Consider the following 117,889-nt stretch of genomic DNA (forward strand, 5'->3'; position numbering starts at 1 on the left):
CCTGGTAATGTCAGTAACGACGTAACATATTAAGAGTTTGTAGCGAGCAGTGACGGGAGTCGGAGGCGGAGTGTTGAAGGGCGGAGCCTAAGGCTGGCGTTTTATTGACATCAGCTTCTGAGGCCTTCACAGCAACTCCCCACTCAGCTAGAAGCTAACAGGCTAACTCCCCTTTTTCCACATAACAAAACCTTCCCACCCGGAACTCTCCCTTCATCCCAACGTTCCGTGGGTGAATTATGTTCCCATCACTACAAGTTATTCATATAACTCTGGCATAAAGAACATGCTAACAAGTTTACCAAACTATCAATTTCACTCCAAATCACTAAATCCAATGAAATCTTCATCCTCGGTGTCACTTTTAAACAACTCCCCCAACTCGGGAGGTAATGTAATTACTTGTACATACACTTGTACACAGGCCTAGAGCGCCCTCTTGCGGTTTAGTGTGAAAATAACATGTAAAATGATGTAATCATGTGTTAATAATTTCACACAGAAGTCGCACCCCCAGCCAAACTATGAAAAAAACTGCGACTTATAATCCGAAAAATATGGTATTTATCTACTTTCTGTGTGGGGCTCTTGGCAAATATCCCATGCTTGTTCTTGTTCTCAATTGATCCACCGCTCCCTTGATGGCTAAACCCAAGATGGATTGGGTGCAAAGGATGTGTACTCACGTCTGGTGTACAATCATGCATGTAAGGCAAATGGCACTGGCATTGCGTTGGACAGTGTCAAATATTGCCAAGAGGAGGTCAAATATTGTCTTTGACTTCTCACAGGAAGCATGATGTTGTTGTATGTCATCATCCACGTCTTGCGAGTTTGGCCTCGCCCATTACTCGCCGCTGGATTCTACATCCAAACCTTTCTAACTGCCTGAGACCTCTGAGACATTGCCCTGCAATTGTTTTCATTAAAGTGCCATTGTGGCAGCCCAGGGTCTGACCTTTGAGAAGGAGTGATCTGTTTTTGTTTTTTTCCCCCTACTGTCATCAAAAATCGTTTGGAGTGCACGGAAGGTCAGCCGGGCTCGTATCTTGCGTTTAATAGCTCCTTAAAGCTAAGCCCCCGGGATGAGTAGACACACTCCCGGACACGCACAGAATGCAAGGGTGTCCTTAACTTATCCACGACTTTGCTCTCGTCTCTTCTAATGCGTACATTTTGTTTCCCCGTTTTCCTTTTTTTTTCTCCTGGAAAACACCAACACAATTTCATGCATTACAAAGTATAACTACTCCAGCACGACCCTTGAGCCTCTTTTACGCAGATAGAGTCCATGCTTGCTTTTTACAAGGACCCCGAAGGCGGCCAATTATCACAGCCGTGGGTGAGCTGGGTCCAACACCCTGGACGGGTTGCCAGCCAATCACAGGGCACAGACAAACATCCCTTCACACTCACAAGGTGACAAGTCCGAATGTTCCTATCAAACCTTATTACTAAATTCCAAGCTTTTGTGTAAACTATAGGCATCCGGTAGGTACAAGTGTTTTGGTTACATGTTAACCATTGACGTCCACTTCCTGTGAGAGTTACACACTAACCATGTTGGAACGCCAGCGAGCGCAGCTAGAAAGAGAAAATGTGGAAAAAAAGTGGTCTTTTCAAATTAAGATTTTAAGCCTAATTGCTTCTTCATTCCTCATCGCCAGACGGACGAATGAGTACCGATTCTCATAATAACATTTGTCTCTTTGTCCGGGGTGTTTTACGGCTAGCTGGATTTGTACACAGACTCACTCGCACACGCATTCCTCTGCTGCCTTGCACGCTCCTATCCATCCCAGCTGACGGTTTGTTAATTGCAAAGGGGTTAACTGGAAGTGGTGGTGTAATTGCATCAGAGTTTTCATTCATCCTGTCCTCTTATTTATTGACCCAGCAGTTGATTGTAAATCGGCCTTAATTGTTTGCCCGCGTAGGATAAAGTGAGGAACAGGTCTGACATATGTTCTACCTGGCTCCAGCGGGCCCGAGACAACATGTTAGTCAAACAGTTTGTTACAAGACGACATAACCTAAAAAAAATTAAATTGGCTAAAATGTGCTGCCCATGATTGAGAATGCAGAAAAGAAAAACTTGTCTGGTCTTCACTGATCCAGTGGTTCAAAATCTGTGTCTCGCAATAAGACTCAATAGTGGACTTTGATTGTTTGACTTCATCATGTTTTCACGAAACAAAAAAAACAAAAAAAAGTGGGGGGAAAAAAAACAACAACAAATGGGCCATGTGTTTTGTTACGACATGACATTTGATATATGCAATGCTCAGCACTTGGTCAAAAACCATAAAGTGTGCATTGAGCACTTGCTTTCTCCCACTCTAAATAAATCCACATTTTATATAGCTGCAATAATGGGTTTTTACATTGGCCAGAGACCCACAGTCGGCAGTCCGCACCTGCTTGGCTCGTCCCATCCTGGGCTTGGACAAAGCAGCCAGCATGAGCAGTGAGCTATCAACAGATTCTTTATGTCAAAACAATTACTGTCAGTCTTAATCAAGCCAAAACAGAAGCACTGGATTTTCATGACCGTCAGTCTACATCTCAACAAAATTCACTCTTTTTTTGCTTCCTTCTGCCCACCCCTCATCCCTTGTTCAATCACAAGTCAGACCTCGCTACCTTCATGACCATGCAGATGATAGGAAATTACAGAACTCGTGAACAATCCCAACACAACAGCAGGCCACCACAGAGAGCACTGCGTCACACACTTTAACAATGACATTTTAAACAAAACAACAAAAAAAAAAAGATCTTTGACGTCTATAGTCGTCATTGGCGGCGAATGAGTTATTTATTGGACATTGCATTGGATATGAATCATTCTGTACCTATAGGTAAAAAGCGAAGAATGGAGAGTCTCTGTTGTTGACAGGCAGTCGATGAATACTACAGAATGAGGCCAAAAATATCCACGCTCTCCTTTAACTCATGCACTGCCAATCCAGTAAAAAAAAAAAAAAAGGATCTTTGACGTCTATAGTCGTCAATGGCAGCGAATGATTTAATTAACTGATTCTAGTTTTTTCGCTCAGATAAAAAGCAACCACATCAGTTAACCTTGAACCCAACTTGGTTTGTTTATCTTATTTTGTCGAGATATTTAATTCAATGTATACATCAGCGCAACTTGGGTGTGGAATGCTGGGAACTGGTATACATTCTCCAAAGTAATCCAAATGTTCAGCTTGACGCTGCTATTATCGGACCACTCTTTGCTGACGCACCCATACCCTTTCACACAAACACTCACTCATCCACTTCATCCATTCATCAATCATCTTGACGCGATGGTTCCTCTTTGTTACTTTGTTCTTATCCATCAGTTATGAGTAAAATGGCAATTACAGACAGGTGTCGATGCAGCCAGCAGACAGAATTGTGGCTTGGTGCATTACTGCAAATTGCTATTAAAGTTTTTCCTTTTCCTCTAGAGCACAGGGCGAGTAATGGATACTTATAATATGGTGCATCATTAGAATGGCTGGCATCATCTCATTGTTTTTAATACCAACCAGGATATTTTTAATGCATGCCAAAGTATCCCGAGCTATTTATGTTTTTATTGTGCACTCTAAACCTGAAGTTTGTCTGCAGTGACGCTGCTGTTCTTGTATTGAATAACTTCCTACTTTTTTCAGTACGTCTTGCACTCCCTCTATTCATGATGCACTTCCTAACCACATGAGAAAAATGCCATTTTAAATATGGCAAAAAAAAACATGTATAAAAGATAAGTATAACATTAGTCATTATTTATTTACACAGCAATCTATATCATAGCTCTGTATCCTTAAATACACAGTATGATGGATTTTGTTCAGTCTGTGGACCTGTCATTCAAAACAAAGTAAATCTTAATATTGACATGCAATGCTTATAGGTGAACAATGTAAATTTGCAAGGGATTGAACTGGATGTTATTATTTTACACATACCATAAAGTCACAATTTGTTTAAAAAGATTTTTTTTAACTATGTTAAAAATAAAAACAACAACATCCATAGTTTAAAAAACGTGTTTATTATGCTAGTGGTAGCACCAACAAACATGACGAGGATTAACATCATTGCGGCTTGCAGTGCATTCTGGGAACTGTTTGGCATATGCACATATGCACCCCATGGGGCTTGCAGGCGTATCGTGATTCTCGATGCATTCTCGTTGTTTTTCGTTTAGTCAAGTTATGTGAATAAATAGTTAAACCTTATTTTTTTTCTGCGCTTTGAAATCCAAACCTCTCAGCACAAAACATTTACTTTGTATTACCCTAACACAGTGCTGTCTAATATCACCCTTCAGCACCTGACAGAACATTTCCTTGTTAACAAACGCAACATTCCCTGAACTCATTTGCTCCCAATAACGTGTAAATATGTTTTTTTTAATGTTTTAAGTGTCCCAAAGACGTATTTATACGTTTTTGTGTGTGTGTGTGTTTTTTTTATGCTAAAGCATACGCAAGGCTTTGATACAGCCTCTGAACTGCAAGGAACGGTTGCAGAAATTGTAGTTATTACACAAACGGCCAGCAGGTGGCAGCAGAGCAAAGGAGATCATCCAGGGCCATCTAGAAAAAAAGCTAAATTACTTACAATTTTAAATAGATTTTTGAGAACTGATGAAACTTAGCTCTCTTCTAATGCTAATTGCTGCAAAACGGAAACAGATCGAAACATACTTTTCCTGATGAAAGAGGAGATTTTAATCTTTCTTTTGATCGGGTCCATGCTTTTATAGCAATTGAACACAATATTCTGTGGGCCTTACAAAATCAGCCAAAATTGAGTAAAACAGCCGGGAGCGTACGGGATTGCTTCTGTGAAAATGGCGGCGAGTGAATGAGTTAATATTATCAAGTAGATTTGTGACATTTCACACGTGATAACTAACACCAGTAAATACCAGTTAAATCCAATACCACTCCGCTTTGTGCGAGTGCATGTATAGCTGCTGAAGGGTTATTTTCAGGCCTGGAAAAACAGTGAATTGTGCTGACAGAGAGGATTTCTCTTTTCGTGTTGGACTAGAACAAAGTTTTTTGCGTGAGACTCGTGAACTGCTGAGCAGAGAAGACACAGAGGAAGGCTCGCTGCGCAGCCTGAAGCGCGCATTAGCCGGCATCCTACCTAGTTCCAATCCAAAGCAACACATTTGGAGTGGCGGGGATGAAACAGGGGGTAATCTAGTCTACTCTAATCCAGCCTTGTCTTGCATCGCAGGATGAGGATCCACACAGCACACACATTGGTAAATTAAATGTGCCAGGCATCTCCAAAACACTTCTCCTCCAGTGGAAATGACCTTTGATCCTTGGGAGTTCATAACTTACAAACCAAGAAGACACCAAGTTTAAGAAATCAATTCATTTTCTACAATTGAAAACAGAAGTAAGCATTACAGTATATAACTGTACAGTTAGAATTATTTTATATAATCTACACAAACTCTTGAAAATGGTAGTGCATATGTTGAAATATCTATCCTCAGTTGTGACATAACTCATCAAATCTGTATATGCATGTATCAATAGGAAAATCTAAAATTTCCACCTCCTCCTTTTGGCTTCTCCCAATAGGGTAGGGCAGTGGTGCCCAAACTCGGTCTCGAAGGCCGGAATCCTGCAGGATTTTGGATGTTTCTCTTCTCCAACACACCCGAAGCTCATCAGCAAGCTCTGTAGAAGCCTGATAATGATCCTGTTCATTCAAACAGGTGCGTTGGAGCAGGAAACATCCCAAACCTGCAGGACTCTGGCCCTCGAGGACCGAGTTTGGACACCATCGGGGTAGGGTGACCAGATGTCCTGTTTTAATTGGAAGAGTCCCGTTTTTTTTTTTTTTTTTTTTGGGGGGGGGGGGGGGGGGGGTTGTTTGTTTTTTTAGCTTTGCCTCCCAAAACAACCGATGGATTCATGTCCTTTAAAATCTGCACCAACCATATCATCTTCACTGTGATGTCTGAATTACTTTGTGTAGCTACTTCTAGAATATCTCCCTCTTGTGGTTCATCCTACCTGTGGGGCAACACCACCAAATACATTAAACATAACACTTTGGATTTCACATTTCAGCCTCATCACTGAAACCTCTAGGACATTAACTAACACTTTAAGGTTAACCCAAATTAGTTTCATTTTCCATCCACAAAAAGGTACAGTAGTGTACATGCGTGTGTAATGAACTGCTGTTTAGTTATGTTAAAAAAAAAAAAAAAAAAAGCCAAATTTAGACATGAAAATCTCAATTGATGCATGTATGAAGTTGACGTAAAAGTGATCCTTAAAGCATTAAGCTACCACTGATGTAGTCAAATAAGGAGACCAACAAAACAAAGTGTGGGGCCAAACCTGAACTCAGAGATGGAAATCTTGAGTATCCATTCCAGGGCAGCTGACAGGAATCAGTTCTGAGTATGTTCCCATTAAATTAAGCATCCGCATGACCATAGCAACAACAAAAAAAGATGTCGTTACTTCTCCCCCTTTGAATTCGAGGTGTTAATGTGGGTGGAGAGAGACGACTATAAACATAAAGTCCATTTAAAAATATATATATGCTGTTGCAGCCGTTAAAAAAATAAAACAAAAAAAGTGTGGGAGCAAATTGCTGCACAAGTTTGAATGCGGTGTGTTTTCATTGAGTGACTTAACATTTAACCACACTTTTAAATCATAGAATAAAGGTGAAAAGGCGTCTATTGAATAGCATCTGATTTTAATTTAAGTGGAATCTGAACATCCTTTCAAGCAAGTTAAAAAGGAAATACAAAAACATCATTCAAACAGATAAGGCATGTTTTGCTTGGGCATGATTGGATCGGATTTATTATCCGAACTGCATATCCTCACTCGAGTTGACTTTCATTTTATCCATATTAATTGATAAAGTAAACATTCATTAAATATCCAACACATTTCACACAATTTTATTTACATGTTTGTAGCATTGATTTGTAGACTGAAATGTGACTGTTATTGTGAAATTAATACGAAAAAGCATTTGAGTGCAATTCAGCAACCAAAGAAGGGAGTGGCATCCATCGTCTGAAACACTTATCCTCACGAGGGTATTATGAAATTAATTCAAAATAATTTTTTTAATCAATGAATCATTTAGATACTACTCGTACATTAACATCATATTGTCCAATTCCTCCATATTTCGGACTTTCAGCGGCAAATATTGTTACTGTGTAGAGTTGTCTGTTTAATTTTGCATTTTTGTTACTTTATTACAACATTAATCCGAAATCAGAATGAGGTGTTCGTGTTTTATTTTGAAATTGAAATTTATATTATGGAGTGACTGCTCGCCTTTTGCCATAAGTAAACAAAAAGCCTTTGTTTAAAATGATCTGTCATTGGTTTAATGAAAATTTGCAGAAGTACTAGTGGTATCATGAGTACCGTATTTTCCGCACTATAAGGCGCACCACATTATAAGGTGCACTTTCAATGAATGACATATTTTAAAAAAAATTCCATATATAAGGCGCTACAGTAGAGGCTGGGGTTACATTATGCATCCATTAGATGGTGCTGCGCTAAAGGGAATGTCAACAAAACAGTCAGATAGGTCAGTCAAACTTTATTAATAGATTACAAACCAGCTTTCTGACAACTCCATTCACTCCCAAAATGAATAAACAGCTGTTTTATTATTTTCTCTGAGGTAAAGTATTAGTATTAGCGATCCAAGATGGCGGGATCTTCTGCGCATGCGCGTCACCGATCGTGCAGGGTCACCGATAGCGTCTTGACAGCGAGACCTGTTGCGGCTCGATATTGATCCATATATAAAGTGCGCCGGATTATAAGGCGCATGGTCAGCTTTTGAAAAAATTGAAGGCTTTTAGGTGCGCCTTATAGTCGTGAAAAGTCTTGATCACACATACTGGTATTGGTCTGAATTCTGAAAAGTGTTTTCAAACATTCCTAATGGTCACAATGCTTTGTGTTCCAACATTCATGACTACGATAGCCTAACACAAAATACTAATATCTGAGAATTTAAATGATGACAATTGTAAATTTTGGCATACAAGGGACTTGAAGAAAAATGGATTTTGGGGGCATACAGTACGCAGCAGTGGTAGAATTGGACCAAGTAACTGGTTTAAACAAAGGTGCTTAGTTCTCATGTATGTCTCATGCCAGATGCAAGGGCATAGTTTTAGCCACACCCAAAAATAAAAAAATTTAAAAAAATTCATTATTACAGTACTGCACAGGTTTTTACCAATTATATTCGCATCTCCATCCAGGTCAATCCATTTTACAGGGTCTTTAAGACCTGCATTTATAGCTGTATAGGTGTGAAGAGTTATTGAAAACACACATCACACAAATTAAAGGCCTTGCTTTGAATATTTTATTATTCATTGACAAGCTTGTAATCTGCTGCTTTTCTGCCATCTCCACTGACTACTCTGCAGAGATGATTGAACTGTGCTGTAAAAATCACAATAGTGCCATCAAATAACTTTGGACCTTGAAACGCTTCAAGTGTCTCCATTGACACTCGACTTGGGTTTGAGTTTAGTCGGAATTGTGATCACTCGGAAAAGAGAGGGGCAATAAGCCACTGGTACATGACTAGAATTTTCTGTCCTTCTTTACAGATCATTTGTAATGGAACGAGTTGCTTTCCTATTTTGCAACTGTTTTTTATTTTATTTTTTTCCCCCTTGTTCATGTTTTTTTTTTTAAATATATTTTTTTTCACCATGCTTTTTTTTAAACTAAACTGTATATTCCACAGCTAATGAATGTTATGTAGCTATATTGTGAGTTTGGTTTTGAAAAAGTGAAAGAGTCAAAGAGGAATTAAGTGGGAGTTGTTGTTTTTTCTGTCTACGGGGAATATAAGAAATTAATATGCAAAATAGAAGGTGAGGCCTTTACATAGCGCCGTTCTGAAAATCCTCCAAAGTGTTACCACTCACTAAACTCTGCTGTCTACAGAGACATAATACAAGCATATACAGCGTGTCCTTGTGTGTATTTTGCATTTGCGGAGCGAGCTTATTGATTTCCTCTATTATTCTGGAGTGTTACTTTTTAAAGCAAAAATGGAGCCAGCCTCTCAAGGGGATCTCAAAAGTTCGCCAAAAGACCCCGAAATAAAGCAGTTCAAGACTAAGTGCAAACAAGATAACAGCGGTACCACGGGTGCAAGTAAACAAAATCCAATACTTTAATAGCAGTGCTGTCACAGCTCAATTAGAGGATATTAGTGCTGTGTAGAGACATTTACTGCTCCCAGAGGTCATTTAGTGACTATTGTACAGTTTTGTTTTTTTTAAATCAATATACCAACAATCACAATACATATTTTACAGCTCCACAGCATGTGCCATTTATAGAAAATCACAATGACCGTTCTGTCCAGAAGTTGTGAAACTGACCAGAACCACCAATTTCTGGTGACCCGAGGTAAATGTCACCGGGGAGATGGACTTCCTTCAGCAGCAACGAAATCCATATTTAAGTCAAATGTCAGCTGCGGTACAACCGTGCACTTGTGAGACTGTGAGAGTGTGTGTGTTTGTGTCAGATCGTGACCTCCTGCAACTCTCAGATAAAAGTGGAGAAGCCGAGTCGGCAGGACACGCATGGTGGCCGACATGGGCGACACTTTGTTGTGTTTTACCCGTTCCGGCATCAGTTCAAGTGATAAAAGCGCCTTATCTAATTCAAAGGCGTACGTGCATGTAAATATAGCCATGAGGATGAAAATTGGGTGTCTGCAGAATTTCAACAGCTCCCGAAAGAATAAATGTCCTCCCTTGAAAAAAAAAAAAGAAAGTACCACTACTTCAATAAGTCAGGGTGGCTATGCAAAATGCATGCAAATGGGCAAAGTTTTAGTAGGCTCTTAAAAAACAAAGTGTTAATTGAGTATTAACACCGGACAACTGTTGTTGACTCATCATTTTAACAACTAATTACGGCCAAATCTAATGGCATCTTTTGGAATTACTGCACAGTCATCGCATATGTATTGCAACAATTATGGCTGAACATAACGTGCCATTAAAAATCAACCCAATAGCTCAAAGTAACTCACAACAACAACAAAAAATCCTGGTCTACATTCCTTAACTCATTTGCTCCCAATAACGTGTAAATACGTTTTTTTTTGTTTTTTGTTTTTTTCGTTTTTTTTTTTATGTTCTAAGTGGCCCAAATATGTATTTATACGTTTTCTTTGTTTTGTTTTGTTTTTTTTATGCTAGAGCATACAGAAGGCTTTGATGCAGCCTCTCAACTGCAAAGAACGGTTGCAGAAATGGTAGTTATTACACAAATGACCAGCAGGTGGCAGCAGAGCAAAGGAGATCAACCAGGGCCATCTAGAAAAAAAGCTAAATTACTTAGAATTTTAAATAGATTTGTGAAAACTGATGAAACTTAGCCTTCTTCTCATGCTAATTGCTGCAAAACGGAAAACAGATCAAAACATACTTTTTTTTGCAAAATCAGTCAAAATTCAGTAAAACAGCCGGGAGAAAACGGGATTGTTTCTGTGAAAATGGCTGAGAGTGAATGAGTTAAAGCGGCAGTGTGTAGAATGTAATGCCACCTTGTGGTGAGAACTAAAGCCACTTTTCCATTAGTCCGGTTGCACAACAAAACTGCATTTTTTTATTTTTTAGTCCTGGATGTTCAACTTTCAATATGATTTTTTTTTCAAGGCCGAGCTGTTACAATGGAATGACTTTTTAGAAGCATCTAATCTACGATCATATTTTTAAAAATATGTACGTTAATTTAGCATACAATTGAAATTAATAGTATTTTTTTTGTATATGAATGAATTATTATTTCACAACTATATGGACCAAATTACTACGCACTGCCCCTTTAAATTGGTTGCTTCTTCCAGCATGTGACTCATGCAAACGTATAATCGAAAATCACGCAACCAATCAGCTAGTAAAGTCTCTCTCCCACAGGTGATCTATAAAGTTGTTGTTGTGTTTTATACTTGGAGGTAACCTTCCATCAAGAGATTAAAAGCCCTGCTGGGATTCACAAGAGCAAACAAGGTCAGTGGTGGAGTCAACCAAAGCAGGATGAATGAACTTGGGGCGAATACACGAATACACTTAACGAGCTCACACTGACTGATTTAATATGGGCTCGACCTACAGTACACGTTTATACGTTTGACGATTATAGATCATATCGGTAATTAGCCATTATCGCTTCAGAATACTTGATTATCTGAAGTAATAGTACATCTCTACCTTCCCAGTCGTATTATAACAGAACCTGCTGTACAACAGATGGAAGCCGACCTATAAATCATTGTGACAAGTGCTTGTAATTTGAACAGCTTTTCTGGTCATCCATCCGTCAATTTTTTTATTGTACTTGCCCTGCCACTAGGCTGGAGCCGAGCACGGCTGAGAGACAATTGCAGGGCACGTACATAAATTTATACACACGGAAAATAAACATGAAATGACAAAGAGAACTACTTAGTCGACAGTGTACCAACTAAGCCATCGAAAAGTAGTTTAAAGTTGTGTGCGGAAGGTGTCAAAAGTTGCTATAGTCGCGTTTTAAGGGTCAGAAGAATTGCTAAATCTAGCATCAAAGTTAAAACTAAACAGGCAACACTGATCAAAGTAAATGGAGGAGGTTTAATTTGAAGTATATATTTAACCATTCACTCGCCGCCATTTTCACATTTTGCAATCCTGTTCGCTCCCTGCTGTTTTACTGGATTTTGACTGATTTTGCAAGGCCCACAGAATATTATGTTCTATTGCTATAAAAGCATGGAACCTACCAAAAGAAAGATTAAAGTCTCTTCTTTCATCAGGAAAAAAAAAGTATGTTTCTATCTGTTTCCATTTTGCAGCAATTAGCATTAGAAGAGAGCTAAGTTTCATCAGTTTTCACAAATCTATTCAAAATTGTAAGTAATTGAGCTTTTTTTCTACATGGCCCTGGTTGATCTCCTTTGCTCTGCTGCCACCTGCTGGCCGTTTGTGTAATAACTACCATTTCTGCAACCGTTCTTTGCAGTTGAGAGGCTGCATCAAAGCCTTCTGTATGCTCTAGCATAAGAAAAATAATTTAAAAAAAACGTATAAATACGTCTTTGGGACACTTAGAACATTAAAAAAAACAACGTATTTATACGTTATTGGGAGTAAATGAGTTAAGGGCAATTGCAACTAATGAAGTGTTATAGACATGGCATTGCAAAATGTTCTTTCATTGGTAAATGATACTTCATTTATATTGCGCTTTTCTACCTTACAAGGTAATCATTTTGAACACAATTAGAATGCATGTACAAGTTTGCATCATCATCATGTAGAAATTGCCCAGAATTGAACCTATTAAACTTTTCACCTGTAAACCAAATCAAACCCACTGAATGTGTGTATAGTGACTAAAATGGGGAGGGAAATTATTGAGTTTAAAAATGAGCACCTACCATACTGTTTGTTGTGAACACACGACATAATTGGCTTTACTTGAATTAATTCAGCACCAGCTCTCACTTTTTATTGTAGATGAAGCAATTAAATGTGACATTCGCCTCTGCTTCTGACTTTGATTAAAAGTTGAACAATGATGGAGTTGAAAAGGGCAAGGAAGCTCTTATAGAGACTGACATATTAACATTTTAAAATATACAGACTAAAATGGCATATTACAAATAAGTAAGCTCATCCACTTTAGAACATGAAATTCATATTTATCAATTTGAGCCTAGCTGTGGCATTCAAAGTGGATTTTTTTTTCTGTAAGTTAATGTGTAAAATTGTATCCCTAGATTGATTGACTAGTTGTTGTGTTTTAAAATGGAAGCGGCAACCATACATGAAATACAGCTTGATTTTTATTTTATTTTTTATTTTTTTGCTGTGTGGAAAGTATAAGACGCAAATAAGGTTTTAACTCTCTATTTACAAAAGTTGACTAAACAAAGAACAACAAGAATGCATCGAGAATCACGAGACGCCAAGCCCCCTTGGGCTGTGGAGCTGCACGGAGGAACAGTGGTAACAGAAGCAATAATCCGACAAAAATACAAACTTCTCAGTTTGGCTTAAACAGTGAATCGATGTCATTGGTTGTGGCTAGACATGTGGGTAACAGTACTGACGTGGAAACATCTGGTTGGCTGTTGACCCAGTAAAGAGATTAAAGATTCTTGACATCACATAGCTCCCGACATCACATAGCATCACATAGCCTAAAACCAGTTGAAACTAGATGCAGGTTACATCAGTTCAAAACAGACACTTGAACTCAAAGTCAAGACCCAAACATTACCCCTGCATGACTCTAGATGACCCTTAATTAGGAAAAGTCTAATAACGGTGTGAATTTCAATTTTAATTTCTGAAACAAAAATGGAATATAGCACAAGACACAAATGGAAAAAATGGGACGTGACAACATTTCTGGTATTGACCAGTAGATTCTACGCTATGATTTTTATCCACATGTGGATGAAACTTGATTCCAATCTGAGGATATTGGATTTCACTTTACTATGCCACATTTCCAAATTGTACCACTTGACATAAATTCTGAATTGTGTGAAGAACCCTGCAATGGCTGCATTATTAGTTTTCATAACCAGTTTGTCATTGTGACTTTTCATCTTGACCGTCGGTAACGAAGTTTGTCATCAAACTTCAATTAAAAACAAAAAGTCCTTGTTTCACTTTGAGAAAACTGCCATTAAAACATTCAATTATCAAGACATTAACGTTTAATGTATCCCCTTATTCTGATCTGAGGAGAGCCACCACACCTCATAAATTGATATAAGCTTGGGCAGGAGGAATCCATCTCCTGCAGAATATGGCCTCGTATTATTTCATTTATCTGTCACACTAATTGTCTAGCAAGACAGCCCAGACAGATCATAATGCATCGCCAATGTTGTGCTGTGCCTCACATGTCACGTTGTCGAGTTCAACAGCTACTTTTAGATTACTCGCCTTAAAGCCCCAGTGTGCAATAAGTGACCACTAGATGTCGCCATAGCATAGAATACAACCAAACCAAAGACACCATACTCCACAAGCCTTGTTTTGAGTCAGCAAACCAGCCTCTCGGCGAGCGACGTCAACTTGGCAGCCGGTGAGCGACGCCCAAAGACAAAGCAAACCACATTTAGCCGGAGCAGCTAACAAGCGGGAGTCACTCTGAGCCATAGGCTGGAGTGGCTAATGAGAGCTAGCGTGAGAAGCTAGTAAAACAAACAAACAAACACGTAAAAGCACATCAGAAGGTGACAAGGTGAGACTACAGCCATGTAATAGTGATTACTAGACCTACGATTATATGTTAAATAATGTACCGTATTTTCACGACTATAAAGCCCACCTAAAAGCCTTCAATTTTTTCAAAAGCTGACCATGCGCCTTATACTCCAGTGCGCCTTATATATGGATCAATATTGAGCCGCAACAGGTCTCGCTGTCAAGACGCTATCAGTGACCCTGCACGATCGCAGAAGATCCCGCCATCTTGGATCGCTAGCTAATACTTTACCTCAGAGACAATAATAAAACAGCTGTTTATTCATTTTGGGAGTGAATGGAGTTGTCAGAAAGCTGGTTTGTAATCTATTAGTAAAGTTCGACTGACCTATCGGACTGTTTTGTTGACATTCCCTTTAGCGCAGCACCATCTAATGGATGCATAACGTAACCCCAGCCTCTACTGTAGCGCCTTATATATGTAAAAAGTTTTAAAATATGTCATTCATTGAAGGTGCGCCTTATAATGAGGTGCGCCTTACAGTGCGGAAAATACGGTAAATTGATATGACGGAACTTTTTCTTTTTTTTTTTTTGCATATTATTGAAATCAACAGTCGATTTTTAAATTGAATAAGTTATTAGTTCACCACTAAATGATGCTAATAAATAAACACACTGGGGCTTTAAGATTCCCACATATTAGGGATTGTGTTTTACCAGCAGGATGTGAAAATAAAGAACTTTTAAAATCAAGTCAGATGTAATATAGTCAGTGAAAAAACAAAAACAAAAAACATAAGACTAAACTTAGCTGAAACTGCTTTTATTTTGACGGCAGTTGCAACAATTATCGCAAAAAATGTCTGAATCAAATGTTTTGTGTCTCTAGGTTGATGACGAAACCACCCTCCCTGCATGGAATACAACGTTGGCATCTCCATTGTCCAAACACACATGCAGCGAAAACACTCAAACATACAAATTGCACCCTGAAAATGACATCACTTCCCTATCGTTCTGTGAAAATTACATCTGCCCCCAACCATTCCACCAATCACTCCAAAGGCCCCCCCCCCCCCCCCCTTTTTTTTTTTTCTTTGCCTCGTGTCGCAATTTCAGGCTTTTCCTTCTACTTTAATTCGACCCTAAATTGCCAGACCTGAATTGCCCACAAACAGTGTGGGGCCGGACAGGCCGGCAGGAGGTGTATGTGAATGTGTGAGTCTCCATGTTATCACCATCGCTTTTCATTTTCCTCTCCAAGTGGTGCTGTCAGAAGCCAAACAAGATATCACTCTCTGGCCGCTCCCAACAGGGTGTCAAAAAAAAAAAAAAAAAAAGAACATAAAGAAAATGGAAAGAAAGAGGAAAGACAAAGGAAAAACAAAATGGTTGCCTTCAAGTCGCCGGCCCATTTACCTTACAAGACTAATCCTATGATTTACTTTGGTTCTTAATCCCAGTTTGCCACTGAGACCCAGCGTGTCTCTGTGGGTACAGCAAATGGCACCTTGGTGTGTGCCTTGATGATGTGGAGGTTATTCAAAACAAGTCGTGCCCTGTTGGGTGTGATGTACATACACTAATGAAAAACTAGCCTATGATCCAGGATACTGGTGTGGGTTTCATAGATCTTCCTCATTTTCCCACATGTTCCAAAGCTGCTGCTACCTGTAGGGTAATAAAATAAAACAAACCATTTTGAAACTGTGTGTTGGTGTATTGTTCTTCTTCAATGGCAATAAACCTTATACTTTTGGAAAGCCAGTTTTTAAAGGACATGTATATGTGGGATGAGCAACATAAATCTGCTCCAATAATCAACGTGAAATGTATTTAATAAGGTGTATGTGATAGGGTAATTTCAAGCTAGTGCTCCACAAAACAATGCTGCTTTGTGGAAAAACATTTATGTTCATGTTTGTATTTTATTTTATTTTTTTTATTTATTTATTTTTTTTTTTTTTACATTTGTATGTTTTGGGGATGAAACTGAATGCAGATGTGAACACGTCTATTTTTTCTTTTTATTTTTTATTTTATTATATATTGTTTTGTTTTATTTTTCTGTTGTTGTTTTTTTCATTTTTATGTTTTTGGGATGAAACTGAATGCAGATGTGAAAACGTCCATTTTTTTCTTTTTAGTTTTTATTTTATTATATATTGTTTTGTTTTATTTTTCTGTTGTTGTTTTTTTTTTCATTTTTATGTTTTTGGGATGAAACTGAATGCAGATGTGAAAACGTCCATTTTTTTCTTTTTAGTTTTTATTTTATTATATATTGTTTTGTTTTGTTTTGTTTTGTTTTTCATTTTTATGTTTTTGGGATGAAACTGAATGCAGACATCCAAAAAATGTAAAAATAAGTAAATAAATACATAAATAAAGACAAAAAAATTGACATACGTGTTTTTCACATAGCAGCGATGAAAAGCAAATTTTGGCATTATTTGAATTTATGAGAACGTTGTACCATTTCCAAACTGAAGGCCAAATTCCACGAAAAGACAAACCATGAAGTGAGCATCCTCATGACAGGTTTCTCACCCTTTCAGTTACAGGGGTAGTTTTTTTTTTTGTTATTGATTTGCAGTCAAGGTTTCCTGGATGATGCGGCACATGTCCAAAGCAGACTACCAACAACCAATCTTCAAGCGCGCAGGGCTACCCTAATATAACCGACTTTCACTGCCATTCATGGGGATCACAACAGAATCTTTATGTATGTGGCGGCCATGTCGAGACTATTTGTGAACTGAAAACCGAACTGAAGACCCAAGTTAGTTTTAATTTTAAAATTATCGTGCATGAACCAAATTATTTGCCAATCATGTAGTTTGTAAACACTATAAAACTTAGTTTGGATGAATGGTGGATTTTTGCAGCAGCCTCCGAGTCCAGTGCAGTGACGCTTTGCTTTATCTTAAGTCCGTCAAGCAGATGTAACAGCCACCTCACGTGACGGGCAGGCCAGTGACTTTTGTTTTAATAACTCCATCAACTGTAAATCTGGAGCCAGCCACCGGACAACATGCTGCACGATGGCGCTGTTCCTCTCAGGCTTATAAAAAATGTCCTTTTATTCAGTCTCATGCCTGGATGTGGTGCCAGGTCATAAAAGAGTCTGATTTAAACAAGCGTGCCAAGGTTGTGAAAAAGGTGGGTTGTAACTGTTTTACATTGAGAAGCACGAGGGAAACAAAGGAGTGGCACGCAATCATAAACAAGATGGTTCCGAAAGTGAATCTGGTGGAAATTTACACTAATAACATTAACATCACAACTTTGGATGCATCATTGTTTTCCGCTAATATCAATTATGAGCTGATGAAATGGCAACGTGAGTTCAGAATGAGTCTTTATTGCTTGTTTTCTGCACACCTGAGGGGAAGGTGTGGGAAGAGATTTAGGAATTATTCATTTAATCCATTTTCTCATGCATACTTAACTCTTAATGCTAATGCAAATTAAATGCTGAGACAAGGTTTGTCAACTCGCTATTGAAGACAATACTTCGTGTATTTTTAATTAGTGTAAGGATTTTAAGACGCTACTGTGAAGTCAGTAGCGTAACTACAGTCAAAGGTTGCAGGTTACATTGCTGGCTCAGTCCTTCCTGAATTTTCCACTTGCTTGCAGGTTTTTACCAGGTATTCGGATTTCCTCCTAAAGGATTATACTACATGTAGTAGCTTTAGAGTAGTAGCAATATTATAGTATTTGACATAGTATATAGTCACATAGTAGCATATAGTCCCAAAAATGGTAATTGGAAAATCGAAATTGCCCCCATAAGTATTTTATTGTATTGTCTATACTTATTGATTTGCAATTGGCTTTTGACCAAGGTTATTTTAGTTAACGAAAACTAACAAAAAAAACTATATTAAAAAAAAAAAAATCATTTACAAAATGAATTAAGAGCAAAAACGTTTTTTAAAAAACAAAAACTAACTGAAACTACATTTAATGTTTACAAAATGAAATAAAACTATAATTATAGTGAAAATGTCCTTTGTTTTAGTCTTTGGTAATTAATTTCAGACATGAGCCATTGGCCATGACATTAAATGTGATTTGAAGTGTATTTATTTCGATATTAACCAGAATAAAGGCGTTTGAAAGTGTCACACAGAAGTGATGTCATCTAGCAGCAGCCAATGGAAAAGCACCTTCAGATGACGTTGCTCCTTCGGTGACAAATTTACCTACTTGACTTTTGGCTCCAATGGCTTCGGTTTGTATGCTTTTTCATTTAACTCAGCCGGAATGCAATGCTAGGTAAGAAATGGGTTATTATTATTATTATTATTATTATTATTATTATTGTTATTATTATTATTATTATTATTATTATTATTATTACTATTATTATTATTATTATTTTACCATGGTCTTTACATTGTGCACAAGTAATTACGTAAAAAAAAGAAAAGTAATACTGAAGCTAGCTAAAACTAAACTAAAATTTAGCATTTAAAAACCCCCTGAAATTATTCAAAACTAACAGAACCGCCCTGAAAACTTATTAAAAGCTAACTAAATTTAAAAACAAAACTCAAAACGAAATAAAAACTAACTAAAATGAAAATTTCAAAACGACCAGTCCAGGGTTGACGTTACCTCTCGCCAAAAGCCAATTGAGTGAGGCTGAACAATACAAATGAATGGATTTAGAAATTCAAATTGCAATAAATGCAACATAGACATGACATCCATAGGCTCCAGCACCCCCCGCGACCCTTGTTGAGGAATTAGCGGTCAAGAAAATGGATGGATGGATGGATGGATGGAAGGATGGATGGATGGATGGATGGATTGGATGGATGGATGGATGGATGGATGGATGGATGGATGGATGGATGGATGGATGGATGGATGGATGGATGGATGGAAGGATGGATGGATGGATGGATGGATGGATTGGATGGATGGATGGAAGGATGGATGGATGGATGGATGGATGGATGGATGGATGGATGGATGGATGGATGGATGGATTGGATGGATGGATGGATGGATGGATGGATGGATGGATGGATGGATGGATGGATGGATGGATGGATGGATGGATGGATGGACATAACATCCAATGATGCAATTCAAATGTTGCTGGAGGCGGGACTAGAAACAAACCATTGGTGCATTCAATGACATAGCATTCTGTAAAATATTCGGCTGCTTGGTTTCATCAACTTCTAAAAGCCATTGCATGTAAAGCACGATTGTTTTGGTTCAAATACTGCAGTGTTGGAATGTGTATTTTTCTGGAATGCTGTTTTTAGGAGGACCTCTAAGTGCTACTAAGATGGTAACAAAATCAGAAGCTTTCTAGTTTGGCAAACAGCTTGAGTGGTGTAATTTCCTGTTCTGTGTAAATAAAACATGCCTGACATGGACAACCTTAGCCGCTAATGTTTCTGACTCTGCACCTCGGTTGCCATTTGTAGATGAGCAAACAGTCTCCACACAACACCGCCAGAATAGTAAACACAATTCAATGAGCGTTTCCTCTCTAGCATGCTGCGTTCTAAAGTATACATTTTTAGTCTGGTGCACATCAAGAAGTGGTCATTATTCCAAGTGTTGTTAGCCAACACGTGCCGACATTTGTTTGGTAGCGGAATATATTATGACATTTAGTTAACTTATGCCAAGGTGCATTACATACTCTAATACAGGGGTGTCAAACTCATGTTAGCTCAGTGGCCGCGTGGAGGAAAATATTATTACCAAGTGGGCCGCATCGGTAAAATAACGGTATATAACTTAAAAACGATTGCCGTCAATTATACGCAGATTTTCGCTATTTGTGTGCCAGCCCTAAATTACGGAGCTCAGCTGTAATCATATTGTTCCAAAAAATAAAAACAAAAATGCAAAGGGCAACACTGAGTTCTGGATGTGTTAAATTGGCCTGTTTTTGATATATATTGTTCCCAGAATGCATTGCGTGGCGCAGTTAATGACATTATAAGGACGGTAATCCTTGTCATATCTATTTGTGTTACCAGTAATTTGAATTTGTGTCACATTTAACACATTGGTTGGTCTATGATTAAAAAAAATAATAAATACAGAAAATAAAATAATAATAATAATAATAATAATAATAATAATAATAATAATAATAATAATAATAATAATAATAATAATAATTAAACAAACCGTAATTTTAAATTGTGTGTAAAATAATGACATCAAGGACGATTCCCCCTTACAAGTAGCATTGCTCATCTGAGGATTGCTTGTGAAATTGGAAATTTCATATATTTTGATTGTGGCTGGCTGATTAATTAGTCCGACATTACAATTTTTTTTTTTTTTAAGACTTTACAAAATCATCTTGCGGGCCGGATTAAACCCCTTTGCGGGCCGGATTAAACCCCTTTGCGGGCCTGATCCGGCCCGCGGGCCTTATGTTTGACACCCTTGCTCTAATCACTAAAAAAAAGTATTGTATGTGAAAGAATCTTTCTCAGCCCATTTACATTATTTTGCAAGCTGCCGTTTGAACCAAATTGCGTGTCTGTCTCTGGCTATTTCCCACCGCCCACCATCTCCTCGCAGCAGACAATGTGCGCACGTGTGCATGCGCAGACTATTTCATCTTTTGTTGCGAAGCATTGGCTCAGGACTGCAGAGGATATCCTTCATTGGACTGATTAGAGAGAAGGTAGCGAGGTAGTGGATGGCGAGAGGAAGAAAAGGAGGGTAGTAGTAGTGGGCCTTCACAGGTAAACACACCCCAGGCACTATTCGATCCAAACATTTAAAGAAACGCACCCTCAAAGCCACAAACCAATTATTCAGCACAAACTGCTGCTTTAAACAAGACCGAACCTCATTTAGAAGGTCTGCTCAAGCAAAGGATTTTTTATTTTTTTTCTGAAATAAACAGTGTTGATCAAAACCTTGTTTACATGGGGCGTTGGATGTTACAACATAAAAGTTCATTTTTCCTATAACAAGCTTGAAGTAAATGAGGAGAGTGTTGCAAAAACACAAAATAAACCAAAAGATGTGCAGTTTGGACTTGTAATGTGATTATGTGGAAGTAGGTGAAAACCTTGTTTCGTACATATGGATATCGAAGTATTTTAGCATGATATTCCAGGCAGAACCTCTTGCTCCTTAAAACTCATTTGCTCCCAATAACGTTAAATACGTGTTTTTTTTAATGTTTTAAGTGTCCCAAAGACATATTTATACGTTTTTTGTTTTTTTGTTTTTTTGTTTTTTTAATGCTAGAGCAACTGCAAAGAACGGTTGTAGAAATGGTAGTTATTACACAAACGGCCAGCAGGTGGCAGCAGAGCAAAGGAGATCAACCAGGGCCATCTAGAAAAAAAAAAGCTAAATTACTTACATTTTTAAATAGATTTGTGAAAACTGATGAAACTTAGCTGTCTTCTAATGCTAATTGCTGCAAAACGGAAGCAGATAGAAACATACTTTTTTTTCCTGATGAAAGAAGAGACTTTAATCTTTCTTTTGATAGGTTCCATGTTTTTATAGCAATTAAACACAATATTCTGTGGGCCTTGCAAAATCAATCAAAATTCAGTAAAACAGCCGGGAGCGAACGGGATTGCTTCTGTGAAAATGGCGGCGAGTGAATGAGTTAAAAAGGGGAGCACAGCATGAACCTGGCATGATATTGTTCTATCGTGCCATTACTGGCTAGCATCTCTCTTGTAAACCATGACTTTATGCATGCAGAGGCCAAAGGTCAGTCAAAAATCTTGTCGTTACGTGATGAGGATCAGTGATAACTCGAGAGCTTCCTTGTTGAGGTGTTTGAGGTCAAAAAGTCGGCCCGCGTCAAAGATGAAGTGGAAACCGTAGCACTCTAGCTGCAGGATATTGATGGCTTTGAAATATGTAGATTGTGATTTGAATCTGTGAATCCTCATTATATTCTGAGCCCGTCTGAAGACGGCATTATTAACATAGAGAGACGCCCGCATGCCCACATGAATACTTAAGTCCTGTTTGCCTTCAGTGGAGGATTTGCACCCAAATCGATTAGGAAAATATGTACTCTGCATCAGTATGAGTTGGAGAACTTTAGCATTATTGAAGTCAAGTACGTCTTTTTCGCCTACTCGGCACATCGGGGGGAAATGTTCAACTCAAGGTTAACATATTCATATAGCTCATCCTTTTTGTTAGTCAATCATTTATAATCAGATATTTTTTTGTCAGTCTGTCTTCATCTGGGGGTTGTGCAAAGATCGTGATATTTTACACCAAATGATGATCTAAGACTTTGACTTGCACATTTAGGTCAGCACCGTTTCCCTCATGCTTGACTAATTGACAGTTATGCCACTATGTATGCATAGACTGAAACTTGCGAGTTCCTCATTTGGCTTACTCTTGCTTCTCCAACTGTTTGCAAACATCGCCCTGGAAGCCTCTGGATGCCCTCCCTGCAGCCAATCACAGCTCCCATACCGGCCTCTGTAATTACCACACCAGAGCCCAATTTAAAATGCACACAAAAAGCCTTTTTTTTTTCTTTTTTTTTTTTTTTTGCCCACATGAGACAATTAAAATTGTTTGTCTTAACATATACGATTGTGGCCGACCCGCCCTTTTTTTTTTTTTTTAAACAAGTTATTTTCTGCATTGTGCTCCGTTCTTTACAGATGTGACTCACGTTAAGCTAAAAAAAATAATAAATAAATAAAAAAATAAAAAAAAAGTTACGTGTTTTTTTTTTTTACTAGCTCCTCCCGCTAGCTACCCGCTCGTTAGCCACTCCAGCCTATAGCTCCGACTAAATCCCGCTAGCTGCTCTTGTTAGCTTCTCTGGCTAACTGGGTTAACAAGTTATTTTCTGCATTGTGCTCCGTTCTTTACAGATGTGACTCACGTTAAGCTAAAAAAAAAAGAAAAAAAAGTTACGTTTTTTTTTTTTTTTTTTTTTTTTACTAGCTCCTCCCGCTAGCTACCCGCTCGTTAGCCACTCCAGCCTATAGCTCCGACTAAATCCCGCTAGCTGCTCTTGTTAGCTTCTCTGGCTAACTGGCTGCGAAGTCACCATCACTCGCTCGCCAAGATGCTCGTTTTTGCTCATGCAAAGTAAGAATTGGTGGTAGGCTTTCTGAGTCGCCGTAGTGTGCATGCTTCTAAACGCATGCGCTTTAGCTGCATTCTATGCTAAAGCGACATCTAGTGGTCCACTATTACACACTGTACCTTTAAACTCGAGTCGCCACCAATTCATTAATCCATTAATTCAGTAACTAGGACTACTGATCTGCATTAGCCTTAAAAGGCTCTTAATGCTCCCGATTGTGATGCCTGGTATCGGTACTTGCTCATCCTGAATTAATGACACCAGTGTAGTATATGAATACCAATGTGTTTATATCTGCATAAAAATGATGTGAGGTCTTCCTCACTAACATCTTGATGGAAAAAAAAAAAGCATTATAGCTCACATTTGAATGGCACACATGTTCTTGTTTCTTGGAAACAAACAGGTTGTAAAATATTATATGCCCATACGCAATCTCACAGTGTTATTTCAGCGTATCTTCAAGATATACTGAAATCATCTTTTGTTCATGTGAGAAATTCAGCGCTTGCGATGATGTCTTGCCCCCCTGGCTGTAATTAATTAGAGCTGCAGCCAGACCTGATTCCAATTCCTGGGTGACTCCCAACCCCAGCGACCTTTCAATCCAGCCCGCGGAACCAATCTCATCCAAAAAATCAAACTGCTGCAGTGTGAGCAGCATCTTCTGCGACTTGTCTAACATGACCAGAAGTCATCCTCCGCCCATGATGTATATTTAGCTCACGACGAGGAAACGCGACAAATAAAAATGGCTGATTTTCAATACAACTCTGGTCGAAAGTGATCACGCTGCCTGCGGGGGATGTTTAACATCCCACAGTTTCCTGCTCAAGCCATCTCGGGATTACCAGCCGACCATTTAAATTGTTTTCTCTGATCTCTCGTTTTCAAATTAGGATTAAAATTCACACAATGAAAACAGAATCATCCCACAGACGGATTCAAAGTGACTTGATGTGATTACAGCTTGCAATCACTCGGTCTTTGTTGATTTAAAATAAAAATAAAAAAAGGTGCTAAATTAGGGATAACCAATGACTCAGTCCACATCCGATATTGCTGTTCAAGAGTAAAGGTGATTATTTACGAAGTTTAAAAGGAGAAAAAAAAGACACTTTTGTGAGGTTTGGTCGGCAACAACTTCCTCCGGATGAATAAAATCAGACGTAATATGTTTATATCTACTATTAAAATTTATTCAAGGATTATTGCTTGACATGAGAAAGAAAAACTTTGCGTCACCTCAAATTATAACCACTTAACACACATCCTTCATTGCAGCTTTTAAATACTCCCAATTGTTCTCACTAATTAACGAACGTTTCGTTGAGTCTTTCATTCACGTTCCAACTGGAAAATTGCCAAGTGTATTACTCATTTGTCTTATTAATCAGAACTATTTAGTTATGTAATTAATTTCCTTTACTGGAAACACAATTGATTCATTAAGAAAAGGGAGATTTTCCTTGTCCTTTTCCCAGGAGTAGTGCACCTATTTTTCAATGTTCGAATTTATTCAATTGTGTCCAATCCCACTCAGAACAAATTTAAAGATTAGAGTGGAATAATGCAGGTATTCAAATTTAGTTGACCGAACCAAATTGAAATTATTATTATTATTATTATTATTATTATTATTATTATTATTATTATTATTATTATTATTATTATTATTATTTGTTTAATCAAAACGTTTGGTTTTATATATCCAAGTATTTTTGTCTTTTTGGGCAAACAATTTAATAATGCGATTTAGTAACAGAATTTTATTTTTTATTTTTTTTTTTATTTTTTTACAAAAAAAAGGGGGGGTGACGATACAAAGATGGTGGACGTGTCGTCTACAGCCACATTACAATTATAATGTAAAACATTAAAAATAGCTTGACCAAACATTTTGATAACTCCTCAGCATTATTCAATGAAAGAATAGGATAGAAATAATACATTCTTCAGGTCATTGTCGGATAAATTTGTCCAATGATGAACATTTTATGAATTATCACCAAAAATAAAATAACCATTTGAGACTTTTAATTTGAAATACTTTTGAAGAGTTTGTGTCACCCACAAATTCTGTAGAATACATTTGACTCTATTTTGAGTGGGACCAAATAGACTCAGTTTTAGAGTAATATTTACACTTGGAAGGTCGTAAAATAAACAATTGGACAAAAAAAATAAGTAAAAGTCACTCAAGGGTTGAGGAACAAACTCACAACCTTCACCTTAGGAGAAAGTCAATCTACTCCCTGAGCCACACAGCTCCTGCAGTGTGTGTATTTCACTCCAAGTTGATAAAAAAATAAAAAATAAAAAATAAATAAATAAATAAACTCGTTTGTTTTTTTTTGTCTCCTCTTGGAGATAAGCAAACAGTAGGAGGGGCATTTGCTCAGGTGGTAGTGCGGCTGTCTCCCAAGCTGAAAGTTGTGAGTTTGTTTCTCAACCCTTGAGTGACTTTTATTTTAATTTTTTTCCCAAATTCTTTATTTTACCTTGTTCCAAGTGTAAATATGCTACTATTTACACTTACCAATTGCCAGTCCTGTCCCAAGTGTAAATATGCTAATATTTACACTTGGAACAGGACTCTAAAACTTGGACTCTAAAATTGCATCAATTTGGTCCCACTCTAAATAGAGTCAAATTTACTCTACAGAATTTACTGTGTAGTTTTTATTTGGACATCATGTGATTTGACCTGGAAAAAAGCACAAATGCTGTCCAACAAATTATTTGATTACAATTTTACCTGTGCGGCTAGCTAGCTTGTTTCGTTTAGATGGCTAATTGTTAGCTTCATAACATTTACATTGAATATGTTATGGGTTGAGAACTTGCGACCATTATTTGGTGTGAAGAAAACTTTCCATGATAGATGTACTGTATGCCCTAAATTATAGGCATCCTACATTTTAGATAGTGATAAATAATAATTAAAAATTAAATATTTTATATTAAATTGAGTGTGCTAATAATTGATTATGTCACTTAAAGTGAAAAGAGACAATTGTTATGCAGTTTCTATTCTTTCTATATTCATTCTTGTATGCAGATGTGTCTACTTTTTATTTTTTTTATTTTTTTTTCCTCTGAATGTTAACTACTGTTTTTTTATGCTTATGTGTTGTCTTTCCTTGTGTAAAGCACATTGAGTTGCCTTGTGTATGAAATGTGCTATACAAATAAACTTGCCTTGCCTTGCCTTGCCTATAAAGAACCCTCGATGAAATAATTGTTTCACAGAATGTCATTTATAAGGCAGACTTTATATGTTGTTACTTTGATTTTTCTAAAATTATTTTCTCTTGACTATTAAGCGGTTCAGATAATGGATGGATGTTTGGGACCTTCATCCTCCGAATAAAAACAGAAGCCTTCCTTTAATGCCATTACTGGACAAGGCGTATCGATTCCGACTGTCCCACACATTAAATATAGACTATGGTTATCCATTTATCTAGTAATCTGTCTGGGAGAAGAAAAAAAAAAAAAAGAAAAAAAGGTGGCAAGCCAAAGCAGACAAGAGCCAACACGCCAAAGTCTGCACAACATTTTCCAAACTGATGAATCAAAGGTGCATGGGAATTGGGCAGAGAGCAAAGAGGTTGCCGAAGACGTGTAAGAAGAAGAGCAACACTGCCACCTACCGCTGCTGTACTCTGACCCAGTGGCAAGCTCTGACATCACGGCAACAGGCCTTGCCAAACTGTCATATTTTGTTTTCCGCTTAAAAGAGACGACCACTAAATTCTGCTGTTGCGCCGCTCAGGGAGATGAGCATATGTGCACTGTGACTATACTGCAGGATTTCTCTTGCAAGCTGCCGATGATAAGTATAATTCACAGGTATAATAATAATAAAAAAAATATATATTTTCCTTAAGCAGCTGTCAAGGTGAGTGTGTGATTTATGTGGCATACATCCTGTTATTGGTCATGCTTAATCAATTGCCAGCAAGCTATAAAAGCAATCTGTTGGCAGATTGAAAAAAAATAATATTTCTTTTAACTCAATTGCATATTTCAGGGATAACCTTGTGTTTGAAAGCTGTTCTTATTTTCATACACTGGCAACATATAAAACTGGCCAACATGTTTTTTTTTTTGTTTTTTTTTCTGAGCATTGAAGATATTTTAATGGGTTCTAGATAATTTTGGGCTGCTGAGTCCGAAAATTACATCAGCTTCTTTGAATGGGCTCATGTTATTGAATTAATTGCTTGATAATTAATGTGCGTTGATAGCTTAAGGAATGTACTTTGATTATTACTAAAAAAAAGTAGTTTACATCACATGTTTTTGCATTTTGGCAAATCTGTTATTTCTTGCTTAAATTGCCTAATTTTATGCATTTTTGCTCGATTTTCACATGATTTACATGTAGAAGGCTCTCATTCATAACGATAGCCGTCATTCTTGACCGCATCAAAAATGAAAGAATAATGTATCGACATGCATGAGAAGAAAAATGCGACGTTTGGTTTTCCCCCAGTACTTTATAGGCCCGGTGGGGTTTTGTTGCCCTAACTACCCCCTTGACGAATAGTATTCTGAGATTGTCATTCGGCATCGCCTCCAGCCCCACCAAGCTTAAATTTCCTGGGAGAAACCCTACAACCTCATCAAAGTTGTAGAATAAAGTAATTATTAATGTCATAAATGCATTTTTAGCATTTTTCTTTTTCCAACAATATGGACTATATATACTGCGAGTGGCTGGCAACCAGTTCAGGGTGTACCTTGCCTACTGCCCGAAGCCAGCTGGGATAGGCTCCAGCACACCCGCGACCCTTGTGAGGATCAAGCAGTTAAGAAAATGGATGGATGGATGGATGGAAAATATATTCCAAAAAAAATACAGCCAATTGGGAAAAGCCAATGTCATATTAGTATTAAGCGAAATCAAAATACCCTCAAACCATTAAAACTTTCTTGGCATCAAAATGTGTTTTGACCAGTGTAATCAACTATTAATTTCTGTCTACCGGACTAGTTATACTCAAATGTAATTCTTGCTTTGTCATCTTGTTTTATTTTCATTCTCTCCATTGCAGCTTGCATACCATCTATCGTCTATAACCCCACCACGTCCACTACTGGGGGTAAATTGTCATTAAGTTCCTAAGTTTTTATATATGTATAAAAGCAAAACGTGCAAAATAAAAATAATAACAGAAAAATATATGTGACGAGAAAGCCAAAGCAATAGGATGCTATTATGCACTTTCACGAGACCAAATATAACCCCCCCCCCCAAAAAAATAAAAATTAAAAATAAAATAATAATAATAAAAATAATCAATCTATTACTTGTTAAACACAGAGCAATCAAAATGAGAGTAATGATGTCGGTCGTAGGGGAGCAAATTATTCAGCACATTTTAATAACAGTAAATTAATAGCAGTGCTTATTATTATTATTATTATTATTATTATTATTTCTTTTATTATTATTATTATTATTATTATTATTATTATTATTATTATTATTATTATTATTTTAACACAACAATTCCAGGTTCTCATCTGAAAACCAGACCAACAAAGTTGTGTGCGCTCATGAATTCATCATCCAAGATTAATTTCCAAAGCAAATATGTCGAATATTAAAAATACTTTTTGGAGTGAAAAGACACTGATTAAATGTGGCCCCACCTCTACATCCCTTATTTGTAAGGATGAAATGATTTTTTTTTTTGATTTTTTTATTTTATTTTTTTTTTAAAGGCAAACCTTGCGTATTGACTTGCAGCTGGTTGCGGGAAAACTTCAACAACACGTCATGCATCTTTAGCAACGACAATAATGTGATTACCTCCAAATCCTCCCAGCCTTTTGGATGTTTACATGGGTGTGTCATCATAATATCATAATACACTCACACCAGAAAGATATATTGAGCTTATCCCCAATCTTGGCATCTGTTCATTCAGCACTGACTGTCTTCATACTTAATGGAAGTAGTTAAGTTGTAAACACTGAGTAACTGCAAAGTTGTTCATCTCCCTTAAATGTTTTATTATACAGCATATGTGAAGTATAGACTAAAAATACTCCATAGTGGCTTGCCAACTCCCATTTTCTGTTTCTGCTTCTTTTTTTTTATGTACCTTTTGGTTTTTGCACTTTTGCAGGTATGGGCTCAACATGTATAAACCCATGTTTCTGCAGGGATCAGAGAATTTAATTTAACGTATTTTAATGCCGTTTAAAATGCAACTTAAAACTAATATAATGCATTTTTTGCATTAAGTACAGTATCAGCCATTTTGATCATCGTGACGTATCGCGTGCTGTAAACACGCATAGAATAAACATGGCTGCCATACCAGATTTAAAAAAAAAAAAAAGAACAAAATTGTGCCTTGAGGAAAGTTTTTCTGGGATTCTAAAATTTTAGATATTAATTGGAAAAGAATGTGGCTTTTACCTTACAAATATTGTATTACTAATAAAGCCAAGGTCATACATTTTAATATTTGACATAATATATATCCTACTAATTATTTGATATCTAAATTTGCCGGTATTAGCAACCTTTGTTGTTTTTGTGAAAATGAAGTTGAAACTGTATCTCATTTATTTTATGAATGTGTGATTACTAAACAATTTTGGTGCGATTTAGTGACTTTTTTTCTTTAAAGCCTCTACAACCCCTTACAATCTTCATCTCAAATATGTAATTTGCTACTGTAGTAATGCAGAAGACCTAAACTTTGAATATTTACTTAATTTTGTTATTCTTTATGCTAAGTTTTTTTTTTTTATTCACAAACAAAAAATTTCCAGGTCCAACCCCAGATTTGTGTGCTTCCTTCTGGAATTGAAATCCATTTTCAAAGCTGTAAAATTAATCAACAATAAGAAAAGCAGTAAACTGTCGAATCTGTTCAACTTTTTTTCTCCTATGATGCCTCATTTGTGTAATATCCAAAGATGGTTGACCTGTTTTCATGTCAAATGCTTAATTAAAAAAAAAAAAAAAAATTGTATTTTAATATCTTTAAATCGTACAACGACTTTTTTATCTGGTATCTGGCAAGACGTATTCTTAAATGTAAAGCTGTGTTGAACTGAGTTAATAAAGGCATTAAAAAATAAAATAAAAAATAAAAAAATAAAAAACATGGCTGCCAGTAGAGACTCACAAGGAATTATTGCGTCCCACGGCAGACATCAAAGGAAGAATTACGCCCAAGTATAGCAAAGAATCCGTTCTTCAAAATCAGTAGCCACGGGGGACTCGCCAAAGATTTTGTCCAGCCGAAAGTGAAGATGAAACTGTGGCTCGCTAAGGAGGACAGACAGACAGAAGTATTCAGTGAGTAGAAGTTAGGGGCCGGCTGCAAATTTTGGGTCACAGAAGTTAACAGTCTAGTCGCCGTTGACACTCATGGTCACTCTGGAAATGTAACTTGTACGTCGGCAAACTCCCATTCGAATGAATGAGGGCGGCTGTCGTTTATGCACAGGATACACAATCACGTGACCACGATAATGGCGTTGCCCAGGGTATGTTTTTATTTTGATACTTGGAACAATAAATAAATAAATCACGGAATAAGATGGCAGAGATATTTTCACTTTTATTTTTCCCTAATCAAATACTGGAAAATGAGTTATAAGTGGTGTGTTCTTTTAATTAACATAAAAGTGGGGAAAAAATATGGTTATATCTAGTTCATTGATGCAGCATTTTTATAGTCAGTAATTCATAGTTATTTGAAAAGAGACACACAAGTGTTAAAAGGAGTCAGATTTGTGTTGCAGTAATTTTCTGCCACTCGTTGGCATTAGTGTTTCATGCTGGATGTTGATGACAGGCGCCGTACGTTTTTCTTTTCAAATTCAGAGCATCAAATTTAGAATTTGTTGTGTTATTGTCCTTTGCACAATGTTGTATGTGAAAGAAACCATGAGCAACAATGTATTTCAATTTTTAATGCCTCTAGACATTGTATTCTCTGCTTTTCGATTTCAGTTAAGGCCTTAATTTTTAGCAAAAATCCATTTAGTGACTTTTAATGATCCGCGGAAACCCTGATAAACGAGATACTCATCTAAGACAGAGAAAGGGGTTAACTCCCAAAGTCAAGGACTGACTAGCCGCCAATGACTTTTCAGCCCTGCCTGCTGTGAGAATAGATAAACTTGGAGCACATTCTTCTTGTCGTAAACTTCTAGTAATAATCGTCTCACTTCCCTGTGGGGAGACACAACCTTCTCCTGTGAATGATGGCAAGTGCGTACCCTCCATTTCCTCTGACTGGAGGCTCTGGTAAGTAAGGGGTGTATAAATGTCCTGTCTCATATTGTTGCCCAGAGGTGACCAAAAATACTCATTGCATCTCCCCACTCTCCTTCAGCTTTTCCATCGGCGACCATCAAAGAAGTTTGAGATGTTGCTGAGCAAAAATTGCATCACACTCCTTTGGGTGGTAAAGCGTAGCGCATCTCTTAATGTGCGTGGTTGTGAGAGAGGAGTTTAACTCTTTCAAACCAGTGACTGAAACACACCTAAATATATATATATATATATATAAAAAAAAAATAAAATACTTAACTCTTTAACCACCAAAAACGTTTAATAACGATTCGTCAAATCAAGATATATGCCGCCATAAACATTTTATTTTATTTATTTATTTATTTATTTTTTTAAATCAATGGGCAGTGCAACATCTTGGTGCAGTGTTGCCTGGTCAATAGGTTGTGGAATCAAAACAATCACTAACTATGGCCAGCAGATGGCAGCATTGTATCTCTTTTCAATGGACTGCTGGTGGATGAAATTACAATGAAACATGACGAAATCTGATGAAATTGAACTTTTTCAAGAATGATGTGAATGATCATATTAATTTTTATTTATTTTTTTTATAACGTGGCAGTCAAAGAGTTAAGTACGAGTAGTACGGTATTTTGTATTTTATATTACGCAAGTAATTTAGCTGATTAATCGTGATTAATCAAAATTAACAAGTGTGATTAATCATGTTAAAAAATGTAATCGTTTGACAGCACTAGTAAAAATAAAACTGAAAAAATGGCCCGCTCCATAGACTGGGTGTCAATCAATCACAGGGTACATTAAACACCTGCCATATTCACTTTCACACCATCACTGAGTGGGAACGGAACGTTCTGTATCTGTTACACAACTAATTACTAAGTAGAAATCTGTATGAATGTTTGTGACAATCAGTAGTACTTTAACTTTAACTAACTGTCTTACTCTTTGTCGCTTGTCTAACAACTAAAGGGAATGATTGTGAGTGATTACAAACAACCTATATTTGTTTGTCACATTCTGTCTCCCACCATTGTTCAATTAGCGTCTGACAGAATCCTTCTGTGTGCAACTGTGTGCAAGAACCAGTCTAAGAAATGTCCAGACTTATTCCGTCTGAACTTCACTGGAGAAAATGGCTTTAATGGATCCCAGAGCGCCTCGCTTAGTTCATGTCTGACATAACTGTCGACCGGAGTCACACTGGACATCACAACCAGCATCTACTTCAAATGCACTTTTGATATTCTATTTATCACTCAGTACCAGAGCTGAGCATTATTGGCCAGACTTAAAAAGCAAACACACACAAAAAAAAAAAGAACACAAACTCAAATCGGACCTCATCCGAAGGCAAGCAATCCTAATGTGGCGAAGCACCAACTTGTGCTCAATCACCCGCCTACGTATATGCCTGGACATTGTTATTAAGATTCATGTATTATTCACACAGAAATGAAGGGAAACATAGCAAAACGCTCATATTCACTCTTCTGTACATGAACATGACACAAAAATGTGTCAGCTGACAAGTTTCATTCATTACAATGAAGTTGGTGGTGAAACGTAGGAGTGATTTCAAGCTTAGAAGTTGAGGCGTGCTAACAGTTTTGGCGCCAGACTTCATCAAATAGACGGGCATGCGGTCAGCAGGTGGCGGGTTGCTTCATATTTTAACGCTATTTAAAAAAAAAAAAAAATGCACACACAAAGCTTCACTGATAATAATGGCTGTCCAGTAGACTAGCTAAAGTTTAGCTAGTAACAGTAACAGTGACCGAGTTAGCCTGTTTAGCTAAACTGACTAACTCGCTCACTGTTAATGTAGCACTTTGGTTTTAACATTAAAATATGTGCTTGGCCAAAGCGTGTTTCTCTCATTGTAATTCAAAAAGGACAGCGCTACTGTCTGACCATGCACCTATACTGTTTCCTAGCTAGCTAAAATGTTAGCTAACTCCTACCTAACAACATAAAATGGCCTATGATGTTGATGTGTTGTCTTTCCTTGTGTAAAGCACATTGAGTTGCTTTGTGTATGAAATGTGCTATACAAATACACTTGCCTTGCTTACAGTTACTGGACTATAAGCCGGACGGGCTACGTAAGGTAGGGATAATCACTCAAACTACTCAATATGACTTTCAAGGCATAGATAGAGGTGTTGTTCTGTATTTTTGTTGATGAAATATTGCTTTTCTAACAAGTACTGTGTAGTTGTAAATTTTTAAGAAAGGACATGGAGTAAATAGAATCATAAGATCTCTCAAATGTTGGGGGTGCAAGGTTTTACTTTAAGGGTACTCCAGCACCCCAAAAATGGGCTAGACTTTGTTTTTTCCGAGTGCCATATTTTAACTCATTCACTCCCAACCATTTTCACTGAAGTGTTTTCCTGGATTTTGACTGATTTTGCCAGGCCCGCGAAATATTATGTTCTATTGCTATAAAAATATGGAACCTACCAAAAGAGAGATTAAAGTCTCTTCTTTTATCAGGAAAAAAATGTATCTTCCTATCTGTTTCCGCTGTGCAGCCATTTTCAATAGAACATAGCTAAGTTTCATCATTATTCACAATTATGCTTAGAACTGTGGGGAAATCAGCTAGTTTTAATATGGCCTGGTTGATCTCTTATACTCTGCTGCCACTCAACCATTTTCTGCAGTAGAGAGACTGCATGAAAGCCTTCTCTTTGCTCTGGCATAAAAAAACAACAACAACAAAAAAACGTATAAATACGTCTTTGGGACACTTAAAACATTTAAAATATGACGTTTTTATACGTTTTTGGGAGCTAATGAGTTAATATGTGTTCTTTATTGTTTTCCCCCTTGTTTTGTACAACTAAATCACAATAAAGACACCATTAACAGAAACAAAAGTTGCAATTGGCTGTCTTAATGGTGACAATTCCATTTATTTGACCTCTGAGAAGTCGCTAAATGACGTTGCCACCATATAACAAAAGCTAAGACAACCTTGATCAGCTCCACAATTAGGGAAATGTTCACAAATTTCCTTTTGTCACTTTATGGAAAAATATAGCAAGTTGGCAAGAATGGATAGAGAAGCTTTTTTTATGTAAAAATATTCAGCAGTTGAGTCTCAATTCACCACCAAATAATATAAAGCAAGCAAAAGTATGTCATTTTTTTAATGCTAACATTCTTTGTGAAGCTGCCGTGTGTGATTAAAGTATGTGTCTGCCTGCGTGTGAGCTCTATAACAAATTGGATGCCATTTTGCGACAACTTGTGTATGAGCAGAAGGGTTGACATTGAATGCGACAATCAAAATACGAGCGAATAAAAGAAAACGTTTGAAGTGCACTCAAGACAATATAACAGTTGTAAAATGGATCTTTGTCCCTGGAATTTTAATACGAGCTTTTTTTTTTTTTTTTTTTTTTTTGCACTCATGTAAAATCCCGCCTTGCCATAAAATCTCTGTAAAATCAAAAACAGCGGGAAAGGAGCAACAAGACGGGATTTGGAACACAAGAGTCTTCCAATGGCTGCAACCTGAACAGTCACTATTAAAGTGATTAACTGGATGGGTTTTTTGTCCAACCTCAAAAGCTGAGCAAGGACAAAATGTCTTTCTACGTTTCTTTTAGCTTTTCAATCAAGGACACTGACACAGTAATAGAGGAGCAACAGGAGGCTGATTGGTTTGCTCACTTAGTTTGCGGTATATGGTTATTAATAAAAAAAAAAAAATGTCTATTCCAGGTAGAAGATTGGTTATAGTAATGCCAGGTTGTATTATTTTACCATCAATACGTGAGCAAATATGCCGCTCATAGTTTTGTAATTTGTTCAAAAGCATTAATTACATATTAATCTGCCAAAGAAATCTTCATCAGCGACACTATTTTAAGAAAGCTTTGTTTCACATAAGCTATGTGACTGTAAACTTTCATTATTCTTTTTTAATTTGTGCTTGAAATGCAGTACATTTGAGCAATCCTTTCTTTGTGATTTAATTCCCTTAAAAAAAAAAAAAACATATTTATGTGCAATTTTTTAAATCGCATTTTGAGTATTAAAATACTTTTACTTTAATTTATTTTTTATTTTATTTTTTTTTTTTAACCCTGATTTTACGGTCATCCTATGGTTGTAAGGAAAGTGCTATTTGTAGCGGGGTGCAGGATAGGGATGTAACGATATCCAAACATCACGATACGATACTGTCACGATATGAAGGTCACGATACCATAATTATCACGATATTTTGGGGAGGTTGGCGATACAAAAATAAGGTCACAATAATGTAAAAAAAAAAAAGAGCTCATACGAAATAAAATACACATAATATTGTGCCTACAATAACACGTAAGCAGCCCGTAGGCAGTATCTTATTTTGAAATGACTCGGTCAGAACCATCAAAAAGCCCAAAACGGGTTAAAATACTGCCTACAGGTTAATATTGAGGCACTTTACTTGCTAATGCAAACACATTGACTTCCTCCACATATTGACTCGGTTCACAAGCATATTACGTTCATCTGACGATTAATGTGGATTTTAAACATAGAAGGGCCAAAACATGCCGTGTGAAAATTAAACTGCACTACAAAGCTAGCCACCAGAGGGTGCTAGAACTGCACAAATGGAACTCAGATGTGCTGCTTTTAATATCGTGACATGACGACGACGATATATTGTGGCAGTTTTAATATCGCGATATCACGATATTTGTGATATCGTTACATCCCTAGTGCAGGATGCAGTTTGGCGCTACACAATGTGTCCAGTGTACAGAATGTTTGTGTTGGTGAATTCATACATTAATATGAGATCACATTAATGGATCTGCTTGTCATTCACAACATACTCTCATCTTTCCGGATATTATCAACAGTTGAGAAGTTGGTACGGATGCCGCATAATGGAGAGATTGTTACAGGCTTGGGGAAAAAGATGTTTACAGTTCTTCCTTTCATTTTCTTTGACACCTCTTTCGACCCCGTATTGACAGTTTCCATTAGCAGCTACCAAATGCAAGGAGGAGTGAAGTGGCTTGAAAAAAAAAAAAAAAAAAAAAGAATAAGAGGAGGAGCTAATGGTTGCAGACGGTGACAGAAATCTCAACAATGGCAGTTTGTCAGGATGAAGTCCACAGGGTCATTTCCAGTCCCCAGACTCCATTGTTCATCTGTCTCCATCTTTTTTTCTTTTTCTTTTTTTTAATCTCACGTCTTTATCAAGCTTTTTCTTCTCTCCTTCAATAATGGCATGACACTTATCTCATGCAGTCCACACATGGCTTATGTTTATATGGACTGCTGTTTTCTTTTCTTCAATTCCATTATTGTTTATTCTCATTGTGTATCTGGTAGAATATTGCGCTACTCTCTTTACTAATGTATATAACCTGATACATTAGCACAGTCGGTGCCTTGACCTATTTAATTTGCTCCGTGACCTTTCCCGTAACACAAAACACGTGCGTCTCAAAACATCTTTCCACATAGAAATGAATGGAAATCCCATTAATCCGTTTCAGCACATGTGCTCCTTCTGGGGTTTGCATCTTGGCCACCAGGGGGCAGTATAATGCAGATATAGTCACACAGAGACAACACAATTGACTCGATCAGTAAACGTCAATAATTATAATGTTAGTCATTTTAGGCAAATGATAAAGATGAGATTTTATCCCAACTCAATTAAAACCTAGAACTGAATTAGTGCTTATTATTGATTCATATGTGACATTTTGCTTAAAATATTTAACACGGTCACTTTGAATGCTAATTAGCCTATAGCATCGTGCATTGTGTGTTAGCATTAAGCTAGCCGAGATATTTAAGTCAAGGTTGTGCGGTTGTTTTAAATAATTTATTATTATCTGTAATTCTCTTTGTTTTATTTTTAGTTTGAACATAAACTTCAACTGGTTGTTGCAAGAAATGGATTGAAAAAAAAACAACTCATTATTTGCCAAAGTCTAGTTGTTTTTACTACCACCATCTAGCGCTTGTATCTCAAGTTTTTACTCTCAAGATAAAAAAGTTAAAAAGTTAAAAGTTAAAAAAAAAAAAAAAAAAAAAAGTTTGAATGATGCTGCAAAACTCTTAAGACTGGTTATTTTTTATTTACTGTTGTACTCGTTTTCAATTAAAGTGTGTATTATTTAATGCCATCTGGTGGTGAGTTAATGTAATGAAATGATGAAGGCGGAAATTATGCCGATTGGGAGGTTGGAACAGTACTGCTAGCACACCGGCTTGCTAACAAAGCTAACGGCTAACATTGTGACATTTATTGTACTCGTGTTTGTCCACTTGACAACAGCATGAAATCGATGCTGCTTTCGATATGCAGCTTAGATTCCACGAGGAACTGCTATTTCATTGTGGAATTAACATATCGTTAATCTACAAATGCAGTCGAGCAGAATGCATTTTCACCGTTACATCATTGTCACTTATGACCTTATTCAAATGAAGCTAATACAAAAAAATGCAGTTTTAAATGCCAATCCCATTATTACACTTATTGCTTTAAAACAATTGAGATGTGAACACTGCTGTAAACTGAGTCGTTTCGCGTGCCCGAACGTCTCAAAAAGCACCGCCAAACAAAGAAATGCAGCTACATTCTATTGGAACAATAGCTGTCAATAACCTCAGTGATAGATTAACTGGAGCTTTCATTGCTTTGACATTAACATATTCAAAATGCCAAACTCTTTTGTGCAACACTTGTGGATTTGCATTGACGCCCCCTGGGCTGATTAAATGTGCTACTTTGGAATAAAATACAACCTTGGTTGGTAGGAAAGGGAGAAAGTCAGAGAGGCCAGGCTCACACTGCATGCGTACGACACCTTAATTGCATCAATGATTATCTCTCCACATTAGGCTTTCCCTGCTCATATTTATCGTTGTGTCCAATTTTCATTATGCCCTTCATTAAGGCGCATAAATAACTTGCGTAAATGTGCCGGCACGCCGCGACACGCCCAATAACGCTGCCAAGCGTTATCCATCTTCTTCCCAGTGAGACGACATTACCTGGCTGAATTATGTCTATTAGTTGCCAGTGGCCCCTCCCACTCAATCAGGATAGCAGTCCTCATATGGCGGCATTAACTTTTCAGGCTTTATTGCATCTTCTTTACCCAACACGTACCATTAATCCCCTTAATGGCCACCGTGACCTCTTTCACCGTGTTTCATAAGATAAAAATATGAATAAAGCCTATTACAGTCTGTATTGTGGACAGTCAAAGTGATGAATCGGTTAGCGCTGGCAGACGGATTGCCCCCGCGAACACTCGGCTCGGCTGGCATTAAATCACGCTCACCGTTATCTTTATCATAGCTCTGTTTTTGCATACATAAAGCTGAAGTATTTACGAATCGTGTGAAGTTTTACAACATATCGGGTAACATCGAATTGCCCAAGTTGGGTCTAAATCAGGTGAGCAGGGCTGGTCCCCCGAGGGCCCCGATCCAGCTTGTTTTAGATGTCGCCCTGGTCCAGCACACCTGAATCAAATGGTGAGAACTTGGGCACCCAAATTGAATTAAAGAACATTTGCCTGTTGACAAAACCTGCCTTCTTCTCATTTGTGATCCTTCCTTTGATGGATGTTTGTGTGATCGTGTTGGGGCAGTACGCTATAATTGAAGACACTCAAACACACATTTTACAAAGAATTGTTTTCAATTAGTCAAAGAGCCATTTGTTGAGGTCAGTCAGGACACGAGCGGATAACAAAGCAAAAATGTCCTTTTCATTCAAAACAACACAAATACTAACTAAAATGTCATTTCCATTTGCACATTAACATAAATAGTGGGGAAAAAAACAAAACAAAAACAAAATATGACAAATTCAAAACAACATTTACTATAGCAGGCAGGATGTGTTTAAAAACACTTTTCTTTTTTAAATATAAACAAAAAGACCCAAAAGAAAGAATGAAAATATATTTGTGTCCTTTTATCCAGGGGCATCACACTTCAACATAGCAACAAGTAGGGATGTTAGAAACCACGTTTTGTCCCCAGTATTTTTTTTTTGATACATAAAATTTCAATTTAATCACAACTTTGTATACCGATACCTTGATACTGATACCGGTATCAGTACTCGCCCATCGTTACACTCTAGCAACAACAATAAAATGAGCTCACTCGCAAAAATTAGATCTGTCAAAGCGCTACTAATTTACCAACATTTGTAAGAAAAAAAAAAAAAAAAAAGTACAATAAGTACTTATTGTATGTGGCATATTTTTTCACTTTAACCCATCCACCGTTCCTGAACCACTGGTGGTTCGGACCAATCACAGAGCCACATTGTGTTTGGGGGCGGGATATGCAACTGTGACGAAACCAGGAAGTCAGCGCCGAGGCTAACAAACAAACCCAACCCAACATGGAGGAATGTACGCTGCAATTAATTCTGTTCTCGCCGAATTAATCGCCGTTTCCTTGTTGAATGTTGAACAGTGAGAGGCGCTTCGTGCATTTCTAGCAGGTAAGAACGAAGACGAAATTTTCACCCATGGCCGTGATTGGGTTAAAACAAACGTGTAGAATGACGCATCGTCCAATCAGCTGGAATTATTGTGCAGAATGCCCCGCCTCTTCCCTACCAAATTACTGTGGGGAGATACCAGACGGATATTGCGAGACGCGCGTATCCATCTGGCTATTGCCAGGTTAGGGTGGCAGCGTGCTGGAGCCCATCCCAGCTGATTTGGGGTGAAAGGCGGACCCTCAACTGCTCAACTGGTCTCCAGTCAGCCACAGAACACGTAAATAGACGGACAACCAGCTGCAGTTATTTATCAATTTGCAGTATGCTCCATCTTAACTGTGACATAATGAGGAAAATGCATGGGTGGATTTTCCATGTGTGTATCTTGGATTGTCACAAGAGAACAAATTACCATCCCACCTCTCTTTTACGCCATTCAAATTTTGAGCGGATAAAATGATTCAAGTCCATGTAGTATTAAATAATTCGATCAAGTCCGATTCTATAGTTTCTTATTATTTTGTTTCAAAAACATTTAGTCCCCTCTTTTATTCAACGCATGCTTCTTTTTCTATTCATGTGCTAACTTAAAGGAAAGTCACGGAAAGGAATTGATGTCTCCTTTCATTTGCTTCAACAGTGGCTAAAAAGAATCCGAACGTCGTTCCTGATAAAGCGTCACAAACACTTTTTTTTTTTGTTAAGGGGAGTACAAACTCGTTTATTGCATAGGCACAGCGATGATAAATTGGATTAAATGTTAAATGAAAAACACTTACTATGATTTCAAGTCTTCTCTTTAAATGTGTAATTTCAGCATTGCCCTTGAAATGGTTAAGATGCAATTGGTGAAGGAATTGTTTTTTAAACATATCAGTGAACAACACAATATTGAGCTCCCTAGACACAAATCCTTCATTTTCTCTTCTAAAATGAAAAGCGAGTTACAATCTCAAATTTCAATAACAGAGTAGGACAAACGCACCGTGGAAAACTCCACCAAGGTTTTGAAACATTTGTTATCCATCCATCCATTTTCTTGACCGCTTATTCCTCACGAGGGTCGCGGGGGGTGCTGGAGCCTATCTCAGCTGGCTTTGGGCAGTAGGCGGGGAACACCCTGAACTGGTTGCCATGCCAGCCAATCGCAGGGCACACAGAGACGAACAAGCATCCGCACTCACAAGCACATCTAGGGACAATTCACAATTATAATTTTTTTTATCAATGGGAAGTGCAACGTCTAAGTGCAGCCCTGCCTGGTCAATGGGTTGGGGAATCAAAAACAACCACTCACGATGGCAGATGGCAGCATTGTATCTCTTTTCAATGGGCTGCTTGGTGGGTACATACAGTTGTCCTGATCACAATGGTATTTTTATATTCATATTTGTGTCTTCTGGATAATTTCATCACTATTAAAATCAGAACATTGTCAAATTTGCCACAAATCGTATTTAAAGTTTAGAATCTACCCATTGTGTTGACTCCTAACTCATCCAATGCCAGCCCAGTTCAAACGAATCGTTTGACGTCTATAGCCGTCAATGGCGGTCAATGAGTTAATGGAATTAGATGCCATTGACTCCATTTTTAATGTTCATTTACACTCCCTAACAGAATGACGAAAAACCAAACAAAATGCCGTTGAAAGACACACCCAATACTGATCTCAAAGAAGGACGAAGCGAAGGTTTGAAATCGGGCTCAAAATCGCGGCTTCTTTATATTGTGATGCCGCAGTTCTATTTTCCGGCCGTATAAAATTCACTTCACCTCTGTCATTCAGTCATGTCCCTCCTTTTCTCCGGGGAGCCGGTCACATTTTTAGCATGTAGTCATTTTCTCGGCTGTCAAAGTTTGCTCCCTCCAAGCTCTGCTCTACGACCCAACCTGTCAAATTCCTATCTGCACACACACACACGTCACCCGCTCTGTGTGCACAGTTTCTTTCAAAAAAAAGAAAAAAAAAAAAAAGATTTCATTTAGTTTCATGTTGCTCGTTACCGTGTGCGCGTGTGCCCTGCAAGGGTCCTTGTCAGAGGTGGCGTACAAAGTGGGTCATGGCAGAGGTTAGTGCCGCATTAGTGACTGTCAGCGGCAGGACAGGCGAGCGCCAAAGCCTTGGCAGCCCTCTCCCACTCATTCACAATCACACGCAGGTGCTTTGCGAAACTTTGTGACGTTCCGTCATGGATAGAAGCCAGCAGGCCATGACTCACACAAAAAGGGCAATGTCTGGAACAGACGGACGCGTCCGAGCTGTCTTTCGCTTGCACGCCCACACATGCATGGGACAACGTTTGCAGAAGACGGTGGTGGGGTGGGGGGGGACACTTGACCTGCCAGAATCCGGAAACTCTTTGCCCTTGCCTTTGAACACGAGTTTGTCATTTTTTTTTGTGCTCAGTTTCTGATGAAGTTATTTTAATAGCATTGATTGAATTTTTATGGAGGCGATCCAGTTCTTAGAGCTGAAATCTCTAATTACTTTTGCCCTCTTATGGTTCAATCGCTCCAATAAAAAAAAAAAGTATGTGATCCAAGCTGTTTCTGTTGGGCGCCACGTCAGTCAATGATTCTTTTTTTTCCCACTACTGTTTAAAGTCTTCTTCGTTTCGTTCCTCAGAGTGTCACGGATAATTACGGCAAAAATAAAGAAGCACTGTAAAAGCTGATTAAAACATCTCACAAAGCTGAACTCTTCACTCCCTTTAAATGCACAAGAAGAGAAGACGGAGTTACGCAACTTCCACCTCGGGGACCCGGCCGACTTTCTGCCCAACTTTGCCTTTCTGCCTCGCGTCTGGGCCGTCTGAGGGAGAAAAAGGCGCCTTTTTGATGTGCGTGTTTGAAGCCGCCTTATGACTGGGGCGAGAGAGGATGCGGCTGTTGTTCGCAGCTCGCGACGCTCGGCTGCTCTCCCCGGAGGAAGCGGCTTCAAAGCGTGGCGGAGTTTGACCTTTCCTGGTTCCACATTTAACACCTTCTTAAAGCGCCGTGCCAAAGTGCCAGATAGCTTTTTCTCCCCAAAGCTTTTACTTTCGGCAGTGTGCAAAGGACCTGACATTTATTAGTGAGCCTTTGACACACCTGCAACCCTTTTTCCTGTCGTTCATCAAACTAGTCTTATGGTCATGGTGATTATAAGAATCTGCTTGTCATCAGGTACAAATCTGCTTTGCTTTATGTGTTCTTTATAAATTCCAACTAGGGCTGGGTCTAAAATATTGATATCGAATTGATATTCCTTTTCATAGCCCAATCTCGATTCATGAAACCATGAATCGATACTTTTAATGTGGCTTATCCCCCACCGCTGTAAATTAGATGCCAAATTACCCCCCTCCAAAAAAAAAAAAAGTAAGGTAAGAATTGGACATAAAAACACAAAATGTGGATACATAATAATGTACTATGGCTGTCTCTTATAATACAGGTAAATTTGTTTTTATTTATTTATGTATTAATCACTGGATGTCAGGTTTACCTGTTTGACATGTATTAAATATGACACAAAAAGGAGAGAAGACACGCAGATCAAAGCTCGCAAGGAAAGAGGAGAGAAACTGATTGATACAATTCACTACTGCACACTCTGAAAAAAAAAATCCTCTCCTCACCCTCTCTTTTTATTTGGTTTTCACGCCCCTAGTTACATGGGTGTTCCAACCCTAGAAATGCAAATTTATATTTACAATTATTCCTACACTGGAACCTTAGTATAAAATCTGCCACAGGAATGTAAATGTGTGATTTTTTCAGGATTTTTCATCTGTAAATGGCGACAATTTTTTTTGCATATCAATCAAACTTATTCATAGGACTTGTGATATTTAACACATTCACTGCCAGTCCAGCAGAAAAAATTTGACCTTGACGTCTTTTTCCGTCAATGGCAGTGAATGAGTTAACATTCAACTCAAAGTTACAAAAAAACAAAAACAAAAAAAAAACAGCAGTTTACATCAATATTAGATGGCAGGCCATGCCCCTGTGGTGGCGGTATAACAATATTGATATACTTGCAAACCATAAGCCTTATTATTTACTGTGCAGTATTGTTTTTCATTTTAGTCTACGTATTTGTTGATCTGTTATGTTAATATTGGCTAAAAATCTAAATTGATTAAAACTAAATATGTCTTCTTCTTTTTTATTCTCATCTACAAATCTTGGGGGGGGGGGGGTCGGGGGCGGGGGTTGGGGGGGGGGGGGGGGGGGGGGTCGAGAAAAGACAGGATTGTAGAATACTGTACGTCCACGTTTTATGTGGCCCCTTCTGCCTAGCCACTATTTCATTTTCTTCTTCCTTTATTTTCATAGATTTTACATGATATGTGTCTCATCAAATAGCTGTCCTGGAGGCCCTTACATTTTTTTTTTTTTTTTTTACGGCATAACTCCTATCTCAGAAGAAAAGGGGGGGGGGGGGGGGGGGAATGAAAAAACACTGGCCATATCAGACATATCAGTGAGTTTGATATCACCTGTGGTCGGTGCAATGTCAAACTTGCTTCACAGTAAATTACAGTGACAGCTATAATCAAATAACGTCCATATACGTACCAGATACACAATTTGACCGTTTGCCATGCATCATCCGCCGTCTCATTATGAGCAACGGGACGTATTGAAAAGCTCACCGACAATTAGCTTGTCTTCCATTACGGAGCAGGATATGTTGGGCTCTGATTGAGTTTGGCAACAAAATTTGCCTTTTAAGTTTCATCTCTTCAATTCCGGCGAAAAGTGGGCAAGATCAATATTTGTGTGATCGTCGTTGACCCGACGGTAAAGAGGTTGCATTTTGAAGTTTGTTTCACAACAATTCTCATGGTTACAATAACTTTACAATAATACTGAAAAAAAAGCCTGTTATTATTTTTATTATTATTAGTAGTAGTAGTATTTATGACATTGTCTCAAAGTCATTTTAATTAATTTGCTATAGTCATGGAGGGGTTCACGTTGAATTTTATTTTGAAACGATTCCATACTGATTGCATCACCTCAGCAGTGAGTCAGAATGCAGGTTTGATTCACGGCTTCCCCTTCAGAGACGCGACGAGGTATGAAAAATCCCAATAATTCTGCATGTATCACATGCGAAGCATACGAAGCATGATCATCCTCTGATTGCAAGTATCCTTTGAAGATGTGTTTTATGTTGACAACAAACTTTTGGGGGGTTGGAGGGGAATCGGGAATATCAGTCAAAGTGAGCTACATTTTTTTGTTTTTTTTTGTTTTTTATGTAATAAATGTAAAAGTACACAGACTCAGTCATTTCAAGATCTGTTGACTTTTTTCAAGGTGAACATGCAGCTGGTGAATACATATTACCTCCATATAATAAAGAAAGCTAAGGGGGAGTGTGTCGAACAAAATGCGACATTCTATTCATGCAAATATAACATGCAAATGTATTTCCTGAAGCTAAACGCAGAGCAAAAGGCCACTTGGAGATCTCGGAATTTAATATCTCTATTGGCCATTTTGTCCGAAAATAACCATTTGTTAGCTTTGTTGCAAAGATAATTTAGATACATTTAAATATCTATCCATCCATTTTCTTAACCGCTTGCTCCTCACAAGGGCTGCTGGAGCCTATCCCAGCTGGCTTCGGGCAGTAGGCGGGGTACACCCTGGACTGGTTGCCAGCCAATCGCAGGGCACACAGAGACAAACAACCATCCACACACACAAGCACTACATTTAACTCATTTGCTCCCAATAACGTGTAAATACGTTTTTTTAATGTTTTAAGTGTCCCAAAGACGTTGTTTTTTTTTTTTTTTATGCGAGCATACAGAAGGCTTTGATGCAGCCTCTCAACTGCAAAGAACGGTTGCAGAAATGGTAGTTATTACACAAACGGCCAGCAAGTGGCAGCAGAGCAAAAGAGATCAACCAGGGGCATCTAGAAAAAAAAGCTAAATTACTTACAATTTTAAATAGATTTTTGAAAACTGATGAAACTTAGCTCTCTTCTAATGCTAATTGCTGCAAAACAGAAACAGGTAGAAACATACTTTTTTTTCCCTAATGAAAGAAGAGACTTTAATCTTTCTTTTGGTAGGTTCCATGCTTTTATAGCCATAAAACACAATATTCTGTGGGACTTGCAAAACCAGTCAAAATCCAGTAAAACAGCCGGGAGCGAACGGGATTGCGAAATGTGAAAATGGCTGGGAGTGAATGAGTTAAATATAAAATATTTTGAAAAACGAATATAATGTTATAGCTTAAAAACTATAGAATAAATTATTATTGATGATACGCCCTGCTTGGCCATCATCAGGCTACATTGCTTGGTCTATCTGTGATGCAGGGAATTTGTGCGCGCTCAGTAGTCGACTTGTTGTGATGGTACATCATGTGATTTCTTTATTATTGTATAATCCCTTCACACTAACTATATTGAGGGGGGAAAAAAGAAAGTTGTCGGGTGAGTACGCATTTGTAATATGAATTCACATGTATAACGGAATGTATGGTGTTCCACAGGGTTCAATTCTGGGGCCTCTGCTGTTTTTGTCATCGGGACGATGCGGGAAGGATGCGCGCCAGTGGGGGAAAAAAAGTAAATATAATAATGAAATTTGCAAGGGTTTAAAAAAAACAAAACATTTTTATCAATGAATACTGCATGACAATATTTAATTCTGGGATTCATACATGACAATATCTCAAAAGGATGAGAACATAACAAAATGATGATATTCCATTGTCAGTTAATCATTGATATTGTCCGATTTTTAATGACCTGCGTCTTATCTGCGGGTAATTCAAATGCAGCTGTTGTTTTACAGAGCGTATTACCGCCACACCAGGTAGAAATGCTCAAATTAAAAGATGGATAGAAGCGATTGTTCCCAGCAGTGTACTCCGCGACTGAGTCATCCTTTGATATAAAATTATATTACGCATGGCCTCTCGTCTAAATCTGGCCCACCCTCAGAAAGGCACTCTGAAATGAAAGAAAAACAGCTGCCACACATGACAGGAGACACATCCCACCTAATAAACTACTTTTATAGACGCAAAGTCATCTTTCTGCAAATGGTTATACGCACGTATCAGAGATATTGCACATTTCGACCCGCGGTTCTTTTAAAGTAATTAGTACTGATTGTCATTATTGATCATTTAGCGCCATTATATTATCTGTGGTTACAATCAAAGAAATTGACATGAGATGTAAATGATACCGTCCACCTGTCCCACACAACTATTTGAATTTGAAGAATGTTAGATGACTAAATTTCAGCAAAAAAAAATAATAATAATCTTAATTACTACATTATATAAGTTTGTTGAATCTACTCAACATTATTATGGAATTGATTTAACCGTCATTTACACTGACTTTGCATTCACCTACTGACGGTGCAGCATCAAGAGGGTGTCTTTTTTTTTTTTCCCCTTTTTTCCATTTTTCCAGAGGGTCAAGAGGGTGTCTTGCTCATGGTCACAAGCGACAAGGTTCAAACCCACAACCACAGTGATGGGGAATGACCGCTCTACCACTGAGCCATGCCACCTACAATCTTTAAAGGAGAACTCAACATTAAACATTTCTTGCCAATAATATGCTTATGCGACCTCACTAGTCTTAACACGACATTCTGATTAATATTACAATTGTGGAATTTGAATTTTTATCATGCGTTTTTATTCATCTTAAAGGGCGGCCATTTTGCCACTTTCTGTCGACTGAAGATGACATCACAGCATCTCAGGGCTCAGGCAAAGACTAATCACAGCTCACCTGTTTTCTTAAGCTGAAAAATAAATAAATAAAATAAAGCTGAATTTTTTTATTTTTTTTTAAACTGCTGAATTTTGCTGCTTAACTCATATTCCACTCACGCATTATTAACTCTTTGACCACCAAAAATGTTTAATAACGATTCTTAAAATCACGATATATGCTGCCATAAACGTTAAATGAAGTTCAACTATTTTTTATTTTTTTTTAAATCAATGGGCAGTGCAACATCTAAGTGCAGCGCTGCCTGGTCAATAGGTTGTGGAATTAAAAGAAAGAAGAAAAAAAACTCACTAACTATGGCCAGCAGATGGCAGCATTGTATCTCTATATGAAATTACAATGAAACATGATGAAATCTGATGAAAAGGAACGTTTTCAAAGATGATGTGAATGATCAAAGCCTTTGTCATACTAAAGTTTTTTTTTGTAACGTATGGCAGTAAAAGAGTTAATCAGAAGACCGTGTTTAGACTAGTGGAACATATTATTGTCAAAAAAGAAGAATGAATACGCATCTTACGTGCAACTTGAAGGTGCTGAACTTGGTGTGTTTTTTTTGGTGCGCAACAGCACTCAATCTTTACCACTAGTGGCCACTAGCCAGCCAGGAAATCCTTTAATCTATTACCCGACGCGATCAGAACGTGACATATGGTGTTTGTCACCTACTGAACTCTGCCATTCAGGCCGCCGCTCAGCAGGGGGACTGAACGGGGTCTCCCTCCTCAACTTGATTTGAACTCTGCTGTATGGACATACACGGGTAAATGACTTAGTGCTACTCAAGAGCTGATCAGCATGTCTACAGGTCGCAGCGTTAATAAGAAGGAGCGGAGACGCTGAGAAAACACAGGTGCATGTGAGGAATGTCTTGGAAATGTAGCCAAGTGGAGATGTTCTCTGTACCTGTATAACCCAACAGGTCCGCTCCCCTTTTCATCTGCAACTATAACAGCTGCTCCTCCAACTGCGCTGAGGCCTCAAATAAAGGTAAGCGGTGTTTCTCTGTATTCCCTCAAGATCTCAACTTTGGAAATGTACATGTATAATAATAATCAGGATGAAAGTAATGAGAAGCGCGCGCTCGCCGGCAGCTCTATTATTCAGCCGGTCCACGGTGCCAAGAGCCTGGCATCCCGCTGGCGGGGGTGGGGGGCAGGGGGATGGAGATGTGGCGGGCCAGATCCCGCTCGTTGCCAATGTCGTAATGCTGGCGCCGGTGCATTGTTAAAGATTACTGTTAAAATGATTCATTTGCGAGCCAATAAGCTGCGGTACATCAGAAGAGCTCCACAAAGGCTCCGGCGTCGTTTCCAAAATGACTGCTAAAATATGTTTTCACCTTGAAACAGAAGCTGAGCATCAAACCTGGAGTATTAATTAATTAATCACAAATGTGACTTAATTAATGACACTAATGACAATTGTGCTCCAACGGAAAGATCAGCAAAGCGCTAAGTTTGGGGCTGACCTTGAGGATCTACTGACAGAAGCTACAATCAGTTTTCATTCATTTTATGTTCTACAAGATTTGAGTTGAAATCAAACTGAGGGGGGGGGAAAAAACAATCAATAGTTCTGTTCAATTAATTAATTATTATTATTTTTTATCTAATGTACTAATTTAGGTCGATTTCCACCCCCCTGTAAATAGGATGTGTTGTCAGTGGTATTTTGTTGATCTTGCCACTGAAACAACAAATTCATTCTGATGTTATGAAGCTTCCTGTTTGTCTCAAGAATGACTTTAGTGTGCAGGCGAACACTTGAGAGTGAAAGTGATACTGTATGCATATGCTGCTGTGTAAATCTGTCAAAAAAAAAAAAAAAAAAAAAAAAAAAATGCTGTAAAAGCTACAAAAAGGACGGCGGTTCAAATGTGACGTAGATTGGAGTGCACCCTCTATAGTCTCAAGTCTTCTGACTTTTTTTTTAATTTTTTTTTTATATGAGAGCAAGTCCACTATGTTCAGTTCTACTAATCCTGAACCGGCTGACCTGTCTGCAAGGTTCATACCAGGATAGGAGGAATGTTAAGCATGTTGGACATACTTTTCCCGTTTGATCCCGAGAGGAGGTAGCAGCCTGTTTGTTGGAAGTCAATTTGTGTGCTTAGTTTTTCTTTTGTTTTCCTTAAAAATTGATATAATTTACGATTAGTCTGCAGTATTTTTTTATTGTCTTAGAACAATGTGTGGCCAATATCATAGGATAGGTTTTGAGGGTGGGTGAGGGGGGGGCATTTAAAACACACACATCGCACTTACTGTAAAGTGCAACAATCAAGACTCACTACATGTAATGAGGTCAAAAGTATAAATGTTAATCTTATAGGATTAAACTTTACTTAGTTACTTTAAGATGCATCAATAAGTTACTTTAAAATGCATTAATATCTATATTTTTTTTTGCATCTTGTATCGTGTTGTTGTTACAAACGCGCACTATCGCGTACGCATTTAAAGGGATTTGTTCTAGTGTAGTTGCCGTAATTGGTGAGCCAAACTGGCGGGATCTTCTGCGCATGCGCGTCACCGATCGTGCCAGGTCACCGATAGTCTTGACAAATGCATTTGCTAATATATATATATATATATATATATATATATATGTATATATATATAACAAAACTAATTTAAAAAGGAAAAAAAAATTACAAAAAAAAGAAAAAAAATGCATCTGTTCTCTTCCGCATTTCGGCGGCTAGGTTTAGCGCCCCCTCACAGGTGAAACATTATATTGCACGTTTTTAAGTCATTTCACAGCCACACTGTAACCGGCCAATTCTGCTTATTTGTGCTGACAGTGTGGGGCACACCTGTCAGAAGTCTGGATAGGAAAATCACCGCCAAAAATGGCTCATAAATTGAATCAAAGCATAAATGGGAACATATCCATCCTGGCACGGCCAATACACAATGGATGGGTTAGTCAATGGTGCACTGCTCTGTGCTAAGTGCAGTGTGAAAAGGCAGAAAAGTATTAACATGACTTAGTTTCGTTTCCTTTTGGTGTCCCAATTTTCATGTCTTTAAAATTATGTTATTTCAAAAAGACCTGAATTATGTGAAATTCCTCATAATATAGTAGTGGTCTTTTCATCAGGTCTCCATTCTATGGCCAAGGCATCATGGGTGTTGTCCATCCTGTTTCTGCTGGTGGTCCCAGTTCCACGGGTTACCGCCGTACCGACCCAGCACCTCTGTGGCTCCCACCTTGTGGACGCCCTGTACTTCGTATGTGGAGAGAGGGGCTTTTTCCACAGTCCGAAACGACTTCACAAGAGGGAGCTGGAACACTTGCTCAGTAAGACCATGCAAAAGTCATACTTTGATGCAAGTCTTGACCTTAAACGTGGATTGTTCCCTTTGATATCTGATGGTTAGAAGGGGGGATAATCCTCAAATAAAATTTGGATCAACAACCTGCCATCCATCCATTTCCTTAGCCAGACAACTGCGTCTATTCAATTCTGTGACGTTTTTGAAGTTTAAACGCGACAGCTTTGATAGAAGCTATTGCTCCCACCCCACTCTCTCAAAGAGGCCCTAACAGGACTAAATGGATTCAAGTGATCAGATTACCTTGCCAAGCCATTAAGGCTCCATTAAAGTGCGACGAGTCCAAATGCTCATATGAGAAATTTGAGGTTCACAGCAGACGGATTTAACTCAGTTTTGGACACTTGTTTCCCCCCCCCCCCCACCTCTAAGGGTTCCTGTCTAAAAGGGCCAGACAAGAACAGCGGCTGTGGAGGAAATTTTCTGGCGGTGATGAGTCCAAGGTGAAGAGAGGCATCGTGGAGCAATGCTGTCATAAGCCGTGCAGCATTTACCACCTGGAAGGCTACTGCGACTGACCCGCTAACTCCACACACAGAAGCGCCTGTGGGAGGGGAAAAAAAAAAAAAAAAAAAGGTCCTCAAGTCCATGTCAGGTGATGTACTGGCTGTGTTTGACCGGCAGGAAATAAAGCTTCGTGACCCGTAACCCAAGACTCGTCCTCTCTGCTAAGATGTGATTTTGTTAGGATATCACAGCATGTTCCAGAAACATGACTTTCTGTCATCATTTCAACCTATGACTGCAATACTACAGTGCCCTCTGCAGGCTAGACACAGACATGGCCAGCAGAATGTAAACCAGTCAAATTAATTCAATCGAAACCACATTTATGGGTTAAAAAGATAGCTTTATTTACAAGATACAAATATGTGCATCCCAATACCTCATAATAAAATATCTCAGCTCACCTTTGCCTTTTTGGAAATGGCTTAGATAAAAGCTCAAACCTTCGCTTCTAATGAAAGGTAACATTTGTCAATCTTTGTTCATATAAACATTTTATGCATTTCTCGTTAAGAAATATAAGTCCTCTAACCTGAACTTTATGTGCTAAAGGCTAGACAAATGTCTGGAAAAACAAAACAAAAAAACTTGATCACCATCAATTTCCTTAAAAACAAAAACACAAAGATGCTCCGAAGCTCAACTCAACCATTGCTCTTCTCATCTAGTAGAATCTCTTTGCTGTGTGATTTTCTACAAGAGAAAAATCCAGAACAAAATCAGTCATCATTTATCAGTTTCCCCATTTTAAATCACTGAATCGAAATGAAAAGTAGCCCAAGTCAAGACATTGGCTGCTCACCTTCTCTCAGAGGTGTTGCAGTCTCGGCGTGCCTGTTCTCCTTATTTTGTCGGAACGCTTTACTGGGATCAAACCTGCGCTGAGAATCACCGGGGAGCTTTGATTTGAGGTGATTCAGATCGCTCGTCTGACGGCTCAACTGGGAGCGAAGCTTCAGCACCTCCTACAAAGACACACACAAGCGATAGACAGAAAGAGGGAAAGAGCCACAGGGAAAACTCGGGATGTGTTATACAAGTCACTGTATCAACAGCCAACTAGTCAGATTGAAAGGTTTAAAAAAAAAAAAAAAAAAAAAAAAAGTGCATATGTTACAGTGATTTAAACATTTTTATAGGCTAAATTTTTCAAGAAATGTTGACCAATGACAAGCAGTTAGCCGTCTGCCTCCTCCATCGCACTCTAGTACCAATGATGTCATGGGCGGAGATCCCACTAACTCACAATATAAACCAGAATCCTGAGCCTCCGCTGTAGAAGGTACGAGAAGGAAATGAAGACCAACTGGTCTGCGGCCTGTTATAGCCAAATTTGACATTTCAAATTTGACTGATATTTTCCTTGGCAGGAACCACTTCGTAATTGAGTTATACTTGCTAATGACCACTAGGGGTCGCACTGTTGCTGCTGATGCTTCGTTTTATGTATTTTTTATTTTTTGGGGGAATCCGGATGGGAGTCAACTTTACCTTTAATCACAGAATTGTGATGGTACAGGATAAAATGTTCATGGGAGCAGGAATACACAGTAGGCGGGGGGGAAAAAGAAAAGAAAAAAAGATTTATTTATTTTTTAAAGATTTTTTTAATGGCCCTGTCTATTTAAAAAAAAAAAAAAAGAAAGAAAAGAAAAAGATTTTTGTTTTAATGGCCCTGACCAACAGGGGTGTATATTATTATTATTTTTTAAATAATAAATCAGACTTCTGTTTTTGTTAATGTATGCATTTACATTTTTTTTTTTAAATTGTTGAACCCGTGTTTAATTTTTGTGAATGTTGTTTTACTGTGGAATGTACAGAATTATTTTGTAACTGGTTTTGAAAAACAATAGAAATTAAATTATTTGTTCACCGTTTTGCACCCCGACAGAAAAAAATAAGATTATAATAATAATTGAAATGTTGGAATACCCCTTCCAAGTCGCCTTACCTGTTTCAGGCCAAAATTCTCATCTTTCAGCTTCATCACATGTTTAATCTTCTGCTTCTGGTTCTGGTGACCAAGCAGACGAGCGTAAGCATCTGAAAGCTTGTTTAGCTCCTCCTGGTTTGCTCCCTTCTCGCTGATAAGTGCCCTTCGCTCAGCAGCAAAGTCATTCAGTTGCTCCTGGAAGTGCCACAAAATAAGAATATTTCAAGGGCTAAATCAAAAGTCAAATTATTATAAGTGTGTAATGCCAGACATTGAATGAAGTCACAAATTATGTGCAAGTATAAGCAAGTCTCAAGTTTCAGTTACAATAAAACATTCCGATATATGGATACATTCGTAGGCAGGCACTCCAGTAAGTTTCGTGTTTGGTGAAACAGTTTGCAACAGACTGACCTCGAAGGGTTTAACCTTAGCAAGAAGCTCTTCGTACTGTGACTTCCAGCGTTCCGTCTCGGAATGTGAAGAGCTTGGAAAGGAAAGAAAATAATTTTTTGCAAGGTGAAAAAGAAATTACTCATGCATTTATAACAAAAAGCTGCGCACCTATTTTCTTGTGCTTCAATGATTTGCTTTTGGAGTTCTTGCCGCTGCTCGTCCATCTCCCACTGCATTGTGACCTTCTCCTGGATCAGGGCCTTAACCTGGCACCGCAGAGTGTTCCGCTCTTGTTGTTGGTCTTCCATTTTGCACAGCAGACCCTCCACCATCTCCTCTGCGAGGGCTGCCTGAGACGCGAGTCGACTTCTTTCCTCACCTAATCGACTGAGCTCAGTCTGTAGTCTGAGAACCTCCGACCTGAGCCGAGTTTCAGCCTCCGGTTCCGCCCTTTTCACCTCAAATTCTGCTTGATATTTCATTTTCTCCTCTCTTTCTTGTCGCAGTTGCTCCATTATGATCACCTTTTCCTGGCGGACTTCCCCAAGCTGTTTCTGAGCCATTTGTTCCCGATAGAGCAGCTCAGCGACTTCCTGTCCTTTCTGCTCTTCAACTTGCCTCAATGTGTCGTCCATGTCTTTCGTCTGTCGCTGAAGCTGCTGCTCAAACTGACAGATTCTCAGAGCATGGCTGGCCTCCAAAGACTGCATCTCCTGGACTTTTTGATCGAGGCAAGCTTGTGCCTCCTGCAAAAGTCTACATCAAGATAAGAGAGTGAAACTCAGAAAACATGAAAATCTATCTTTTCTTAAATAATGTAATCAAGAGTGCAAACCCTGAGCTCTGGAGTCTTATTTGGTGCTCCTCTTCTTTTTGTTGAATCACTCCGTCCAGCTCCTCTTCCAGTTTTTTACGGCTCTCGTCTGCTCCCCTCAGAGACTCTTTGGTGCTTCAGCGGACAACAAAATCTTAAAACTCTCAGAACATTTCAGTGTAACAACACGTGACAACTCACCATTCGAGCTCTATCGACATCTCTTCAATTCTCTTCAATGTGCTAGCGTGCTCCTCTTGTCGTCCTATCATGGCGGTCGAATGCTTCTCTTTCAACAATGACAGGTCTCTGCTCAAAGAATAGGCTAGAATTACTCAAGTATTTTAACCATTCACTCGTCAATGCACCAAGGCAATCTGCTATGAGCCTTTTTGCAGTGGTTACATAATGTAATTTTGTTTTGGAATGGTGGGGGGGGGGGGTTGGTGGTTGTGGAATAGCACTTTTTTTATTTGGAAAATTCCATGTTTATGTTAGCTTTTTTTTTTTTTTTTAAATAAAACTTAAAAGTAGTGATGGACAAATGAAGCTTCATGAAGCACTTGTGGTATTTTTTGACTCCTCTAGATGGCAGTCGGTGAGTGAAGAAAATTAGATGTGACTGGAAAATTGGGCCATTTTTTTGTGCGTGTATGTTGCTCATCACGGACGCAGCAGCTGTTTAATTGTTTACGACGTGCGTGACGTCATGCATGTTGTGATCACGTCTCTGATCAACTGCTGAAAGCAGACTGACTCTCTCCCGTTTCATCTATAACAGCTCCAAACATCAAAGTGTATGTAGGAACGAAAAAATTTATTTATGTATTTTTGTTCTTGTGATTGTATTGCTGTTAAGGTTATGTTTGCTTTATGTTGCGTTTCTGTAAAGTTCTTTGTGGCAGCTAAGGCTGTTTGAAATTCATAATTAAATATTTCAATGAGTTCCCTCTAAACAACTGGCCTATTTGTTTATTATGTAAAAACAAACTAAGAAATAAGTTTGACGCTAATGAATAGGTGACCTTTAAATGCGCAAGAATAGCTTATTGTTACTTCGATATAAAACGCCATCAATGATGAAAATGCACATTCAGTTCCTCATCAGTTTTCCTTGCAGGGTGTGTACAGCTACAGAGTGTCAAGAATATTTCCTGAGCATTTGTCTTCATTAAGGAGATTAGGAGAGAGAAAAGATGGACCAGCCTGTGGGACGCTAATGTTGTTATTTATCCTGTGTAACAGATGTGCTGCTCAGCTAGAAGCAGCGGTGTCGGCGGCGGTGAATGTCAAATATGCTGAATTCCGGGAATTTAAACCCATGTTGAGTTGAAAAATGGAGTTTACTGATGTTATGCATTATAATTGAGAGGGAGACATGGTCATGTAATTTTGACTTTTGAAGCCAAATATTACTATAAAGAAAAGTGAGTAGACCCTCACACATTGTGAGCGTCTTACATCTTTTCATTGGACAACAAAGAAAAAAAAAAAAAACATTATTCTGCAATGTCAAAGTTGTCATGTGCAGCTTGCAAAACAGTAAATTTGCTGACTCCTTAAAACAACACACATTCATGTCTAAACCACTGGCAACAAAAGTGACTACACCCCTAAGTGAAAATGTCCAAATTAGGCCCACTTACCATTTTCCTTCCCCAATAAGATGTATATTAAAAACAAAAAAACAAAAAAACTAATATCTAATTTTGTAAGGACCTATTTTATTTCCTGTCTTTGGTGACTGGACGGTGGCATAAAATTGTCACAGGGTAGTTCAAAACCAACTGTAAAGTGTTCAATTTGTATCAGTCAGTTTTTGTGCCAGAAATTTCTTTGCATTTTAAACCCGTTCTGTTGTTTTCTTCGCATTGATTTCATCCTAATCATAAAATCTTACCAGGTATTACTTGTACTCTTTGTACTTCTGTATTTTTGATATAATGCCAAGACATTTTTTTTTAGTTTTTTTGTTTTAATTTTTTAAGTCAATATTTTGGCATTATTAGATTTAGGGGCTGTTGATTCATATAAGACCGTTATATTACAAAATAACTCATCGTAGCCTAACAGGGCCACCACCACTCAAAAAGGTTAACGCTGGGCACTGTTGTATCTCAAATTATGGGATGCTGGGCGAATGTTGTGGCATTCGCTGCTGCCATCTAGTGGCAGCATATATGAAGCTCAGCCATGGCATAAGAGAAATTTTGGCTTGTAACTGAATGTATACCACATAAGGATTTGTAACTGAATGCTCCGAAATTAGTGCACTTGTAAAACAAGTCAAGTCGAATGTTCACCAATTGTGCATTTCGATTTTATATAACTCACCGCTCAAAAAGTTTCCTGGTTTCACTGAGATGTCTCTCCAACGCATTAATTTCCTCCCGTCTCTGCTCGCCCGCTTCGCCTCGTCTTTGCAACTGTTCCTCCATGAGAGCCAGCTCTCCGAGCACCTCCTCCAACTCCTCATTCAGCTTACCGCGGCACTCCTCTGACTCCTGCCTCTCTTGCTGCAGCACCACAGTCAGAGAGTTCACCAGAGCCTGAAGGGTTAAAACAGAAAAAGAAAGGAAGAGAATAAGCTCCAAGAAATGTATTCACGTCATATTTAGACAGGCAAGAGATTTTTTTCTTTTTTTTCCCCCCAAAGGGAAATCAAATAAATAGAATGATTGACCCTTTCTTTTGCCAGTTCCTCAATGAGAGAAGCATGCCCATGATGGAGCTCAATCTGTTTCTGTTTCTCATCTCGGTTAGTGTCCTTCAGCAGTTTGAGCGCTGCTGCCAACTTCTCCAGTCTCTCGAAGCTCTCCTCTTGAATTTTGTCTAAAAGAAAACAACAACAACAAAGTATTTTGCTGAATTTTGTTACAGTGGTTTTTAGCTCATTCACTCCCAGCCATTTTCACAGAAACAGTCCCGTTCGCTCCCGGCCGTTTTACTGAGGCTGCATCAAAGCCTTCTGTATGCTCTAGCATAAAAAAATAACAAAAATAAAATAAAAAAAAACAACAACGTATAAATACGTCTTTGGGACACTTAGAACATTAAAAAAACAAAACCAAAAAAACACGTATTTACACGTTATTGGGAGCAAATGAGTTAATCAATATCGGTGCGTGAGCATACTTTTCTCCTCTGCCAAAAGCAGACACTTCTGTTCAAGATGTGCCACATCTTCACTCATCTTCCTCTCCTTCGTCTGGAGCACCTCCCGTAGCAAAGCAAGTTCAGCCTCCTGCTGACCAACTGTTGCTCGAAAGTCACTCACTGACTCTTGGGAAGCCTGAAGCTCTAACTCTTGGCTCTTCAACTTGCTCTCCGCTTCTGCTAAAGCCTCCTTTGTGGCCTGCATCTCGTGCTCATATTTCAGCACATCCTCCTCTTTTTGCCTGAGAGCAACTTCAGTGCTTTCAAGCTTTGTACTGCACTGCTCCAACTCTTCCTCTAGGTGTCTGCAGAACATGCAACAGAATAGCAAATCATGCATGAATGCATCAGTGACCTTAACATTCAGTATAATCTGACACCATTTTAGGGAAATATTACACATTTACTTCATTCTCTGCAGCTCGGCGTTACAGACGACGCCCTGTTCTGTTGTCTCTTTCATCTTTAAGCGCAGATCCTATAAAAATGAGTGTTAAATTATGCTTATGATGGATCAGTGTGCAAATAGTCTCTGTTTCACGCCCACCTGAATCTGATCATTCGATGCATCCAAATATTCCTGCATAGCCTTGACCTCCACTTGTAGCTGCTGTATCTCAGCTGGAAAAATAAATCATTGCAAATGAAGTTGGAATTGGTGGCCATTTAAATGCATAGGGGGTGAAAAAAAATAACCCATAAGATTCTTCAAAAAACAATAGAAAAACACGTTCATATTTTTTAAGCAAACCATAACTAATAACATAACATCCAGGGCAATTCCCCGATTCTATTATTGGCAAAGCTTTGAGCACTGCTGGTGTAAAATAAATTACATACAAAATGTATTGCATATACATACACACTGTATGAACATTTACATAGCACATTACTACTTGTGTCACATTATTTGAAGGTGCTCAGTGTAGAAACTTGGCCCAAAATATCTTTACAATAGCATTTTCATTTGACCATTTATGCCTCAGACATCTTCTGTTCTTGGTAACAGAACATGACAGTCATTTGCTTGTGCTTGCTGCAAATGGTTTGAGACGTACATAATGATTACAAACAATACGACACTGAGGGTGATCCATAACCCAATAGTGGCTTTGATGGACGATTACGCACTTTTTCACAAATAAAAAAGAAAATGAACAGTATAACTATCTATCCACAACTCATTACTACATAGTTCTGAATTGTCTTCTCATGTAACCATTAATTGACAACTAATCAAGTTAATTATTTTTCAGATGTGATTATTCATCTAGTTCTTGTTTAGTTTCCTTGCAATTTCAGTCCCTCATCAGTTAATATTGTCAGATTTATGTAGCCCTCCAAGAAAGCAGATTGATTACCTTGGTGTTGAATCACAGTAAAACATTTTAAAACATATGCTTTTACTTTGGAAAATTATGATCAAATTATTGTATATTTTCTGACATGTTAAGACCAAACGAGTAACTGAATCAATTATTGTTTGTTTATGGTTTCTGAATTAAAGTGACAAAAAAACTAACTGATTAATCAATAATTAAAAATAATAATTAGCTGCCCCAGTAGTTAACAAACCTATGCATTTATTGTATTGGGTCGTCAAAGTACCGATAAATGTAGATAGGCTTTAAAATATGATCTAGCCTGGAGCCTACATTAGAGGTCAACTCACCATGTAACCTGTCATTCTGTTGTCCTAACTCCTCATTGTGGGTTTTCATCACTTGATGGAGGTCCTCTGGAAAAAGACAAAAATATTGAAATTAATATAACCTAACATTTTAGGAAAACAGGGTGATCTGTTTCTGTTCATCCCTTACCCAAGTCATTATTCCTGTCCGTTAAAGCTTTGAGAGCATCCTTGCTAGCTTTGCGCTCCGTTTCTAACTCCTTGAGGTGGCCATCGACACTGAGCTGTACAACACTTAGCGCCTGCACTCAGAAATATAGTACATCTCAACATTTGATCGACAAATGAAACCATGATAATCAGCTTTGAATATTTGATGCTACATTTTCTTGTATTCCGGGTAATGAAAACTGTTGTACTGAGGAGAGTGGATAGGATATACAGAATTAACACCTTATTTTTGCTGTCCAATTTGTTCCTGGCTTCCATCAGCTCCATTGTAAGTGAATTGATCCTCTTTTTTGTTGTGTCAGCTGAAACCTGGGAGGAAATATGAACTCAGTATCAAACAGCACAAATAAGCTCATACTGTAGATGTGACTATTTTAAAATAGTTTCATTATTACACAAGCAAAAACGGAGGCTCAAGAATGAACAAACCTTGTTTTTTAAGAACTCATTGACTTTCTTTAGTTCAGCTTTCTGCCTTTCAAGGGTGGTGATGTTAGCGGTGAGTCCGGTCTTTTCCCTGACTGCCACCAACAGCTTGGCCTCCACCTTTTTTAGGTCCTCCTCAAGGGAGAACAATCGGTGATCCTGCTCCCCTCTCTGCTGGACCAGTGAGCGGATCTGCGAGACGGAATATTAATATTACTAAAGAATAACTCTGCTACCGAGAGTTGCAGAACAGCATTATTATTACTGCCCAAATATTGTTTTTGAAAGTGCACCTCTTTCTCTAATAATCGACGTTGTTTCATTTCCAAGGTCATGGAATGTTCTCTCTTTTTTGTACTTGACGCCTCAACCTGTAAGATGAATTTAAAATGGCGAGTAAATTGTATGGACACAAAACAGTTATATTATAAACTGTAAAGCCCTATGAGGCTCTTTTGTGATTAAATGCTTTATAAATAAACTTGACTAGTCAACTGTAACTTACTATTCCATCAACTGACAATGTTCGTCTGACAGGAGACATTAGTGCAATCCTGGAGGGCGATGGTGGGGGCACTGAACACACAGCAGATGCAAACAACTTCGTTACATGCCATTTCATTCGTTCCGTGCAGTAATGTGTCGATCGGAGTAACATGTTACCAACCTGCCTTAGCATGTTTGAACCGATCCGATTTCTCAAAGGATACAACTCCCTTCGGTTCTTCAGGTTTTATGTCATAGATGCCCGGGGCAGGGGCACAACCTTAGGAAAAAGATTTGCCGGTCACGGCAAAATAACCACTGTGTTGTGTTTAAAACACTACAGCTATATATTTTCTTGACCAGTTAGCAACTTGGCACAACTAACAAGAACTCAACATTCATTCGTAACACTGTACTTGCAGACCTGAGTTTGTTAGGAAACAGAACACGAATAACTTCATGTGCAACTCCACTTATTCAGCAACACAGCAAAAACACAAATACGACAAACAATATCTCATTGTCTAAAAACTGTCCTACGATTTTGGACGTTGTGTTAGTAAATTCTACTACAAACCAGTTTTAATCGTTTAAAAAAAAAAAAAAAAAAAAAAACTGCAAGCTTTAGCCGATTCAAAAACGCTGTTCGATTTTACTCACCAACAGCTTCGTTGAACCTTTTCAGAGGAGCTCTTGAGAAAGACATTTCGCATCCAAAGATTTTGATCGTTTTTCTCGAGTCGTGTCACAACGCCAGCAGAAAGCGGCTGCTACAGGTTTCGACGTAGAAATTTCAAATTTGCCTTAGGTACCCTCTTCCGGGTGAGGGACCAATAAACGTAGAGTCATGTACCTTACGTCATGCGAAAGTATACGCATTTCCGGGTGCGTGACCAATGAATGCTGAGTATGTTTACGTCACGCAAATTCGCCAACTGTAGATTTCAATTTGTCCAATAAATGTGTTTTTATCAGATACATATTGCCCAGGTCAAATCAAAATAAAATACAGTATCATGAAACTTCGCTTCAGTTAAACATGTTTTATTTCATGGAAATACAACATAATTTCTAATCCTATGCAGGACCGTTGTTGTACAGTTTATAATCTTTTCTCCATTTTCAATACTTCAAAACATGGTCACTTGTACAATTACATAAACAAAGCCTCATGTCACAAATGGAGCCATCAATGACAATAAATTACACTTCCATGCTAAGGTTTCGCAATGATACATTTTGTGCCTTGCCTTTGTTTTTACTAGATTAACCTGTAAAGGAACAATAGCTCAAAGTTGAATAAATATAATAAAAAGATAGTTACAAAAGAACATTTCTTAATTAAAAAAATGTGCAGAAAAAGATCACAGGTAGGGTGTTACTGCTGACTATAAGTTATTTGTTATCCTTGTGAAAAAATAGGGGCGGAATTTAGCATATCTTGATAGCACTGCTAAAGCTAAAGCAAAAGTCCAACAATAATTAATACTGACTATGTTCAAGAAATGCTTGATTAATTATATTCAAATTTGTGTATTGTGTTTTTCTTCATTTCACACATCTATTGGACCAGCATCATCCACACGCACACTCCAAACAGGTTAATCTAGTACAGCAATGTCATCATACACCCAGAGGTATTTACTCACCTTGTTGTTTAAAACTCTGGAAAAAAGTAAAACATGTTCACCAATCATTATGTTTTCTTCTAAATAAGGAATATCATCACTGTATTCAAACAGTATATAAAATCTTTCCAACAGGCAAAATTAAGAAAAATAAATGAGGTTTCCAGTCAGTAGCAGACAAGTATACCAAGGATGTGTAAATAAAAATATTCATAGTAAAACAAGAACAATCACGACACCCAACACTTCACTTAGTTTGACTGTGAAATTTACATTGAAACTTGCGCTGAATAAAAATGTGTCAAGTTAATCTGATGGGTTTGGAGGAAGTGAGATCATTAAGAGCAAATGAAAGCAACCGGGTAACATTATTCCTTTGAAAGTAAGCCGGTGGAATAAACAAAAACATAAATTACTGAAGAAATTATTGAATACAGCATATAAAGATAGACAGAAGGTCTATCATAGGCACACCAGATCATTACACAAATGAAAAATAAGGATATTCTGGTAATCAGATGTGGGGCATCTGTAGTAGGGCCTGTTTTTTTGGGGGGGGGGTTTCCCAACTTGAATAATTAGCATCGATTTAATTAGTAAGTAATTGTGTTTACCTTATGCTTGGACTCTTAGTCTTAACCTGGACTCGTATGTTGTCATATGCTTATGTAATTCAATCTGGTGTGCAGGTGTGGAAAAAAAATAAGAGAGGGCATGCATGAGTCGGATTGCAAGTCATGTGTATATTAAAATAAATAAAATAAGATGTAACAATATACTTCCACTTCTAGTCTCGCTGACTCCACTATTGCAGAGCATTCTTGGGAAATTTCAGGGAGGGTAACAGTTTGAGATGATTCATCTTTACATTTCTTTAGCCAGCGAAAGGAGGATTTAAAGTAACTAACGACCAAAAGAGACCAGAAATTGGCAAGAATTAGCATCACATCCGTGAGGAATGTGTGTGTTTCCGTGTTAGCTGTGTGCATGTATCTGTTTTCAACAAGTGGTAGCCAAGGATTGGTGTATAGGAGGCTGGAAACAGCGAACATGCTCCACAGTGGAACTGTCTGTCTCCACGGCCTTCATATACTTGTTTAGAATAGCGAAGATTTCATTGTTAAGGATCTGGTACTTCCTGATGCGGTCCGCCATCTTCTTGAGTGGCTGTGGGAAAAAAAGACAATCGTGAACATTGCACTTATTCAACAACAGGATAACGTCCAATGCTGAAAATGTGTGTTTGGTACTTCAATTCTGCTATACCCACCACATTTTTGATGATCTCATCCTTGCCATCTTGTCTTTGGACTTTGAGCAGGTGGTAGCAAAAGTCAAAGAGATCAAAACGACGCTGCTGTCCCAACAGAACAATGACAGCACAGCCGGCCCAGTTCAGACCATCCCCAAAGCACTGCCTAAAAGGTCAAAGCGCTCAAATCATGCTTGTGATTAATTATGCTTTAAGTGCAACTGTGTGTGTTGGGAGTAAAGTATTACAAAAGCAACAAAATTATAATCGCTATTGGCAAGTTAGGGCAGTAATTAAAGGCATTGCTACTACAATCGCAGAGATAGTACGTGGTAACCAGACAACCAGTGTTACAAAGTTTTATCTCCACACATATCAGCTATTTGGATCTATACAAAGTGTCTCGTTATAGTTTTTAAGTCATCATGATTTATTGGTTCAACAATTCTCTTTTTAGAGCGTAGCATGTGCTCTGTATTCACCTGTGTCTGTTTGACATATTGACAAACATAAATCTGGTGTTACTCACTCTGCTGTGAACTCGTGAGTGCCCACCGGAATGCAGTACACAAACTGCATTGCGCTCCAAAGGCGGTGGAACTCCATGCACTCGTCGACATGCATGACACCATTGGTGGGAGGGGGCCCGCGCCACACCCCGTCTTGCAAGAAGCTGCGGATGCGCGTCAGGATGACCTCAAACATGGAAAGGCCGCAGCACAGGCGCTCTTTGGTCAGCAAATCTCCCTCACGTGCAATGGCAATTTGCTACCAGAAAGACAAAAAGAGTTAAATAAAACATTCAACTTGGCATATATAAAATACAGCTGGGTTCATATGGGCACGAAAATACCTGAGGGGTTCCCAGCCTCTCAATCAGAGGCACAAGGTGGAGTGGGGCATACTTTGCTTCCAGCCTTTTCATCCTCACTTCAAGACGTTCTCCCTCTACACATCACATAAACAACATTTTTCAATGTCACCTGTGTCAAAAATAAAAACAACTAAAAATAATCACCCATTCAATTTGAATGGTTTCTAATCAAATATACCTTTGATGTATACTCTTGGCAGAATGTTTTGGAAGGGGGCAGCATGAAGAAGGTCACATACTTCCTCCTGTGACTAATATTAAAAAAAAGTGTACAAGATAAAATAACTTCAATGCACTGTGATGCTTAAAAAAATCTAGAGCATGCAGGTAAGACATGGAGTGATGTTATTTCTCATTCATTCATCATATTTCCCTATCCATATTCTGTTTTTGGTGTGTCAATGAAATGTTTACATCTAAGAAATCAGATATCGCTGGTATGTGTATTTTTTGGGGCAGTAAGACAAAAAAGTAGATTTGTAAAAGACCCTTCTGCAGGTGTCAGTATCTCTGAGTTGGCTGTGAAAATGAAAGAATATGGAAACAAGAAGGCCTGGTACACAAGCTGGGTTCTTGTTTATCCTAAAAGGTATTTGATGAGGTTAAGGTCAGAGCTCTCAGGTTCTTCCATCACAAAGGGCGTTATGGACCGCTGTTTTGTGCACTTGGGACACAGTAAGACCATGGAACACAAAAAGGTCGTCCCAAAACAGCTTCTAAAAAGTTGGAATAATATAAATGATTTTCAGGAAATAAGCTGTGTGATGAAATTTACACATATTTTAATATCATAACTTATTGTTCTTCCACGTATGTGATGCCATTTCTTAAAAGCAGACAAGCTTAAATGACGTGAAGCAGAATGTGAAATAGTTTCCTAGTCTGTGCATTCATGACAGAAAGAGCCATACAATAATGAAAGCAGGACACAAGCATCTAATGTATTTTGAAATTAGTACATGCACAGATGTCCTATATTTAAAAAGGTTAGCATTTGAAGGAGAGCAGAGACGTGTTATGCAAACAAGAAACATGCACCTCGAATCAGAATAAACGTATGGAAGCATATGACTGCAATAGCAAATCTAAAAAAAATGCGATACAGTTTCCTCTATGGATGAAAATCACATTTGGATGCTTACACTGTATCTTGTTATTGTTTATTTATTGTTTTCCTTTACTAGGGATGTAACGATAAGGGCAATATCGTGATATTGTGATATTAAAACTGCCACAATATCGTCATCACAATATTTAAAAGGAACACATCTGTTCAAAAAAAAAAAAAGTCAGGTTGAGTTCCATTTTTGCAGATTTAGCACCCTCTAGTGGCTAGTTTATTAGTGCAATTTAATTTTTATTAGGGATGATTTGGCCTTCTATGTTCAAAATCTATGCTAATTGTCAGATGAAGGGGAACCTAATTTGCTTGTGAAGCGATCAATGTGTGCTTGCATTAGCAAGTAAGTGCCTCAATATTGTTATTAGAGATTGTAGGTGGTTTATATGCATTGCTGTTATTTACTGTTTTTTTTACCATGAGCTTTTTTTTTTTTAATAATAATATTGTGATCTTTTTGAAATATCCCCAACAATATCGTGATGATAACCCCGCCACCACAATATCGTGATATCATATCGTGATGTTTGGATATCGTTACATCCCTATCCTTTACATCACAGTTATATATATATATATATGAATGCCACATGTTTTTCTAGGCCTGGTGAGATATAAAATTGTGTCATGCAAAAAGAGAAATAGAAAGAGAAACGAAACAAAGCAAGCCCAACCAAAATGTGAGAAACAGAACGAAAGAAATCATCTCAATGTTATTTAGATAGCAATGAACAAAACCCATGTCCTTACCACCTGTGGTAGATGCCAGCGTGTAATGAAAAATAGAATGATAGTTTCAAGATTAAACTCACTGTAGCACTCAGACTGGGGCCTGAAAGCCTCTGTCAGTGATAGCTGATTTAGAGGAAATCAGCATCTTAAATAGGGCAGAAAACTTCAGGCTCCCAAACAAACTACACAACACAATCTCAGTCCGGGCTGCCGGATCTTATTATACCAGCTCAAACTGTCATGTCAGCGTCAAGAGTAGTTGTCTTACCAGCGCTTGCTCGATGAGCAGGCAGAAGAGGATGGCGTTCCCCACCTCCCTTAAACTCTGGAAGACATCCGTCTTGAGCTCAGCGTACTCAATAATATCCTTGAGTTGGTGGTGGAAGAACTCCAAGATACCTGCAAAAAAAGGAACATGGGAATCTTACTGTACATTCTGTATGTGATAGATAAATCAAAACCAAAAAAAAAAATATATATTTTTTTTTTAACAAGAGAATACACCCATACTACTAATACTCTCAGACTACTAGGAGGAACAAAAATGATGTCATAGGGTTGGTTGACCCACATTGTGCCCAAGCACCAGGCCCGTGTAGCAGGGGATGAAAGGATAACTGATGGTGGTGAGATTTTAAGATAGTCGGGTCAGAACTTGTGGTACAGAACATCGGGAATCTAAGGATTACTAAACCCTTCACATGGGGGATATCCCATCTGCCAAATGTCTAATCTGAAGTTGCAGGTCTGGTCAGTTTGGAAGAAGGACATCCGGAATAGGATGCAAAGTGGAACACCTCTAATGTTTTGAAATGCTAAACCTTTTAGTGCTAATGTTATTTAATCTTTACAGCCAATGAAAAAAAAGGGGGGATTGGAATGGGTATTGGGGAAAAAATAAATGAAAAAATACTGAAAAAAAATAAATAAAATACTGATACCTCCAAAATGCATTTTCCACAAGTAACGCATGCCCCTCCCCACAATAAATAAATAAATAAATAAATAAATAAATAAATAAGCTGAATGAAACTGCAAAAATGAACACATTGTCACAAATTCCATTTCCACTTTTAAGTCTGCTCTTCAGCACTACTTATTTGCCATCACTGGAAAAAAAAATGCACTTCTGTAGTTCATCCTTTAACATCTCATCATTCAAATAAGACATGATATGCTAACACCTTATGCTATTTCAAAGTCTTCAAAGTTTGTTTGACTTTGGTGCAGCATTTTTTGGTTGTACGATTCAAGTCTTCTATACAAAGAATACAATAAAGACGTATTTCTTCTGAAAGAGAGCAGACGGAGAGAAACAAACGCTTACCTGGGGAGCCATATTCATGGCGGGGCAAGCGGCAAATTTTGGGCATGACTTCGATGAGTGTTTTTACATACTGCAGAATGGTGCCCTGCAACTGAAAGGACAGAAAGTTGAACAACAGCACGTTGAGAATCCATTAAAAAAAAAAAAAAAAAAGTGGAGGGGACATGTTCAGGAAGGTCAAGCAGAACGCGACGATGAATACCAAGCTCTTGACAATCTTTAGCAGCTCTTCCATCACGACAGCAATGCCTTGGTAACCAAGAAGACGACAAATGGTCTTGAAGTGAGGCGGGCCGACAAAATTCCTATAGGAGCTATATATGTGAGAGTAGGCAATGTTCAGAGGCTATTAGAAAAAGAGCAGACAGAGAAAGAATCAGTGTCAGTCATAAAATTACACACAGTCCATTTCAACCTAAATCTTTATGGAAATGAAAGACAAGAGCACACCTTGGACCCATACAGGTAGTAAGGCTGTACGTTGGCTGGCTTGTCTCTCTGAGGCTCCTGGGTGAATGGAATGGCTGTGCGTACAAATCTGTAAAGAAAACATTGAAAACAGTTCAACGAGTCACATGTTTTAAAAAAAAAAAAAAAAAAAAGCGTCTCTGGGAGAACAGACAGACCGGTTCGTGGATCCATTGTAGCAATAATTAGGGAGGAAATCAAAATTGAGCTCCCAAAAGACGTGAAGTGTAATTCGGCCGTAGGGAGCTGACACGTTGTGATTGGCCTCACGGAACATGGCGTCGAAGCTGTCCAAGGTCATGTGCTTGGACAGAAGCCGGTGGGTGAGTCTGTTGATCTCCAGAAGCCACTCCAACTCCTGATCAAGTAACAAAGTGTTGCGTTTACAACCTGAACTGAAAGATACGCTATTTCATCGTTCCCACGGTATGTGATCGTTACCACAATGGATGTCAGATCCTCGCTTTCAAAGCGGCTGATGGCATGGTCCAGAGATTTATACATGGCAGCAGAGATCCTCTGGGTGATGAGACGGTTCAGGTCAATGGAGCGACCCAGAAGCTGTCGCACGCAGAGGGAATCGAGTATATGAATTAAAAAAAAAAAACTGCACTGAACTGCAGACGTACATACTAGAGTTGTTTTCAGTACCTGCACATGTCTCTGTTTGAGCAACGTCTCATAGCGGTTTGAAGGGGGGTATGGTATAATCACCCCATAGTTTTTACACTCTGCACGGAAGCGCTTATCAAGCAGGACACTGTGAAACAAATTATTTCATGGATGCATGTTATTGTGTCAAAAACATCAAACTTAACTCTTTGACTGCCAAAAACGTTTAATAACGATTAGTAAAATCAAGATGTATTCTGCCATTAAATGACTATGTTTTGTTTTGTTTTGCTTTTTTAATCAATGGGAAGTGCAACATCTTAGTGCAGCGCTGCCTGGTCAATTGGTTGTGGAATCAAAAACACCAATTAACTATGGCCAGCAGATGGCACCATTGTATCTCTTTTCAATGGGCTTCCAGTTTATGGAATTACAGTAATACATGATGGAATCTGATGCAATCGAACATTTTCAATGATGAGAGTGATCAAATTCTTTTTCACGTCAAATCTAATTCACAGAGCATCACTAGACAAAAAAATATATATTAGTGTCAAAGTCACTGTTGTGGAGAAAATGTATCTTTTAAAAAAAAAAAAAAAAGCTTGTTTTCTCCTTCAAATGACCTATTTTCAAGTGCTGATTACTAAAGAATGGAAAAAGGTAGAAACATACTTTGTTTTTCCTAATGAAAGAATGGAATGTGGTCTTTCATTTGGTACCCACATTGTATATGTAGTAAAAGCACACAATATTCTGTTTTGCCTTGAAAGAGGAGTTCAAATGCTCGAAATCTGCTGCCACTGTGGGTATTTTTTATTTTTTTTGATAATGTGTGACAGTAAAAGAGTTAATGACACCAATTCACATGTCCTACCTTCCAGCCATTGCTTTATAGTAGGCAAATATCTGATCAGCCAACTTGTAGACAAACTGATCAAAGCAAAGGTTTACCTGCAAAGGAGCCAAAACTTTCATTTCAAGAAATTGACATAAAATGAAGTTTAAGTTACTTTTATTACCTCAGCCTCAATTTCATCATAAAGGAACTGCTTCTTGAACTTAGTGAGAGCATAGTAGCCGCTGTCGTTGTACAAATCAAGTGGATATAGCACATACCTAAGCAAACGAGGAAAACACTAAATACAAACTGCGCTGTGCAATCTGACTTGTTAAGGAAATCGGACTCACTCCATCATGGACGGCTCCTTGGTCTCCAGGATGTGGTCGGTGAGAATCCACGGCATGGACATCTCAATAGGGAACTGGATTCTGCGACCCATGGTCAGCTCAAGGAAGAACTCTCTAAACCAGAGCTGGGAAAGGTCACAACACTGCTGCAGGGCCTCTGAACAAAAGGGAGGTTTATCAAATAAATACAGATTCATACAATCGTGTCAGTTTTTATAACTCTGATATTTGTATTAGCTTTGGAGACAGGAATTGCTTTCAATCCCAGGTCGAGCTCATCCTAAAGTCGTTCACTGGGGTTAAAGGAAGAGGCCATATCAGCAACTGACTGACTGATCAATTGATCAAGAACAAGGACCCCTCTGCCTTGGTCGATGAGGTAATACACCATCTGTCAGAGGTGATCCTCACCGCTGAAATTGAGCAGGTGTGTGAAGAAGAAGGATTGTTTGTGGAAATCTTCTATGGCCACCACAATGGGTCCATCCAGACTGCTGCGCAGGGTCTTTTTAGAGCCACTCTTGTCTGCAATCAATGACTCCAACATAGTGCGCACCATGTACAGCTGCAGGGAACACAAAGCGGGACCATGAAGAAGAAAGGAACTACACACTAGACAGTTTAATGAGACTGAATACAAGAGCAACTCTATAGTAATCCTGCACTATAGTCAATACAACTGCAAGAGTTCAGCTTTATGCTCTTGCTACAACTCCAATAGTAACCGTAAAGAAAATTACAACTCAGCACAATTACTGTTTAGTAGGAAAATTTGCATTTAATTTAATTGGTATTTATGCAACTAAAGAAATGGCTGGTAAGTTGCAAACTTGCAATCAAACGTACATTGAGAGGAATTGCGGTACAACACAAAACATTTTCGCTTACTGCACATTTGTGTTTTGATGAGAACAATAACTTCAGTAAGACTTACTTGCGTGCTAGAAGGTCCCACAGCTCTCCGGGGTACCTTGATATCAAAACCACCTTTGGGGTCCTTCTCCCCCCTCAGACACGGATCATTTGGAGGTTCCCTCGCCCCCTCCCAGTCGCAAACGGTTTTTCGAATGGCTTGGAGAACACTGCAGAAAAAAAGGTGTTTTCATTTTTTATTTAGTCATTGACGAAAATTGTCAGTTTCTAGTTTAGTTTTCGTTTGATTTTCATCTGAAGAGAAATTTTCCTGACGAAAAAATTTTGGCGCCGAAATTATCACTGGATCTGAACTGTATGTACCTAATGAGGACATTCTTCTTTTTGCGCACAGCCTGGCGCAGAGGCTCCCTGAGGGTCATCTGGGCAAAGTCCTGCAGTGCTGCGTAGATGGTATTCCTGATAGCCTGATTAAACACGGACTCCATTCGGCCCATCAGGACCTGATAGGCACAATGACGTCGGAACGATTAGCGCATGCTGAGCCTTGCGCTCGTATTAGGAAGACCAAACTTCAAAAGGTAACAAAAGGGCTTTTGTACCTGAAGCCCTTTAATCATGGCAATCACTTCCACCAGAGCAAACTTCTCTTCACTGGTGTAATTATAACGTGTGGCTCGTTCATATTCTTCTGCTGTGCCCGGACAATCCTTATTACAAAATTTATCTGTGGGATGGACCAGCTTCCATGAGTACTGAAAGAGGCAGAAAGGATTGATTAATTTGACGGTGCCTTTAAGAATATGTAAACATACTGTACATTCACCATTGACTTTCAACACATTAGGTACAACTTACACAAGCTAATGAACTATAATCAAGATTTTTAAGAATATACCTTTACAAATATAAAGGGACTGTCTCAGAAAATTTGAATATTGTGATAAAGTCCCTTATTTTCTGTAATGCAATTAAATAAGCAAAAATGCCATACATTCTGGATTCATCACAAATCAACTGAAATATTGCAAGCCTTTTATTGTTTTTAATATTGCTGATTATGGCTTACAACTTTAAGAAAACTCAAATATCCTATCTCAAAATATTAGAATATTTCCTCAGACCATGCAAGTAAAAAAAAAAAAAAAAAAAAAAAAAGCCATAATCAGCAATATTAAAACAATAAAAGGCTTGCAATATTTCAGTTGATTTGTAATGAATCCAGAATGTATGGCATTTTTGCTTATTTAATTGCATTACAGAAAATAATGGACTTTATCACAATATTCTAATTTTCTGAGACAGTCCTGTAATGATTCTCAATGTAAATGGGTTTGTTTTAAATAATATTCTCATAACTATGAATGTAGTTTTCAGTAGTGTTGCAGTACTCACAACTTCCATGACATGCGTACTCCACTTGGACAACAACTGCAGACCCCTCAGTGAAAGGTCAAAAAGCTCTCTGTATTCCTCATCTGATTTCTGGCTGTCCAGGCCCGAGCCCGTCACCACTTCGCTGTTGCTGTAGCGCGCCAGCTCAGAGATGAAGCGGATGTGGTCCTCTCTGATCTGCACCATCTGCTCACAAAGGTTGTACTGTGGTGAAATGCTGCTCTGGGTGCACGTCCACCTGTGTGCACAGAGGAGACGAAGGGGGGTTCATGGTTCAAGAAAGACGGGAAGCCGTTAAATCGGAAATTGTGTATTAATGAGTTTCTTACTTGGACTTGTTTTCCTCGTAGTGAGCACTTGTCTCAATGTAGCGGGACAGCTCTATCTGCATGTCTCCAAATAACGGCACCACTTGAAGCTTAAAAGCACAAGAAAGAAAATCTTCTCTGATTTGTTTGATTTGGGACAAAGATATACTGAAAAGGTCAAAGCCTTACTTTGAAGAACTTGTCAATCTTGCTAAGGTTGATCCTCTTTTTGGCATCTAGTTTGTAAATATTGCTCACATTCCCATCCATCAGGTACAGACCAAACCCCATCACCTAACACATGGTCAAACATGTTTTAATGTGGCGGGGGTCACACGCTTTAATGACTAGAGTATAAGAGACTGTAAGAAATGTGTGCACCTTGAGAAGCATGTGTTTCTCGCTTGGAGTCAAATACATCTTGTTCTCATAATAATCTACACAGATGTTGACAATATCTGCCAAAAGTTCCTCATAACCTGGAATCACTTCAAGCTGTTGGTGCAGGCACTACAAACACACAACAACAGGCGGAAGAAACAATATTCAAATATAATATATAATATTCATGACACCAGCAAGAAAACATAACACAACCATTCTGGTCTGTACTTTTTTTTTTTTTTTGTAGCAGATAAGTTATACTCTTTGAAGGAGATAATCCATTGAGTAGTTAGTAAACAAATTAACAGGTCACAATAGACCAGTTGCTTCTCAATTATTTTCTGTCATGCCCCCTAACGTATATAAGAGAATAAAAAGAAGTAAATTATGGACCAATTTACAACAAAGAATAGCTTTATTAACTGTAACAGAAAAGATTTAAAGTGCATCTGAAATTCCAAAATAAAATTAAATCCTTAATTAAACTATAAACTTTTTTTGACTGACGGAAAAATAAAATTACATAAAATCAATAAATAATAATGCATTCAAACTGATCACCAACATTAACTCAAGAGCACTATAAAAAAAAAAAAAAATAAAAAAAACTAACCTGCAAAACAAAAATATAAATTAATTTTTGCTGATTTTTTTTTTTTTTTTTTTTTTTTGCTGTGTGCAAAGCGCACATGCTCAGTGCAAACAAAACCCCTACACCACCGAGCGAATGCTCCCTGCGCACACTCTGCCAATAATGAGAGCGCCACTGCCCCCTAATGTAGTGGAAGTGCAATTGCACTTTATTCTAGGACGGTAAAAAAAAAAAAAAAAAAAAAAAAAATCTAAATAAAAAAATAAAAAAAGCATATCCCCCGAGGTCAAACCCCCTTGATGGAGCCTCGCGCCCCCCCTGGTGGGGCCCGCCCCACTCTTTGAGAAGCATTGCAATGCAATAGACAAACCTGAGTGATCCTGTTGTGATTGGCTAAGAACATAGAAAGATTCTGAGACTCCTGGATGGACTGAGGGTCAGCCATCTTCCTCAGGAACTGAGCTGCCCTAAATACAAAAAAAGATCCCAACACATGAACCAGTTTCCCTTTACGAAAAGCAAATGCAGTCTTGAGAAAGATTTCATTGATACAAGACGCAGTACCTTTTGTAAGCAGAATGATCGTTCTTTACGCTACACTTCATGTTTTTCAGTTCGTCCAGTACAGCAAACATGTTGATAAATTTGCCCAGAGTAAGCAGATAGGCCTCAGAAACAAAATCTTTCCTTCGCTCAGCGTGGCAGAGACGCTTCACTTCGCTACAGAAACGCTCTATAGCTTTCCGCTATAAAAGAAAAAGAAAATAAAACCCATAACATCATTATTTGATTTTATGAAAAGCAATAAATGCACTTTTAGATTAAGAAAATGGATAGATGGATGTACAAACTGCACATTCTTTAGACATTCATGCCCTTCTACCTTCTCAATTATAACTTTAAATGGCTTACTTGGAAATACATAAACTTCATGAGCTTGGTGACTTCAGGCTCCAACACCTCCACCGTTTTCTCGTAGATCTCAACTCTGTTGGGTTGCTCATTGCATTTCACCTAACAAACACAGGAGGGCACCGTTACATATCTAGCCTTTGTGGCTCTTGTACTGTAAATTCATTGAAGGCAATTCAAACTGAGGGTCAATTAAATCGCAACAATAAATTTAAAAATATGATGAATGATAATAATTACAGTGGTTTAATATACTATACATACGCCTTCTCTATTGTTTCTTTGTTTTCTTGATGGTTGTGAAGTTCGCTACCGCACCCATCAAAAAAGGAACTTGTGGTTTGAACATGACAATTAGAACAACTTTTGAACAGTTGAGCTTTTGCTATCGGGGACTTGGACTTTTGAATGGTCTCCCCACTGAACTACCACCCATACAGGAAATGTATTTTTGTAATATTTGTTTTAAATTAGGCGGCACAGTGGATGACTCGTTCGCACGTCCGCCTCCCAGTGCTGAGGCCGTAAGATCGAGTCCGAGCTTTAGCCTTCCAGGGTGGAGTTTGTATGTTTTCCCCGTGCCTGCATGGGTCTTCTCCGGGTACTCCGGTCTCCTCCCGCATTCCAAAGACATGCATGGCAGGTTGATTGGACGCTCCAAATTGTCCCTAGGTGTGCTTGTGAGTGTGGATGGTCGTTTGTCTCTCTGTGTGCCCTGCGATTGGCTGGCAACCAGTTCAGGTGTAGCCCACCAACTGTCCGAAGCCGGCTGGGATAGGCTCCAGCGCCCCCGCAACCCTTGTGAGGTAATAACGGTCACAAAAATGGTTGGATGGATGTTTTAAATTATTTTGTGATTTAAATGACTCTCGTTTTAGTCTGCAGATGGAAATTAGCTTAACTTAGCTAGCTTGGCCAAATATACATTGTCTATGTACACTGACACTTTTCAAATAAATAAATACAATTCAATTCATTAAATTCAATACAACAACCACCGGACTTGATTATAAAGTAAAGTCCAAGTCTATCAACCAATTATTTGTGTTTTACCTGCGGAATAGCTCGAGAACAGCTTCTCCAAGTGTAAAGCATCACAGCATATTCATGTCCTTCTTCCAGCATTTCATTCTGCACAAAATAAAAAAAGTAACGATGCCTTGTCAATATGTGTTCGTAAAGGGGAAAAAAAATGCCAGTTAATAAAAGTTGCAACAAACCATTTTCACAATTTCTTGTTTCATATTTTACTGTGTGCAGGTTTGTGCTAAAGCTACAATGTCTTCGCAGCATAGCACATTCATTCCTCTCAGATGAGTAACCTGTTCCATAATGAATGTGGGCTTTATTAATATTTTAGCACATTTCCTCCATTCAGAAATAGGTGAGGCGCATTTCTCAATCTCTCTCGCGCTAGTATCCTTAAATAGACTGGCCTCAGCCTAAGTGGGATTTCCCGTTGAAATGGAGTTGAATAAAGCACAGCTTCCCCTATTTGTAAGTCGAGTCACGCTAGTCACCTCACGGCATCACTCATGGAGGAAGAGGTTGAGTGGAACTTCGTCTGGCTGAAGCGTGTGGCCATGTGTGTTTGGCCATAATATCTAAACTCGTATCAATTTGCAGGCTTTGTCACAGAAGAACCAGTCGCATTGAAGCGTTTGAAAATAGAAAGCAGGCCTCACCATGCTGGAGTGGACTGTAGCTTGCTCAATATAACGAGCGATGCCGGTCACAAACGCATTCCTATCTTCAAAGTTGGTATCAAAATTGGCCTGGAGGAGATGGGAGAGATTTGTGAGCAGGGTAAGAGACGTGGACACGAGCTGGTCAGGTGACAGCGTGGCTGGGTTAGTACCTGGTACATAATGGAGGAGGGAGGGGGTTCGATGCATGGCTGCTGGTCTGGGAGGGGCAGCTCCTCCAGCAGGTCCACATTGGACAGGGCATCTTCGAGGGTCACGTGGGTCGTCATGGTTACAAAGCCTCACTCACACCACATCCAAGACTGAAAGATGGAGGGAAAACATGAGATTAATAACCATTAAAAAAAAACAACAACAACAAAAAAACCTGCAGATGAACGATGGCACTGGAGCAACTTAAAGACATATTGTGCATTTTGTCTGCCGAGTCTGTGACATACTTATGTCAAAATATCTCAAGCAACAACCAAGCAATGCAGAATACAGATTTTGTTACCATGACAACCAGAGCCGGAGGTAAGGCCTGGAACGAGGCAAACCACTTCTACTTACACATTGCACATTTCAGAGAGCAGAACTCCTTTAACTCCCTGCATTTTTCAAAATGATACAGTTTTAAAGTTGTGTAAAAAAAATTTGTTAAACAAATAAAGATATATCGCAACTGTTAAGTCCTATGTCCACCAATAATGAGTACTATACAATGTCAGTGCTATGCTTCCCTTCATACTGCCATGCAAATGAGGCTCATAGAGATTCTTCACTAATATGCAAATAATAGAAATATGCCTGTATTATTTACAGTACATCGCACATTGTTTGTTGTGCATCATAATATTAATAGATTTGATTTGGAACGCACTTTACATTTATAAATGAAAATCTCAAAGTACACCATACAGGTGACAATAAAAACAATAGAAGCACCCTGCAAATTAAAAAACTGTCAATTAAAAACCAGAGTTAAAAAAAAAAAAAAAAAAAAAAGAAGTCAAGACTAAAAATCAAAAATCAAAATAGAAATAAACCAGGAAAAGCTTTTTTTTTTTTTTTTTTTTTTAAAGGGAAGTCTAATGTATGCGGTTTGAGGAGTTCAGTGAGGTAAGTGGGTGCTACACCGTGCAGACAGTGATGGGTGTGAAGGAGGATTTTGTATTCACGGAAATATATGGGAAGCCAGCGCAGAGAGTGTCGGACGTGGGTGATGTACTCATGTATTCCCACTCTCATCAGGACCCGGGCAGCGCTGCATGTACACTCACATCATACATGAAGCAATATATACTGCATGTACAGCAATTTCCCATCTTGATTGCTGCTAGGAATGCAGTGTTCCTCCCGTTTGAAGAAAGTTCAGCCCTTGACCTCTTTTTCTCACGACAATCACCAGCATGTATAAGCTCTTAATGCTCATCATGGGTCTCTGGGAAATGTATGTTTACATCTGACCGCGCAGACAAAGTTGACAGGGCCAATAATCGGCTTAAAGCACACAGCCAGAAGCAAGAAGATGAGTGTGGAAAAGAAATGAGACACAATAAACTATTGTGTGTCCCATTTGTGAAATGGTATTCCAAATACATTTCACAGTGTTGAACTATTCATTCATTTTCATTTACCAAAATTATAGGCCATTTATATTTGTATTCCTTTGAGTTAGTACTCAGAATCAAGTTCAACCTTTAAGAGATGGAAGCACTTGTTCCAATATAACGGTGCAGTGTGAAGACAATTCTATACAGTACAAATATAAAAAGCAAAAAATAAATCAACATGAATTCTGAGAATTGCTGTATTGCTCAAATACAAATAAAGAATGTGTACTGTAGCAACTATAAGTGTGTTAAAGGATCCACAAGTTTTTAAGAGACCCCATTGGTAACTTTAGTCTCATAGAAAAGTACAACTTGCTCGAGGGGACTAGACTTGAACAGCGCGGTTGAGCGCCAATCCTATTCACGTTTGGGAAAGCCTTTCAAGCCAGAGTTGGCTGAAAAAACTTTCCCACCATATACTAGACTGTGCAACAATTCGGGTGAGTGTGCATGTGTGCAAGGGCCCCCTTCTTCACATTAGAGTTTATAAGAGCTAGGCAGTAGGCCTGCAGTATATTATTTGATTTTTGCTAAGGAAGGATTAAAAGTACAGTACACATCAATAGCATTGTAGGCATCTTTATCAAAATTATGGAGTCATCTATCTTGTTTTTGTTGTTGAGGAAAGTAATGTCGTATTATTATTATTATTATTATTATTATTATTATTATTATTAATTAATTTATTTATTTATTTATTTATTTTTGGCTGAATGTGAAATCCCATAAATATAAAATCCTAACTGTCTATAGCAAAAGTTTAAACTATAAATATACCACAATAGGCTAAAATGTAAATTGTCTTACATTAACAGTTTAAACTATACTACAGACTATGATTTAAAAAACAAAAAAAACAAAAAACTAATAATAAAAATAAAAGGCTTACAGAGAATTTCATTTGGGAAAAATACACTGGAAGAGTGAGGATGTCGGGATGTATGCTGTTGCTTTGCAAGCCATTAAAATAACAATTGTCAAGCAATGTCGTCTTGCCCTCACTGGAACATGTTCGACTTCCCTGTAACAAGAATACGGCCCACCAGTACACTTGGCATCTCTGCAAATGCGAAAAAGACTCTCCATAACTTCTGCTAACAACCCAGGCTAAACATAGCTCCACCGTCCACAACATACAAAAATTCAGTCGCAAGATGGAACAATTAATCATACTTTCCTTGACACAAATAGCTGAGGATAGCTTCCAATGGGGAAAAGAAATACAAACAAGTGAATGCATGAATGGCAAACAACAAATAGGTGCAGGCGATAGCGTATACGGTACATTGAAGCAGGAGTGAATAATAAAAAGCCGTTGTTCACTCTATTAGCATATAGCGCAGCTCTCCTCAGTCCTCATAACAGCATTAACCAGTAAGCATGCATGAGGAAGTACGTGACTGTGGTCAAAACAAAACAGCTTAACCAAACAGTGAAAAACAACTTCAACCACGACTGTGTGACTCCAAAGAAAGTAATATTACAAGAAAGGAAGATGCTTTTACACTGTTGCATAGAAATGTGGCCATTGTCTGTTATCAGGCACTCACCAAGACGAGACACTCACCGAGTGAAAGTGTGTCAAGTCCAGGGTCACACTACTCAGTGGAAACCCCTGCCCCGGGGCTTGCCTTTGTTATATAGATTCATCCTCGCCAAACAAAATCAATCCAGAGCATTTCCATACACGTTCAAGCAGTGTCTGTGTAGTTGACAGCATCGGACGTTGACTAGTATCACCTGACCACATCAATGACATGTTTTTATTTTAGGTCAGTAACAATGGCCATCACATGCTCGCGCGAAAACAAGCCTAGTTAGCTACACATGTAGAGAAGGGACGGGGGTAGGGGGTGGGGAGGGGAACAAATCACATTCATTAGGGTGTACACGGCAGTAAATACTATCAGACAACATTAAGCGTAAAACCAACAGTTTGTGTGTTTTGCCTATTTTTGTCTTTTGCCTGCAGCTCTTTTTCTGCTTCAAATGATCTGTTTGTTACATTTGAAAAAAAGTGTAACACTTCTTCATAGGAGAACTTGAAACTCAATTTTTAATTCATTTAAAAAAATAATGAAACAGTTTTTGTCACACATTACCCTTCTATGGGGTATATGCCACGGAAGAGGCGGGACTATTTTTGCACATCAGTTTGGTTCGGTTCGGTTTGCGACGTGTGGGCTGTAATCTAAATCCATAATTAATGGGCACACCTTTGAGGGACATTGGGAATTGAATTAATGATGTGTTAATGTTCTCACCTGGAAGCACATCACTGTAATTTGAAGAATAAGACATCAGACTATCTCTGTCAAAAAAATCAAACTGACAGCTTGTTTAGTATTGTATGTATCCACGCCATTAGGGAGACTCCATTACACAAACTTTAATGACCTATATCAAAAATCTGGTGTATTCTAGAGATATGCTTTTAATTTTGATTGTTGTTTACAATTGTCTAGAACTGCTGTTGCTGGATTGTTTTCTTTTTTTTTCTTTTTTTTTAGCTACAAGAGAGGTGTTAAATATTAGAAATGCATGTACATGTGAGGTAAGGCAGTTATGTGTTTGCAACTGCTACAATTTAGCATCTTAACAGCTAAGTTTCATTCTGATCAATAATTTCCTGTGATGGAATTTTAATATGCAGAACAAAATGTGTTTCATGTGATTTTTGTAACACAATCAATGTTTGGATTTGCTCTAGATTGAAAGTGTTGGAAGACCTATGAATAATAGCATGCCAAGTTCGATGTGTCTACAACTATAGGCATGCCATTTGAACTGGGAATGGTTAACTGTACAGTGTCTGATTCATCATTAGCTGAATCTCAAGAAAGTTTATTCTGTCCAGTTTCTATGGTGATATTTAGAAATTCAAACAGTAGAAACAGAGCAGATAATGTAGTGTTGTCCTAACCTACTGCAAACCACTACAACAGCAATAAACGTGTTTCGGTCAGTGTGAATTAAAACAGAGATTGATATTAGTTTGTAAAGCAGAAAATTTGAAGCCACTCTTTCACTGGGTGTCATTAATTTATGCAGATGATGTAGCAACTGAAGTGTCCATGACGTGGACAAATAATAATAATAATATAGTAGATATTGAATGATGCTTTTGAGGAAAATTCTCGGTCTGGTGAAGCATGCAGGGAACATACAAATCATGACATAACGGCTATGGGTGAGGGGCTGAATTACACATTCACAGAATGTATGTACAGGGTGCACGCACGCCTGCATGGCGATCACGTGAGTTCATTGTAAATTGTTAATTTGGACGCGAAGCAGAAACAGGCGAATACACTGAATGCCATTTGAGCATCAGTCACAGGCCCGCAGGCGTGTCATCATGAGAGCAGTGCAGCTCTCAAATATTGACACTTCGCTCACTCTCACATCCACGCTTAACCTACTTGCACAAAATGGGGAGTCACATATCAAATCAAACGACTAATATCACACGGGCAGTTATTCCTCTATTTGAAAAGGAGGAGGAGGAGGAGGGGGGGGGGGGGGTCGTCTGGCCTCATCATTCATCGGTGCACTTGCTACGCTCTCCTCACCCCACCCATCTCATCAGCCGACGATGCCGCTCGCTCCAAGCGAACGGGAAACCCGTGTGTGGTGAAAGAGAACCGTCTCACTCGTCTCTCAGCGACGCCCAACCGACCTTTCTTCACGTACTGTGCGTAAGCACTCATAAATACCGAGAATGATGCACTGTGTGAGCAGGAAGTGAAGCGGAAAAAGAGATCAGCTCTCGCTCTCTCAAAGCCATCATCACTACCACAGCTCACATCACATCACCAGCGAGACCACGTTCATCGTCGAGGCTCCATCCATCGGCCGAGTCGGCCACATACCTGCAAAATCGCATGTCCGTCCGACGATACGGGAAGGCGTGCGGACAGTTGGCGCGGTCTGCGACGCCGTTCCGACCTCTTCTCCGCCTTTAGCACGTCTTGAGAGTGGACTGATGCTCTAGTTTTGCCCCAGTGCCGACACAGCTCTAATCCACCCCACACAAAGAGCAGAAAATGGCTGCAAGTGCAGTTCTTAAAGGGACAGTCACACTGCCGTCGACATGATCAGGATATGAGTCAAACGTGATCGGCTTTTCTCGGCGATTCGTGGCCCCACCAGCTATCGTCCATCTTCTTCCGTTTATCCTCACCATTAGCCGATGTTTTAATATACGTAACGTGTGTTAAACATATAGCTAAAGTATTTTGATAATCAAATGTTCTATATTGTAATGCTATGTGTTGAAGTAGAAATTAAACTACATTGTGTTCGACAAACAGTGAATCCCATGACTTGTTGGACCTGAGCAAAAGTTAGTAGAAAAGATACAGTAGTTGAATAATAATAATAATAATAATAATAATAATAATAATAATAAAAGAAAAAGACCTAGTAAGAGTCATATAGCATACTTTCAACGTAAAATCGTGACTGAAGTATACAAAAAAAGGTTAAAAAAAAAAACAATTGTGTCCGATTTTACGTCACAATTACGTCAGAAGTCAACGTTTCAGTTATGTCTTAGTCGGTGAATACACTTGCCACTCTTTTAAAAGAATTGGACTTCGGATCGTTCTAATTTGATTTGTAGCCCACCTAATTTGACAAAGCAAGGAATAGAAAGTACAGAAATTTAAAAAGAAAATTAAAAATACATGTACTCCAGTAAAGTACAAACGATAAAAGCAGAAAAATCAAGTTGCGTTTCGTGGGAAAGTATTTTGACTTTGTATAGTTTCCACCAGTGGTCACGAAATGTTTTCATTTCCATCCATAATTTATTTTACAAAAGATGCGTGGACCAGTTGCAGCATGCATGCTTACACATCATGCATGTTAATTTAGAGGTATAGTTAATAAATCATTAAGTAATAATGATTGTCAAATTGTTTCATGTAGTTTATACAGGGCTTTTGTATTCTTACTATTCTACTTGTCTTGGGCAAGCAAATATACTTGAAATATTACATATCCTGGCTACAGAAATATGAAAAGTTGATGCAATCTTTATCCACTCGCTGTTCACTTCTTGCATATTTGGGTTCTTATTTAGCTGAGAGAAGCAAAATATTTGATACACATCCAGTTTACACGTTGCAATGTACTGATAAACACATTTATACTCAAGTTACAAACCTAAGCAATATAATCACTGACATTTAAATTGCAAGAGCTGTTCGGGTGTATGCAATGAATTGGAGAGCGTGCACGTGTTTACCATTACTGTTATTTTGTTGCGTAACCATGAACATATTTTTTAAAGCAATTATCAATGTAACGTACGTTATGAACATCATACATTTTAACTGAAAACACACCATTTATTGTCATTTACAGAAAACCAAAGTGTACAACTGTAGCCATGTACAATGCATGAACCAGTTCAAGTGCAAACAGACTATGGCATGTGTGGGAAGCATCAACTTATAGTAAAATATATCAAATATCAAACTTCAGTCAATTATACACAAAATAAATATAATAAATAGTTGTGTTTAATGTTTAGCATCAGCAGTGCGTATCTTGTGGTTCAACAGTCTGAATGTAAGGCAAGCTCGTGCAACAGCAACGCGAAAGATGGACGATCCACTGGTTTCTAAGAAATGAAAACATGGGTGAAAAGTCAATGCAACCTCACGATTGTGTGTGTTTCCCCACAATATACATCAAATTCCTTCTCCCACCTCTTTCCAGCACCACTCCATCAGAAGATAGACAGCCTCTGGTGACAGTCGTGGCTTAAGCAGCCTCATGCCAGCATTCAAGGACTCTACTACCTGAGCATTAGATTGGTTCTCATAAGGAAGGCGTCCCTCTGTGTAGACTTCCCACATGAGAACACCTGAATGGGGAATACAGATTCAGATTGTTTGAATGTGATGATCATATATCAGTTGGAAAACATTGTGGAAACATGTAAAATTGTGTAACGTTAAGTAAGATGGTAACATTTGGTAAATTAGCCCTCCTTGTTTTACCTGTAGAATAAGATGAATAAATATGTTAATATAACCGTATAAAAAGACACAAAGAACCGCATCATACCAAAGGACCAAACATCAGATTTGCTGCTGAACTTGCAGTATTTGATAACCTCCGGTGCCGACCACTTGACGGGAAACTTAGAGCACAAGGAACTCGTGTACTGGTCATCAAGAACATATCTACAACACACAAAGTAGGAATAACGTGAAGCGAGATGGCAACATTGCCCATAAGAGAGAAGTTATGAAATACCTGGTCATGCCAAAATCAGACAATTTTACCACGCTGTTCTTTGAAACTAGGCAGTTCCTGGCAGCCTAAAATTTAAAATGTAACAGAATTAGGAAAATTCAACTCAGACTACTGACCAATACATATTTTATTTATTTATATTTTTTACCAAATCTCTGTGGATGAAATTAGACATTTCCAGGTAGGCCATCCCTTCAGCGACATCCAGACACATCCCCAACATTATGTCCTGGGATAAAGACCCCTTTTGGGCTCGCAGGTAGTCTGATAGGCAGCCATTCTCCATGAACTCCAACACCAAACACATCGGAGAACGCTGGGTGCATACACCATAGAGCTGAACTAGCTTTGAGTGGCATAATCTCCTAATGAAACACAGACAATTGCACATTGCTTCACTTGATTATTATTACGCAAGCTAATGAATCACTTCGCGCACTTACATCATGACTTTTGCCTCTTCTTTGAATTCCTCATCTGACATGCTGTCTTCTCTTATGATTTTCAGCGCCACGTTCTTCTCCTTCCATTGTCCCCACAGCACCATCCCAAACTGTCCACTGCCTACCTCTTGACCAAAGGTAAGTTCTTCGGGGTCCACCTCCCATTCATCTGTTGAGCGACAGGGTTCTTAACATTGTTGAACCCCACCAGAATCCTATGCGCGTTCACCAAACCCTTCTTTATTGAAAAAATAACACAATATGCAGTTTAGTTTTGCTAGATAGCTCGTTGTGCTGAACTCAACTTGGCATTGCAAATCATGCAGTTAGGACACTGACTCCTATCACTCACTCAACTCTATATTTATAGAGCACTTTAAAACAACCACCACTGGGGCAACACATAATGTAAACAGCAGAGGCTCCAGAATTGTGGAACAGCCATTTCAAACCAAATGTACAGGGTTTGTGTTTCTACTGTACCTATGCTTATATGTATTTTGTTTACGTAGACAACTGCAGACAGTAAACCTACTCAGACGTTGCACAAGTGGCGATTGATTCAAAACGACAAGCCCCATCACTTTGCAGATACTGCAGTCATACAGTCAATGGCCTCTTTGACAACAAATCGCTGCAGTGTCATACCCAGAACCAAAGTTCTCTTTATCCCCTACAAATCAGCCACATCGTTAAGTATGCCTGCATGATGTAATAACATCCAATAATTTCTATCAAACATCCTGCCCTTACTAAGACATAAGTGCTTCGTTTGACTGAAACTGTGACACAGCAATTAATCTAACGTTACACTTCTTATTGTGGTTGTCATGTGTAGTGGAGAACCGTTCTGCATCACATTAACTAGAATATTGTGAGATATTGTTCAAATATCCATCCATCCATTTTCTTGACCGCTTATTCCTCACAAGGGTCGCGGGAGCTGCTGGCGCCTATCTCAGCTGGCTCTGGGCAGTAGGCGGGGGACACCCTGGACTGGTTGCCAACCAATCGCAGTTGTTCAAATATATTAAGCAACATTAATGACATAGAAAGAGATATTACCTTTACTTCAGTCCACTCAATGGCTTGTATATAAATGATATCCATCCGTCCGTCCGTCCGTCCGTCCGTCCGTCCATCCATTTTCTTAACCGCTTACTCCTCACAAGGGTCGTGGGTATAAATGATATATCTAAGATTATGATTCCACATGAGGGCGAGAAGCTCGGCCATCCCACCACTTGAGGTGGCTCGGGCATCTGGTTCGGATACCTCCGGGACGCCTCCCTGGAGAAGGCGTTCCGGGCATGTCCCACCGGCGGAAGGCCCCTGGGATGACCCAGGAACGCCTTGGGATCCCACCGGAGGAGCTGGTTGAAGTGGCTGGGGAGAGGGAAGTCTGGGCTTCACTGCTAAAGTTGCTGCCCCCGCGACCCGACCCCGGATTAAGCGGTAGATAATGGATGGATGGATGATTCCACCGTCACGTAGCATAATGTAACATCAATTAAATATTCAAAAGTAAAATCTATGTGTAGTACTTGGGCAGACCATTGAGCATTTCCCACACCACTGCATCAGGGACTACATCTTTATGACCCTTCTCCATATTGGAGGTGGCCAGCAGCACAAACAGCAAAGGCAAAACTTGAATGAAGATAAAATTGTCCAAGAATTGATTGTGCTGTATCAAATTACCTTTGGACGGATAGGCAATTTCCTGGGAGCAGCCGCCTGTTTGAGTCACAGGGTGTCTGAGACGTGTTATCAGACCTGCCGAGTAACACACACACATATACACGCACGCGCGTACGCACACAGGCTCTTAGAAAACAATCGAATTTGCTTGAAGACATGAAACGGCAAGTTGCATGTGAAAGAATCGGAGCCTCAAACTTACCGGCAGCATTGTGTTGGTGGTAATGGATCAGCTCCGGAATGGTGCGAAACAAATACTTCTCTGCCAAATAAAAAGAAGACTCTCCTGTTTCCGTCCGTCTGATTTGGTAATGTTTCACACACGGTTGTTTCTCCCCATTTGATCTGCAGGTGATATGTTCAAAAGATCCATTGCATTTAGGCGAACCTTGTTACTGTGCATCAATGTCATGATGATTGGACTACAGTAAGGGTGAAATTACCCCGGTGCCTGGCTGAATACTGACACTGTGTAAACGCCCGTCTGTCTTGAGTTTCGAACCATGAATGCACCTTCTTTTCCCTATTTACCACACACATACAGACAAAAAAAAAAAAAAAAAAAAAAGTGGAAATGATAGAATTCAGATCTATCCAAACTTGGTTTGTAAACATTGTGAGTTGAGTTGACATTTTTATGCCATACCAATTTTTGCTAGAACCAGCAATTAGCAAATGAAAGTCATGCTTGTGGAACTTCACAGCAGGAAATTCAGCACTGTGGTTGTGAAAGCATCATGCGATGCCATGTCTAATTCTCAAGGTGCAGGTTCATTTTGCACAGCAACACTTGCTGAAGGTGCTACCGCAACAATCTGATGATTATTTTATCTATGCTCAGGAATGTCAGTACCGTGTTAGTTCGCAAAGACTTACTTCCGGTAAGGAATAATCGAACACGTTCCTGATTCTGGACCGCAAATAAGATTATGATATTTATACATTAAATTAACATGTAACTAACTGTTACTATTTATGTACGTAATTTTTCCTTGTAAAAAAGAAAAAGACCGAGTATTTGCTTTCTTCTCACGCGTCGTGAAGCGATGTTGCGTATATGCCAAGTCACGTTTTCAGCTAGCGGAAGAGGAGAGAAGGCTCATCTCATGTCTCTATTTGAAACTTCTTGGGGCCGCATTACTCAAGACTTTAAGAAGGCATCTCTCAGACTGGTGGTTGTGGGTTCGAATCCCATCCATTGTGACCATGTTGTGTCCTTGTGCAAGATACTGAACCGCCAGTTGTTCACGATGCTGCATCATCAGTTGGCAAAATGAGGAAACACCACTAAAGCACTTTGAGTACCTAAAGTAGAAAAGTGCAAAAGTGCAAGTGAAAACCCATTTACCAAATTGACAGGGGGGTGCAGCTTGAGGAGGATGACGAAATAAAGACGCTCCTTCCTCCATAATTCCATTTCATGAAGACAACAACGAAAGATGATGCCCGCCACTGACGTGTGTCAAACCAACCATCTAAGCAGTTGTGTCATATCACTTTATGCTTTATGTTTCTGTATGTGGGATTAAATTATTCTATTTTTCAGTACTCATGCTATGGGGGGAAAAAATGTTTGGGCCTGCACAAGACAAAAAAAAAAAAAAAAGACTGGCAAGACTGGTTGTCAATTTTATGTTGAGATGGCATTGTCAGCAGCTTCTGAATGTAACTAATAAAAAAAACTTGTAATCTAATTTAGTTACTTCTAAAAATCAAGTGCTCAGTAAAGTAACCAAATTAACTATTCAAGGTCACTCTGGAAACACTAGTTGAACCCTGCTGCATACACGGTCAATCGCACAACACATATACACAAACAACCATTTACATTCACACTGATGTGACAATAGGGGGTCTATAACTAGCATAATGTGGACAACAACAAAGTGAAAGCTGGAATAACAGGTGAGGAAAAACTCATGTATGCACAGGAGCAACATAAAAATGCCACACATTCAGGCGTGAGCTGAGATTCGAACCAAGAACCTCTCAACACCATGCTGCCCCAGCATAAATAAATGGCATTGATGATGCTTTTACCTCTTTGATCAACACATCTTCTGCTTCCGCTCTGGCAATGTTGTTGTTATACCATCTTTGAGAGGACACACAAGAAGAAAATGCAGTTTACATATGCATATTACAAAACGCATTAACGTAGTCCAGAATTGCACACAATTGCAATAAAATAAGCAATTGAAATGTACAAATGAACAAACACAGCTAAAGTAACCCTTGCAGTGTATTCAATTTGAACTTACTCAAATCTCTCAAAGTTGTTGCCTGATTTTTCAGCTATGTGTGTCCTTGGCACAAATCCATCATTCCTGTGACGCCAAGAAGGGAGAATGTTCTTTTTTTACATTTGAAATCATTTGCACCCTGAGCTCCATTACACATTGATATGGGAATAGTTGTGTTTTACCCCCTTTCATCTCGAACACTCCACCAGACAGGATGTGAGCTGTCTGTCAGGGTGTACTCCTTGTCTTTCTGAAGTGTCAGTTCCCTGTCTCCAAATGGTGTGTAGTTCTGCAATGCAACAACCATCCTATGTAATGTGTCGTGCATTTCTACCTAATGGGGAAAAAAATGCGATACAATGTTATTTTCAGTTTCATTGAGGTACTGTATAATTCACTGCATATTTGTTCGCTCAGTGGAGGTCAACAACCGTTGCGCTCATTTACAAAATCAAAATGATAGTATTGTGAATAGATTACCAGTAAAAAAAAAAAAAAAAAAAAATCCAGGCATTTAATTTTTTTGAGAAAGGGTTACCTCTGAATCTGGGATCTCGGGTAGTGGTTTTTTAGAACCTGTGGGAAAAAAACAAAACAAAACGTTAACTTTTTATATACTGTAACAAGTAACAAATACAAATACCAGATTCCCAAATCTAGTCCATTTGGCAAAATGTTTTTTTAATCAAATATTTAAACACTGACAAAAAAATTTTTTTTATCAAATATTTAAACACTGACAAATGTTTTTTTAATCAAATATTTAAACTGACAGCATCAACACTGTTAGAAGGTTTTGGCAAGACGTTGCATTTCTCATGAACTTTAAACGTCAGACTAGATTTGTCAACAATAGAACACCTCCCTCCAGGATAGATTACAAATTAGACCTTAACTTCAATATAAAAGAAAAGGATCATACAAACCGTAACCCGCCGGATCATATACTTGACAGCCCACCGCTAATTTCTCGGACTGCTGGCAGCATTTCCATTTCCCATCCATCCAAAATTGTGGGTGGTATTTTTCGACCAAATTGTTATTCTTTGTCTCTATATCAGCAACCAACAAAAACAGAATGCTGTAAATGAGGTCAAGATGATTGTATTGTCTAGAAGCCCAATTTAGAAGCCTGAAAATCCGGTTCAAAACCTGCTCACCTTCTTTAAGAGCTTGCACCCACCTCAGACGACAATCATTGTCTGGGGCAAAAATGTAGAGGAAATGCTTACCATGAAAAACCTGTAGATTTGTGTTTGAGAGCAGGGTGTTATGCGTTGCTTTTCAAGTAATTCTGCTGTTTAAGAACCTCACCTGGAAAGGGTACTTGTAGTCACATGGAATGGGGACATCGGTAAACACTGTCTCCACACACTTAATGCTGCATAACTTGATGCAACCTTTCAGTACCGGCTTTCTCTGAAACAAACAAAAATTACTCCCTTTTCAGTTCGTATGAAAATATAATCGGAATTGCAGGTGATTATCAGAAGGCAAGCCCCAAAGCTTGTAACGACTCAACTGATCAGAAGTGTCATTTAAAATAAATAGTTACGCCGCATGAATACTTACTCCGGGACGCCGCTCAGAATACGTCAATTCCTGCGTGTCCAGCACAAAAAATCTCTCCTTGTAGTTGCATGGCGATGTTCTTTTTTTCTGCTGGGATTTTTTAATCATCGTACCATCGAGAATCACTCCGGAGAACATTGTATCATTAACAAACAATTGAAGAAACACTGAGTGAGTGTGTCAGAAAAAAAATAAATATATATACCATGACGTTTCCGGTTGCTGAGTTGAGTAGACCACATCCTGACTCCAACATGCAGACTGCACATACCCACGTGGACTTGAAGTGCATGAAATCGTCACAGACTGCACATACTCACATCGACTTCAACTGCATCACATATAAGCACAGTCACTTTTCATTGAGCACACTTTGAAAAGTCATTGCACAATATTCAATTTAAAATGTTACGTTCACTCACACTAAGTTGTCTCATTTGTCGCTCTCGAAAAGAATATTCAATGACGCACCATTTGAAGTCATTGAAATAGGGCCAATCACTGCAAAATATTTTTCAGTACCGGTAGTCGCCAGGAGTGTCCAAATCTGGCCCTCAAGGGCCAATATTATGCATATGTGTTCGATATTTCCCTCTTCCTATGCACCTGGTTCAAATGATAAGACTCGTTATCAGTCCAACAGACCTTGCTGATGAGCTGACCATTTGGATCAGGTGTGTTGGTGGAGGAGGCAAACAGCGTGCATGATAGTGGCCCTCGATGCCTCTGACAGTAACATGTAACTTGTTCAACTGTCTGTCTAGTCCAAATTCACAAACCTGAATCGTTACATTTAATGTCCAAATCTGAATCTTGTTATAATTGCTTTTTCCCGTCTATTTTCACTTTCATAGATAGATCATGACGTCCTGTTTGTGTGTGTGTGTGTGTGTGGGGGGGGGGGGGGGGGTACACGAATTGTCACGTGTCAATAGCGACAACCAATGAGAGCTACGAACAGAGACTAGCCAATCCAAACGACGAAACGGAATCACGAGGGTTTCTCAGCCAATGATATCACAACGCAATCATTCGCCATATCCGTGATAGCGCAAGCTAGCTAAAGTACCATCTGTGCTGCCATCCTGTACTTACATTTACATCAAATCGTCGCCGTTGTCGGGCCCGAAGAGCCACTTCGGAGGCAAGTAGAAATACGGCAAACTGAGCATTTCTGTCTAGGGAGATATTCTCACATTTATGGCCAAACGTTTGTATGTAGAGGCGATCTTGTGTATCTAGCTGCTCAAGCTAGCTGTGTTGGCTTGGTACGTTCAAACAGTTTGGCGGTTGCATAAATAATATAGCGACGATAACTTTGCTCGGCGTAACTTGCTGACCACTGTATGTTGCATTGCATTGTGCAACTAAGTACTAGTTGGCGTTGTTACCTTCAACTACTTCGATGCTGTGTAAATCAAATGGTGCCTGCCACTTCACAACAGCAGCTCCATTTACAATGGGGTTGCTGCTAAAACGAAATGGATAAGAAAGTTTAACGTTTAGAATTTACATTTGAAAATTGTCATTGTAATGAAAGCACCTATTACGCAAATCCATAAATCTGATGCGTTATTATTATAATACAGTATTCAAAAAATAAAATAAAATAACCCGTTGCATGTTTTTTTTAATTTGATTTTTTTTTTTTTTTTTTATAATTGCAACTGCATTTATATGGGTTGTGCATTTTTTGCCATGACCGGCAACTCTCCTGTTCGTGCTGCTTAGGCTCTGATTGGTCAATCGCCGGCCCGAATCATCCACTGGGCGTGGTTTCTGCCTCGAGTCCCCCACCTTCTGTCTTTTTACGAAGATTTCCACTTTATTTTGCCACTGAAGATGGGTTGCTATCGGTATTACCATGACCCTGATGATCAAGGTCATGGTAATGGTACCGGGTTAGGGCGTGATCCTAACCCTAGCCGACAGAGTAGGTTATAAGGTGTCATCTGCCTTACCTGTCTTAACAACCATAACCCATATTTGTAGTTCTTGCACAATTTACGGCAAAATAGCGCTCGGTGGTGAGTTAAAAGCACGTTTCAGTTTCATAGCTGGCTGTGTTGTTTGATATTGTCTCACGTTATTTCATTACTGTCTAACTTTTTTTTTTTTTTAATATAAACTTTATTTGCCCATGTGTCTGTGCTTGTACCATTGCTGCATATGACATAGCAAGTACATTCTCAATGCCGATTGGCTGTCGCGACGCTCTGAAAAGTTCAGCAAACCACGGCAAAATGGGCATTTCGCTCTTCTCAGGCATTAATCTTTTTTTTTTTTTTTTTTTTTTTTATGTGGAAAATGAATCATGAACATTTGACACTTGACACCACCACTTTGTTGATGAGAGCCATTCTTATTCTTGTTTCAGATCACCATCATGGGTGAACCACAGCAGGTTAGCGCCCTGCCTCCTCCACCTACGCAGTACATCAAAGAGTACACAGATGACAATGTCAGCAAGGGCTTTGCTCCCAAACCACCGCCACCCATCCGGGACAGCTACATGATGTTTGGCAACCAGTTCCAGTGTGACGACCTGATCATCCGCCCACTGGAGAGCCAAGGCATCGAGAGGCTCCATCCTGTGCAATTTGACCACAAACGCGAGCTCAAGAAGCTGAACATGTCTATCCTGGTGAACTTCCTGGACCTTCTGGACATCCTCATCAAGAGCCCCGGCAGTATAAAGCGAGAAGAAAAGCTGGAGGACTTGAAACTTTTGTTTGTTCACATGCACCACCTGATAAATGAGTATAGGCCACATCAAGCCCGGGAGACTTTGCGTGTGATGATGGAAGTTCAGAAACGACAGAGACTCGATACAGCAGAGAGGTTCCAAAAGCACCTGGAGCGGGTAGTGGAGATGATCCAGGGGTGCCTCGCCTCCCTGCCCGATGACTTACCGCAGTTGGAGAGCACTGACAATGCTGGTGATGGAACAAGAACTCTGCTTGCTGGGAGCAGTGCCGGGCCGTCTGGCCAGGTCCTAAGGCTGAAAACGGAACCCATGGATGCGGAGGAAGCAGGAGCAAGCTGTATGGCAGCAGGTCTCCACAACAAGACTCCACCTACCATCAGAAAAGACAAAATGTGGGACAAAGATGCGGCCATGTGCAGTATCATTGACAAAATTGCCTAGTATTCGCTCACTTTATCTACACTGCAGATATTTGAAGTTAATCATTGTGCTTTGGTTTGAGTTGAGTTTATTTAAAAACTTTGTATGTATTGTTTTATGGCCTCAGGAAAGACACATAGCCATCCATCTATGCTTGCGTTTGCAAATAATCAACCTGCAAGACTATGGAGGAAACAAACTGAAAATTACACAATAGTAGGATGGCCAATTTCCCTTTTTTAGTCTAATAAAAATATTTTCAGCTAAAAGAACAGATGTCTGAACCGTCATTGACACACTGAATGATATGGTTATGTTTTATGCCGACTCGTGTCATTTGATCTTGTAATGGAAACGTCACTGTCCATGGTTAAAGTCAAATAATGCTTGTCTCAAATTGCTTTTGGTAGAATCCCTGCTTTTATGTTATGTTTTATTTTTTTAACTATAATGAAAAAAATATAGGTAGTGCTAATGTTTTAATAAGAATAACTTCCTCAAAAAGGAAGAAATTAAATCTGTTAGTATAGTAAGCATTTGAGACAATCCATCTGCCTCACAGGTGTGTTAATATGAAGATGCTGATTAGACTGCATGATTATTGCACAGGTGTGCCTTAGGCTGCCCACAATCAATGGCCACAGAGCAAGACATCTCTTCCTCATTGAGTTGATCAGGTTGTTAATCGGTCCACTCTTCAATGGCTGGACAAAGATGGTGGATTGTTGATCCTGAGCATCCCAAACATGCCCAGTGGGTGACTGAGTATTCGAGCCATGAAAGTAGTGGGATGTTTTTAGCTTCCAGGAATTGTGAAGAAATTCTTGGAACATAGGGCCATGTGGTATTATGCTGTCACATGAGGTGATGGCTGTGAATGGCACAACACTGGAGCTTCTCAACACGTATTGCAGAGCACTGAAAATGACATCATGAAATATACACGTCTTCATTGTCCCATAGCACAGGCAATGCAATGCTATAACTCCATGGCCAACATGGACAACTTGACTCACAAATGTAATGTAAGTAAATCACTCACTCACCCGTTATACACGTTTATCTGCCCAGTTCAGTTCATCATTGAAGACAACACCTCTCCGAAGTGTCAGATGCTGTTGAATGAGATCATTTGCCCACTCAAATTGGTGAGAATGAACTGCAGTAAGGTAGTGGCACTGATGTGGATGAGCATGCAGATAAACATCCAAGAGATCTGGTACAACATGCAGTCTGGCCTTAGAAAAAAAATTAAGCACAGGTTTGACTGACACTATCAGACTGAAAATCTTTGTTTGTTTCAAAGTTTGTGTTTACAGTTGTGTAGAGTGACACTGCATCATTGTCAGGAGCGGTCCTGTGTTTTTTTTTTTCTTGGCAATCTACTGGATGAAAGAAAAACATGTTTTTAATAACCTGTCAATCAATACAGATCTTGGAATACAGCACTTTTTCCAATTGTGTAAGTGTCCTGACTGAGCTGTCCATGAGACGAGTTCCACCTCTGTTATGCAACAACTTTATCGTTTTGGTTTTTTTTTGTAATTAACGTCTTCCATCTTGACCTTATATGTTATTTGTCTATTGAAGTTCACGGCACACTGTTAACAATAAGCCAAACCTATCCAGTAAGCAGGTTTTCATTTTCGGTTTGTCACCCCGCCCCCTCGCGGTATCTTGATTTGGGAATTCCATCCACTGTGTCACACACATTGTGTCGACTTTAGGTTAAAAGGAATCAACTCCAGAATTGACAAAACGCACGCGATTGTAATTAGTGATCACATTCGTCCTTTGGTGTTGGTTATTCCATCAAATTGTACCCACGAATCATGTTATGAAACTCAGCGACTGTGGGTTTCACAACAGGGTTGACGGCGAGCTGCTCAGCCAATCAGCGCGTTCGCTGCCACGTCACGTGATCTTTATTTATGTAATGTAATGGTGTAACACAGTAACCTGGAAATATGCCCGTGTACGTAGTATCCAGAAAAAGAGGGCAATCCTTGGACCAAGGCAGCCGCAAGAACATTTAACACATTCCTGTTGGATTCGTGGAGTCGTTGATTGCGTTTGAATCGGCGAGAGGAGCGGCTAACTCAAAAGAGGCTGAGTTGGGGTTTTTTCTTCTTTTACCTGATGGAGAGGGTTCGTCATGGTTGCTAAATCCTGCATTATTACATTATTAAATTATTAATGTGGACGAGTTGTCTCAGAACGCCCACATTAGATAAGCAAAGGCGATGTTTGCAGCCGAGTTAAAAAGCGGCTCAACTTAGTCAGAAAGCGAAACTGGTTCAAGTGGGGGGGAGGACGCGTTCACCTTTTGCAGTGTTATTCGTACGGTAAATGACACACGGCCGAGGAGGAAAGTCTTCCCGTGTGCTCGACTTTAAGGGGAAGACCAGTTCTCGCCGCGGGATACTGTGCTGACACACCGCCACCGCCACCGCCACCAATGGAGCTGTTGGAATGCCGACTCTGCCTCTTCCCGATGTGGGAGCCGGTGACCGTCGCCTGTGGTCACACCTTCTGCAGGAGGTGCGCGGGGACCTACCTTCCGTCAAAATGCCCGACTTGTAATGAGAGGTTAAAACCGAGGGAAACGAGAAACGCCAAGAACAATGTTTTGCTCATCCGTGTGATTGAAAAGTGCTGCCCAGAGGACGCAAAGATGAAGTGCCAGTTGCAGGAGAAGATCCGCGCCAAGCAGTACCAGGAAGCTTTACGCGTCGCCAATGACGCGATACAGCAAGGTAGGCATAGGCAATACAAAATGTTTAACTTTTTGTGTCATGTTTGGTTTCTTCACTAACAACTTAGGGGTGTAAATTGCCAAGTGCCTGACGATTCGATTCGTATCGTGATTCATAGGTCACGATTGGATTCGATACCGATTAATCCCGATCCGGATTTACAAGTCGATTGTTGCGATTTTTTTTCACTCAAATGTAGAAAACACTATTCACCAAACTTGTACATGTACACTGTAAGATTTGTATGAAAATGTATTATTTATTGAACTGAAACTTCAGTCTTATAAATTGTGAGCCACTGTACTTAACAAACAGGTTGTAAACTGTTTCATGTTTGAACAGCTTTGAAATAAAATATTAAGGCTTAATTTTCCATTAATATAACATTCTTACACGCTTAAGGTTTGAATCCTAACCCTAAGTAAGACGGGGGTTTTTTTCCATTAAAAATTGGTGTTTAAAAATCGATTCGGCTGCCTATTGAATCGATTTGAGAATTGCGAGCTGTAATGTCGTGATATATTGCCGATTCTATTTTTTTTAACAGCCCAACTAACAAGGCATCACCGTATGTTGTCAAAATCCGCCAGGTTATCCTGTCTGCTTGGTGGTTATACCGACTCTAAAGAGACATTGAAATTATTTAACCTGTTTTTTTTTTTGTTAGTTTGTTTTTTAGATAAACTACAAACAAATGATGCTCGATACTAACCTTTAAATGGCATCGGTGGCCCTAAAAAAGCCAAATAACTGCTGTAAAAGATGCTGTTGTGATTGATGTGAGGACAAGGAGTCAGATTAGATCGAGGGCTGCATCAAAAATTGACATTGTACAAAATATGACATTTTGCCTGAAATTATCAAAGGGGTTTTGTTTTAAATCTATCGACATTCTTGTGATATGCGTCACAAAATAAATGAACCTGGAACCGAAACATGCCATCCAAAAGCAATGATGCAGTTTATTGAAATAAACGGATATCTTTCAGCCAACATTTAGGGCGAGGAAAAATCTTTCACAACTTCTTATGCACCAGTGATGAAGTAACTTAACTTTGTTTCGCCTCCTGTTTAGGTCTCATCATGCCAATGAATGAACAGAGTTTGTTAATCTAGTTAAGTACGTCATAATTAGTAATAATTATCCCTGGTTGGACTCTTGTGAACATCATGTAATGCCCCCTCCCCCCTTTTGTAATTCTGACTTTCGTAAGCAGCTATGTTATGTTTGCATAATTTTAATGTGTGCGTGGGACCTCCTCCAGGATACTGTATTATGTTAAGTAAAAGCCATATGACTGGTATGACAGCACTTAAGCAACAGTTGTTCAGTTCAGTACTGTACGATGACCCTTTATTGTTGTGTAAATGTTTTTATAACAGATGGCAACACTTTATGGCACAAAAAATGGAGCTTGTTATATCACAACTTCAAGCTCATTATAAAGCCTAAATACAGACAAAAATATTGCTTACAGACATAACGTGTTGATTTAGAATACAAACTTTAGTTGTTCCATGTTTGAAAATGTATTTGTAACCTCACTGTCTTCACCAACAACACATGGCTTAAGCACTTCACCTTTATCAACATTGGCTCTTGTCTTAACTTAACAGGTTTGCGTGTCACGTCGTATGGAAAACAAATGAATAAAACATGTTTTTTTTTTTTCTTACTTTCATTTGTCACTCGTTTCGTCTTTAGTCCCAGAAGACCCAAGTCTGAAGCTGTACAGAGCTGAAGCAAACTGTGGCCTGCTGCGTTTTTCTGATGCTCTGACGGATCTTGACTACCTTTGCTGTCTTCGGCCTTTATGGACAGAGGTGAGGTCGTTCGTGGCAGCAGGAAAATCATCGCTCAAAATGTTTATTTACCGACATGGAGCCCTTATGAAATCTGATGAAAACCAGTAGAACTAAAAAAAAAAAAAAAAAGAAAGAAAAAAAACTTCACAAAGATGTTCATACTTAGTTTTGATTGACGCTGTTAAAGAGGTACCACATTAGTATTTGTATTATAATTATATAATAAATAATAAAATGTAAAATTACATTGTTAATTTTAAATTAACAGTTTAATTAATTGCAATATTATTTTTTAAATAAACCCTTAATAATAATAATGTTACCATTAATGATAAAGCATAATGGTGCCTTGAGATATGAGTCAACTCTTGAGTTTTTGCAGATACAAGGCATTGTTGTTCGGCCAATATTTTTTCTTTGACTTGCCAGCGCAGACTTGAGATTCAAGTGTTGATGTTGGTAGTGAACTCAACTCACTTCACAATAAGCAGCAAGCAGCGCTTTGGAAAATAGTGAACTATTCTTCCAGAAAGAGGCTTCAAGCTGTTTATTGTCACTCTCAGTTTAAATTTACTGTTATTCTAAACATAAAACAAGAATTACGTCACGGAATGAATTAAACTTGTATCTCAAATCGCCACTATATTAAAATTCAAACTTTGTGTGATTATCTTTGTCAATGCATCCAGTTTAATATACTGTAGCTCATGTTATGGCTCTCAGGATTTTGCAGATATGTTCCACATTTTGTGATCACTGCATGTTTGTTCTCTCAGAAAGAAGACACGATTGTCTTGTTTATTTAACTCTAGTTGCTCAAGCCACATTCTTATGATACTGTTGTTTGCTAATGTCACTAGCTAACTGCATGCAAACCGCTACTTGTATCACAACCGCATGTAATCGCCACGTTTGTAGTGCGGATAAATATTTTGTGTAATCAACCTCTTTTTTTTTTTTTTTTTTTTTTTTAAACTGTTATATCATGTAAATTTTTTTACAGTGAGGACCTGTCATACGTAATGGACTTATTTGAGGAGTGGTGCACTGACCATGCTCCTCTATGTATGTCCTCTGCAGGGCTACTTTCGTAAAGGGAACATACTATTGGAAATGGCTCAGCAGACAGATTCCCTCATCCAGTTTCATCATTGCCTCAAACTGCAAGCTGACTTTGTTCCTGCTAAGAATCAGATCAAGAAGGTTGTTCACACCACCCCTAACTGTGTACTGTAAAAAAAAAGAAAAAAAAAAGTAGAACAAATATAACATTTGCCTTGCCAAATGGTAACTCACAAGTTGCATAATACTAATAAACACGTCGTGTTTAGACGACTGAATGGGCCTGTTTGGATTAGTATTTTCAGTTTAGTTGATAGCAGATCAGCCAATAGTCAGTAATGAACAGACATCCTTCCACTCCCTGCCTTGTAGCCAAAACTGTACACAAACATTAATTATTTGCAGTTGTGCGTAATTTTGTGAACCTTGGATGCTTATCTTGATCATATTTTTCTAACGCAATATTCACCAATCTTATTCAAACATACTGTATAGGAGTGTAGCATACCCCGGCCGGCATGTTGACACAGCGTATCTACACTCGGAAAGGTTAACCCCTTTAGTTTAAAGTAACTTACCGTACTTTTCCTGGCCAACAACAGAACAAATGATTATTACCCCCCCCTCTACGTTGCTACTAGCCTCATCCTAGCCAGTGCTAAGTTTGTTCATCTCTCAGGCCCGGCGCCCTAGTTTGAAAACTCCCTTCTGTTTGTTGCTAGCATGGCGTCAGCAGGCCATCAGCGATGACTTAGCTGGTCAAATATTCCCATTGCTAGGACGGTGTTAGCTGTAGCTGGGGGTCTAAGAACCAGATTGAGGCATTAGCCATAGGGATGTAACGATAATGGCAATATTGCGATATTAAGACTGCCACAATATCGTTGTCGTCATGTTACATGATTAAAAGCAGCACATCTGTTAAAAATGACAAGTTGATTTCCATTTGTGCAGTCCTAGCACCCTCTGGTGGTTAGTTCTTTAGTGCAGTTTAATTTTCATACGGCATGTTTTGGCCCTTATATATTTAACTCATTCACTGCCAGCCCAGTTAAAATGGATTTTTGACGTCTATAGCTGTCAATGGCAGTGAATGAGTTAAAATCCACGCTAATCGTCAGATGAAGGGGAATATGCTCGTGAATCGAGTAAATATGTGGAGGAACTCAATGAGTGTGTGCATTAGCAAGTAAGTGCCTCAGTATGAAGAGTTTTTAGCGATTGTAGGCTGTTTATGTACATTGCTGTTATCTATAAAAGCACAATATTGTGTTGTTGTTTTTTTTTTTTATACAATACCGTGACCTTTTTTAATATCGCCATCCTCCTCACAATATCGTGATAATTATCGTATCATATCAAAAAAAAAAAAAAGAAAAAAAAAAGAGTCCCATAACAACTTCTGGGCATCTGCTCAAGTGTAGTAATGTATGCTATGCTATGATACAATCTGACTTGAATGGGAAAATTCAGATTCTCAGTTCAAGTTGCCACCGATTTGTGCACAACCCAAGGCGGTGTGTATTTTAATCGTACGCTTTTTCTGTGTTGTTCTATTCCAAAATTGTAATGTATTTGTGATAGTAGGCTCTATGGGTTAAAATTGCAGATCCTGGAGGCAGAGGGCATCTCAGTGCCAGAGGAAGTCTCCTGCATTATGCAGGTGTTGGCCGATTACTTGAAGGCTTCGTACCCCATTACAAGCCTCAGCGGCACCCAGGCAACACACCCCGAGGGCCTCAAACATCCACATGGCGATGCAGAGGGCAAAGAGAGGAGAGATGCGTACCAGGTGCGTGCTCCAGACGGGGCGAAGAGAAGAACGCTCGCGTGGTGGGAGGTGTTTGCTCGAAATTTTCAAGTTGTAAAACTGTGTTTCTTTTAGAGCTCTAAAGTGAATCACGACAGCAGCGCTGAGTGCTGCCTCAGCCTCTGCCAAGCTGTCTCCTTCCTGCCTGCCAGTGAAGACGATGAGGAGATGATGGCAAGAAATGAGGATGTGAATGGCAGAGGTATAGTGACAAACTACAATAAACACTGATGTTTTTTTTCTCTGTTCCAACATATTCAGAATATTATATTTTATATATTTTTTTTTTTATATATATATTTTGTTAAAATATACGTAAAAAAAAAAAAAAAGTTCATGTTTCTTCATGTATAAATTTGCTTTTATCTCAGGTGCCAGTTTACAATGCAGAGATAAAACTCTGAGCGTACTCACTGTGTCAGACTTCGAGTGCCCTCTTTGCATCAGGTCAGCGTCCCGTTCTCTCACAACAATATTGCGACTCTCCACGGTTGTCTGTCAACTAGATGACATTGACGGCAATGTGTTTTGGTGATTTCATATATTTATACATTTTAAAGGCTGTTTCATGAGCCAGTTACCACTCCATGTGGTCACACCTTCTGTAAAAACTGCATCGAGAGGAGTCTGGACCACAACCTCCGCTGTCCACTCTGCAAGCAGCCGCTACAAGAGGTAGGAGCCGTTGTTTAACCGAGACGGCCAAAATTCACAATTCAATTGAAAATATACTCTAAACACCAATTCAGTTATTGAATTTGAGTTTGAATTAATTAAGGTGGCAACCAGGAAGCACAATTGTGGGAATAAGAACAGGAATTCAAAGAAATGATGAAAAATTTAATTCATTTAAATGCGTGTAGCAGAATTTGTCTTTTTTTTTTAACTTGCAACTGCCCCCTCTGGCCTAAAGCGTAACTTTTTTTTTTTTTTTTTTAATTTACATTAAAAGCCTACTCGGATAAAACAGATCATTCAAATTGTAAAAACTTTGAAATTGTTGAGCACTTTATTTCCCCAGAATAATTTTCTCCTTTAAAATGGCTGCCCAAACATTTTGTTTTGGCGCACACAAGTGAAATTCTCACTTGTATGTGATGAGGATGAGCTTCTCTGAACTACATTGAATTCAGTTCCACTTCCACAGTTCAAATTCAGACTCAATTCACATTGGAGAGTGAATCCTGAATTTTGCACAGCCCTTTTTGTGCACTATATTACGGCGTTTTATTTTACGTTTATTATTTGACAGCATTGAGACCTAAACATGACAATAATTCTCCTTCTTCTCTCCTTGTTTATTTGCAGTACTTGAAAAATAGGAAGTACAACATCACAGTTGCGGTTCTGGATATCATGAACTGCCTTTTCCCCTCACAGTTGGCTGAAAGGAAACAAATACATGACGCGGAGATGGCAGAACTGTCAAAGTAGGTGCCATGAAATGAATACTCATCATCTCATATATTTGGGATTTTTTCCAAATTGCAATTCAATTCTTTTCCCCACTTGTGATGTTATGTTATGTTATGTCACTGTATGTGTCTTCTCCTCTCCAGCCTCACAAAGGACATCCCGATATTTGTTTGCACTGTGGCCTACCCCGGTGTGCCATGCCCTTTGCACATCTTTGAGCCTCGATACCGACTGATGATGCGTCGCTGTATGGAGACGGGAACGAAGAAGTTTGGCATGTGCAGTTACGAACATGGCAAAGGGTACGCCAAACACACAAATTCAATATTTTTGACCATCGTTTTGATTTGACTTTCACCCTCGCATGAAAGCGCAACAGTTGGAGACAGAGGCTCAATTGATGCCTGGCAGTGATATGCAAGCAGACAGCACACGCACATTAAACCAGTCATATGTGACCCTGAGGGGGTGGCAAGTAACAGCAGGCTAACCAGTCTGCTGAGAGATCTGCCACGCTTTTGCATCCCCCGCCAATATTTCCCCTAGTTTCACTTTGCTCGCAAGACTGAAAATGGAATCATCATCTGAAACATAAACAAGTGACAATTTTACATTCTTTTTTTATTTTCTAACTGTATCTTATATTGTGGCTATAATACTGCATGGAGGTTCAGTGTCTCAACGAGAGAATTGGAATGCACTCACTCTTAATCGTAACATTTTGAAAGGCAATTTAAAGCGATGCAAGACTCATCAGTCATTTTCCATTATTGGATTAGGCATTGCATTGTGTATCAAGAGTAAAAGTGCAAATATCTCTTATTCCCTGAATTTACTTTTAAACCGATTAACTCATTCACTCCCAGCCATTTTCACAGAAGCAATCCCGTCCCCTCATGGCTGTTTTACTGGATTTTGACTGATTTTGCAAGGCCCACAGAATATTGTGTTCTATTGCTATAAAAGAATGGAACCTATCAAAAGAAAGATTAAAGTCTCTTCTTTCATCAGGAAACAAAAAGTAAGTAAGTTTCTATCTGTTTCCGTTTTGCAACAATTAGCATTAGAAGAGACCTAAGTTTCATCAGTTTTCACAAATCTTTTTAAAATTCAAAGTAATTGAGCTTTTTTTCTAGATGGGCCTGGTTGATCTCCTTTGCTCTGCTGCCACCTGCTGGCCGTTTGTGTAATAACTGCCATTTCCGCAACCGTTCTTTGCAGTTGAGAGGCTGCATCAAAGCCTTCTGTATTCTCTAGCATTAAAAGAAACAAAACAAAACAAAACAAAAAAACGTATAAATACGTCTTTGGGACACTTAAAACATAAAAAAAAACGTATTTACACTTTATTGGGAGCAGATGAGTTAAGTATCAAAATAAAACCATACCGTGGTAAACGCCATTATCCTGGTGTTCACTTGAATGGGAGTCTGCAGAAAAAGACCGTCTTCGATCCCAAATACTGCGCCAATTCTGATCATAGTAAAATCCTCAGCACTTCAGGTTTTATATCATTCCGTGTGGGGGTGGAGAGATGGAGGGTAGCTTCTCCTAATGTGGGCTAAAGCGTGCTCGGCACACGACATGTAGCTTAGCCTAACATAGTACAAGTCACCCGGATGTTTACAATGTTTACAGAATAAAATTGTCGGTCAATTTTAGTTATCGTCTCAATGAATGGCTTCTATTTTAGTTTTTGTTTCATTTTCGTCTGGGAAAATCACTGAACACCACCACTCTTAAATAGAACATTTTCCCATTTGAGGCGCCTTGCCGCCCCATCAAGTAGAATGCGTTTCTCTGTGCTGCCCAGCAACGCTCCATTCTGCGGTCCCTGCACCTCATCACATATTCACAATGAATGTTTTGTTTTGAGAGATTGAAAATTTTGCTCCCAATTTTTTTTTTTTTTGCAAAGCTCCACATTTTGTTACAGTAAATTGACACAATTGGTAAATATTTGTTCACGCTGTGTTTCCCAAGATTTGCAGACTATGGCTGCATGCTGGAGATCCTTAGCTTGGAGCTACTGCCTGATGGCCGTTCCTATGTGGACAGTGTGGGTAGCAACAGGTTCAGAGTCTTAAAACGAGGCCTACGGGATGGCTACCACACTGCTGATATTGAATATCTGGAGGATATTAAGGTAGGACTTGCTCAAAGAGTTCCTGTTTTCTGTTTAGAGTAATTGGATCAACTAAACGGCTTCCACCTTTTTTTTTTTAATAGGTGGAAGGGAGTGAATTGGAACTCCTGCAGCATCTCCACGACAGTGTCTATCAACAGGCTCAGGACTGGTACCAGCGCCTTGGCAGCCGCATGAGAGAACAGATCAACAAGCAGTATGGCATCATGCCCGGTGTTGAAGAGAACATTCAGGTAGGGGATTTCGACATAAATGTGAATGCACATTCACTGTACCATAAAGTCAATCCATATTGAATTACTGTGTAGGCAACAAGGTGTGGATATTGTAAGATAGTGTTTTGTATTCAAGGGGAAGTCAAATTAAAAAAAAAAAAAAAAAAAATGTATTTACCCTCACTCGTCTGAACATGACATTTTGATTAATAATTGCTTTTGTGGAATACTAATTAAGCAGCAAAATCCACCTGTTTTTATCCATCATCTGAATTAGGTCATGTGACCTTTGCAAACTGAGCCGTGATTGGTCGTTACCTGAGCAGCTGTGGTGTGATTTTCAGTCAACGTCATACCGTGGCAAAATGGCCGCCTCTGAGAGGGCTAAAAATGGTTGGAATTTTGCTGCTTTGTTCGAATAACACAAACGCAAAATTAATCAGAATTCCGTGTTTAGACTAGTTGGGCTGTGTAGAGCATATTATGGTAAAGAAAAATTTGGGGTTGACTTCCTCTTTTAAGCTGCTGAATGCAGAAAATTGAATTTTTAATTGCTACTGCCACCTGTGGCCGAAAAATGAAACTACACACTCCCTTCTTCATCTACACAAATTATGCATTTAAAATGACGGCAATCGTGTTTTTATCAACAATTAGAATTGAATAAAATGTATCTTTTTTTTTTTTTTTTAAGTATGTGTTTTGTTTTGTTTTTTCTCCATGTACCTAGACTTCAATATCCAAAAATGATTCATTCTGACAAATGTTGTGCCTGCCTTTTTTCCTGATACTTTAAAAACTGACATCAGACAATAAAATGTTTCGAAAGTTAAAAAAAACAAACAAAAAAATAATAATAATTTGAATGGCACAAACAATTGCCCATTAACACACCTTATTGTCTCATATCTTGTGTCATTTCCAGCCAAGTTACATATTCAACAAAGCCTCTGAGATTAGGGAGGTGAATAATAACCACAATCATTTTTTATTGATATTTAAATCCCAATTAGTAAACACGATTATTCATTGATTTCAAAACTCTAAAATGTATTCAACTACCATAACTCAACTTTAACGATAACTTGAAATAACCAGAAAATAGGGATTTACAATAAATAAATAAATAGAAATGCGGGCTATTCCTGCTGTCCTTGCTTTGGCCTCTAAGGGGCAACGTTGTATTGTAACTGTATTGTATTTATTCCAGGCCTCATCCAACGGTCCAGCTTGGTGCTGGTGGCTGCTATCTGTCCTCCAGCTGGATCCGGCTTATCAAACCACAGTCCTCTCCCTCTCTTCACTTAAAGACCGGCTCGGTCACCTACGCCTCATCCTTGAGTACTTCTCTCAGAGCTAAACGCAGCATCTTGGTGGAATTTCTCAGATAAAAGGCTGACGGTCAACTATTATGTACATTCATAATACTTGAGTGAAGCTAAGCTCACAAGAACTCTTTGCATCACAATTTATGGGCTAAGCTACTCTGAAATACAAAGGGACTGTTTTGATGTCACATCTCAAAACCAAATCAAATTGTCAAAACTATAAATACTAATTTAAAGCAGAAGTTAGCCGGGTTTGTTATCTCGCTAATTCTGTTTTTTTTTTTTTAATATAATACAAATCACAAATCACACACTTTTGCCACATTCTTGTCACTCTCAGCAAATGAAATGTTAACTCAAAATGTACCCGTGGTATCAATAATTTGTGGTTTAAACTGCACATATGTACAGTAGACACTAGTTCAATGAGCCATGTGCCACATCAGAATGTTGAAAAAGAGCACAAGATGTTGCTGTTTACGCTCCAGTTTTCAGGCAAAAGACTTATACCAAGTTTAAATGTCATCAATTACAGTTTCAAATCACAATTGAAATGACTTTGTAGCACTAAAACGCATGCATGATAAGTAATTTCTTTGGGAGTAGGCAAATTGAGATTTATAACATAAATAAATATTAATTTTAGGGCTGCAACTAACTTATTTTAATTCTCACTCAAATTTAAAAAGCATGTTTTAATTTCCATCTCTTTATTCTAAAACAGAACATGATTTCAAATTAACAGTACAGAAAATTGACTTACTGGTACTTGTTTGGTCCGTAAACATCAATCAGCAAAAATGTGGATAATTGTTTCTGAAAGTAAAAGCAATTGTTTTATCTTGATTTTGCTTTCATGACATTCGATAATATTTACTGTTGAGAAGCTGACATTTTGAACATTTGGACAATTTTAAATTTAAAAAGCATTTAAATGATTAATAGATTATCAACATGATCAATTCATTTGATAATTGATTAGCGATTGCACCTCTAATTCATTTGTTGGTTTTGTAGACTAATTTCCTTTTTCTTGTATTATCTTATCCATAGCATCCATTTGCTATGGTTCGTTTTATACTTTTGAATATGAAAAAAAAAAAGTCCCTGTTTCATATTAGTGATTGTTGCAATAAGAATTTGTGTGTTCTGTGTAAACTTGCACCTACTTGAAAGGCAATGTTGTTTTGAATGAAAGCCCACCAACCAGGTTGCTAACTTGATTTGTGATGGACAATTATGAAATTGTTTCAACAGCTGGATTTGACGAGCTTGATTTTTTGCGCATGCATTGCCAGTGGATAGTCAAGCGCGGGTGTCATTTTTTTGTGTGTGTGTGTGTGCGTCATCTGTAAAAAGGATTCATGTTTGTATGATTTCATTGGCTGTAAACCGTTTTTGTTTTATGACGATGAGATTGTCATCATGTCAGCTCCTATTTTGGCTGCTCAGCGTCATGTACTGAGGGAAAATGGCTAAATGAAATGTCCAAGATCAGAGTAGGGATAACACCCCACTGTGATCATATACAATAACACCTATTTGGCCCAAACAGTGTCCCAGCACTTTTTTTTTTTTTTTTTTTTTTTGCGGTGGCCCCTTCACCATCAATCATAATGCTTCGAGTGCCTTTGACTGTGGAAATTCTGCAAGTCTTACCGCTTGTACGGCACATAACGACAACATACAGCAGCATATTTCTTTATAGATTAAGTGCTACATTCGATGAGTTGCCAAAGCTGCATGTTCTACATTGTTCATTGTGAAAGGCTTAACTGAGTATCACAATACTCTTTGGAGGGGCGCGGGGGGGTTAAACCTCAAATGTGCCATACATTGTGTGATTTATAGAAATGCTCTGAGTTTCTGTGTTTTGTAACATTAAAGTTGAAATGAAAATGACTTAAAAATGCTGTCTTTTGTACAGTGAATCGCATTTTTAGTCGCACTTTTTATATTGCAATAGCTCTGCAAGTTTTTTGTTTTTGTTTTTTTTTGTCTTTAGAAGAACAACACGTGACTAAATATAATGAATACATGTGACGATGCTACTGGGGGTTTTTTCTGCTAGGATAGGAAAATGTCAAGCAAGTTCATATGGAAGCCCAAAAGTGTGGGCTGGGGTGGGGGGCGTTTTCTATGACAAACCAAATGGAAGCACTGCACTCTTTTGCAGAACACGGCATAGCATCGTTTGGTTCAGATGAGGACTGATGGCAGGGTAAAAAAGGCCTCTCATGGATCACCATGGAAACACTTAATTATTGAGAATTGTGAAGCTGCTGTAGAATAGTAAAAAAATTAGAATTATATCATTTTTGTGGCTGGAAATTAAAATTACCTTGATTAAAACAGCAATCATTGAACAACGACTGATTTGATAATTCACAGCTACACAATGACTGCATAAACCCTTTTTGTCAGACATATTTGGTGTTGTAAGATAAATATTCTTCTAAATTATTTCCTTCCAGTGATATTTATCGTAAATCTGTTTATTATTGGACTACCTGATTTTCTTTATGAACACATTTGAGTGGAATCCACAGTTATTTGCTAATCATATTTGTTTGGAAAAGGCCACAAAAATATACTCTCCACCAGGGGGCACTCTGCAACTGTAAAAGAAAAGCAACACGCTAGAAATTCACATCAATGCTACATTACAAACTACCTAATGTGTATGGCTTTTTTTCAAGCTGAAATGACCATGTGTCATTGATTCCCCCCCTTTGCCAACAGGAAGAGCCTATCAATTACACAAAGCAAGAATAGAAGTCTTTTTGAACCTGAAAAGAAGAGTGACAGGAGAACGTGTGAGTAGGTGTGCATGATCCACACTTGTCAATGAACAAGGAGCAAAGGAGCACAGCGCAAGTGTTTCCAGCCAACATCCTCTGCATGGGAAACGGGCAAATGACAAAGACGTTGTCACTGGCTTCAATGAGGTTCCGTAAAGCAGCTCAGCGTCGGCATCAAAGAACATTACATTTGAAGAAAGCCCCGGCTTTTCTCCACTAAATTGATCCATCGGCTTGTGCTGACTCCCTGTATGAGTCAGGATGACAGGCGTTTTGTAGGAGTTGCTGCAAATGACTGTGACTGTGTGCATGCATGTCTTTCTTTTCTTTTCTTTTTTTGGGGGGCTCTGTATGTCGTTGCATTGTTGCTGTTAACTCATTCACTGCCAGCCCAGTAAAAAATGGATCTTTGACGTAGGGCTGCTCGATTATGGGAAAAATAATACTCAGGATTATTTTGGCAATAGTTGAAATCACAATTATTCAAACGGTTATTTATGTTTTGGCACAAAACAAGAACATGTTTAAGCGTTTAAAAATATTAGGATCAAATTAAAAAAAATAAAAATAGAAACACTATAATTAAGCTTTGGACCAAACAGAATTTATAATAATATAAAATTATTTATGTTGGCAAAAACGTGAAAGTTGGAGTGCAGCATATGCAATGTGCAGTAGGGCAATATATATATTTTTTTTAATTTTTGGTACAAAACAAGAAAATTTTTAAACATAAAAAACAAATTAAAAAAATAAAAATAAAATTATTTGAAACACTCTTTATGCAAGTTCCTTTTGGATGAAACAAAATTGATCAAATTAGTTATTATTAGTTATTAGTTATTAGTTATAAATTAGTTATTTTAAAATAAAAAAAAGGTGCAAATGTATAAATTTAAACATCTCAATAATCTTTTTACTTTGTGATTATGCTGATTTTTTAATTGTGTAATAATTGAAATTATAATTGAATTTCAATTAATTGCACAGCCCTATTTTGACGTGTATAGCCGTCAATGGCACTGAACGAGTTAAACAGCCGACATTTGCTGGGCTGAGACAGAAACGGAAAAAAATCCTGAGGGTATAGCAATATTTTGGATGGGGATGGAAATTTGTGGGTGGCAGATTTGTGTTAGGCAAATGTCAGATTGAGAAAGAGAGGAGATTATTTTCAATAGTGGTCCTGAAAAGCAAAATAACATTGAATGATAATTCTACATAATTAAGGCACAACTCACTGGGGTCTGTCTACGGAAATAGATGAGCCTGCGTTCTGTGTAAGAGAGAAACACAGCACCAGGAAAAAAAAACCCCAAAAAAGTAACACTGTTGTCATAGGAACACATCGTAGCCCTCAAATGCTGAATGTCAAGCGTGGGTTTATAATTAAACAGCTGACAAACTTTGTAGGGAGAATTATTTTACCTTTATAACAAAGAAGGCGTTTTCCATGATAAATAGGGGTAAAAATCCCCTAGAAGAATGGGGAAAATGAAAAATGTGGGAAAAAAAATCTACAAATATGCAAATATGTGGGTGCAGAATTGCAGAATATGCATTTCATATATAATTAACTCTTTAACCGCCAAAAACTTTTAATAATGATTAGTGAAATCACGATGTATGCCGTCGTAAACATTAAATGACGTCAACTACGTTTATTATTATTATTATTTTTTAATCAATCGACATCCAAGTGCAGCGCTGCCTACTGAATGGGTTGTGAAATCAAAAACACCCACTAATTATGACCAGCAGATGGCAGCATTGTATCTCTTTTCAATGGGTTGCCGGTGTATGAAATTCAATGAAACATGGCGGGGTTGTTTTATTCATAGCGTGTAAAAGCGCAAAAAGAGTTAATTATACTCAGCAGCCAAAATAGAGACATGTAAGTGTTCTTTGCCAAAAAACAAAACAAAACAAAACAACTTGTGAGCTGCCTAGTGAGAAAGTCTCGTAAAATTTTATCTATCACACATTTGGGTCAATGCTAAAAAAAAAAAAAAAACTAGCAACATTTTTGACATTTTAGGGGTTAAGTTCCAAATGGCACAGCTTCAGAGGTTAACGATATGACCCTGAGAGAAAATGTAACTGTATTGTAGGATTGCTCTTTATTTTTTTGAAAGTTGTTCCGTTCTCTTACAAACACACAAAAACCTGATTTGTTGCAGTACATAAATAAATACAGAATGATTAACAGGGTAAATGTGATAACTACATATGCTTTATTTTGCAGTGAGGGGAAACTATTTGCAGTTTGATTCTCTGAAATAAGCCACTGCGTTGACTCGGGGTATGTGGGCTAAAGGGATTAAAAAGAATAAACAAGTCCGGATTTATCCTGTTTAAAAAACACCCAAAAAAAAAAAGAAAAAAAAAGTGGCATATCAACATTGCCTGCTGAGAGATGGAGTGAAGGGGAAACAGGAAGCAGTGGTGGCACTGCTGGAGACATGATGTAGTGCAAGCGGCTCACTGGTTCATAGCGTTGCCGCCTGTGGCGACACACCTGGCTGTTGGGCTGCTTTCATTTGGAAATCACATTTGTATATTTAAAATGGCCTGCATGTGCCTTGCCAAATAATGTGCAGGATGTGAAGGGCAAAGAGGCAGAGCACTCTATGCAAGATGTTTGAAATGTGTCAAATCAATTCCCCAGAATTAATAAATTATGGTCAGTGTTTACAAAAAAAAACATTAGATTTTTACTAAGTAACTGCCGAGCAAGCCAAATTTTGGTTGAAATCTAAATAAAACAATAATTATGCATGTTGCTTAATTCTAAGTACATGATCATATTTGACTAAAATCATCATTAGATGAATGCCGTCATTTTTCTAATTCAAATCTGTTGTAAAGGTTTCTCCTGAAAAAAACAAAAAAACAAAACAAAAACCGAACGATCCAAAATACCAATAAAATGCTTGACATTTTCCCCAGAAAGAGTTTATCGAATGGTCTGTAAACTTGACCTTTTGCCTGCTGTCGAATGCTGACATTATCAGACTCATAATTTGTACTTACATTTTATGGACACAACTCCTAATCATTGAAGGAATCCGCCAGGTTGGGCCAGACGGTTTACTTCCCCGTTGAACCCCCTTAAATTGGTTAAAAAGATAGTTTGGACAATCATATAGATCCAACTTTGGATAAGGACGTAGTTGTGAACTAGACGGGAGATTGTGAAGCAGGTTCAACAACAGTGACCTAGTAAATCATTTTATGTTTTTTTTTTTTTTTCAAGCTACGATTGAAGAACTTATAGCCATTAAGATCAGCTCAGTTGAGAGCTCAATAATATTATCGTAAATAGGTAATTGTGAATGTGATTATATATATATTTTTTCAATTCAAACACATTCTCTCAAGGGTTGAGATGAGGTGACTGACTTCATTCATCGAATATTCCAGTCGTTTGCCTTTATGACGTCTGAGTTGCTTCCGCTGTACGTTTTACTACATTGTCGATTTCAATATGTCAGAATGTTAGCAGTGCACATCCAAATACACCTCAGAATTTATCTTCTTATTTCTGCCAGGAGATACATCATTAATTAACTCATTCACTCCCAGCCATTTTCACAGAAGCAGTCCCGTTCGCTCCCGGCTGTTTTACTGGATTTTGACTGATTTTGCAAGGCCCACAGAATATTGTGTTCAATTGCTATAAAACCTACCAAAAGAAAGATTAAAAACTCTTCTTTCATCAGGAAAAAAAAGTGTGTGTCTATCGGTTTCCGTTTTTCAGCAATTAGCATTAGAAGAGAGCTAAGTTTCATCAGTTTTCACAAATCTATTTAAAATTGGAAGTGAGCTTTTTTTTTCTACATGGCCCTGTTTGATCTCCTTTGCTCTGCTGCCACCTGCTGGCCGTTTGTGTATTAACTACCATTTCTGCAACCGTTCTTTGCAGGTGAGAGGCTGCATCAAAGCCTTCTGTATGCTCTAGCATTAAAAAAATAACAACAAAAAACGTATGAATACGTCTTTGGGACACTTAGAACATTACAAAAAACATATTTATTCGTTATTGGGAGTAAATGAGTTAAGAAATGCAATTATATTCTTAATTTAAATAGCCAAGTTAGTGGGTTGCTCTTAACCCCAAATAGGAAGAATTCCAGTCAGACAGCAAGTGAACGTGGATGCAAAAAAAGAGCCGGTAAAGCATCTCCAGGGAAGAAATTTGATCAAGCTCATTTGCCTCCAGGCTTCAGGACGTCACTTACTACAAATCATTAATAATTGTATTCTACAAATTCTGACACTTGTCCAAATGTTTTTGAGCCCCTGAAAATCAGGCGACACTGTACAAAATGTTTGTAATTCATAAATGGCATATTTTTGACATCTTTATTGTTTTATTTCAAAACCATTGTCAAGTTTCACATCATGTCCATTGTCCACCATTACACAAGCTTTTTTCATCAGCCTTTTGAGGGGCCCCATTTGCCTCACATTGATAATGAAAAATGGACGCGCTCCATTCTGTTTAACTTCACAATTAATACAAGGCCTTTATTTGTTGATGCCACCGAAAACAATCAAGTGCTGCTGACATTGTAATTTCCACAAGGTCTTATTTCATTTCCACATCTTTCTGTTTAATAGTAAGCCATTTATTAACATGGATTAAAAAGTCATCAAATGCAGTCCTTTCTGGGAATGATTAGTGACAGCATTCGTGCTTACTGTCATGGGCAGGCGGACCTGCTGTAATCTGCATTTTCACCCAAAACCAACCCCCCCCCCCCCCCCCCCCCCCCCCCCCCCACCCCCTGCCGCCGCCTTCAATACCGCAGCCCCTTTTCAAAGAGCAAGTTGAAGGTTTATTGGAGTTGGTGGCCTGTGATTGTGTTTTAATGAGAGAATGACTGTGGCGGGAAGATAAGGCACCCACTTGGCCTGAGAAGTCCTCGGTGGGATTAGAATAATCATCCAAAAAATGCCATGTCTGACAAAACACACACACCACACGCACACAATAGGCCGACGGCTGCTCCTGTGCTCCTCCATTCCATCCCTCCATCCAAGTTAATTGACATTCCATTTTGATGGTCGGTTGCTTGCAGAGAAATATGACATTTCCCTCCCTTCACTTTGTTGTGAGGCCAAATGTGCCGCGTGTACAGATTAGAGAAGGACAGTGAGGAAACGTGAAGATGGGCGGAGCCGGAGTGTCAATGATGTGACAGCGTGAGGTCACAGGTCACAGGAGACAGAAAGAAATTATTAAAAATATTCATGCAAAGTCATGATAACGAGACATTGTCATACAGCCATTTCTATCAATTCAGTGATTATCTTTTATGTTCACAATGTGACAACTCAATTGCATTTGGAAATCAGCAAGTTACGGCTTCGAGTTGAGGTGTACTGTATATGTCAAATGTTAATGTGACATTAACACTGCATATATTACTTTTTTTTTTTTTTTTTTATAAACGGTGCAACATTATATCAAATACTGTGCACTATAAATTGCACATTCTCTATATGAACAAATAAATTCACATGCACATACTGAAAAATATTACACATATTGAAAAATTGGCAACCAGCTTATTCTGATTTGTATATACACACATATATATATATATATGTATATAAGGTAAAATAATCCTTTTATTATTTTAATATTGCTGATTATTGCTGATTATGGCTTATAGCTTAAGAAAACTGAAATATCCTATCTCAAAATATTAGAATATTTCCTCAGACCAAGTAAAAAAAAAAAAAAGCCATAATCAGCAATATTAAAACAATAAAAGGCTTGCAATATTTCAGTTGATTTGTAATGAATCCAGAATGTATGGCATGTTTGCTTATTTCATTGCATTACAGAAAATAATGGACTTTATCACAAGATTCTAATTTTCTGAGACAGTCCTGTAATTAATATTTGAGCATTTTTGTGTATTTATGATACTTTCATCCCCAAAAGCAATACAGTATACTCTGATGAATCAATGGAGAAACTTTTTTGAGTGTGCGGGTATATTTTTTCTGGTTGCCGTACTCTGATGAGCGTTGGATTAAGATCAGTCATTCAAAGAGAAAATAATTGTAGCAGATATTTTTGGCACATTAAAAAAAAAAGATCAGTATAAACCTAAAAAAGAAAAGAAAAAGCATGCACAATTTGTTTCAGTTTAAATCTTCACTTGAAGTTTTTTTTTTTTTTTTTTTCAAATTGAGAAGGAATAAATTTATCATCTGATAAACTCTTTTTTAGACTCTTGGCTCAATTTGACACTCTCGAGAAAGCATTTATTTTATTACAGACTGTATTAGAAGTGAGCGTATACATCAAAGCTTCTAACTTGGCCACAAATCACATTTTAAGAGTGGCAAGTAAAGTCTGAATCTGTTTTAAGGAGGATGAGAAGGAGAAAAACATATCATGCATGAGGCTTTGCTCTACACCTGAATGTGATGAAACTTCCCACAGCTCTTACTGGTTGCCTACATGGGGTAGGATAATCCCATTTAGGCAGACACAAGAAATACAGGTAAATTGTAGCTTGGAGAAAAATGATTGTAGGCGGATCTCCTCATGTGAAGGAGAGACATTCCAATCTCCCCCCACCTCGCACGCGTGCTTAAACGTCCTATTCTCCATCTAATCTCTCTGCGCACGCACAGCTTGAATTGTGATTTGTTTTTAATCAAATTCTTCCCTGTTAACTCGGCATGTGCAACAGAGAGCCAAATAGAAGCCGGTGACGTATTTCAAGGTGCTGACTTTGGGCAAGCGAAGCGAGGTGATTAATATTGACACTGGCGGCAAACATGTCACACAAACAAGGCGCAATTACACAGACCGAGGCACAAGATGCAGTCCTTAAAAACACAAGAAAACCTGCTTAGCCGCAAGGCACATTGACACTCCCTTATTTACAGCTCTTTAACTCTTTGACCGCCAAAAACGTGTAATAACGTTTAGTAAAATCACAATGTATGCCGCCATAAACGTTAAGTAATGACAACTACTTTATATATATATATATATATATATATATATCAGTGGTCAGTGCAACGTCCAAGTGCAGCGCAGCCGTGTCAATGAGTTGTGAAATACAAAACACCCACTAACTATGGCCAGCAGATGGCAGCGGTAGCTGCTCGGGCCCTAACTAGAGCTGCGAATTACAATGAAACATGACGCAATCTGACGAAATAGAACGTTTTCAAGGCTGACGTGAATGATCAAAGCCTTTGTAACATTAAACCTAATTTGACGGAGCGTCACTAAACAAAAAAAATATTAGTATCAATGTCACTGTTGTGGAGAAAATGTATCGTTTCTTTTCAATTTTCGCTCAATGTCACTCAAATGACCTATTTTCAAATGGTGATTACTAAAGAACGGAATATGGTAGAAACATACTTTTTTTTTCTAATGAAAGAATGGAATGCGATCTTTCATGTGGTACCCATGATGTATATGTAGCAAAAGAACACAATATTCTGTTTGCTTCGAAAAATGAGTTAAAATGCTCCAAATCCGCTGGCATTTTTTTTTTTTTTTGGATAACGTGTGGCAGTAAAAGAGTGAATAAATGCGCTTTAAATCAGTGCGGCTAATCTGAACGGCTTCGCTGGTGTTAGTGTGCATGTTGTGTTTATTTAATGGAGGGAGAGAAATGAAGGATGGTGTGATAAGGAGAGAGAGAGAGAGAGAGAGAGAGAGATGAGAGAGAGAGAGAGAGAGAGAGAGAGAGAGAGAGAGAGAACTAGCTTGTGGCCTCTCTCTTCAGTGTGAAGGGATTACGTTCCTCTGCTGTCATGTGTTGTGACATTCAGAATTTTATTAAACTTCAATAGGCTGAGCTCAGGGTTCACTGATTACTCTTACTATGGCGGAATCCATTATTCAGCTTTTACTTTTACGCACGCACGTTTGCCCAAATCGCAATCAGGCTTTCCGCACTAATGCATACACCTGGGATGTGCTCAGGTACGCGTATATTTGTATTATGCAAGTCTGGATGCCCTCATATTGAAGACACACTCAGATAAATGTATTTAGAGAGATGTGTCATGCTGCAGTGAAAACGTTTTGGGGTAATACGCCTGCCTTGGCAGGTTTGATTTGTGTGCCTGCTAAATATGCATATTGAGCTTCCGGGAAAAGGCGAAGCAATGGTGGTTAAATGTTTCTATTGTGATGTGATTGTGTTTTAAGTGACCGATGACTGGAGCAAACAAAGAAGCAGAAGGAGATTGCCCACCCACCGTCCAGAATTGCAACCTACATATACAGTGTTGCCATGGTTACCTTGAAAAAGTAATTTAGTTAATTTACTGATTAGTGGCTTTAAAAGTAACTATAAGTTCGATTATTAGTTACTTTCATAGTTACATTTAACAGATGACGCGGGTTTGCTCCTTAATTGGTTGTGCGTTTTTAACAGTGACGATTAAGAACAAAGTTTGTGTTTATTAAAAGTAAACTAAAGACAACAACCGTTGTGACTTATAACTATTAAAAAAAAAAAGCATCTTTTCAGGATTCCACTTAAAAGAGGAAGTCAACCCGAAAATATTTCTCGACAATATGTTCAATGTAGCCCCGCTAGTCTAAATATGGTTTTTAATCAATATCAGAGGCGGCCATTTTGCCAGTTTTGCTGGCGAGTAAAAATGACATCACAGTTGCTCAGGTTTCAAGTCACAACCAATCACAGCTCAGCTTTAAAAAAAACAGGTGAGTTGTGATTGGTCGTTGCCTGAACCCTGAGCAACTGTGATGTCATCTTCAGTCAATAGCAAGTGGCAAAATGGCCGCCCCCTGAGATGGATGAAAAGGGCTGGACTTTTGATTCATAACTCATAATTTTGCTACTTGTTTCTTTTTTCAGGGATGTAACGATATCCAAAAATCACGATATGATAATCACGATATGAAGATCCATCCATCCATCCATTTTCTTGACCGCTTATTCCTCTCAATGGTCGCTGGGGGTGCTGGAGCCTATCTCAGCTGGCCGCATATTACGAGTGGATTTTAAACATAGAAGGGCCAAAACATGCCTTGTGAAAATTAAACTGCATGAAAAAAAACTAGCCACCAGAGGGTGCTAGAACTGCACAAATGGAAATCAACCTGATTTTTTTTTTTTTTTTTTTTTTAACAGATGTGCTGCTTTTAATATTGTGACATGACGACGATATATTGTGGCAGTTTTAACATCGAAATATCACAATATTGACGTTATCGTTACACCCCTAGTCTTTTGTAGACTTCACTTAACAAAAATACATTTTTAAATAATTTCTAAAATAAAGGCTGTGGTATTTACTTGACATACAACTATTAATGTTGTACTGTTATAATGCAC

The 117,889-nt window shown here is 38.5% G+C and overlaps 6 protein-coding genes across 14 annotated transcripts; 3 read left to right on the forward strand and 3 right to left on the reverse strand.

Annotated features, from left to right (window-relative positions):
* Positions 1-48,370: 48,370 nt before the first annotated feature.
* LOC144025782 (insulin-like) lies at positions 48,371-51,923 on the forward strand. Its single transcript, XM_077532113.1, has 4 exons — positions 48,371-48,708; positions 48,868-48,935; positions 51,051-51,251; positions 51,659-51,923. The coding sequence occupies exons 1-4, from the start codon at positions 48,695-48,697 to the stop codon at positions 51,802-51,804; spliced, it is 429 nt and encodes a 142-aa protein (XP_077388239.1). The 5' UTR covers positions 48,371-48,694; the 3' UTR covers positions 51,805-51,923.
* Positions 51,924-52,115: 192 nt separating this feature from the next.
* Positions 52,116-61,677, reverse strand: hmmr (hyaluronan-mediated motility receptor (RHAMM)). The gene is made up of 20 exons (XM_077532814.1): positions 61,529-61,677; positions 61,050-61,148; positions 60,888-60,958; positions 60,676-60,753; positions 60,386-60,574; positions 60,179-60,265; positions 59,916-60,027; positions 59,768-59,833; positions 58,643-58,716; positions 58,503-58,573; positions 58,075-58,400; positions 57,623-57,771; positions 57,274-57,488; positions 55,141-55,248; positions 54,961-55,074; positions 54,294-54,881; positions 54,144-54,216; positions 53,748-53,924; positions 52,596-52,758; positions 52,116-52,486 (listed from the first exon to the last, which is right to left on the reverse strand). The coding sequence occupies exons 1-20, from the start codon at positions 61,572-61,574 to the stop codon at positions 52,458-52,460; spliced, it is 2,835 nt and encodes a 944-aa protein (XP_077388940.1). The 5' UTR covers positions 61,575-61,677; the 3' UTR covers positions 52,116-52,457.
* Positions 61,678-61,896: 219 nt separating this feature from the next.
* Positions 61,897-81,964, reverse strand: cyfip2 (cytoplasmic FMR1 interacting protein 2). 3 transcript variants are annotated; one of them, XM_077532012.1, is made up of 31 exons: positions 81,710-81,962; positions 79,405-79,577; positions 76,395-76,544; positions 76,222-76,311; positions 75,590-75,667; positions 74,537-74,638; positions 74,189-74,370; positions 73,995-74,091; positions 73,030-73,158; positions 72,838-72,942; positions 72,670-72,758; positions 72,341-72,578; positions 71,548-71,700; positions 71,309-71,448; positions 71,007-71,154; positions 70,484-70,637; positions 70,073-70,229; positions 69,904-70,000; positions 69,759-69,835; positions 68,921-69,029; positions 68,711-68,830; positions 68,428-68,627; positions 68,252-68,339; positions 68,004-68,147; positions 67,802-67,892; positions 66,741-66,873; positions 64,801-64,874; positions 64,602-64,696; positions 64,278-64,516; positions 63,767-63,914; positions 61,897-63,663 (listed from the first exon to the last, which is right to left on the reverse strand). In XM_077532012.1, the coding sequence occupies exons 3-31, from the start codon at positions 76,509-76,511 to the stop codon at positions 63,496-63,498; spliced, it is 3,762 nt and encodes a 1,253-aa protein (XP_077388138.1). In that variant the 5' UTR covers positions 76,512-76,544; positions 79,405-79,577; positions 81,710-81,962; the 3' UTR covers positions 61,897-63,495. The 3 variants fall into 3 exon arrangements, with proteins under 3 accessions (XP_077388138.1, XP_077388139.1, XP_077388140.1); XM_077532013.1 differs by lacking the exon at positions 79,405-79,577 and having other exon boundaries at positions 64,801-64,873; positions 66,743-66,873; XM_077532014.1 differs by lacking the exons at positions 61,897-63,663; positions 63,767-63,914; positions 64,278-64,516; ... (1 more) ...; positions 64,801-64,874; positions 79,405-79,577 and adding an exon at positions 64,887-66,495 and having other exon boundaries at positions 66,743-66,873; positions 81,710-81,964.
* A 1,185-nt stretch (positions 81,965-83,149) lies between these two features.
* On the reverse strand, positions 83,150-91,647 carry itk (IL2 inducible T cell kinase). Of its 6 annotated transcripts, none has more exons than XM_077531516.1 (19): positions 91,458-91,646; positions 90,272-90,397; positions 90,067-90,156; positions 89,809-89,913; positions 89,655-89,736; positions 89,421-89,546; positions 89,033-89,070; positions 88,677-88,828; positions 88,513-88,578; positions 88,292-88,346; positions 86,695-86,774; positions 86,454-86,596; positions 86,252-86,326; positions 84,551-84,719; positions 84,256-84,472; positions 84,108-84,172; positions 83,916-84,034; positions 83,555-83,712; positions 83,150-83,466 (listed from the first exon to the last, which is right to left on the reverse strand). In XM_077531516.1, the coding sequence occupies exons 2-19, from the start codon at positions 90,356-90,358 to the stop codon at positions 83,401-83,403; spliced, it is 1,893 nt and encodes a 630-aa protein (XP_077387642.1). In that variant the 5' UTR covers positions 90,359-90,397; positions 91,458-91,646; the 3' UTR covers positions 83,150-83,400. The 6 variants fall into 6 exon arrangements, with proteins under 6 accessions (XP_077387642.1, XP_077387641.1, XP_077387643.1 ...); XM_077531515.1 differs by having other exon boundaries at positions 90,489-91,646; XM_077531517.1 differs by having other exon boundaries at positions 90,067-90,153; positions 90,272-91,647.
* med7 (mediator complex subunit 7) lies at positions 91,061-94,654 on the forward strand. Its single transcript, XM_077531522.1, has 2 exons — positions 91,061-91,210; positions 92,444-94,654. The coding sequence occupies exon 2, from the start codon at positions 92,453-92,455 to the stop codon at positions 93,212-93,214; it is 762 nt and encodes a 253-aa protein (XP_077387648.1). The 5' UTR covers positions 91,061-91,210; positions 92,444-92,452; the 3' UTR covers positions 93,215-94,654.
* A 460-nt stretch (positions 94,655-95,114) lies between these two features.
* On the forward strand, positions 95,115-107,642 carry lonrf4 (LON peptidase N-terminal domain and ring finger 4). 2 transcript variants are annotated; one of them, XM_077531521.1, is made up of 13 exons: positions 95,115-95,734; positions 95,847-95,949; positions 97,655-97,773; positions 98,836-98,958; positions 100,427-100,609; positions 100,703-100,829; positions 100,999-101,074; positions 101,188-101,302; positions 101,936-102,057; positions 102,187-102,345; positions 104,027-104,189; positions 104,273-104,422; positions 105,615-107,642. In XM_077531521.1, exons 1-13 carry the CDS (start codon positions 95,666-95,668, stop codon positions 105,762-105,764), a joined length of 1,659 nt encoding a protein of 552 aa, XP_077387647.1. In that variant the 5' UTR covers positions 95,115-95,665; the 3' UTR covers positions 105,765-107,642. The 2 variants fall into 2 exon arrangements, with proteins under 2 accessions (XP_077387647.1, XP_077387645.1); XM_077531519.1 differs by having other exon boundaries at positions 95,115-95,949.
* Positions 107,643-117,889: the final 10,247 nt, after the last annotated feature.

This window comes from Festucalex cinctus, chromosome 9, assembly GCF_051991245.1.
Source record: "Festucalex cinctus isolate MCC-2025b chromosome 9, RoL_Fcin_1.0, whole genome shotgun sequence".
NCBI classification, from domain to species: Eukaryota; Metazoa; Chordata; class Actinopteri; order Syngnathiformes; family Syngnathidae; genus Festucalex; species Festucalex cinctus.

What these genes read in the sequence shown, in the direction of transcription:
- lonrf4 (XM_077531519.1), top strand. Translation starts at nt 95,652, where the DNA reads ATGGAGCTGTTGGAATGCCGACTCTGCCTCTTCCCGATGTGGGAGCCG. An exon ending in CAATGACGCGATACAGCAAG is followed by an intron (nt 95,950 to 97,654) that starts GTAGGCATAGGC and finishes TTTCGTCTTTAG; the next exon opens with TCCCAGAAGACCCAAGTCTG. An exon ending in AATATCTGGAGGATATTAAG is followed by an intron (nt 104,190 to 104,272) that starts GTAGGACTTGCT and finishes TTTTTTTAATAG; the next exon opens with GTGGAAGGGAGTGAATTGGA.
- hmmr (XM_077532814.1), bottom strand. Translation starts at nt 61,574, where the DNA reads ATGTCTTTCTCAAGAGCTCCTCTGAAAAGGTTCAACGAAGCTGTTG. An exon ending in ATGAGTTCTTAAAAAACAAG is followed by an intron (nt 60,266 to 60,385) that starts GTTTGTTCATTC and finishes ATTTCCTCCCAG; the next exon opens with GTTTCAGCTGACACAACAAA. An exon ending in GCCGAGCTGCAGAGAATGAA is followed by an intron (nt 58,401 to 58,502) that starts GTAAATGTGTAA and finishes CATGTTCTGCAG; the next exon opens with ACACCTAGAGGAAGAGTTGG.
- itk (XM_077531513.1), bottom strand. Translation starts at nt 90,335, where the DNA reads ATGTGCAGTCTGCATGTTGGAGTCAGGATGTGGTCTACTCAACTCAGC. An exon ending in AGTGTTCGAGATGAAAGGGG is followed by an intron (nt 88,579 to 88,676) that starts GTAAAACACAAC and finishes TTGGCGTCACAG; the next exon opens with GAATGATGGATTTGTGCCAA. An exon ending in ATTTCATCCACAGAGATTTG is followed by an intron (nt 84,173 to 84,255) that starts GTAAAAAATATA and finishes TTTAAATTTTAG; the next exon opens with GCTGCCAGGAACTGCCTAGT.
- LOC144025782 (XM_077532113.1), top strand. An exon ending in CGCTGAGGCCTCAAATAAAG is followed by an intron (nt 48,936 to 51,050) that starts GTAAGCGGTGTT and finishes TCTTTTCATCAG; the next exon opens with GTCTCCATTCTATGGCCAAG. An exon ending in GGAGCTGGAACACTTGCTCA is followed by an intron (nt 51,252 to 51,658) that starts GTAAGACCATGC and finishes CCCACCTCTAAG; the next exon opens with GGTTCCTGTCTAAAAGGGCC.
- med7 (XM_077531522.1), top strand. Translation starts at nt 92,453, where the DNA reads ATGGGTGAACCACAGCAGGTTAGCGCCCTGCCTCCTCCACCTACGCAG.
- cyfip2 (XM_077532012.1), bottom strand. Translation starts at nt 76,511, where the DNA reads ATGACGACCCACGTGACCCTCGAAGATGCCCTGTCCAATGTGGACCTG. An exon ending in GATCATTCTGCTTACAAAAG is followed by an intron (nt 74,092 to 74,188) that starts GTACTGCGTCTT and finishes TTTTGTATTTAG; the next exon opens with GGCAGCTCAGTTCCTGAGGA. An exon ending in ATGAGATCATCAAAAATGTG is followed by an intron (nt 63,664 to 63,766) that starts GTGGGTATAGCA and finishes TTTTTCCCACAG; the next exon opens with CCACTCAAGAAGATGGCGGA.